This window comes from Physella acuta, unplaced genomic scaffold (genome assembly GCF_028476545.2).
Source record: "Physella acuta isolate Inbredline_101_S28 unplaced genomic scaffold, ASM2847654v3 ptg000955l, whole genome shotgun sequence".
Classification (NCBI taxonomy): domain Eukaryota; kingdom Metazoa; phylum Mollusca; class Gastropoda; family Physidae; genus Physella; species Physella acuta.
The window spans coordinates 4,948-149,126 of record NW_026732472.1 but is presented as its reverse complement, the minus strand read 5'-3'; the positions used below and the strand labels follow the sequence as shown (position 1 = coordinate 149,126).

General features: G+C 38.0%; 2 protein-coding genes across 3 annotated transcripts in view; one reads left to right on the top strand and one right to left on the bottom strand.

The window, feature by feature from the left end:
• LOC131953813 (uncharacterized) overlaps window positions 1–13,767 on the top strand; it is a 16,881-nt gene extending 3,114 nt beyond the window's left edge. The window contains exons 2-17 of the mRNA XM_059317186.1: window positions 532–749; window positions 854–956; window positions 2,279–2,383; window positions 3,350–3,434; window positions 3,573–3,676; window positions 3,847–3,921; window positions 4,532–4,609; window positions 4,791–4,960; window positions 6,628–6,902; window positions 7,305–7,549; window positions 7,910–8,014; window positions 12,022–12,115; window positions 12,650–12,747; window positions 12,906–12,974; window positions 13,218–13,295; window positions 13,517–13,767. Coding sequence (XP_059173169.1) covers window positions 538–749; window positions 854–956; window positions 2,279–2,383; window positions 3,350–3,434; window positions 3,573–3,676; window positions 3,847–3,921; window positions 4,532–4,609; window positions 4,791–4,960; window positions 6,628–6,902; window positions 7,305–7,549; window positions 7,910–8,014; window positions 12,022–12,115; window positions 12,650–12,747; window positions 12,906–12,974; window positions 13,218–13,295; window positions 13,517–13,765 — 2,145 coding nt within the window. The 5' untranslated portion in view covers window positions 532–537 and the 3' untranslated portion in view covers window positions 13,766–13,767. The remainder of the gene's footprint in view (window positions 1–531; window positions 750–853; window positions 957–2,278; window positions 2,384–3,349; window positions 3,435–3,572; window positions 3,677–3,846; window positions 3,922–4,531; window positions 4,610–4,790; window positions 4,961–6,627; window positions 6,903–7,304; window positions 7,550–7,909; window positions 8,015–12,021; window positions 12,116–12,649; window positions 12,748–12,905; window positions 12,975–13,217; window positions 13,296–13,516) is intronic.
• An 18,625-nt stretch (window positions 13,768–32,392) lies between these two features.
• Window positions 32,393–130,767, bottom strand: LOC131953814 (lachesin-like). 2 transcript variants are annotated; one of them, XM_059317187.1, is made up of 10 exons: window positions 130,692–130,767; window positions 85,085–85,262; window positions 66,582–66,721; window positions 41,446–41,659; window positions 38,423–38,437; window positions 37,052–37,081; window positions 36,405–36,534; window positions 34,005–34,159; window positions 33,145–33,168; window positions 32,393–32,704 (listed from the first exon to the last, which is right to left on the bottom strand). In XM_059317187.1, the coding sequence occupies exons 2-10, from the start codon at window positions 85,170–85,172 to the stop codon at window positions 32,571–32,573; spliced, it is 930 nt and encodes a 309-aa protein (XP_059173170.1). In that variant the 5' UTR covers window positions 85,173–85,262; window positions 130,692–130,767; the 3' UTR covers window positions 32,393–32,570. The 2 variants fall into 2 exon arrangements, with proteins under 2 accessions (XP_059173170.1, XP_059173171.1); XM_059317188.1 differs by lacking the exon at window positions 38,423–38,437.
• Window positions 130,768–144,179: the final 13,412 nt, after the last annotated feature.

Sequence of the window (144,179 nt, the reverse complement as noted above, 5' to 3'; positions counted from 1 at the left end):
AGATGATTTTGTTATTTATGATCATTGTATAAAAATAATTTTGTATTAAGAGAAAGTAATAAACTTTATAAAGTGTTATGAGTACTGTACTGGTAGCAATTAGTTCTAGATAATAAAGCATTCCCTTTTAGTCTTTATTAGTTAATTGACTAAAGAGGTTCAAAGGGGAGGGACATACAAGAGTTTTAACTTAAGGTAAAAAAAATGCTGTAATTAAGCATTGTACAGTTTCAAACTAAAGGCAGTTTTGATCACTTCCATCTTTTATGACTTGAATAGGCCTATACTTTATACTTTTAGCAGGAGTTTTAATTTAGATTATTTGCTTTAAAATTTAAAAATTAGGCCACAAATATTAAGAGACATTACTAGTCAGGGCATCTAATTTAAATGTTGTACACTCACACATAGATTCAATTTGTGATGTTCAGTAATTAATCAAAAGATACATCATAATTACAAACAAAAGATTACTGTTGCTCCATTTTAGTCTAACATCCTTATAATGGGAATCATACATTTTTTTTTCAGGTATAAATGGCTGATTTTGAGGCTAATGGAGTTATTGTCAGTGATGATGAGTTAAAACCAGATGTACATAGTGATAGTGTGAAACCTGTTAAAGAATTGGATTCTTCAAATAATTCAACGACTGTGCAAAAGCTTATAATACCAGACAGATATACATCGTCAGGGGCACTGAGAACTCAAGCAGAACGACGCACAGAACTTATTGAGCAGTTCAAAAGGTATGCTATAAGTTTTTGATTTAAAGTTTGTAATGAATAATATTTTAATTATTTATTTTTTAAATTTTAAGTTTTCTTTAAGTGATACCTTTTCTTACCCTCAGCAAACCCTATGTTTATGATGAACATACAGAAGCACTGTTGAGCTTCTTGGCTCAACCCAACATAGATTCCAGGGACTTCCGGGCTAAAGTTTTCAGGAACCAGGTGATTAGAAATACATTTAACAGTTCCATTAGATACAGACATTTTATTTCCTACTAGTAATGTGACCTTTTTTTTTTTTCAAATTTTTAGCAGATTTTCACTATCTATAATCTATAAGATTAAAAAATTTTGTTAGTTTTTAATTATATATTTATTAAAAATTAGGAAATGGTAGTTTGAAATTGTTGCTGTTTTATGAAGGAAGTTAGCAGGTCCCTTCCCATTTCTTTGTAGCATTTCATGTGTTGTCTGTCTACTTGTATTTTAGTTAAGATTCCATATTTTTTAATGTTACCTCACAGTTACACTGTGATCATGCTTTATTTGGGGACAATTTTTAAATTTCTGCTCTTTTTAATAGCAAAGCAAAGACTATACTAAAAAGATGAATAATGGCACGGCTACTATTACAATATTTTTGGCTAAAATGTTTTTGCATTTTTAAATGTTATTTCCAAAGAAGTAAAATGTGAAAACTCTGTCCATGTTTTTCATTTAGTGGGGTAGAAAGTTCAAATTTATAATTAGTTGTAGAAGGAGCGGTAAGCCATGTGACTCAGGAATATTTTTATATTGAACAAGTCTACTTGTTTGAGTGTAGGCCCATTTAATTTACTAATTGTTTCATTTAAAATTAATTAACAGCCTTGTTAGATCTCAGGAATTTTGTAACCATTTCTTATCAACATTATTGTAGTAAATTTAAGGAGTGAAAATACACCATTAACAATTGAACTTAGTTTTATGTGAGCTTTATCAATGGTTAGCTATATAAAGCATTTAGTCCATACAATAATGGTGTGAAAGTGCTTTATTGTGATACATTAGAACTGCCGTAAGCTTATTGACTTATTGAGGCTGGTTGAAAATAATTCCTAGAATTTTTTCATATCTGGTCACTTCTGTTCTTAAAACTACTATTTATTAATGAAAGGTTTGAATCACACACTTTAATGTATAAATGTGCAAATGGTTGAATTGTAGACCACATAATTTTTAACTAGAAGGTAATATCTAATATCAGTATAAAAAAGAAAAGTATTGTCATTGCTATGCCCATTTGACTTAACTTTTCCTAACTGCTGAAGTTAGGTACCCATTAGAGCTGGATTGACATCCTGCTGACTTACATGCACTATCTGACCAAGAGACTTGTGGCTTAGCATACATGTACTCTTCCACTTTGCCCATAGGTCAACTGTAGCTAAAGCTAAATGATTTTATTAGAGAAAATATTGGAAGTTAAATAGAGTAAGTGTACTTCCTTCCAGTGATTGCTTATTAAATAAGCTTATTAAATTGAGCTTTGTTTTTGTCTACAGCTAATGTTGTCAGAAAATATGGATGAGGTCCCATCCAGCTTTGCCAAGAACTGGATTACTGTAGTCTGTCCTGTTGGTTCCAGGTGTTTGGTTGTCTCCAGTCGGGTAAGTTTTTGAATAGTTTTGTTTGATTCAGGATGGTAAAACCAGCTCTTTGTCTTCTGTGTTCTTTTATTCTGAGTAAAATTATATCTGACGAGAAAAATGGCCCGTTGAGGAAGGATACAACGGGCGCTAGGTTGATAGTGCCGTCTATTTTCTCTAAACTAAAACCAAAACAAAATCACCACCCCATTTTATTTTAACCCCAAAACGAAAAATGACATTGAAAACGGATTTTTATCCAGAATCGGTACTTTAATTTATACAAAATATAGTCATAGGCATATCCCTAAACCATGCACCTTATCTCATTCATGACAAAAGTTGCATTTAGAGTTTCTTTCAGGCAACTCTACTACAGAATCAATGACGTCATATTATTTTGTGCACTCTCCCGGCTGTCGACTTTTTTCTACCATATGCTGAATATGACGTCATATTTCGCTTCCGCTTTACTGTGAAAGTTTTTATTTTGCTTGTGTTTTCTCTACAGCGTTCTTGTCAGACAGATAGATAGATACATAGATACACAGACAGCGAAACTATTAGTATTAATGGGAGCTTTGCATAGTGCTGACCATGTTATCATATGTTCCTTTTATATACTGAGGTCACAGAAATTGATTAACTCAATGTTATCTGTTTTTAAACAGTACTTTATGAATGTACAAAAAAAATCTCTATGGTTCCCAGATAAATGTGGATACGGAAATCTGTAACGGAAAAATGAGCAAATAAAAACTAGTTATACTAATACACTTTAATTTCATAATATTACAAGGAGAAATATTTTATTATGTTAAAATGTGCATGAAATCCATCTTTGCGAATGTCGAAAAAAGATTGGATTACAAAAAAAATCTTGTGACAAGTTTTCCATGGCGTATGTTTCTGGTACCTAAATATATGTGTGTATATATATATATATAGTTAATTTTTGTTTAACCTATGATTGGTTGTTGTTTCCAGGGCTACACCGGAGCTTACACAAAGTCAGGCTATCACATTATCAGTCACCCATCAAACCTTCCGTTTGGGAATAAAATGATGCAAGGTATATCAATCGTATTTAACACTGTAAAATGTATGTGCAACTTGTACTTTAAAATAACAGCTGTTTGTTTTTTTCTAATGGTAGGTCTAAAATGGGGGATGTTCAAGGGACATAAACTTTTATTAACTCCTTTTTTAGGTGGTGGTGTCTGCTTACTAGACTGTATCTACTGCAATGACTCTGAGACATACTTTGTTTTGGATGTGATGTGCTGGGATGGTCAGCCCACTTATAGTTGTGATGTATGTAATATTTTATCTGCATTTGGAGATTACAGTGCTGTTGAGCATAGGCTCTATGATGTTGTTATTTTAAGAAAGTAGAATTATGTACAGCTAAGCTTTCTTAAGGTGATAAAATTTTTCATGGGCTTGTTAATCCTTTTCAATGACCAAACCATTGTACATTACAGACTCAGACAAGGTTCAAACTCTTGCAAGAGAAACTTCGAGAGTTTGATTTAAGCAGAGCATCTCATATGAATCCAGTAAGTTTTTAAATGTCTTTTTTGATTTATTGCTGAATTTATAAAAAAACCACAGACTTTTCAATGTACTGAATTTAATTTTAATTTATGTATTTATTTGAAACAGATATCCTGGGAAATTACATTATAATGCAATGTTATTACTGGCTAGTTAAAATCGTATCTGTTTAATGAAGTCAACTGAGGTCAAAATAATAATAAATGTATTGACGTTTTCTAGTTTGTTTCATGGTATTCCTCTATCATTGCCTAAACTCATCTTTGTTAGTGGGTCTCTGAGAGTTTGAAATTAAAATTTCTTTTTTTTTTTACTTTTTTGGTTGTAGATAGCCTCTTAAGAATGGGTTCTTAGAATTTAAAGTTGCTTTTTCTTCATTTCTATTGGTTGAAGACAATCTTTTAGTTTTAACTAGCCCTTCTGATGAATGTACCAATTTAATAATAAATTATACTCAACAGAATTGTGTAAAATTGACTTCATATGCTCCATTTAAAACCTGTTTCCATTTTGTTCAAAGTAGGAATTTCACTCTTTTGATGTGTTTTAAGTATTTTGTAATTTGACAAGTTTCATATTGCACTAATTAAGTACTAAAATCTGTTATTACAGTACCCCTTTGTAGCAGTGAAAGCATTCACACCTACTAAAAGCAATATTTGTGGAACAGTAATAGCCACCCCATACCTAGTAAGTTGTTGTATTTCATAACATTTTGTTTACAGTTTATATTGTCTTTATTTTTAAAAGATAATTTTAAAGCATTGATATTATTATTGTTGTTTTATGTACAAACTTCAGGATTAACCTTAGTGTAAAACATGTTTATTTCAACCTTCAATTTGTAAATAATTTTTACATCTCTGAACAGATAGATGGGTTGTTGTTCTTCTATAAACATGCAACATATCGTGCTGGCACTACTCCATGTGCTTTATGGCTGACCCTAGACAGGTTGCCTTCAAAGTTAAAAATTGAAATTCCCGAACTGGGCATCGTAACTGCAGTCAGCTACAAGGATCCTGTTAGCTTAGCTTTAGCGTAAGTTATTTTGTTTTAATAACATACTGTAAGCAATTAAATTGTCATACTTATTAAAAAGATAGGATCTAATTAATATAATAAGCATTATTAAAATGGTGTTAAGAACCTAATTATTTTATTACAGTAAAATTACATTATTTTATGTTTAAATTTTAAGTCATCTTTAAAAAAAATAGAAAGAGAAAAAATTGAAGAAGATAAACTTTGATCTATTTTCAAATGCACTGATAAAGCATTTCAAACACCCATTGGCCAATATTACAGTGTTGCTGATGCTTTGTTATATTTCTAAACGCATATAATGATTTGCTTGCTTAACTTTGGTGTGTTACTGCATTTTAATTTGCTGGTTGTTTTTTTTTATGCTCATGCAGAAGTTGCAAATAATGCAATGCTCTCAAAAATTATAACTTATATTTTTTCAATAGATGTTACTTAACTTAAAATTTCAAGCAATTAGTTCTTGTCATCTTATAGTTATTAGCCACTGAATGACTGATCTTATAATAAGATTAGAAGTAGTATTTTTCATTATTTTTACAGACATGACAACATAATATATTTTCAATCCTCTCCTAGTCTTTTTTCCAGACATGAAGACCTAATGTTTTTCAACTGTCCCAATATCTTTTTCCAGGCATGAAGACCTAATGTTTTTCAACTGTCCCAATCTCTTTTTCCAGACATGAAGACCTAATGTTTTTCAACTGTCCCAATCTCTTTTTCCAGACATGAAGACCTAATGTTTTTCAACTGTCCCAATCTCTTTTGGCAACATTTTTTTCAATCCTGTCCCAATTGTTCTTTTACATACATGGAGAAATACATTTTTTCAACCATCCTTGTCCCATTCTTTTTTCATTGACATCGCAAAATAGTATTTTTTTAGTCCTGCCAGTCTTTTTCCAGACATTGAGACGTAATGTTTTCCAACTGCCCCTAACTTTTTTCACAGTCATGGCAACATCCTGTCTTTTCAACTGTCCCTAACTTTTTTCACAGTCATGGCAACATCCTGTCTTTTCAACTGTCCCTAACTTTTTTCACAGTCATGGCAACATCCTGTCTTTTCAACTGTCCCTAACTTTTTTCACAGTCATGGCAACATCCTGTCTTTTCAACTGTCCCTAACTTTTTTCACAGTCATGGCAACATCCTGTCTTTTCAACTGTCCCTAACTTTTTTCACAGTCATGGCAACATCCTGTCTTTTCAACTGTCCCTAACTTTTTTCACAGTCATGGCAACATCCTGTCTTTTCAACTGTCCCTAACTTTTTTCACAGTCATGGCAACATCCTGTCTTTTCAACTGTCCCTAACTTTTTTCACAGTCATGGCAACATCCTGTCTTTTCAACTGTCCCTAACTTTTTTCACAGTCATGGCAACATCCTGTCTTTTCAACTGTCCCTAACTTTTTCCACAGTCATGGCAACATCCTGTCTTTTCAACTGTCCCTAACTTTTTCCACAGTCATGGCAACATCATGTCTTTTCAACTGTCCCAATATTTTTGTTTCAGCCATGGCAACATCATGTCTTTTCAACTGCCCCAATATTTTTGTTTCAGCCATGGCAACATCATGTCTTTTCAACTGCCCCAATATTTTTGTTTCAGCCATGGCAACATCATGTCTTTTCAACTGTCCCAATATTTTTGTTTCAGCCATGGTGTTAGTCCAGCCATCATCTCCCAGGTGTACCCAGGTAGCCGACACACCAGAATCATGCCAAGATCTGCTGGAGTTCCCGCCAGAAATTTCCAGAACTCTGGCCAGAATAGGCGCCTACCTGAGAGAGTCCCCCCACCCTTCCCTCATAGGTTTGACCAGGGGATAAGAGGTTTTAACCAGCCTGGGCAGGTGTACAACTCAGTGCAAAGGTCAGACAGAGGGAAGAGAGATAAAGGCCCTAATCAGGCACATCCATTAGAGTTAACTGGTCAGTAGTTTGTAGCTTGGTCTTTCAATTATGTGCTATATATAGTGAAAATTTATTGTGAAATTTCTGTTTAAAAATTATATTAAAAATATACTGTGCTGAGTATTCTGCTGATAAATTAGCATCAAAATTAAAGAAATGTTTACAAAATGTGGCAAAATTTTAAAGAGTTTGCTCTTGCAGCTGCTTGTTTACAAAAATGCTCTGTTATGATTGCAACTAAAGTTGATATTGTTTTATTTACTCAATCTTTTATATTTTCAATTTTTTATAAATGTATCCCATGATTTATTATTTAAATCATTAACTCAAAATTGTAAACTTAAAAAGGCATAATACCTAACACCATAAATATATGTACATAATATTAATTAAAGCTCAATTAAGCATAATTTTTTTCAGAGATGATGAGCCAACTGTACCTTCACCATAATCGTCAGCCACCTTACCCTAGACGTGATCAGTATGTACCTGCCTCTGGAAGTCCCTACTTTAGCTGTAACAATAACAACAGCAACTCATATAACGGCAGTGAGTACTCAGGCAGGAGAGGACAGCTGACACTCATCAGGAAGTCAAAACAGTTGAAAAAGAAAAATAAACATCCCCAGGATAAAGTAGAGCCAAACTGGGAGGATATTCACTGCGTGAGTGTCTAATATCTTCATGATTAAAGCTTTTATTGTCTTACTTTACATGGTTCACATTGATACTTGTGTTACAGTGTGAGAATAGGATACCTCCAGCAGCTATTCTTTTTGTAATCAATTGGAACAGATCTCATCACTGCTGATTTTACTATGTGAAATCCAGAATCAACATTGTTTTATTAATTCAGATTTTAAAAAATGTCTCTAGTTACTCAATTCTTTAAAAAATAGTCCTATTGAAAAAATGTGTTGAATTTTAATTTAATCATTAGTTTTATACTAAGTATATTTTTGTTTGTAACATCTTTTAATAATTTTAACATTTTTGGTTTAACTAATGCCTTCTTTTCTTTTCAGACCATGAAATCCCAGTGGATGGAACAGAAACCAGAAAATTTTGACACAGATTATCTCACTTGTATCTGCCCTTTAGCCAAGAGAAGAATTATTGTAGCAGCAAAGGTGTGTACATAACATACCACATTGACTTAGGCTTGGAGGTGTTATAGTAGGTATTCTAAATGAGCCGAAAAATTTAAGCCGGTTTTAAAAAATTTTGGTCGCGTTGCGGCATCGCGCGGCGGTCCGACCCCATAACACATACGCAATTATAAACCACTGATTTAGAAAGAAGAATGGTAGCTCTGTAAGATGGTATAACTTTACCAGCTGTATAATATAATTAAATGCTAAAAATGTTCAATTTAAAATTTTAAAATGTTTTTTTTCCATGAAAAAATAATTTTACAGCCGCCAAAGTTGTATATTCCGAAAGGGCATCCAATTTGCCATAAAACTGTTACGATTTAATGAACACTCCATGTATGGGGTCGGACCGCAGTAAATGAAACCAATGTATACAAATCGCGACGACCCGCATCTAAATTTCGCCGGCTTGAGTCAAGATTTTGTTGAATTCCGGAACACCCGACCTCGGTTCAGAGCAAGATTTTGTGTTTATTCGTTGATTACAGTGGATTTAAAAGCACGTGCAGGTAAGTTGAATGCACATTATATTACTAGCTATATTCTATTTATTTATAATTAACTGCTGCTTTAATACATTTGAATATTAGTGTCCGCTTATCGGTAATTGCTCCACGCTTAAAAAAAAAATTTCCAAAAAATTATCTAGCCTTTTTTAAAAGTCCGTTGTATTTAATTTATGGTCACTGAAATAAATAAACCGGGAGTGTTCTCCCCTAAACTTTCTCGAATATTCTTATATAAAATAACGGGATGGGAAATCGGGCTATAGACATGATTTTTAATCCATTTTAAATACTTAAAGTTTTAAAAATAGAATAAAATCTCGTAGACAAATTAATTGCACACCAAGTGAACGCGAATAAAAAAGCGCATAATAGTGCGCAATATTATTAGTACTTTTAAAATTTACATTAGTTTTTTGAGAAATCGGAAGTAGCGTAAATAAGTACTTCCGGTCAACGAAAAATTCTCAAAATTTGACAGAAGGTAGAGAATTAGATCTTTTACTTACATATCAAATTTCATTTATCTATCTGAAATAGTACTTAAGTTATAGGCTTTTGAAAAATTCAAAGTGGAAAAAGTACCACTTCCGGTTATCCGAAATCGCTCAAAAGTTGATACGGATCTACGATTTTGATAAAATACTTGTATATGAAATTTCATCAACCTAGCTGTAACGGTACTCAAGTTATCGTGTTTACACACGGACACACACACACACACACACACACACACACACAGACACACAGACATACGGACAAGATTGCAAAATTATGTTTTTCCGTATCAGTGAGATGTAAAACGTCGAGATTTTTGCAAAAATCTCGATTTTTTTTTTTGCACGATTACAAGACTTTCTCTATACTTCGTATATACGAGAAAGTAAAAAGGAATGCACAATTAAATCAAAAAGATGTTTAAAAGGATGATAGAATTTAATTTGGTTTAGTAAATTATGTTAGTTAATAACATCGGCCGATTAAACTATCCACATTTTGTCGATATTTCAAGCCGACTGTCCGCCATGTTTTTTTTTTACTTTCTCGTAGTGTTGGGTTCAACTATTATATTACCGCAGCGGTTAACAGCATACTTTCAATTTATTGTAGCATTGTTTTTTGTTGTCTTTCCTAGTTTATTAGTTAACTATTCTATATATGTGCAGTAGTTACATTAAATTTTAGAATATTACGATCTTTTACATTTTTAATCTCTAGATTTATTGTACAGACGACTTAAAATAAAATGTAGCCCCCCTTCCATAATAGTTTAGGCCAAAGTGGTTTCTAGATTTAGTCTAGATTCTAGATCTACTTAGATTAGTTAGATTCACCATTGCTTTCATGTTAATATTTAGTAGTAGAACTATCTATAGTGCTTACATTTAATATCTAAAAAGCATTGAGCAGCCTTACTTTTAATATTATTATTCTATTTACAGAGCAAGATATTAGCATAAAAGAAAGTGGAAACTGAAAGGCCTGCCAAAAAAATATGTATTGTTTGTGTAAGCACCAACAGGACTACTGAATACTTTTGAAGGAAACCATATGTCAAATGTTAGTATTGTATGCACTTTGCTTATTATTTATAATGATGTAATGTTACATGATTGATATCTAAGTTGGTATAAAGATATACAGGCCTGCTATATAAGTCAGTATATTTGAAATGCTAATTAATTGTTTTTATTCACAGACATTTTCTCTACTCTGGACCAATGGAAGGATCCCTTACTAGATTCCATAATTTGATGTGTGCTGCCAGTTCACAATCATTTATTACAATGCTACTCCAAACCTTGAAGAAGACAAACTCAACCAGGATATTGACTATTAATTACAATGCTACCCAACCTAATAGAGAACTTTCCCAATCAGGATATTGACCTGTCTTTTTGAACCTGCTCTAAGATTTCTGATAATTGTATAAGTTAGGACCTAGACATTTCCAGAAGTTGACTTTGATCAATAACTAACTAGAAGAAATAAATATACTAGTAACAAGTAAATTTATGCTAAACAAGTCATGATTAGGAACCAGAGTAACAAAACTAGATGAACATCACAACTCTATTAGTTATCTTACTTCGTCAGTTTTTAAAATGCATGGAATTTCTTATTATTATAGTATATAAGTAAAGTAATAGTATAGTTATTTAGTTTGTTTATAACAAATTAATGCTACCATGTATCCTACACAATTTATATTACTTTCTTAAAAGTAAGAACACTTTTTGCAAGATGTTAGGTAATGAAAATTCTTGATTTTGGGCGTTAAGGAAGGATGCCTTGTATTGTTTTGCAGAAGGATTATTTCATGTTTCTGTGTTTATTATATATTAAGAACATCATATGCTTTAAGTTGGTGTAAGATTTATTAAGATACCTTACTTAAATATTTTTAAATCATTTTTTGAAAAAGGATGAAATTTCAAATTTTTATAAACTGACCTTGCTGAATCTGGTCTCGCTAATTACTTTCTTTACTAATTCTTTACCTGCTTGTTTCATATTAACATGCTTTGAATTTCCTTTCTTAGAACATTTATATTATTAATGTGGCTTAATTAGTTGATTTTCTATGATTTTTTAAAAATGACTGTAAATTAACTTTTTGTCTCCCTTTTCGTACTTCGTTAAAATTGTGCTTTGGCTCATTTTTATGTGAATAAATTTTCTATTTATATCGGTCTGACTACCTTGAAAAAAATTGGGTTTGCTATTTGTATTACTGGCTGTGTGTGCAAGAAATTTGAGAGTTCTAACTTAGTTATTGTAGAAGTTAGTAGGGGTCTCAAATAGACCCTTTACTGCTCAAAAAGCGAACGCATTTTTTGAGTTTTAAAAAATTCATAACTTTTTTAAAAATGGACATACACCAATAAATTTGGTGTTTCTGTTCTGATGAAAACAGTCTCTATCAGGTGGAAGTGTTAAATTTTATTTAATTTCATTATAAAAATTTCATTTTGAATACCTAGTTATAGGGGAACTTCTAAAATGAAAGTTGTCTCACAATAAGTTGCAGTTATGGGGTACAGTATATGGGGCGGCATGGCCTAGCAGTAGAGCTGGTCTGCTAACCCAGGAGTCTTGAGTTCAAATTCAGATTTAGTCAGTGGAATGTGTCAGAGTCCACTCAGCTCTGATGGGTTCTTAATTCCATTCAGAGAAAGTAGAGATGGCTGGGTATAGTGCTGACCACAGTATCCCTTTGTATGCCGAGGTCAAGAAACATGAACTCTACTTCATCTGCCCAATGGATCGCTAGGGATTCAGTACGCTCATGTTGCTATGTGGTTACAATTTTCATAATGTCATCGGACCAACTATTTAACCTCTCAGCTTATTTCGGCTTGTAAATATTGTTTGTTAGTTGTTTTTTTTAAATATATGACATAACTAATAAGATGTGATGTCTATATGGGGTATACGATGTTATAAATTTGTTTGTTTGTCTTCTCTCTCTCATAGGGTGCAACTTGTGTATACAACAAACATGGGAAAATGCTGGAGACTTATACATCTTCATTACCTAATGGATCTCCTAATGCCTCCAATGAAAAGGGTAAACTATCTAGTTGACAGCAGTAGTCTTTACATTTCTAATGATTTTATTCTAACTTGATTATCCTTATTTCTATTTTTTCTGTGGATAACAAAATTTAGATTTACCCTTTTTTACAAAGCATAGTTGGAGGTTGCTAGGGATTTAAAGGATTGTTGCAATGTGATAAAAATATCTAGTTTTAATTATTTGGTTCTGTTTTTATGTTTGTTGGGTTTCATACATTTAAATTCTGATAAATTTCCTGATAATTAAAGTCATCTTTTAAATATTATGTTTATTAAATCTTCTCATATTAATTTTTTTTGCATTAAATTATATAGTATAATTTATTTGGAAAATTTTCAACAAACGTAATGTAAACAGAAAGGCATTTTTATGGAAAATTGATACTTTTACTACAGAAAAAAGGTTTCTTTAGTGAACTTCCCTGTTTTTAAAAACAAAATGTAGAATCGCCTACTTCAAAATGCTTATGTTTATATTACCAATATTGAATTTGTTATTTTATATTTTATCCCATGTTACCAACAGGTTTAGTAGTGCTGGATAGCTTATGGTGTGGTATAGCCAAAAAGTTTTACATTATTGATGTCATGCACTGGCGCAAGCAGCCATTTTATGATGCTGAGGTAACTAGTAATAAATCTATCCAACTCTTGTCATGAGTAGTAAACTAACCCTAACCCTGAGTAAATAAAGCAACACCAATTTTAGATAGTCAGAAATATATTATTATAATCACACTTTTTGGTAAATGTTTTTACATCATGTGTATTTTGTTTTTCAGGCAGCTTTTCGCTTTTTTTGGTTACAAGATAAGATAACCAATGTGACATTAAAGTCAGGAAAAAGAGAGGTAAGTCATTTAATTTTTCTCATTAGAGATGTACTTAAAAGCTTTATTTTACTGATAAATAAATTCAGTTAAAAACTCAGCAATGGTGGTGACATTTGAGGATTTCATGAGTCCAGTAGAGAGGATTGTATTCTTTAATATTGTGTAGCATAATTTGGCCATTTATTTCCATTATTTGAGTTGTCTACCTTTGTCAGGCTTTGACTATAATGCTTCTCCATTGTATGATACCATTTTTTTCAGTGGCCTTTGGAGCTTTTACCCAAGTATCCCAGTGACAAAGCAACCCTTTTGGAAGCCTTGAATAAAGTTGACTTTAAGGTTAGCATCATATGGGGAGCACTTACTAAATTATTTTGTCTCTATTTGTTAAAGTATTTGATTCCAGTTAAAACATGGCTGTGTTTAAGAAGTTATTATTGTAAGATCACAAGGACTAGACACCACTTATATTTTTGTTACAATTCTAAACATTAAAAACATTTTAACTCTCATATATATTACAGTTTTAGTTCAACAAATCCATTTTAACTTTGAAATAGGTAGATGGCCTGCTGTGTTTTGAAAAATGTAGCATCTATTCAAAGCATGTTGGTACCAATGTCTTGTGGTTGAAGCTGGACATGATGGGGGAGATCCTGGGCTATCCACCCCCAGGTCACATCAGTTTCAAGCCCATCACTGACAAGGAGAGGAAACAGAGGGATTATTTTATCAATTTGAAGAGTGGGAAGGTGAAGGTTGAACTAACAGATGGTGAGAGGGGTGATGGGATAGGAGATGGAAGTTAAGGGGTGAGGGGTGATGGGATAGGAGATGAGGGGTGATGGGATAGGAGATGAGGGGTGATGGGATAGGAGATCTAAGGTGAGGGGTGATGGGATAGGAGATCTAAGGTGAGGGGTGATGGGATAGGAGATCTAAGGTGAGGGGTGATGGGATAGGAGATCTAAGGTGAGGGGTGATGGGATAGGAGATGTAAGTTAAAGGGTGAGGGGTGATAGGATAGGAGATGTTAGTTGAGGGGTGATGGGATAGGAGATGTAAGTTAAAGGGTGAGGGGTGATAGGATAGGAGATGTTAGTTGAGGGGTGATAGGATAGGAGATGAGGGGTGATGGGATAGGAGATGAAAGGTGAGAGGACTTGAGACTAAAGTTAAAGGAACAAATTATTACTTTCTATGACATGTACACCACTGATATTCATTGAGTACTTCATGACATACAAGACCATTGGTGTCTTTATATGGTTGTATATTTTTTTTTATTGTTATATGTGGAAGTATGCCGAGTTTGTACATAATTATCTATATCCATTGAACAATTGAAAAGTTTGCTCATTTAAATTTTACATTATTTTTTCTCAGTATTTTTACTTTCAATTAAAAGGCATTCGCATTGATTTCAATTATATTTATGTTTTAATGAGAACTCTTATGAAAGAGCTTTATTTGATTAAATGCACTTATAAAAAATAAATGAATTCACTGAATAGACTATTGTAGTTTAAATTGAATGCTTTAAGTATTGAATGGAATGGTTATATCCAAACAAAATAACTTACATTTATCATTTGCAATGATTTGGCTTTAGTAGTCCATCAGTTTCAGTTCATGTTTTGAAACTACTTGATCTACTTGCAACTATGCTTGCTTGAATCTGCTTTCCCTCAACACATGCTTTATCTAGTCCACTCTAGTCAACTAGCTGAATGTGTCTCACACCTCATCAGATACATCAGGAGTCCACTTGCCAGTATTGCTACATTACTTTAGATAGATTTTCTCTGGAGTTATCTGTTTACAAACCATGTTTATTAATCTTTCAATCTTTTTTTTTCTGTTAAAAGTTTATTTTGAAATATATTTTTTAAATTTAAAAAAAAAAAATAAATTCTGCAGATTTACACTTTATTCTATAAAGTCTCTAAATTTTTTTTTCCAAAAGGAGTTATAAAGCATTTGCAAGTGGATTTCTTAAATAACTGCCTATTATTGTACATCTGTAGTTCATTATAGAGGTTACCTTAAATCGACCCAAAGTCATTAACTGTTTTTATGAATTTGTATTATTTTTGTTTTTTACTCATGAGTCAATAAAAGTATTAATTATTACCCCCATAATATTATTTTTTATATTGATTTTTCCAGTGTTATTTCACTGCTCATAGACGTATCACATTGCATTTTGATGTGTATATGTTGTCTCTACCAATCAGTATTTGATATAGTGTGATGATTAGATCTGGGCATTATTTTAAAACAATTATATGTTTTATTTGTGGGTCTGCCCTTTTTCATAATTGTGAAATAAAATATTTGAACAATTTCATGGCCATTATATTGCCTTGTAAAATGTTGTAAATTATAACTTTTGCATAATAATTGTTGTTAAACTGATTTGTTTAGAACAATATAATGTTTAAGTACTAGCTATATAATTGAATATTTTTGCTTAACCTAGCTGTACATTTGTAAAATTTAACAATTATAAATGTTATTTTTTCCAGACTAAGAATCATTCCATTTTTTACAAAATTGACTGCTATCATTTATGCCAATATCCTGTTAACTAGAAGCCATTCAGAGGCATTTTCATTCAAATTCATCTAGTTCATTATGATATGAATGGTTGTTTATTTAGAACATTACAGTTTTGCTGGTCATTTGCACTCATTGTTAGTGGTGTTTTAGTTATACATTTATTTTCTTACAATTTTTTTTTTCAAAATCAAATTTAATGAATATTTTTAAAGCATTTATTTTCCCCTTTATAAGTGGCTGAAATGTTACGTAGTATTTTTTTTTTATATTGTGGGGTTAAAATGGTACAAAAAATATTTTATTTTAAATATTCTATTTCTAGTTATTTTTTTTTTTTAACTTTGTGGAATTCAGTGCTAATGTTGGTCGTATGTCTATATGGGATTCAGTGCTATTTCTGGTACAAAAGAATTTATAGACTTGTACTGGGTTTTTTCTTTGTTTGTTTTGTATACTTAAGTCTCTTTGTGTTGTAATACTTCATCATCTGTTGCTGTTGCCATGTGCACTCCCACCCACAATGTGTAAATGTGTACAAACAGATGGTGCAGGTAATATTACATATTATGGACAAATATTACATTTTCTTATTTCTAAATCCAGTTCATGGATGTGTTGAATATCACTTTTCTAACATTTATCTTTCATACGTTATAAATAATGTTCATTATTTACACTCACATAAAAAAAAATGACTTACATGAGTTTTTCTGTTTAACAGGGTTTGGTTTTGTTTCATAAATCTATACCGAATTCATATTTTTAAAATGCATTTATTTTTAATTTCTTTTGCAATAAATAAAATTGTTTTATTGACAAAGCTTTTTAGTGTTTCTTTGAGAAAATGTGAAGTTTTAGACTGATTCAGGAGTTCAAGGGTGTTGACTAACAGGAGGGGGGGGGGGGTGGACATGGAGAGGAGCTTTTGTAAAGCATTAGCTTCCATTTGACCAAAGTACATTTTTTTTGTTTAAAGGTTAACGCAGAAGTGATTTATAATAGTCAAATAAAATATGTTTCCTGATGTTACTACATAGCATGGCCAAGAAGAACATAGGTTTTTGAAAAAAAAAAGATTAATTAAAAAATGAAAAGAATTTCATTAGTAATTAGAACCTAAGATATATTTAACTTTATAAAAATGCGTGTACGGGGACATATTGAGTATAATTATAAATTTAATATATATTATTATATACTGATTGTTGCATTTAGTCTTTTGGTAGTGATTGGTTACCTCCCTTGTGCCCTTTATTTCCCCTCTTGCAAGTGATGACGAAAAAAGTGAGAAAAAAATAAAACTAAGTAACAATTTTCTTACATGTGTCACGAACTAAAATAATATCTAAGAAATACAAGCAGAAAAGTTAAATTGTATAAAATAAAGCTTTTCTTGAGTGTGAATAATTGATTTAGGCCTTCCCGCTTACTCACTCCCAGTGAACCACCTTCCCGTTATCATGCAGCCTACTTAAATAGTGAGTTACAGAGAAGACAGTTGGGTAAAACCACGTGTCCCAATTCTGACAGATTGTCAAGGGATGGTTGCGCGATAATTAACACTTTATAATCGAGGCTTTTCGATTATTCAATCAAAAATGTCCGTCTGTAATGGGTTCTATGGGTTGATAACTCTGGATAACTTTTGGTCTTTTTCCGCAACTATGGTGGTCTCCCCTGAATCCCCAGAACACCTGCAGAGTTACTGCGCGTTTGATTTTTAGAGCCGCTTTCGTTAGCTACTAATGAGGCAGGATGACGGGAGAGGAGCGACACACTAGCTCGCTGGTGCTCGGCTCAGTAGTGTTTTTGAAGAGAGGGATTGTCTTTATATGACGTCAGGAATATATCAAATGTGTGTGTGTGTGTGTGTGTGTGGGGGGGGGGGGGGGTTGTATGTGAAAAACGTGCGGCGTCAATTCGGCCAATGACGAAACGGCCCCGTCAAAACGGCCCCGACAAAACGACCTCGTCAAAACGACCCCGTCAAATCGGCCCCGTCAAAAGGGTCAGCGACATATGGACCCCGTCATATAGGCTCCCGACAAATAGGCTCCCGTCATTTAGGCTACCGACAAATAGGCTCCCGTTATATAGGCTCCCGACAAAAGGGCTCCAGTCAATAAGGCTCCTGACAAATAGGCTCCCGTCATTTTGGCTCCCGACATATAGTCTCCCGTCATTTAGTTTTTTCCACAAAACGGCCCCCGTCATTACGACTCCCGACAAATAGGCTCCCGCCATTTAGTTTCTCCACAAAACGGCCCCCGTCATTACGACTCCCGACAAATAGGCTAGCGTCATTACGACTCCCGACAAATAGGCTCCCGCCATTTAGTTTCTCCACAAAACGGCCCCCGTCATTACGACTCCCGACAAATAGGCTAGCGTCATTTTGGCTCCCGACAAAAAGGCTCCTGTCAATTTGGCTCCAGACAAAAGGACCACTGACACAGTGGCGTAGCTACCGTAAAGCTAGCGTAAGCAAGGCATGGGGGCCCAAGGCACATAGGGGCCCTTTTCCCTCATAAAAAATTAAAACTTTTACAATGGAATTTTAATATTTGTTACATATAAATAATTTTAAAAAAGAAAAAGATTAAAAGTTCCAAATAGCCCCCCCCCCCCCCCCCCCCACCGTTTCGGCAGTGGGATTCAGTGTTTGTGGGTCAAACAGAGCCCAATCGTTATAATAACACTACAGGCTATATCACTTTGTCGTGCAAGACATTGAGAGAATCAGCCTATAAATAAACTTTTTAGCAGTAGTAGGCAAGCATAATAATATAGTATAAATACAAAATCAGGACATATAAAATACAAAATGTTGCCTTCAGAATATTTATATATTAAAAAATATCCATCGTAAGTAGAAGTTGATCTCTTCGTTTAACTCCTCTGTAGCCTAACGCAGAGGCGTAGCGAAGGCGAGGCGGGGGGTGCGGACCGCAATGGGTGACACCATTTAGGGGGGGTGACACCAAAGGCAAAAAATTGTAAAATTTATAGAATGAAATGCCATTTTCCAGATCCATTAGTTAAAGTTAAATAGTCTTCTAAGTACAAATCGAAAATTATATCAAGAGGGGGGGGGGGGGGGGTGTGTGACACCACGACGTAAACGTAAACTATAAAGAAAACAATGCTACATCCAACTGTATTAGAAACAGACTGTAGATAAACATCGTTACTATTAAGTCAGCAGTGATTAAAGCTTAAGCACGTACGTGTACCAGTATGTGGCATATATATAAATTTTAGGCCTATGTAGGCCGACACACACACACACACACACACATATATATATATATATATATATATATATATATATATATATATATATGTATATGTATATATATACACACACACACACACATATATATATATATATATATATATATATATATATATATATATATATATATATATATATATATATATATATATATGCTTTGTTTCCTGGGAGGGGGTGACAATACGAAGTGCCGCACCGGGTGAGACCCGACCTAGCGACGCCACTGGCCTAACGGCTGACGATGGGGCCCACTGATAATTTTTGCATAGGGGCCCAAAAATCCTAGCTACGCCACTGCACTGACAATACCGTTTCTGTAGAGACTAAGTCTCCCGGCAAAGCGGTCTCATTGAATATGACATCTGCCAGTGGGATCCCTTCATCAATATTCTTTAGAGTTAGCTTATCCAACACTCTTATGTAATACAACGTATGCATCTCTTGTTCGGCAGGCCTTATTTTTATATTAGTTTATCTATTATAAAATATAGTATGTTTTAATTTAAGGGTCATCTATCTATGACATCCATAATTGAGTCGGTTATAGGCTGTTCCAACTCATTGTGTGGGGAGAAGGGTCCACGCTGTACCTTCCTAACTGCAATATGCTTGTACAGGGGCGTAGCGAGGGGGGGGCGGGGGGTGCGGACCGCACCGGGTGACACCATTTAGGGGGGTGACACAAAGGCAAAAAATAGCAAAATATATAGAGAAAAAGTTGAGGGGGTGGGGGTGCAAATCAAAAGTTTGGGGGGGGGGGGGGTGCAAATCGAAAACTTGAAAGTTTGTCCCCGGGAAGGGTCGCAACGCCTCTGGGGGGGGGGGTGACACCATTAAGTGCCGCACCGGGTGACAGCCGACCTCGCTACGCCACTGTGCTTGTAGGTTATCAAAACAAAATGCTGTTATCATGTTAACATCTATAATATAAGCGGGCTGTGCTTGTCCTTCCTTCCTTCCGTCCGTCCGTCCGTCCGTCATCGCTATAGATTTTGGGACTATAAAAGTAAACTACGCACCATGCTGTGCTTTTCAGTGCACCGCAGTGTCTTATTATAAGTAATAGAGTAGGGTTTGTTTATATAGCGGCATAGAGCTATTTTATAATTTCCACTGTTTGTACAATGTTGCATAACGTAAAGAGAATATTAAATACACGCACACTGCTAAAACATATTAAAAGGATCAATGTCAAATATAGTTTTCGTTAATATTCCTAGAAAAAGTGGATACATTTTAATAACATAATAACTGTAGGTTAGAAAAATCAAATGAATTTAACTCTTTTCTAATTTTGACAAAGGAGGTAATTTAAAAATACATTAAACTCACGCTAATAAAAAATGTGAATGCAAATATACGTTCGTCATAGAAGGAATTGGTGTTGCAATAATATAATTAGCAAAATGTGAATGCAAATTATGTGGATGTGTGAGAGGAAATTATTGTTAGAAAATTATAATTAGCATGGATTGATAAAAGGCAATCTTTTATTTATTTTATTCACTGAATGTAGGCCCTACTGTTTATCTAATATATAAAGCTCAGTTCTGTAACGTGTGGCAAAAAAAAAGTTTGTCGTTGACACTTCTACGGATTTAAGTGTTAGATTTTTTATCGTGCTCAAAGTCTAAATTTACGAGTCGAAAAATTACCATTGAAAGTCTTTAAAAACAATTTTCATTCTATTTACTTAGAAGAATAATTTTCAATTATGAACACGACATAAAATTTTTAAAAAGTGCATCGACGTTTATAAAATTTCTAAAATTGTGTCGGAAATGTATTGACTGCACAGTTACTTCCCTTTAATGAAAAATAAATCCTTAATTAAGAAGAGAGAATTAACATTTTATTACTTTGTTTTTGGTGTTAAGAAAAAAAAAATAATTACACAATTAGCGGGGATTGATTAAGTGCAATGTCGTTAGGTATTTTTAACACTGCCTTTTATTTATTCTATACACTGAACATACTGTTCAATAATTATTATTTTTTTTTTAAAATCAATAACATTTAATAAGCCAGGTCCTACAAATCATATACGTTTATTTCTTTCCATTTACGGATAAGCTTGGAGTATTATCATTTTTGTTCACTAAATTGAAACAGGCGCGTCCGCCGGCGCCCCTGCACGGTTTGATTTGGCACCCTGGGCTATCATGTGAGCGCTATGCTGCATAATTTTGTTTTAAACAGTGCTATAGACTATGGATAAGAAAGGTTACTATAGTCTTTAAGTGAATCAAATCCGGGCGTCCTCCGGCACCCCGACAGGGTGCTATTTGGCGCCCCGGGCCTTCCGGTGTACGCTATGGTATCTACGTTCGCGTGAGTTCAAAAGACTATAAATAAGTTATGCACTATAGGCGTTTACTAAGTTCAATCAGGCGGTGACGTCATGGTGCGTCCTCTGGCGCCCAGACAGGGTGCTTTTTGGGGTCCCGGGCCTCCCGTGTTCGGTTTCGCGCCTACGTTCATTAAAGTGAGTGCAAAAGACTATGAATAAGTTGGGGTACTATAGTCGTTTATTAAGTTGAAGTAGGCGATTCAGCCCCGTGAGCACTTTGCGTTTATATTCGCGTTAGTGTTTTCTTTGTGTTTAGGTTGGGTTTGCGTTAGTGGTTGCGTTTTGATTTGGTTCGTTTTTGTTCTTTCTTTTTTCGTTTTCGTTTGTGTTTTATTTTCATTGGGTTTGTGTTTGTATTTGTGTTTGAGGTTGGTTTTGCGTTTGGATTTGGTTTGTTTTCGTTTGTTTTTTCTTTTGTGTTTTTTTTCTTTGGGTTTGTGGTTGGTTTTGCGTTTGTATTTGGTTTGTTTTCGTTTGCTTTTTCGTTTGTTTTTTTCTTTGGGTTTGTGTTTGTGGTTGGTTTTGTGTTTGGATTTGGTTTGTTTTCGTTTGCTTTTTTCTTTGTGTTCGTAATGGTGTTTGTGGTTGTGGTTGGTTTGTTGTAAGTTTTTGTTTTCGTTTGTATTTGTAATTGTGTTAGCGTTATGTTTGCGTTTTGTTGTTTTGGTTTTGGTTGGTTGTGGTTTGGGTGGGCAATGCCGGGTTTATGATGATTACTAAACACACAGGTGATGGTCTTTAACAGAAGGGTTTTTCACAGGAGCCAGAGCAGGGCCTGGCCGGGACGGCTAGTTACTTATAATTTTTAATCAACTATTCAGCACTATTATAGACGCGTCATCACGTTCATTAGGTGCGCAATGGTTTTAGTTATGAAACTCTTTTGTAAATTTTTAAAATTAAAAGTACTGGAAAAAAATGCGTGAATGGATAAAGTGAAATATTGTAGGTAAAACACGGATATTTTAAATACTGCCTATTATTTATACTGTTTTCTAATTATTATTCTATCTTTCGGGTTTTATAGGAGAGGCGTAGCGAGGGGATGGGGGGGGGGGGGAGGGCATATGTCCCCGGGTGCCGACCTTAGGGGGCGCCAAAGTGGGTTGGAAAAAATGTGCGAGGGGGGGTGGTGGAAATCGAAAGTTTTAGGGAGGGGGGGAAGGGGTGCAAATCGAAAGTTTGAGGGGGGTGCAAATCACCGGAAAGGGCGCGATTTGGCGCTACGGGCTAGACTGTGAGCAATATGCCTGTATGATTGCATTTAAATTGTGTCTATGTTATGAGTGTTGTGTTTGTTTTTTTCGTTTTTTTTTTTTTTTTGTTTTTTTTTGTTCGTTTGTGTTGTTTAGTTTTGTTCTGTTCCCAAGTTGGTACATTTAAAAAAGATTTACCGTGGCGGAGCACGGGATGCAGCTAGTCATGTATATCATACATTTACACTTCTGTGCTCGCTTTTAAGCAACAGATCTTTTCTGTTGTAAATTAAACATCAAAACTTTAGAATTGGTGGAATTTAGCTGTTAAGGGCTCGATTTGTTTGTGAATTAATGTTGGTTCATGAAAAAATAATTTCATTCGGGCATTAAAAAGAGGTTATGGTGGTATTGGAGGTAGGACACAATGGTTACTTTTATGCCAATAGTGGTCATATCATTCATTTTTCTGGAGCCAATATGTCGCGAGTCATTTTGTCAAAAGCCAATATGTCGGGAGCCCAATTGCCGGGAGCCAATATGTCGGGAGCCCATTTGTCGGTAGCCAAAATGTCGTGAGCCCATTTGCCGGGAGCCCATTTGTCTTGAGCCCTTATGTCGGGAGCCAATATGTCGGGAGCCGCTTTGTCGGGAGCCAATATGTCCTGAGCCTATTTGTCAGGGGTTAATATGTCGGGAGTCCATTTGTCGGGAGCCTAAATATCGGGAGCCTATATGTCGCAAGTCAATATGACGGGAGCCCATTTGACGGGAGCCAATAAGTCGGGGCCCTTTTGACGGGGCTATTTTGACGGGGTCGGTTTGTCGGGAGTCGATTTGACGGGGTCGTATTAACGGGGCCGTTTTGACGGGGCCGATTTGTCCCGGGCCGTTTTGACAGGGCACCGTGAAAAAATAGAAGTCACCCAAAGAGTGGGTACCGTACGTTTTGATTAAGTGGGTATGGGTGCAAACCTTCACCAGCCCTCAGTTTTTACAAATATTTTTTACTTAGCTCCTAGAGCCTCGTTATAAAATATTTGTTCCAACAAATAAAAAATATCACTAGCTATAGAATAGATCAATAGTTTAGAACTTTAGATTCACAGTCTTTATATTCCCTGATTATCACGAATTATTTATTGTGGGATAGTCACAGTGAATTTATTTCATGATCGTCACAATTTGCATTTAATTTAGGAAGTGTTGTGTGTTGGGGAGAGAGGTGGGGGGGGGTCAGGTATATCCGAACATCGGTACTAATATATTGTTTATATTATATTTGTGATGATGAACATGTGTTAGTCCACAGATCACTGCTTTATAATAGCACATTAAAATAATGCTCTCATAATAAAGACATTACCAACATTCAACGTTGAAATAATACTACACAATATAGACACTACGAATCACAACAATAAAAAATAATGCTATACAGTAAAGACAAGACTAAACATATAACACTGGAGTTTGTGCATGAACTCAAATGTTCAATGAGGTAAATCTGGTAAGTAACCAAGCAGGAAGACACAAAACAACAAAATAAAACAAAAACTCGACAGTAAAATGTGTGTACAAGAAAAATCGCGAGAGGTATCGAAATAAATTTTATGACTTAAACAATTACAAGCCTCGCTGGTTATAAAATAGATCTTAAAATAGATTCAAAATATCCATGCCAACGCTATATTTTTCCCGTTTTATTTCTCCGGGTTAGACTTTTCATTTAGTTTCAAGTTTTTCTTTTTTATTTCCCATTCCGTAGCCCCAGGTGAATGCGAATGTTTTATTATTCAACATGGGTTCCTAGCGTGCTACGTAGGCAGACATACCAGCGGTCTCTCATAAGCCTAGGCAAATAAAATATGCTTTTTTAAATGGAGAAAGTAATGCGGGGGTGCATTCTCCCCCTGGGTCCATGAACTGATTTGATCGCATTCTTTGTGACGGTATAATATTTTCATTAGGAGCGTATCAACAAGCAGTTATAGGCTATTATTTTTTTTCTTGGTGCTTATGAAAATATGTTTGCACTTTTCGTTTGGGATGTAGAGGTAGCGGGATGGTATGTGGGTGATACGGTGCTTTTGACGTTAGTGGGGGTTTAACTGTCTGGTTAGTGGCGTTTGTCTTACGCGGATATTTGTGTTTGACGTATGTGGATCGTGGAGTTGGACGTATGTGGATCGTTGAGATTGACGTATGTGGATAGTGGAGTTTGATATATGTAGATAGTGTTGTCTGATATCTGTAAAGAGTTGTGTCCGACATTTGTGGCGAGTGTCCGACATTTGTGGCCAGTGTCCGACATTTGTGGCCAGTGTCCGACATTTGTGGCCAGTGTCTGACATTTTTGGCCAGTGTCCGACATTTGTGGCCAGTGTCCGACATTTGTGGCCAGTGTCCGACATTTGTGGCCAGTGTCCGACATTTGTGGCCAGTGTCTGACATTTGTGGCCAGTGTCCGACATTTGTGGCCAGTCAGTGTCCGACATTTGTGGCCAGTGTCCGACATTTGTGGCCAGTCAGTGTCCGACATTTGTGACCAGTGTCTGACATTTGTGGCCAGTGTCCGACATTTGTGGCCAGTGTCCGACATTTGTGGCCAGTGTCCGACATTTGTGGCTAGTGTCCGAAATTTGTGGCCAGTGTCCGACATTTGTGGCCAGTCAGTGTCCGACATTTGTGACCAGTGTCTGACATTTGTGGCCAGTGTCCGACATTTGTGGCCAGTGTCCGACATTTGTGGCCAGTGTCCGACATTTGTGGCCAGTGTCCGACATTTGTGGCCAGTGTCCGACATTTGTGGCCAGTGTCCGACATTTGTGGCCAGTGTCCGACATTTGTGGCCAGTGTCCGACATTTGTGGCCAGTGTCCGACATTTGTGGCCAGTGTCCGACATTTGTGGCCAGTGTCCGACATTTGTGGCCAGTGTCCGACATTTGTGGCCAGTGTCCGACATTTGTGGCCAGTGTCCGACATTTGTGGCCAGTCAGTGTCCGACATTTGTGGCCAGTGTCTGACATTTGTGGCCAGTGTCCGACATTTGTGGCCAGTGTCCGACATTTGCGACCAGTGTCCGACATTTGTGGCCAGTGTCCGACATTTGTGGCCAGTGTCTGACATTTGTGGCCAGTGTCCGACATTTGTGGCCAGTGTCTGACATTTGTGGCCAGTGTCCGACATTTGTGGCCAGTCAGTGTCCGACATTTGTGGCCAGTGTCCGACATTTGTGGCCAGTGTCCGACATTTGTGGCCAGGAATGGACTGAGACGAGGGACACAGGGAAAACATCTCGTGGGCTGGCAGGAAAAATCATGGTGGTCTGCTATAAAAATCATGGTGGGCTGCCAGGAAAAATCATGGTGGGCTGGCAGGAAAAATCATGGTGGTCTGCTAGGGGAAAATCATGGTGGGCTGGCAGGAAAAATCATGGTGGTCTGGCAGGAAAAATCATGGTGGGCTGGCAGGAAAAATCATGGTGGACTGGCAGGAAAAATCATGGTGGGCTGGCAGGAAAAATCATGGTGGGCTGGCAGGAAAAATCATGGTGGACTGGCAGGAAAAATCATGGTGGTCTCCTAGGAAAAATCATGGTGGTCTCCAAAAATCATGGTGGTCTCCTAGGAAAAATCAGGGTGGTCTGCTAGGGGAAAAAAACTAGTGGGCTGGCAGTACCAGTGCTGTAATGGATCTTGATTTGATATTTAAAAAAAAATCTCTATTTAATTCACGCCTATTAATTGTCGTTCTGTTATTATAGTAGATTCTATATTGGATTTGGATGCACTATAAGAATGTAAGAAGGTAAATAGGCCGCTTTGATTTATTTCTCAGACACACTGATCACACAGTTGGCCCGACTCTGTATGTGGCTAGTGGGATGATTCATCTTTAGGTTTGTGAGGGGGGGGGGTGTATTTGTTTACTGGGAGACTTGTTTTGAATCCATTCATTCCACCTACCGTCACAAGATCACCGTTGTTCCTTCTACTTAATTCTTCACGTTAGCGATGATGTGCTTATCTCAGCGACCACCCATCTTAGTGAAGAGAATATCTTTTTCTTTTCTAATTGCAATCGTATTTTGAACGTCAAACGACTTGATTTCTATTAGTGCTATAACAACAGATGTCAACTTGTCATTTGACTTTACACCACGGATGTCAGATATAAAACATCAGCTCTGATTTGTTAATCCATTAAAAACCCTACTCGCGATACTTGCACGTGATTTGAATGTGAGTGCTTTAGCTAAAGCAACTTCTCACATCTATAAACTAAGCAAAAACAAAAACAACTTTTGTAGCATCAATATTATCTTGAAGACAAAGAATAATAATGATTCACAGAATTTACTGCGTAAATAAATAATAATCATCATTACCCAGTAAAACTGATAGTTAATTAGTTAGTAAAAATATATTTAAGTGTTGTAAAAGGACAGACGGAGTGTAGCTGACTTGTTTCTGTGACACTGGGAGTCAGGTACCCACCAGAGCTATGTGAGACACGTCTTAAAGACTCGACCTCAGGACCCAAGATAGAGATTACGGGTTAGCTGTACCACCAGACAACGCCTTTTAATGAATCAAATTAATTATTATATAAACTAGAGTTTTGTTGCATTCCATGTCGGTAAGATAGTTTTGTGTTGAGCAGTAGTTTAATTCATATAAAGAAAAAACATTAAAACAGATAAACTCTACTTCAGCTACGCCATGAAGGATCAAGAAATAGAAGGCTTTTTTAGCCTCACTATTTTATAGTCTCGATTATTTCCACCCGGTAAGATTATCTTAACCCTTCTCGTGGTTTTCCGAAGCTAGGCCTTGTTAAAAACCTACTCAATGCTCTCTCTCTCTCTCTCTATCTTCGAGGCGTAGACAACTATTTATAGAACAAATCCCATTTGTGTTGGTACGCTTTCTACACTAGAAACCCAAACCCGAATCAAATTTGAATTTATTTTCATTAAATTATAGCTCGCTGTTCTCAAAACAAGAAAGTGCTTGCAACACAAAGTTAGAAAACAAAAGTGTCGAAAAAAAATCAAACATTCTTCGGTTAAATTTGACGATGTTAACCGGTAAAAACGTATCGAGGTTCTATGAATAGCTTTGTTACTCTCGTCAGCTAAGTGTGGATTGTGTAGGTAGGTGTACATGTGCCAGGTATCTTTAGCTGGTGACGCGTGGAGAGTCAGCACTGCGTCTTTACATGCGTGGTAGATTTTAATGATCGCGACGGCGTAAGCGTTAATTTGGATAATGGATTTGTAATTGGGGTGATGGGGCAATTGTGACGTGTTAATTTTTTTAAAATCTGTCCTTGTCTTTGAGCTTTGTGAAGCGAAAGCATTTACGATAGAGCAAAAAAAAGCAATCGAGATTCAAAGTTTGACGTTTTAAATCCTTCCGGAACGGACAAACTTGGTTTTGCAATTTTTCGGTGTGTGTGTTTGTGTGTGTGTGTGTTTGTGTGTGTGTGTGTGTGTGTGTGTGTGTGTGTGTGTACGTGAACACGATAACTTGAGTACCTTCCAGTTAAGTTGAAGACATTTCATATAAAAGTATTATATTAAATTTGTTCTTTTCTATAAGCTTTTGAGCAATTTCCAATAACCGGAAGTGGTACGCACTATACTTCCGGTTTCTTAAAAGCTAATAACTTGAGTACAGTCCAAAATAGATGAATGTAAAACACTGTGTGCGTGTGTATCTGTCAACATTTGATCACTTTCCGATTACCGGAAGTGGTACTTTCCTCTTTTTCCGCGTGAGCACCATAACTTGAGTACTGTTTTAGTTAGGTTAACGTAATTGCATATAGATCTAGTAGTATTAAATCTTACACTTGGATTATTTTCAATTTATTCTGTGACCGTCAAAAAACGAGAAGTGGTACACAACTAGATTTCTGTTTTCTAAAATACCAAAAAAATATGAGTACTGTTTCAGTTAGGTGGACGGAATATTATACACCGATATACGATCTTTTCTTTCTTGATTCTGTCAAATATTTAGTGATTTCCGGTGAACGGAAAAACTACTTTACGCTATTTCCGATTTATCCAAAATACCACTTCTACCGAACTGATTTCTTAAAATATTTTCGCTCACCAGCATTATTTTCATAAAAGTAGCATAGACTTTGGAATATATATCTACAAAAAAAAAAAAAAAAAAAAAAAAAAAAAAAAAAAAAAAAAAAAAAAAAAAAAAAACTACACCAAAGCTGCTGATTTTAATATTTTTATGAAGAATCTTGACTTGCACCTTCATGAGCTTGTGTGATGGGTTTCAATTTAAACTTTGCTTCAAACGAGTTACAACACTGTAAAGCTGAATAATAACATTTTAAAGTGGCTGACTGCATTCTAAATATCACTGTTGGCTTATGTGTAATAAAATTACCTTTTTTATTTTATGAATTTTATTTAAAAAAATACAATGCGAGGTTTTCTTTTTATACACAAATTTTGGAGGGATAATGAAACATATAGAGCAATTCAATGTAAAATAAAATAAAAACAACACCACATATGATGTAATACATTCAATGTGTTTTTTGTTTTGTTTTTTAATACAGCAGAATTCCGTCAACTTTAATTAAGCAGTATACTAATTTTTGTTCAAAAAGGTATACATTAAATCAGTTACCATTTTTATCACGAAGGTACATGTTCCGGCTTCAGGTAAAATTGTATTCCCACAACAATGATCAAACTAACATCTTTCTGCACATTAAGAATGCCTTTAATTGAAAAAATGTATACATTCCCAAACACTAGACAGCGCAGGGTAGGCCTATATGATGCTTAACTGAGCATGTAAGTCATGGCCGTTTAAAAATAACTTTTGCCCCAAATGCTAGTGCAGGGCCTTGCCGGTACGGCTAGTGTATACAATACTTTTGCTAAATGTCATCTTTTCCAGACTCGTTTTGTTTTCTTTAATTGAAATTATTATTGAAAATATTTCGTGGTTAAAATTTAATTAAAATTAAATAACCAACCATAAACAATTATTTTCATGTATACCTCATAGTGGCGTATTTTATTGGGGTTGCCAGATACATTACATGTAGTTAGAAGTCAAACAAGCAGATATAGGATAGGAATGTGATGTTTGGACAAGTAGGAATGTGATTGCTGGAATAAGTAGGATTGTGCTGTTTGGAAGACGTTGAGTTCTGATGACATGAACATAACCTACGCATTAAATTATAATCGATTTTAACAGTATATTTTAAATAGTTATTAAATATTTTTTATATTTATAATAAATATTGTTTTATTTGTAATAAATATTAAATATTTATAATAAAGATTAAATATTTATAATAAAGATTAAATATTTTTAAAGCAAATCTTAATGGAACATAATAGTACACTTGAAAAAAAAACAATATAAAACAACAAAAGAAGATGGATGGATTGTAAGAATCAGAATCGTTTAATTACCTTGCCTTTTAGAACACAAAATTGAATACACACATATGATGTTGATGATGATGTTTTTGATGATGATGCTGATGTGTACCGCGGTGAACAGGATGGGATGATATTAAATAGATGGTATCAATATGTACATCAATCGACCAATACATCATGTTGTACACACGTACACCTTCAGCCATACCGTCTTACACACAAACTCTTAGTCTTGTACACACTCATTTAAAAACCTTATCAACACACATATTCAAAACAATAAAATAACAACACAAGTATTATACCAAATATATAACAATTAATGATTAATTAAAACTAATTCAATACTTTTTTTTTTCGTCTGTATTTGTTATCATTTCTAGTAGAAATCGTTTTTTTTTTTAAAAATCGGATGAGCATTTAATTATAAAAACCACACAAAGCTAGTGCAGGATTTTTGGTGTGTAGAAAACTCCTGCTGTTGTTTGAAGAACACTGAGAATTGTATGACTAGTATCAATATCTAAGACATGCAAGTATACAATCATAGTAACAAAATCTACGAGGAGGGGGAGTAATGGTCACTGCCTATTTTTTTGTAATTGGGTAATAGGGCTGGTAAGTAGGTCACCAACCAGTTCTATGGCTCATGCAGGTTTTATTGAGCCGGTGGTGACCTACTTACCAGCCCTATTGTGAACAGAGTTTTGATGATGTTGTAGGGACTGTCGAGGTGATGTTGGTGAAAAGGGTGAGGTAGTCTATTCGTTTGTCGGGTGACGACAAATAAAAAAAGGGGGAGGGGGTGCCTGAGGTATCTTACGGTCGTGGTCGTGGTTCAGTGACTACAGTTTTAAACAAAATTATGCGGTGAGTCATCATGGATGGGATATTATCCTGTGAGTGGGTAGGTGATATCTTATGTGTGGGTAGGTGATATCTTGTATGTGGGTAGGTGTTATCTTGTATGTGGGTAGGTGATATCTTGTATGTGGGCAAATATCAGCTTATGTGTGGGTAGGTGATATCTTCTGTATGGACAGATAGTATCAACTTATGTGTGGGAAGGTGATATCAACTTATGTGTGGGCAGGTGATGTGATATCTTCTGTGTGGGCAGATAATATCAACTTGTGTGTAAGCAGGTGATGATACCCATGATATGAGGGATGATGATGATAGCCGTGATGACGAAAGTGTGTGGATGGGTAGGATGCCACACAAATGTGCGGGGGAGAAGATGATGATACCCTGATGTGTGTGTGAGTGGATGTTCACACTCTGATGACGTCGCGCTTGATGCAAGGCACGTGCGCTAACGGCGATGTAATCAATTGGACACACCCGATGTAATCAATCGGACACACCCGATGTAATCAATCGGACACATCCGATGTAATCAGTCGGACACATCTGATGTAATCAATCGGACACATCTGATGTAATCACTCGGACACAACAGATGTAATCAATCGGACACATCTGATGTAATCAATCGGACACATCCGATGTAATCAGTCGGATACATCTGATGTAATCAATCGGACACATCCGATGTAATCAGTCGGACACATCTGATGTAATCAATCGGACACATCCGATGTAATCAGTCGGACACATCTGATGTAATCAATCGGACACATCTGATGTAACCAATCGGACACATCTGATGTAATCAATCGGACACATCCGATGTAATCAGTCGGACACATCTGATGTAATCAATCGGACACATCTGATGTAACCAATCGGACACATCCGATGTAATCAGTCGGACACATCTGATGTAATCAATCGGACACATCTGATGTAACCAATCGGACACATCCGATGTAACCAATCGGACACATCTGATGTAACCAATCGGACACATCCGATGTAACCAATCGGACACATCTGATGTAATCAATCGGACACCCAAACTCTCCCGCTGATGTTGACTAGACGATGGCAACAAAGATGGAATTATTTAAACACACGTGAGTAAAAGTGGTCTCATCAAATGCTAGATGATGTTAAGACAATGTTAAGAAGATGTTTGACATCATTTAATCATGTGACTAGCCGTAAGATATCTTAAGAAAGATTCTTTTTCAGAAAATATTCAGAAAGATTTCATAAAGATACTCACTTGAAGTTCAACGATGTCGAGAAACGTATTTGAATGATGTTCTGATGTTGTATACCATGTACATATGATGTACAGATGATGTTTAGCATGATGTAAGTGTAGGTACAACATCGAGTGATGTTGATGACAAGATCATTTACAAACATTCTCAAGTTGAACAAAATAAATGTAAAGCTAAACATTTTTGTCATTGTCTTCAAGTTCATGATTTATATGTTCAAAAGCGTCGGGGTGGCGTCCAATTCCACAAGCCTCATGACTTTGACTCCTCTGTGTCATCGTGATATTTAATCCAATTATTATTGAATAACAAAATCTTTCCCTGCCTATCACCAAATCGTGGACATGTAAAATAAGAAAAATAAAAACTTTCATACATTGTAAATCACAGTTTCACAAAATGATAAAAAAAAGTTTTTCTTTTTTCGAAAAAAAAAACAAAAAACAACAAATTTCATCCAGGTTCCACACAACGACAAAGTTCCGTCACCAACGACGTTAAGCGAAACAGCATATATTTTTCTCCACTGGTTTTTCTAGCAGTCTAGAAATTATAATCCGTATCATATCGTAGCTGTCGCTCTCGGTGACCTTTGTCCTTTGAACCACTCACATCACATGACCTATCCAAACAGCAACAATCACGTCGTGAAAAGACAGCCGCGACTCAAAGAGAAAAGCGTCAATAGTAACGTGGTGAGAACCACTGGACGTATCCGCGGGGAGGCGTTGTTTCCGCTCCGGTAGTGGGAGCTGCCAGTCACATCGTCCGACTCTGGAATAAATGGAACTAATATTCAGAAGTAATATGGAATCACTTGCGGTCGTACACACTAAAACTACACATCAAATAGAACATCGGAATATATATATATATATATATATATATATATATATATATATATATATATATATATATATATATATATATATATATATATACACGTATATATATATATATATATATATATATATATATATATATATATATATATATATATATATATATATACACATTTTTATTTATATAAATATTTATTTATTTATAAAAAAATTAGATACAAATATATATCTTACATAAACTAATAAGTATATATATATATATATATATATATATATATATATATATATATATATATATATATATATATATATATATATATATATATATATATATATAAAGGCTGTACATTTTTAGTTTAAGTATACACTTACCTCTCTTTTCGTTGTTAGTGCCAGCTAAAATAGACATAAAACATATGGTTTAGTAACAACAACACATACATTTTCTTGTTTTGGTATTTTCTTTTCACACAAGACGAAAACAGATTAAGTCTGTACATTAAAAATTAGGGTAGGATTATGATTAAGCTTATGGAATCATGATGATCTGCGATGTCTCTTGCGTGCATCAAATTAATAAAATCTTTTTCGGTCTTGTTTTATACAGAGAAAAGCCCACAGCATTTTATATATCACATGAATAACACTTAAAAATCAATCCCATTACCACTACTTTATGTTTTCACTTAATCTAATTATTTTTTTTTGCGTTTTAAATACGTTTAATTATTTACATATCTATTTTAAATATTTTATATAAATTCAATAAAATGCGTTTTTAAAAAATTATTAAACAAAATTAAAATCATACTGTAAATTATTTTAGTCAATATCCATCATTCATAAATGAGTAAATTAAATAAAAAAAAATATTTACAGATCATGTATTTATTATTTTTGGCATGACAATATAAGATCTGATGTTAAACATTAGCATATAACGTCTGATGTTGAATATAACCATATCAGGTCTGTTGTTCAATATTACCATATATGATATGATGTTGATTATAACAATATAGGGTCTGATGTTGAATATGACCATACAAGGTCTGATGTTAAATATTACCATATAAGGTATGATGATGAGTTCAACCATATAAGGTCTGACTCTAAGTATGCCCATATGAGGTATGATGTTGAATATGACCATATAAGGTATGATGATGAGTATGCCCATATAAGGTATGATGATGAATATGCCCCAATAAGGTATGATGTTGAGTACTCACTGTTTAAAATGTTGACTTTGGCGCTGGTGACCAGGTTATCAGACGTCCGACAGACGTAAGTGCCAGCGTCCCCCATGTGGCACCGTTTGATCAGTAGCAGACTGCTGATGGTGCGGTCAGTGTACGACACGTCATTGGTCAGCGTGACTCGTTCACTGGTGGGTGGACAAAAGTCAGTGATGGATTATGGGGTGGACAAAAGGCAGGGATGGATTATGGGGTGGACAAAAGAGCTTTGAGATGAATCTATGGCTTATGTGATGGACTGACGGGTTTTATGGTGGAAATATGAACTATGGTATGGATATATAGGTTATTGGATAAATATGATTTATGGGTTAGATAAAAGCTTTTTTAAGCTAAAGCAATGTGGTTTATGAGCTAGACTGCTGACCCGTAAGTTACGAGTTCGAATCCGGGTTCAAGTCAGTAGACCCTTCATATGTCCATCCAGCTCTGATTGGTACCTAACTCACGTTATGGAAAATAAAGGCGGTTGTCATAGTACACACCACACGATCCCTTCATATGCCGAAGCTACAGAAACAGGTGAACTCTACTTCAATTATACATAGACCATCAGGTTTGGAATTTTACTTTTTAATTTAATGTGGTTTATGAGATTTTACGCTGGATTATAGGATGGATGTAGGGTTGTGGGATGGAAATATGGTTTATGGAACGTAGAAATTGAAAGTATGTACGATGGATAATTTTAAAACATAGTTTATGGATACTTGTAAATCCTACGTCTATGGTTTGTAACAATAATGCATTAGATCATGTAGAACTTTATAACAATTGTTTATATGATATGACACAGTAAAACATGAATTAAGTACGATCTCTTGTTGATAATTCGTTAAACCATAAAAGATCATGAACGTACGTTCGAATGTTCATACAATGAGTCAACTAATAGCTTATAAAGAAGCCGGATGTTATTTCTAAGACAGTCTATATAAGTAGTTAAATCAACGTTTTAATTTACACATTATTTTCTACACATGTGGCAGGATTTAATTTAATTAACCATCTACGAGGGCTGCAAAAGCGAATTTATACATTTGCCATTCCGTTAAGGGCAAAACGTTTTACTTAAAAATAAAGTTTTCCTCCAATTTTGTGTCAACTTGCCATGACCCTTATAGATAGAACTTTCCCAGCGGGCATACTCTGAGGTCAAATCGCTACTTCCGCATGCAAGTTTTTACATTGCAGTTAATAGAGATTATTCAAGGATAACATTTGAGTTTTCATCGATTATTTAGTACCGAAAAGCCTCTTATTGAATAATTTAACTACTGTTCAAAGGCTATTTTTGTGAAAATACGCACCGTCTGACTTCACAAAACGGAATCAACAAAAAAAAGTAGTGTTAGTAGACAGCGTAGACTGCTCAAAATATGAAAGCATTAAAAAAAACAGCTTACAATAAAAGTATATTTGAAAATATAAAAAAAAAATATAGTTATTTTAAATAAAACTTAAAGGAATTTAAAATAATAATATTTCTAGTTTTTTTTTTTTTTTACATTTGTAGAAATAATATAACGTTCTAAATTATTAAAAGCTTGATTTAAAATCAAGAGTAAACAAAACGATTTTTGTTAGATATTCCATTTTTTTTAAAAAAGTGGTGTTGTGGGGTGCACATTTTAGCGCTTCCGCTCTGGGGACAAATATGAAAATGGGTGGCTTGACATCTTGGTGGTTTATTACCTGGGTGGTATATCTTGTTGGGGATTTATTATCTTGGTGGTTTATTACATGGGTGGTTTATTTTCTTGGTGGTTTATTATCTGGGTGGTTTCTTATCTTGGTGGTTAATTGTCTTGGTAGATTATTTTCTTGGTTGTTTATTATCTTAGTAGATTATCTTCTTGGTGGTTTACTATATGGACAGCTTATTATCTGGGTGGTTTATTATCTTGGTTAATTACCTGGGTGGTTTATTACCTAGGTGGTAATTAACAAACTACATTCCTATAATCAGTGTAGTTTCAACACGCACTTAACAAACTACATTCCTATAATCAGTGTAGTTTGAACACGCACTTAACAAACTACATTTCTATAATTAGTGTAATTTGAACACGTACTTAACAAACTACATTCCTATAATTAGTGTAGTTTGAACACGTACTTAACAAACTACATTCCTATAATCAGAGTAGTTTGAACACGCACTTAACAAACTACATTCCTATAATCAGTGTAGTTTGAACACATATTTAACAAACTACATTCCTATAATCAGTGTAGTTTGAACGCGTACTTAACAAACATCCAATAATCAGTGTAGTTTGAACACGTACTTAACAAACTACAGTCATATAGTCAGTGTGAACATGAATTATAAGCATGTATACAGACAAGACACCTGTGCTATGTACTCACTCGATTTTGATCTTGTCCCCATCTTTGAACCAGTCGATGGCGTCTGGGGGGTACTCACTACCAGTGGCGTTACAGACCAGCTTCAGCGTGTCCCCGCGTTCAACGAACAACGTTCCGTGAATGGTGATTTCTGTTCACAAAAAGGGGACACAATTTTAGTGAAACAAATGGGACACAATTCTTTTGACAATTAAAAAAATTCTGTTTTTTTAATTATAAAAAATATATATTGACATAGACAAAAAATTAATTATTTTAACAGAAAGAGGGAAAAAAAATTGTTTTATTTCCTTTAGTTAAACAAAATTATTTTTATCTAACAATAATTACCTTCATTGACATAAAAAAAGTATTATATATGCAAAATATTTGATTTTTATTCAAACATAAAGAAAACATTTAAATAATTTAAAAAAAAAATACATGTGAACTGATTATAAAATGTAAACAATAAAAAATTATAAAAAAGTGAGTTTTATTCGTTCTATGTTATTTTTAAGGAGATTGCTTTTAAACTATTTCAGAGTAAAATTTTAGCACTAAATTAATTAGTTTAGTAAAATAAATTGACGCTAAATACAAATAATATCTCCACCACAACATTTTTAACAAAATTAACTTTTTATGATTTCAACTACGTAGCATACCTGGCTTAACAGACTTTAAGTCAGTCTTATCTGAAAGACAAAATCAAACATGGGTTAACGTTTCAAACTTTAAAACATTTTTTTTAAAACCGATCTAATTTTGAAAGAATAAACGTATTATTTTCAACAAATATTGTACTTTGTATGTGAGATGAATGTTTTAAATTTTCGTTTATTAATCTGTAACTGGTTTTACTTAATTACCACGATATCGTATGTTTAATTATAATTAATTCGCGTATAAATAAATTAATAAAAAATAAAGAAAGAACAAATTTTTATTTTCTAGCGGGAATCGAAAACTTGAACACAAGCCCAGGATTGAGAGCAGTACTCACTAGGGCTGAGTCACAATAACCAAACATGCATTGTGTCCTTCAGACTTGTAGTAAAGGCTCTTCGTGGTCAGCCTTGTAGTTTCATGCATGATCGATTATTGATTGTGTACAGATCGTGGCAAACTTTCAATTCCGATACACGTACGTATACACCCACTTGTTACAAGTACAGACACACACACACACACACACATATATATATATATATATATATATATATATATATATATATATATATATATATATATATATATATATATATATATATATATATATATATATATATATGTGTGTGTTTGTTTGTGTGTGTGTGCGTGTTTAAAAATTAAACTACGTTTCAAAAATCGAATTTCAATTACGTTTCTTCTCTTCATAACTCATGTAAAAATTAACTATCACATATTAAAAAAAAATCTTTTTGCTGTTTGATTACTTGTACGTTTGTACGTTGAGTTTTTAAATTATAATTTTTAATTATATCTTTTGTTTAATTATTGCTTTAATTAAATTTTGTATTTATATACTTATTAAATTCTTCGCGTTTCTCCAACTTAGTTAAAAATATGCACATATAAAGATAATCTTTATACTAAACTACGCTTGTCTCATACGTAAGTGAACATGTTGTAGTTCAAATGATATGTCCACATACTTTTCTTATATATTGTATTGTAGCTCATATTGTATGCGCACATACAATGTCACTTATCAGTGTTATCGTAGCATATATGGTATGTGCACATACACAGGCAACTTAAATATTGCATTATAGCTGAAAGAACATATATGCACATACATTATCAATTCGTATAGGTTATTATAGCTAATATAATATGCGCACATACATAAGAAACGTTTATGTTATGGTATGCACACATACAAATCAGCCCCAACATAAAATTTGTGTGTTATTGCAGCACAGACTGACTGTACAGTTAACTACTGTGTTACTCTAGCTACTTCTAGCTATGTCATATCATTGTTACACATAGAGTGCCAATGCAAGCAATGAAACACAACAGCCCATAGCTACCTGTCCGTTGTGATGCTGAAATGAACAATGAGAAGAAAAAAATAACACCGCTGGATGAGGAACTAAAATTTACATTCAGATGTAAAACACAGTGGTTTTGTTTACACTAGTTTACAGAGTGTAGGCAACGGATCAGGTAATATATATATATATATATATATATATATATATATATATATATATATATATACATATATAAACTGATGCAGTTATGTGATCAGGGAATAGATATATAGGTGATTGATATACAGGTGATTGATATACAGATAAACAGACATAGGTATCTGATGAGATAATAGATATATAGATAAACATGTGAAGGTAGTTGATCATGAAAAAGATATATAGATAAACAGACGTAGGTACCTGATCTGGCAATAGATATATAGATAAAGGCTGTAGAAGTCAAGTGTGTATGTTGAAAACACGATTGCAAAAAAGTTTTTGACTTGGACATTTTGACAAGGGTATAGTTATGATATTTATATAAGGCGTAAAGCCGGACATAGTAAATGCTAACATCTGGACAATTTTCTAAGGTTAATCTTCGGACATTTATCTAAGGTTATTATTCGGACATTAATCTAAGTTTATTTTTCGGACATATATCTAACAGACTTCTCTCTCCGTGGGGATGGGGGGGGGCACATGATATTTTCGGAGGGGGGGGGCGGTCTACATTTTTTCCGGGGGGGGGGGGCACTGGTAAAAGTATATCTTTTAATAGAAATTCCATCTCGTTCGGGGCAGCGGTAGAGATACCTGGAAGAATCTCTGGTATCTAAGGTTATTATTCGGACATTTCTCTAAGGGTGCTATTCGGACATTTACCTAAGGCTAATCCCTTAAGTAGGTAACATTATTACTGGAATGGTTTTACATAGAAAACAAATAAATATAACACAGTAAATGTTATCCAAGGAGATGCAATCGACAGTTATAAATTAAAGAGCAGATAACTTTAAATAATTTTTCTTTAATCAAAGAATCTTTAAAAGAAGCAACTAGTATGATTAAACTAATGTAATGTGGATCAAAACTTATTTTTATAAAAACAACAAAAATGCTCAGGTTTATTTTTATAAGCTAACAGCTGACATATTTAATAAAATAAACCTCATAGGTTAAATATGTAATAAATGAAGCAACTTATTGAAATCAACCAAATTAGACTTTGATAAAGGATATTTTTATTTTATTTTATTCCGTTTAGTTGATCCTATACGTAGTTTTTAAGATACATCTCAAGCTTTTAACCCAACCTTGCTGACATATTCGCCACAGGTGTCTATAATCAAGGACTTTTTTTTTCCACCGTTAATAACAGGTGAAAGGTTACTACGCCATGGTAGAAGAAAAAAAAATCCTCATCCAGAGCCTAACTACCTTGTGTTCATCCGCGCTTTATTACATAGTTATTCGCGAAGGAAAAAAAAATAAATCGCGTAAATAATTTCATCAGGGGATAGAGGCTTGATTTATGTTTAAGCAAAGAATTCGATTGTGTCGTTATTAAAGAACCAAGTCGACTGGCTACGCTTGTCATCATCAGGAATACACAATCAATCAGCTTGCATTCACGCCTATGTCTCACTTTATTATCGTCTTCTATAACCAGCTTTGACGTAAGGATAAATCATCTTCTTCAGTGTCTAGAACCCCCTTCTTAACTTCCCCCCCCCCCTCACACCCTTCGTCTTACAGGGGTCTTACAGTCTTACATATTGCGTAGACGGAACACTAGACTGGGTTATAAAAGTAAAAGACGACAGGGGGCGCGCATGTCCGGATGGGCTGATTATCTTATCTCGGCGTGTCATGCGCAGTCACCGTGGAGGATAAAATATCCTACCACGTGACAGTATAAAATTCCGCCCACGTTACAGCGCTTTGTAGCCACGACCGATAAACTACAGACGGCTAGGCCAAGCTAGGGTTCTAAACTAGAATGCTCAAACTTAGTCACTATTGTTTTGAATTTTACTATGCTGAGGGGTTGAAATACCTTCTAAAGCGGTTCACACACCTTCTAAAGCGGTTCACATACCTTCTAAAGGGGTTTACATACCTTCTAAAAGGGTTCACATATCTTCTAAAAAGGGTTCACATACCTTCTAAAAAGGGGTTCGCATACCTTCTAAAGGGTTCATATACCTTCTAATGTTTTTCGACTTCGATATATGAATGTATTGTGCGGTCAGCACTATGCCAATTGACCTTCACTCCCCCCCCTTCACCACCCCCACGTGAGTCAGGTACCCATGAGAGCTGGGATGACTAATCGAGATCCCGTAGTCTCGAGTCCGATCCAAGATCCTAACTCGAAACCTTCAGGCTAGCAATCAAGCGCTCTACCACCCAAACCCCAACATCCGAAGGAAATATTTTCCATGATGACATATAACAACATATTCAAGTTAGATGGGAGGGAAGGGAGGTAACATAAGTAATTCGTTCGTACATTATCGAGATTATCGTTACTAAAACATCATTTCAAAGCAAAACATCTTGATATACTTTCTTCATATTTTCGTTACAAACTCCCCATGAACACCCCCCCCCCATTCCACCACAAGACATGTCGAGCTACCCTCCACCACAAGGCATGTCGACCTACCCTCCACCATTCCACCACAAGACATGCCGACCTATCCTCCCCCGCAAGGCAAGGCATGTCGACCTACCCTCCTCCGTTCCACCACAAGACATGTCGACCTACCCTCCCCTATTCCACCACAAGACATGCCGATCTATCCTCCCCCGCAAGGCAAGGCATGTCGACCTACCCTCCTCCGTTCCACCACAAGACATGTCGACCTACCCTCCCCTATTCCACCACAAGACATGTCGACCTACCCTCCCCCATTCCACCACAAGACATGTCGACCTACCCTCCCCTATTCCACCACAAGGCATGTCGACCTACCCTCCCCCATTCCACCACAAGACATGTCGACCTACCCTCCCCCATTCCACAACAAGACATGTCTACCCACCCTCCACCACAAGACTCATCCACCTACCTTCCACCATGAGCATAACATTCTGGCGAATGTTCCGCTTGACTGCCGACACCTGGCACTCGTAGACCCCGCTGTCCTCTGGCTTGACGTCCCGGATGTGCAGGTTCCATTCCAGCGAGTGGAGCTGGTTGACCACACGGAACCGGTCGTCAGAGATGTACGTTATGGCACCGATGGTGATGGGGTTCGGATCGGAGGCCCGACGCCAAATGACCTGGAACAATCGATATGTTTTTAGTGGTCAAATGATCTGGTACAATCGATATGTTTTACAGTGGTCAAATGACCTGGAACAATCGATATGTTTATAGTGGTCAAATTATCTGGTACAATCGATATGCTTATATTGGTCAAATGATCTGGTACAGTCGATATATTTATAGTGGTCAAATGATCTGAAAGAATCGACATGTTTTATACTACTCAAATGATATGAAACAATCGATCTATATTATTGTGCACAAATTACCTGAAACAAAATCTATTTCTGTTATTGTGGTCAACATTACCCAAAACAATCCAGTTATTTAATAATAGCTCTTATTATGAAGTTGTCTTTGTTTCATTTTGTTTCCAAAGTTCGATAGTGTTACATTTTTTAATTTGTTTAAAGTAGGCCTATCTATTAAATAATAGATCAAATGCTATTCAAGGTTTAGGACACGAATGAAACCTTTGTTTTAATTTCTCTGGGTCTGATAATTGTTATTGTAATTGTATCGGGATTAGTTGTAATAGTTTTATTTAACAAAATGTCAAAATTTACAAAAAATATGCCGTGTTTTGAATGTTTGCTTTATTCACATTTTTAATTTTTCTAGGTAGACTGAATCTAGCGATATGTAATTCATTTTGATAGGGCAATATGGTTAAAATTATTAACTCTAGTGTATTGAGTGTACACTTTGAATATATGAGTATATATATATATATATATATATATATATATATATATATATATATATATATATATATATATATGCATATATACACACACCTGAAATCTTTATCAGTATGTGCATGTTTGAGTACTTGTTTACACGTATGTGTGTGTCAATATTTTTGTACATACATCTTGCGTGTGTGCATGTTTAAATATTTTGTAATAAATTAAAAAGTTTTTCAAGCCAACGTTTTTAGAAAGTCTTTCAAAAACGTAATGTTGAGTCTAGTGGCAAATGTGCGGCAATGTGGTCTAATAAAGTAGTGTGTTTATAGATCCTTGTCTTCTACGTAGCTTGTAAACAAACGTTCTAGTGCACCCACTACCCCTAGCACACCCAAGACACCACAGCCAAACAGACACGCTAGCGTACGATCGTGCACTTTTCCGATGTATAAAATTATGCCGCATCAACATCATCATGAAATAAAAAAAAATTCCATGTTTGTATGATGAATTCAGATGCCATTAAGTTTGCACACTTCTCAGTAGTATAAAAATCATGCCGCATCAACATCATCATGTAATACAAAAAAACGAGCCGACCCGCTATTTAGTTGTTTTATTTTCTACTTTTCAGTAATTCATAATTTGTGAATTCGACAGTACCAATGCTGCCACTGAAAATATTTGCTTAAAACACTATCAGTAGGTCGTTAAGGACGATACTACCCCCACCCTCTTTTCCCCCAACCCCTACCCTACACCCCCCCCCCCCGTGAAAGCAGCCTCCTCTTAGTTACCTCCCATAAGTTTAAAATCGTTTCAAACTAAATTATCTGCCCCTAATAGCCATCACTAAACCCGGCTCGACGAATGTAAACATTTAGCGTGAACCACAGCTCACCAGACCATGTAGGGGTGGGGTGGTAGGGAGCGCGCTTACAGCTTGTTTTCTAACGTCTCCAAGAAGAGAATTATATATATAGATACCATGTTTCTATGACGAATTTAGCCGCCTTTAGTTTCTGCACTTCTCAGTTGTATAAAATCATGCCGCATCAACATCACCATGAAAGAAAAAAAAAATCCATGTTTGTATGACGAATTTATTTAGCCGCCCTTAAATGGACATGCAGGGTAGTCATAACGCGTGGATGCTATAGACCAACCCCAGGGGAGTCGGCACACCAAAATAACCCATGTAGCTCTTAATGCTTGCAATGTCACTTTCCTAATGACTGCTTTGGTTCTATACTAGATGTGGTAATGGAACATTTTTGATTGGATAAAAACTACAGGGTGACTTGTTTACGTGTGCGTGATAAGGTTTTCTAACTTCCTTTTTTTTTCCATTAAAGATTCGTATCTTATAGTAATAAGCTCATCCTAAACTTGCTTCATTCAGTTAAAGAAGATATTGATCATTGTAATTTTAAGTTAACAATGGGTTCTATTTAAGAGCCTGTGACCAAAAAATAACCATGTCTTTCTAATTTTAGGCACGGTATTTTTGTTTAATTAAGTGAACAATACTTGCAGAAGCCATTTATTGCTATGTTGTATAGCAGGGGGGGGGGGTCCATGTTCCCTATACTATTTTAAAACTTTGATTGAAGGGGGTGGTCGGGAGGGGCAATGTTCCATAAGCTATTTCTTAACTATGAATGCAGGGGTTAATGTTTCCTATGCTATTTTTAAACTTTTATTGCAAAATGGGGGGATCCATGTTGTGTATGCTATTTTAAAACTTAGATCGCGGGGTTCAATGTACCAAATCCCACAGCTGAGCATTGGTCGACATCTTAGCTCAAATAGCTGTCATGACGTCTATACTGACATGGTTATCGTTGGATGTCAGATATTAGCAGCCAATTTTATCGATCTCTATATATAGCAATTCACGCTCCTTCTGAGAACTACCGGGGTGGTCTAGCGGTAGAGAGCTGGACTGCTAACCCGTAAGTCTCGAGTTCGAATCCGGGTTCAAGTCAGTAGACTCAGTCCACCCAACTCTGATGGGTACCTAGCTCACGTTAGGGAAAGCAAAGGCGGCTGGGCATAGTGCTGACCACACTATCTCTTCATAAGCCGAGGTCACAGAAACAAGTGAACTCTACTTCACTTTCCCTATAGACCGCCAGGTTTGAAAGGGAACCTTACTGAGAACTACTTAAAAAGTTTAAATAAAATTAAAGCACAAACAAATAAATGAACTAAGCATAGTTTCAGTTCTTGAGTTTTTGGCTAGATAAACCATAAATGTATATGTTTCAAAATTTTAAGCGTATTAAGAAAAGTCTTTTTTTTTTTTTATTAAAAAAAAAGATAGTTTTGTAATTTAACAATAACCGTTATCAAATAACGCTTTGGGGAAAGTCCGGGGAAAAATCCTTAACAATGTTAACATCTGAACCACGTGAACATAATGGCTGAAATATTCTCGAAGATTCTTTTCAAAACCAGCCGTACGCGAATACCTGCCTCTCATTACCACCAGGAAACAGAACTCGTGATGTTTTAAGAGCAAGTTTTCTAAACTAAACTCCAGTTCTCTCCCCTGGTATTCCACCTTCTCGTGTGTAGGTAATCAACTTTCAAACAAACGAAAAAAAAAAAAACCTCGTTAAAAATGTTCCACGTCTTAATCAGACCAACACTCTCTTCTCATTTAACTTTCTCAAACCACAAAATTAAAAAAAAAAAATTTTTAAATTTTTGTTTTTAACGAATTTTTTTATTACTGCTTCTTACCCACCTTGTCACACTTAAAAAAAAAAAAATAAAAAAAAATAAAAATAAAAAAATTGATGTCTTCACACATTCTTAGCACCAAGATCCACAGCGCCACCTTGCAATTAAAACCGAGGGAAGGAGGGCCAAAACTTGTGCGCGAGTGTGAGTTCAGCAGGTCGGCGGTAACATCAAAGGTGATGCCGGGCTCGTTAAGAGCGATGAAAACATCCCGCGGTACCCGGCACTCTGACGGTTTTATTTTTGGGTTGCAGCGCGGTTCTGTGGTTTACCCATCATCCTCGTCTGCTGCGGACTGGGGGCTTGTCTAGATCTGGAATCGATATGCTTAACTGGTTGTAGAGGAGCGCAGAGGAGGTGTAAAACACTCAAAGTGGTGGGGAGGGGGTGGGGGGGGGGGGGATGAAATCGACTTGCTAATACTTAAGGAAAGTCATTGTGTCTGTCCGTATGCGTTTATATAATGCATTTATATATTTAAATAAATATTGTTTAATTTTGGAGTTTTCTCCCCTAGAGAAGTTGCTTTCCCCATTTATTGAGCCTCATCTGCCCGGTGATTCGAACTCAGGACTTTTCGGTTTAAAATCCATGACCTTTTAGTGCATTTAAATGCTTACCATTATAATATTTTTGCTTGTTATATTTAATATTTTTTTGTATTTAATATACGTTGATATTTAAGTTTTAAAAACTGTTATGGTAAAAAAAAAATTCTTTCCAAGTACTTCATTGCTAAAACAATTGCTTTATGTCCTGTAGACTTAAGGTGGTTAATATGCTTAATTAAACGACTCCTCACCAGCACTTCAGTTGTCTCCCCTTAGTAGCTAGTTTCGTCTACTAATAGATTTGTAAACATTCTGAGTGAACACCGACTTAATTGATTGATCTCCCCTTTAGTTGTTTAATATATAGATCTAAAATTAATTTTAGATAATTAATTATATTTTATAAGCATTGAAATATAGTTACATATGCGTTGTCATGTTTCGTGGAAATCTAGAAAGAAAGATTTGTAGTGGGTCTAAAATTGAGTTGCACATTTCACAACAAAACCCACCAGAGATAGAAATTGCAACCTTAGTTTACACCGAGTGGATCATCGCTTTTAAACTGACTTATAAAAGTAAAACCAAACAATCTAAAGAAAACCAATTTGTTTAATTATTTATTATTCTATTGTCAAACTTTTCTGCGGAGTATAAATCAGGTGAAGATTAAAGCAGAAAAAACTCTGTCCCGGTCTCCGATGAACTAAGACAACCGGCAAACAGGTTCACGGTTCAATGGTTCTATCACTTTTTTTTTATCGGGAGGTGAGTGGTAAGGTGAGTGACTGACTCACCCAAATATTGAGTGATTCCCTCACCCACACGGTGAACGATTGCCACTTAAGGTGAGAGATTTCTTCACTCCCAAAGTGAGTGATTGCTTTACCCATAAGGTGAGTGATTGCCTCACATGGTGAGTGATTACCTCACCCACACGGTGAGTAATTACCTCACCCACACAGTGAATGATTACCCCACTCACAAGGTTAGTGATTACCTCACCCGCACAATGAATGATTATCACATAAGGTGAGTGATTACCACACAAGGTCAGTAATTACCTCACATGGTGGGTGATTACCTCACCCACACGGTGAGTGATTACGACACAACTTTTGTGATTACCTCCCCTACAAACCTAGGCTGGAGTCTGCTACAGATCCCCCACAAGGAGCGGGTGTAACCAGGTTTTTGAGCCACGGTTCTGGCGCCTAACGTGGCATATGTCAATTAAAATAATTTTTTTTATCAACTTTCGTCTAAGTATTCCATGACGTATTGCATGCATAACAAAAATACGTGCCAAAGCTGATAAAAAATTATTTAAACATAAATCCGGATTTCTTAGTTTCATTAATTAAAACACCATTTTGTATTTATTAAAAATATATTGAAGTGATGATTGTGTAGTTAATGGTGTATAAAGGATTCTGGTTTATAAATAGTTTAACGTTTTAAAGACCATGAACTCTGAAGGTGAAAAAATATCCAGCCGACCTTGTTATTTGGTGGCCAAATGATGATCTACCATGTTTATCTGTCGTAGTAGGCCTATTTTATTTTATACAACCACATGTTATTGAAAAAATTTTGAAATAATTACTTGTCAGATTTAAAAACTTTTTGTTCTAATTAGCTACCAGCTAGTTATAATTTTAATGTGTAAGGAGATATTCATCCGCAGCAAGCAATCGTCCCGAGGTAAACCCGCTTCTTTAAATGCATAAATATGGCTTTCAAAATCAACATATGATCTTTTTACTTGGAAAAATCTACATCCATTGGGATAAAAATCAGATATGAAGTATTCATTTCAGACTAATTTAAAAGTAACCCTAACCTTAACCCTAACCCTAACCCTAACCCTAACCCTACCCCTACCCCTACCCCTAACCCTAACCCTAACCCTAACCCTAACCATAACCCTAACCCTAAATCTAATTTTTGATGAAGCTTTTGATAAATATACAACTTTAAATTGCTTGTTTTGCTGTGGGTAATGTGCACCACAATTTTGGTTGTGTAGAACAATAAATGAATAGACCACAATCTGGGTTGTGTAGAACAATAAATGAATAGACCACAATCTGGGTTGTGTAGAACAATAAATGAATAAACCACAATTTGGGTTGTAGAGAACAATAAATGAATAGACCACAATTTGGGTTGTGTAGAACAATAAATGGATAGACCACAATTTGGGTTGTAGAGAACAATAAATGAATAGACCACAATTTGGGTTGTGTAGAACAATAAATGGATAGACCACACTTTGGGTTGTATAGAAAAATAAATGAATAGACCATAATTTGGGTTGTATAGAAAAATAAATGGATAGACCACAATTTGGGTTGTGTAGAACAATAAATGAATAGACCACAATTTGGGTTGTGTAGAACAATAAATGAATAGACCACAATTTGGGTTGTATAGAAAAATAAATGAATAGACCACAATTTGGGTTGTGTAGAACAATAAATGAATAGACCACAATTTGGGTTGTATAGAAAAATAAATGAATAGACCACAATTTGGGTTGTGTAGAACAATAAATGAATAGACCACAATTTGGGTTGTGTAGAACAATAAATGAATAGACCACAATCTGGGTTGTGTAGAACAATAAATGAATAGACCACAATTTGGGTTGTGTAGAACAATAAATGAATAGACTACAATTTGGGTTGTGTAGAACAATAAATGAATAGACAACAATTTGGGTTGTGTAGAACAATAAATGAATAGACCACAATTTGGGTTGTGTAGAACAATAAATGAATAGACCACAATTTGGGTTGTGTAGAACAATAAATGAATAGACCACAATTTGGGTTGTGTAGAACAATAAATGAATAGACAACAATTTGGGTTGTGTAGAACAATAAATGAATAGACCACAATTTGGGTTGTGTAGAACAATAAATGAATAGACCACAATTAGGGTTGTGTAGAACAATAAATGAATAGACCATAATTAGGGTTGTAGAGAACAATAAATGAATAGACCACAATTTGGGTTGTGTAGAACAATAAATGAATAGACCACAATTTGGGTTGTGTAGAACAGTAAATGAATAGACCATAATTAGGGTTGTAGAGAACAATAAATGAATAGACCACAATTTGGGTTGTGTAGAACAATAAATGAATAGACCACAATTTGGGTTGTGTAGAACAATAAATGGATAGACCACAATTTGGGTTGTATAAAACAATAAATGAATAGACCACAATTTGGGTTGTGTAGAACAATAAATGAATAGACCATAATTAGGGTTGTGTAGAACAATAAATGAATAGACCATAATTAGGGTTGTAGAGAACAATAAATGAATAGACCACAATTTGGGTTGTGTAGAACAATAAATGAATAGACCACAATTTGGGTTGTGTAGAACAATAAATGAATAGACCATAATTAGGGTTGTAGAGAACAATAAATGAATAGACCACTATTTGGGTTGTGTAGAACAATAAATGAATAGACCACAATTTGGGTTGTGTAGAACAATAAATGGATAGACCACAATTTGGGTTGTATAAAACAATAAATGAATAGACCACAATTTGGGTTGTGTAGAACAATAAATGAATAGACCACAATTTGGGTTGTGTAGAACAATAAATGAATAGACCACAATTTGGGTTGTGTAGAACAATAAATGAATAGACCACAATTTGGGTTGTGTAGAACAATAAATGAATAGACCACAATTTGGGTTGTGTAGAACAATAAATGAATAGACAACAATTTGGGTTGTGTAGAACAATAAATGAATAGACCACAATTTGGGTTGTGTAGAACAATAAATGAATAGACCACAATTAGGGTTGTGTAGAACAATAAATGAATAGACCATAATTAGGGTTGTAGAGAACAATAAATGAATAGACCACAATTTGGGTTGTGTAGAACAATAAATGAATAGACCACAATTTGGGTTGTGTAGAACAGTAAATGAATAGACCATAATTAGGGTTGTAGAGAACAATAAATGAATAGACCACAATTTGGGTTGTGTAGAACAATAAATGAATAGACCACAATTTGGGTTGTGTAGAACAATAAATGGATAGACCACAATTTGGGTTGTATAAAACAATAAATGAATAGACCACAATTTGGGTTGTGTAGAACAATAAATGAATAGACCATAATTAGGGTTGTGTAGAACAATAAATGAATAGACCATAATTAGGGTTGTAGAGAACAATAAATGAATAGACCACAATTTGGGTTGTGTAGAACAATAAATGAATAGACCACAATTTGGGTTGTGTAGAACAATAAATGAATAGACCATAATTAGGGTTGTAGAGAACAATAAATGAATAGACCACAATTTGGGTTGTGTAGAACAATAAATGAATAGACCACAATTTGGGTTGTGTAGAACAATAAATGGATAGACCACAATTTGGGTTGTATAAAACAATAAATGAATAGACCACAATTTGGGTTGTGTAGAACAATAAATGAATAGACCACAATTTGGGTTGTGTAGAACAATAAATGAATAGACCACAATTTGGGTTGTGTAGAACAATAAATGGATAGACCACAATTTGGGTTGTGTAGAACAATAAATGGATAGAACACAATTTGAGTTGTAGAGAACAATAAATGAATAGATTCTCTAAAAATACCAAATCTGTTTTCTCGTTAAGAGGAGGCGGAAATGACGTAACCCTATCGTCTTCATATACAGTAATTACTTGCGTTATTTAATAAACCAGCTCAATCACTGTCTCCACATAATCATCAGCTGTCGGTGGGTCGGTATACGAATACACATCCCACCGGAACCTGCAGAGACGGCACGTAAGCCCGACCCCCCTGCGGCGCCGCCCTCGTCATCCCTGGGATTAATGCGTCTGACCCCTGGTGACCGGCCCAACATTTGGGGGCGCGGGCGTGAACAGGGGGGCGCAATCATTAATTGTAGACCGGTTCCCGTTGCGGTAACTCTACCCCCTACCGTGTATAATTTGACACCCCGGCGAATCCCTCCAACGCCAATATTAAAATCAATGTAATATTCTATTGACAGAAAAGTTGTGAGGCAAATCTTGCTTTATTTTAAATAACCAGAGTTAGCGACATTTTATAGGGCATATATCTAGCTGTATAGACACACTGGCGACAGTCATGACATTATTTCAATGTGTAAATTGAATTTTCACTGCAAGGTAAACTGATAGGGTATACAGGTTATAAATAGTACAATATATCTCACTTGTCTGTCATAGTTTATTTTCGTTTTCACTAAACTTTTCATTAACTAAAGATGTTTCGTTAAAAAAGTACTTTAGTCTAGAATCTAGATATTTAAGTGATGTATTGAGATTTTCAACATTTTGAAAATTCCTGTTAACAGGATTTCCCCCCCCCCCTAAAACTGTTGCAAGACATTCGTCAGTTTCGTGCACATACACTAACCACATAACCACATAATCACATAATCACATAAAAACATAACCACATAACCACATAACCACATAACCACATAACCAAATAACCAAATAGCCACATAACCACATAACCACATAACCACAGAACCACATAACCACATAACCACAGAACCACAGAACCACATAACCACATAACCACATAACCACATAACCACATAACCAATCTACAAAAACAATGTATCACAAGGCTGTCCTGGTTACTTGCCTACTTGGAGATGCATCAGGACGAAAACATTTTTTTATCTCTAGTTTTGTTTAACACAAACGGTGTAGGCGGGCGATCCCCGAGCTTAAAATATGTGTCCCTTCCTGTAAACAGCTGTACAAGTCTAAGCTACCCCCCTCCCCCACCCCGGGGGATCGAACTACGAAGTCAGACCACGTGACAGCAGCTGATTCTCCCTCATGTTCTAGTAACTCATGTATCTGTATCAGTGGCGGAACTAGAAAAAAAGGGCCACCCCGCAAATAAATTTTCTGGACCCCTATATATATATATATATATATATATATATATATATATATATATATATATATATATATATATATATATATATATATATATACACACATAATACAAACATTGGATACTCATTTCTGGCCTGATCTGGTTTTGAAAACAAATTTCTTATTTTTTTCAATTTAAATAAATTCCACATGTCATGTGTGAGTGCATTATTTTGTTTTGAATTTAAAAAATTCAGTTTTAGAACTAGTTTATTCAACATGTTTGCCTACACCCTGCTGTTTAGCCGGTCAAAAGAATATAAAACGTGAAAGCTTTGTATGTGTAATGGTTTATCGTGTTATATTTATTTTAATGTTTTTTTTATTTATATTATTTGTTTTAAACATATTTCCTTTTTATGCTATGTCATTCTTTGGTATATTTTTAAAAAATAATAATTAAGAGAAGTAATTGCTTTTTAATTTGTTTAGTACAAATATATCAAAAGGAGCTTATGAGCACCCCTATTTAACTATTTTAAAAAGGGAAATAAGTCTTGGAAGTGTTTTGAACGTTTATTTATATTATTTGTTTTAACCTTTTTCCTTTTTATGCTATGTCATTCTTTAGTATATTTTTTTAAAATAATAATTAAGAGAAGTAATTGCTTTTTAATTTGTTTAGTACAAATATATCAAAAGGAGCTTATGAGCACCCCTATTTAACTATTTATAAAAGGGAAATAAGTCTTGGAAGTGTTTTGAACATTTGCCTATCTTTCACACTACAGCTAAGGCATATTTTTTTTTTTACGCAACAGCATGCGTTAGCTGCTGTATAACATCACTACTGTAGTAGATCAGAGTTTCTTCCAGGCATCTCTTCGGGGGGGGGGGGCGAAGCCCGAAAAAATTCTACAGCCCCCCCCCCCCCCCCGAACGAAATGAAATTTATATTATTTATATAGAAAATATATACTTTTAACAGTGTCCGCTCCCCCGAAGAAAGTCTACCGCCCCCCCCCCCCGAAAATTTTAAGTGCCCCCCCCCCCCCCCCGGAGAAAAAAGTCTGGAAGAAACACTGTAGTAGATCTGTTTATTATTTACAAAAGCTTATAGTTATATCATCAACTCAAGAATGCAAGAAAATTATTTTTTTCTAACCATAAAAATGTATTATGGTTGGCTATGGGCCCCTAAATGGCGTGGGCACCCCCCCGCATTGCGGGGTCTGGCGGCACTGTAGTTCCGCCCCTGATCTGTATCCTCGTATCTGACCATCACTATTACCTTCCCCCCCCCCCCTCCCCCCCCCGTGTTACGTTTGGGGAAAAATTTCTAGGTGTTGTGAGTTCACACCGTCTCCATTCCCCTCCCCCCCACCCTCCCACATCAAGGCTACAGAGGTCACAGACAATTCGACACACAAACAAATACGTGCTACTCGCTGGCGACTTCAGGCATGTCATACATGACCGAGACATACAAAGTCATACTTGACTGAGACGGACAAAGTCATAGATGACTGAGATGTACAAAGTCATAGATGATTAAGATGTACAGTCATATCTGTCTGGCACGCATAGATGACTAAGATGTACAAAGTCATACATGACTGAGACGAACAAAGTAAAAAATGACTTACACGATCAATGCACATACATGACTGAGAGAAAGTCAAACCTGACTGAGATTTACAAAGCTACACAGATCTAGGACGAACAGAACTAGATCTATGTCTTTACAAACATAACGATAGAAGTGAGTGACAAGAGCACGTACTCAACACGTTTCTGTTGCAGAATGTTGATCTGATGCTCGTTAGTTGCATTACTGATGGGAGATAACTGAGAATAAACGCATTTCTTTGAGCGATTCAACCACAAAATTATGGTGTTGAGGTTCGCTAATAAACAGACTCAAGAAACTCAAGGATTGTCAAAACCCAGTCTAAAGGTTAAATGCGGCGCAACTGTATACTATATGTTAGTTTTAATGTACATGTAAACTTAGCTAAATTCCCAATGTTCTATTGTTAGGAAATAAAGATATTTCACCAACTAGTCCCGCAGAACTGTAACAGTGTAAAACGAAATAATGTAAACATTACTTTTTGTGCTCTTCAGTAATTCAGCATTCCAAGTTTACTAATATTATACATCTGTACTAAACTTGTGGTATCCTCTATCGTAGGCTTCACACTAAAATTATTTAATATTGATCATGTACATAAGGTTAAATATATTATAACACGAATGAACACATACAATAATACAACAACTCATACACTCACAAACATATTATACATACATATATATATATATATATATATATATATATATATATATATATATATATATATATATATATATATATATATAGGTCTATTTAGCCTATACTTGCGGTCTGGAATGGCAAGTAACATAATTACTACCAAATTGGATGGACTATCATGACCAAAGAAAGCCATAAAATCAGCCAATGTTGATACCTCGATAGTGGCCCGTCGTTATTATATCACTGGAATAATGGCATTACACCGCTAGACAGCGGAAGTCCAGTAGCACATCTATAGACTGGTCAGGGGCGGTAATAGAGTTGCCAAGGGCGGTAATAAAAGTCTGATCGCCAAATAAAAATATTGACTAAAAGAACGTAGAATGAGTCTCGGGGAACTGATGGACATCGATATTGAAGTGGGTGGGTGTCTAGAACTGTAGGCGTATGTGGTAATATAATAGTGGAGGCGTATGCGTATGGTGGAAAGGATTACATACATATACGTTTTCATGACGCTTTGGTATACAGGCCAGGACAATGACCCTTCATTACTGACAACTTGATTCCATAATATTGACCATCTGGGTGTAAGTTCTACAGCATTGACCATTTGTATGTAAGTCTACAACATTGACTATCTTAATGGAGTTAATGAGCACGAGGTGTGATCAATGTATACAATGTATACAATGTATACAATATATACAATGTATACAATGTATACAATGTATACAATGTATACAATGTATACAATGTATACAATGTATACAATGTATACAATGTATACAATGTATACAATATATACAATACATACAATGTTTACAATGTATACAATGTATAACAGAGAATAAGGGACTTGAGGAAACAACAACTTAAGTTATTCTACAGGGAATTGTATCAAAACTAAAGAGGTTCCAGCAAGTTCAGACAAATAGATCTTCACAATTCCAGACGTGGCTGTGTTTGGTGCCTAGTTCCTCCTGCAGTTATCCGAGGCTAGAGCGAGGGGCTCAGCCCGTGCTGGACGTTTAGGATGATCTGGCATCGATTGGGGTCGGCTGACAGGTCGTGATCGATGAGTTTATAGCGGCCAATATTGGACGGTCAAGTGGCCAATACTAGACGGTCAAGTGACCAATACTGGAGGGTCAAGTGGCCAATACTGGACGGTCAAGTGGCCAATACTGGAGGGTCAATGGCCAATACTGGACGGTCAAGTGGCCAATACTAGACGGTCAGGTGGCCAATACTGGAGGGTCAATGGCCAATACTGGACGGTCAAGTGGCCAATACTAGACGGTCAGGTGGCCAATACTGGAGGGTCAATGGCCAATATTGGACGGTCAAGTGGCCAATACTAGACAGTCAAGTGGCCAATAGTGGACGGTCAGGCGGCCAATACTAGACGGTCAAGTGGCCAATACTAGAATGTCAAGTGGCCAATACTAGACTGTCAAGTGGCCAATACTAGACTGTCAAGTGGCCAATACTGGACGGTCAAGTGGCCAATACTGGACGGTCAAGTGGCCAATAGTGGACGGTCAGGTGGCCAATACTAGACGGTCAAGTGGCCAATACTAGACTGTATAGTGGCCAATACTAGACGGTCAAGTGGCCAATACTGGACGGTCAAGTGGCCAAAACTAGATGGTCAAGTGGCCAATACTAAACTGTCAAGTGACAATATTGGATGGTCTGGTGGCCAATACTAGACTATCAAGTGGCTAATACTAGACTGTCAATGGCCAATACTAGATGGTCAAGTGGCCAATACTAAGCTGTCAAGTGACAATATTGGATGGTCTGGTGGCCAATACTAGACGGTCAAGTGGCCAATATTGAACGAAGGTAGCCAAATATGAACGGTCTAGTGGCCAATAATGGACGTTCAGGCGGCCAAAATTTCGCCTCGCCATGAATTACAATATTGGAGACTCAATATTGTAATTAGAATTACAGATTTCAAATTCGATAATTTCTTAGCGTATCCTATCTTATAAATTGTAATCATTCGTTTACTTTTTTAATAATCACTAGACCGAAGTATGAGTTCTGATCTCGGTTCAGTCTAGAGACTGCAGGACGTCTTTGTGTAGACACTGGGATACGAGGAAAAAAAATCGTATCTGATGGTGAAGAAAGCAATTCTCCTTTTGTTTAACTTATAGGCCTACAAACTGGAATAATTTTCTACACACTTTTTAAAGAATGTACATTTAGAATAATTTTAAGCTCAATAAAAACTAACACATTTTGTAAGCTTCTGCTTCTTCATTTTTAATTGTAATGTTGGATACGATTTCCTTCACCACAATTAAGTATTACGTGTCAACTTGTTATACGCAATGTAAGCTCTTTACCCCTTCCGTCTGCTTTACTTTATGGATTTGCTTCCGTGGCCTTTGTCCAAAAAAAGGAGTTGTCTCTCATAGATGGGTTGCTGTCTCCATCCGCCGGGAGTTCGAGCTCGGGACTCGAACCATGAGCTTTATCGACCCGACCACGGCGACCCCTATTATATTAGCAATTAGTAAAAGTAAGTGAGTAAAGTTCCTTTTCGAACCTGGCGGTTCACGGGGCAAGTGAAGTAGAGTTCATCTGTTTCTGTGACCGCGGCATAAGAAAGGATAGTGTTATAAGCAATTAGTGCAATAAACAAATTAATCATAACATTATCTCACATGTTCACTTTTACAAATGTAGACAATCGCCTTCCCTGCTCCCGGGGTAAGCTTAATCGCTCTGAAAATGTCTGCCCTCATCACCCCCAAGGCTTTACCCTGTGCAGGCTGTATATTCCTGATTCCCCCACACCCCCATGATCCCTGGCCGAGACAGACGCCTCTGCCACCATCACGTAAACATGAGCAGATCACCGTAATGGCGACGTTAAGCCCCTAGGTTCCAAGGATCAAAACCCAACTTAGGATCTTAATTGCGGATTTAGATGACCCCGAACCATGGGTTGTTTTAAATCGCCATTTTGTTTGGCCATTTCAAGCTCCATGCACATGTGTGTTTAAGCTATTCTCAGCCGTTCAAACGTGTAAAACTGCAACCCGTATGTTGATTTGATGTGTCCATCCATGCATTAAAAAAACCCGGAGTTACGTCGGAATAAATTAGAACATGAATGAACATAATTAAATATGCAGATGAACTGGAAGACGGGCTGATTAGATACATTTGTAAAATTAACATACAATTTTCAGTGCGTGACGAGTCAACGTTGAGTTATCATTGATGAAAATATAAGGCTTTTGCGGAATGTGTGTTGGTGGGGACAAATGATTACGTTAATTATCGAGGACTTCAAAATTGTTAATTACTCTCCGTTAGGTGTGTGAGTGATTAGGCCTGAAATATGATGATGACCCGTGGGTTATAATTGTAGCGATAAAAGAATTTTCGTCTTTAATGTCTTAACAGACTTACATGATCAGATGAGGTAGTTGTCTGGTGTTTCAATATTAACGTAAGAACTATTTAGTTTTAGGTGATCGAATGAGGTAGGTGTCTGGTGTTTTAATATTAATGTAAGAACTATATAGTTTAGGTGATCGGATGATAGAGGTGTATGGTGTTTCAATAATAAAGTAGATACTATATGGAAGGAACTGTACTAGCTATAGCAAATACATGCTATATTTTAAAATTGTTGTAATATACACGAAATATTTATAGTTTTGATTATATACATGGGTCATTAAAAGCACGTGTATACATCTACGACAAATATACCTGTGACCTCACTACTTTTATATTTATTATACCTGAGACTTCAATACCTGCAATGCTTTACCTGTGACATTACTTGATGTATTACATAGGACAGAACCAACTTATATACGTTCAATATCAGTAACTATAAAGTTATGTGTGCGACCATGCACATCAGTAACGATATATAGAAGACGCATTTCTATTGCCTGGTTCAGAAATGTAATCATTGCAAACATATTAATTGGGTAGACATACATTTTAAAGAAATTCATTACGCAGCCACATATTGTAAATATCTGCACATTTCTGATTGAGACAGAACTACAATTCAAACACTAAAAAGTTAATTTCAGGCCAATCAAGTTGACAAAAATAAATTACATCTATCCACCGTGGCAGACGACAGCAGCTGTAAGATTCTAATGTATGACGTATTCTCGCTCTACATCTATCTAAAAGGAGAACAGGACATTACCCCCCCCCCCCCCTCCATAGTCAATTACCCCCAGACATTACCCCCCACTCCAGAAATTACCCCTAGTCAATTACCTCCTCCCCCCGTCTATTATCCCCCACTCGCCGCTCAGGTGGGGATTGGGTTAGGATTAGGATTAGTGTTAGATTCAGGATTAGGGTTAGATGTAGGTTTAGAGTTGGCGTTAATATTGTCTTGCGGTTAGGGTTCTTCTGAATGGGGTGGGGTAATTGACAGGGGAAGGGGGATAATTAACTGTAATGACTCGGGGAGAGGGGTAATGTCGGGGTGGGGTAATATCTGGGGGGTTACGGTAATATCCTAGACCCACCTAAAACTCTGTCCCTCTTATTTTGCCGCCTCGTTTAGGCTGTTTTATAAATAATGCAACCATTTCCAAAGTGAGCAATATTCTTTTTTTTTACATCAACTACATTCTCATTCAAGATGTTCACAAAATAAAAACACCATATTTATTTCAATTGCACCGTACGCAACAGAGTACCAGAACACCCTCGAGACTTCCCCGAGAAACCGACCGGCGAACAACCTCCTCCCTAGACGAATCAATGTTCAAAGTTCCATCGTCTTGAAGCTATAGTTACAGTCTAGACTGTAGCGTATGGCGGATACAAAAACTAAAAAAAAATAGCATTGTGAAATATAGCAATAGGACGAGATAAGAGAAACGTAACCATACGGATAGTCTCAAGGGAGGCAATGGTAAGAGATTATCATAGGGGATCCAAGGGAGAGAAACAATGCTGGCAGAGTCTTTAATTCCGAGAAACAAAGACGAATGTAATTGTCGGAGGTTATAGGATTAAGTTTGTACTTTAAGTTTGTGGTTAGAGAGGATGGAATAGTTTGATGGAATCGGAATCTGATTAACCGATTTTGTGAGGTATTTATTAATATCTATCTACTACATTTTGCATTGTAAACACTATATTTTTGTGTAATTTTTGAATTATTTAATTTTCGACTGTTCGTTAATTAAACAATACGTTCTAGGTTGATAAACTTGATTTAAAAAACACAATTTTACGAAAAAGTGGTTATCAAGGCAACATCTGCGTTCAACGACTGTCACAATTCTAAACTAAAGGAAAGAGCAGGACAATCGAACGAAAAAAACGAGCTCACAACGTGGCAATGTTTCTCGCACACGAGAACAGAAATATCAGAATAACAGAGCCTTCAAAAATGATATGCATGTTAAATCTGACAAAACAAAACTCATTAACAACTTGAATTTTGAAGGCATTTGTCTTCGCTGTAAGGATATAATTCAATGGAAAATAAAGTACAAAAAATACAAACCATTATCCCAGCCTGCTACATGTGTCAGATGTCACAAGAAAACTGTGAAGAGAGCTTATTACACAGTGTGTCAGCCTTGTGCAACCCAAGTTAAAGTTTGTGCTAAATGTAATACCAAACAAGATAGTATAATACAGGTGGGGCAGGGTGAGGAAGAAAAGAAAGCCCAAGAAGAGCAATTAAAATTTGAAGTTCAGCACTTAAAGGAAAGGCAGAGAAGAACTTTATATCGACATATTGAGAAGGGAGAGAATCCTGAAGATGTTCTTGGGGCAACTGCTTTCAAAGATGATTTGGATGATGACGAAGAAGAAGATGATGAAGATTGTAGTGATGAAGATTTTTAGCTATTATTTACAATAAAACTACATGGTCATTAAAAATGCTTGACGGTAAAAAAAAAAAAAAAAAAAAAAAAAAAAATTAAAAAAAACCCACATTTTACGAAAAAGTGGTTACCAAGGCAACATCTGAGTTCAACGACTGCATGAAAAGAAGTCTTTATAATAGTTATTGTTATGTACACGGCTATCGGTGTCGCCAAGATAAGAAAGAATCTTGATAAGTTCTAAACCATTTTTTAATGATCTTCAGTGCAATCTAATTTTACAAGTGTAAATAAAGATTTTAATACAACGATATTCTTCCTATTTTTATCATAACTTTTAATATAAATATTTAAAAAAAAAAACTAGTGTAACAGCCATTAACAGGCAACTATATAGTTTTTTTCTATTTAAGTAAGAAAGAATGGTGTTGTTACAAGGTTGTTACAAATATTTCTATAGGTCGGGGGTCGGCAACCTGCGGCTCGCGAGCCGCATGCTGCTCTTTTGATATCAAGATGCGGCTCTCCAGCTCCTTGCACAAATACTAATAATCTTAATAAAAAAGTAAAATATTTGAAATAAAAAAATGTTAGTGGCTCTTTAAAACCAGGGAAATTTTGAAAATTGTAACTTTAGGCTCTTCCGCTTCAAAAGGTTGCCGACCCCTGCTATAGGTAGCTATGTCGTATATAAGTTATGTACCCTTGTTATATGACATGACAGGTCGTTTGAAAAAGTCGATGAGAGGGGGGGGGGTAATTTTTTCTTTTTTTTTTAAATTCTGTAACGAAGGGGTCGCGTGGGCATCACTATCCTATCGATGTATATTTTGTCTGATTCTATCCACGTACCAATAGCGAACTCAGTAACGCAACGAAAGTGCCAAACTCGAGGCTTTCATTGTGGTAAAGAAGTGCTCTACCTTTTGACCACTAGAGCCCTAAACTATATTTCAAAATAATGGGGGAAATCAAAATAATGGAAAAAAAAGTCTTTATTTCTAATCCTAGCCATTTACATTGGTCTGCTTAAGAAAAATATAAACCGCATTCTTAAAAAAAAAAAAAAAAATAAAATATGTATCCATTGACAAATGAGGAAACGTATTTTGAGAGGTTAAACACAAATGCCTAAAATTCATCACTTTGAGCGCTACATTAATGTCGAATTTCTTGCGACGCATTTGGAACCGTTATTTTTTTCTTCGCGCCGTCGCCTGATTTTATGCGAAAACCGAGTTGTTTAGTGGCTGCACGAAATTTGAAAAACATTACGGGGAGAGAATCCGTTATGGCCGAGTAAATGGCGTCCCTTATATTTATCTGCCGATTCCCAGCCCCGCTTGTTTGTACGTGGCAATTTATCTCCAATGTGCGCGCAGAGATCAATGTATACATTCTCAATTTTGAATGGCAAAAAATAGAGAAGGGGGGGGGGGTCGGGGCAAAAAGAAGCAATCTTGGAAAAAACTGAAGCGGAGAGAAAAAAATTATAGGGAACCCTCTATTTATATATAGGTTTAAAAAACGCATTGGATAACATTTATTTTCGTTAAAAAACGTTTTTTTCCCCACTTCGATGTGTGTCTATAAATAGTTTCATTTAAAAAAATCTCATTGTATTAGAAAAAGTATATTATACATATGCATACAATATATAAAGTGCAGATATTTGTATTGCATTGATATATATATATATATATATATATATATATATATATATATATATATATATATATATATATATATATATATATATCTATATATATATAAAGCAATGTATGTGTGTGTGTGTGTGTGTGTTTGTCCTTTATGCATTACTACACCTCTCATCACATCGCCGTGAAACTTTGGGAAGTTGTTGTGAATATTCCTGGGGAGGTTTCTGCGAAAAAAAAAAATTCAAATTCGCAAGGGCGGCGCCACGGGAGGGTGCGACATTTCTCTATATACGGTATATAAAAATAATAAAAAGGAACTGCAGTGACACCATTCTCACGATCGCCATGAAACTTTGGTAAGATGTTGAGAATACTCCTGTGGAGGTTTTTGCGCAAAAAACATTTTCAAATTCGTAGGGGTGGCGCCCCGGTAGGGCGCGATTTTTTTTCTCTATATACAGTATATAAAAATAAAAGTCGATTTTGTTTTGGCATCGTTCATCCGATAGCCATGAGACTTTGGGGAGTTCATTATACCACTCTAGGAAAGGGTTCTGTAAAAAAAAAAATTAATTTCGCAAGGGCGGCGCCACGGGAGGGTCCGATTTTTCTCTATTTACGGTATATAAAAATAATAAAAGTTAAGTGCAGTGACACCGTTTATCCGATAGGCATGAAACTTTGGGGAGTTCATTATAAAACTCTAGGGAAGGGTTCTGTAAAAAAATCATATTTGATTTCGCAAGGGCGGCGCCACGGGAAGGTGCGATTTTTCTTTATATACGGTTTATAAAAATAAGTCGATTTTGGTATGACACCGTTATCCGATAGCCATGAAACTTTGGGGGAGTTGATTAGAACAATTCAGGGAAGGGTTACGTAAAAAAACAACTTTTTTTTAAATTTCGCAAGGGCGGCGCCACGGGCGGCTGCGATTTTTCTTTATATACGGTTTATAAAATTTCGGTTTCACACCGTTCATCCGTGTGCCATGAAACTTTGGGGAGATGATTAGATCACTCAATGGTAGGGTTCTGCAAAAAATATTGTTTAATATTGCAAGGGCGGCGCCCCCCGGGGGGAGCGATTTTTTTTCTCTATACACGGTATATAAAAAATAAAACTCGGATGCGGTTCATCCGAGTGCCATGAAACTTTAGGGAGTAGATGAGAATACCCCCGAGAATATTTCTGCGAAAAAGAAAACTAAGTTTCTTACGGGCGGCACCATATAGGGTACAACTTTCGTCAATACATGGTTTGGCGCCCAGAGTTTTAGAGCAACTAAGTTGGCACTTGGCATCCGTTAATAGAGCGTCCTGCATAGCGAGTAAGGGGTACTACTATATTCAGCGGTAAAACTACAACAGTCTTCTAAAAATAACTTTGTAACGCGAGGAAATCCTTCTGTACAGTTTCATCACCTTGCCAAAGATGAAAAAATAACTTTTTGAATATTAGGAGCCTACTGTAGAGTTTCGTCCCTTTGCGAATGATGCAATAAGCATCTACTATTAGACAAGCCAGTCAGAAATTGAGTTCGAGCATCTAATAATAGACCATTAGTAACGCTATATATAGCTTATTGCATCAGTCACACTGGTGTTTAAAACACGTCAAATACTTTTTTTACGTGTTAAAGAAAAAAATCCTGTTCATTTGTGTCACTTTAGCGAATGACGAAATCTGCATCATTATTACTTTTAAGGAGCCAGGGGTCGTACGCCGCGCCTATGCGGTAGTGTAATGGGGGGGGGGGGGTGGGCTGAGAACGCCCCTTTGCGTCTCTGACACATGGGCGGTCACCAAAGTGTGTTCTAACATTATTTCGGTGAGTGGTTAATGTACACTCAATGTTTACATGCGGTAGTGTAGGTAAACCCGTGTCCCGATATTTATGATCTAAGCGCAGGCATTGTTTACATTTAAATAACTCACTTTTAGAAAAGACGGTCACGCGTCTAAGAACACATGATTGGTAACGCGTTGGTGAAATCCTTCTAATACATTTCGTTAAACTTACTTCTATCCCCGCGGCAACGCGCGGGGGACGGGTACGCTAGTATATATATATATATATATATATATATATATATATATATATATATATATATATATATATATATATATATATATATATATATATATATATATATATATATATATATATATATATATAAGTGCTATTTAAAAATAAAGCTTTCATTTAAATTTTTTCACATAAAGTTAGTGTTAACAGTTTCTGATATCAGATGATCAATACATATTATGAATATATATATATATATATATATATATATATATATATATATATATATATATATATATATATATATATATATATATATATATATATATATATATATGCTTAAAATGCTGTAGAACCACCAGGACTCCTGAACTTGCCAATCAATACCATGACAACAACTTGGTTCAGAGCCTCATCTTCCATTGTACGGCTCTGTACGCTGACAAAATCCTGTACAAAATCGAACAGCATGCATGACATGACCTCTGTAACAATTATCTCAACAGCTGCTCTTAGCTCGCCGTAACAACATATAGTTACCAGAGGACACCCTGCTGGTTATTACAGGAATTGTTACAACCAATTCAATACACCGGCAACTAGACCGTTGAGAAACAGGTTTGGAAGGTTGTATTGAGCTGTTAGGTTGACGCGAAAAGACAGTTTGATTGGGAACTTGATAGGTTTATTGAACTTTGAAAAAGAAACAGCTGATATTATATAAGTACTACCGCAGACATTGTTTTAATATTGTAGAATGAAAAAAGCTTCAGTTTAACTCGCTAAATTTACGTTCAAATTGTGGAGTATATTGACGCAACTACACGTGTCTTAGTCCCTTTTAGTTGATTACTCCAAGGTGGGTCAAACTATGGCTACTGGTCTGGATACCTGACATCAAAGTGTGACAGTAATGACAGGTGTGACACTAATGTCTGTCACCTGACAGGTGTAACAGTAATGTTTGACACCTGACAGGTATAACAGTAATGTCTGACATCAAGGTGTGACAGTAATGTCTGACATCAAGGTGTGACAGTAATGTCTGACATCTGACATCAAAATGTGACAGTAATGTCTGACATCAAGGTGTGACAGTAATGTCTGACATCTGACATCAAAATGTGACAGTAATGTCTGACATCAAGGTGTGACAGTAATGTCTGACATCTGACAGGTGTGACAGTAATGTCTGACATCAAGGTGTGACAGTAATGTCTGACATCTGACATCAAAATGTGACAGTAATGTCTGACATCAAGGTGTGACAGTAATGTCTGACATCTGACATCAAAATGTGACAGTAATGTCTGACATCAAGGTGTGACAGTAATGTCTGACATCTGACCAGAGTTTCTTCCAGGCATCTCTTCGGGGGGGGGGGGGGGCGAAGCCCCTCCGAAAAATTTTTACCGCCCCCCCGAACGAAATGAAATTTATATAATTTATATAGAAAATATATACTTTTAACAGTGTCCGCCCCCCCGAAGAAAGTTTACCGCCCCCCCGAAGATTTCAAGTGCCCCCCCCCCGGAGAAAAAGGTCTGGAAGAAACACTGCATCTGACATCAAGGTGTGACAGTAATGTCTGTCACCTGACAGGTGTAACAGTAATGTCTGACAACTGACAGGTATGGCAGTAACATCTCAGACCTGATAGGAATGAAACTAGCCCTAATGTCAAGGACGTGTAATTTCTTCTTTAAACCTTGCACATTTTTCAAATAATAACCATTAACCTTTGAAATTTTACACTCAAATTTTATGATTTCTCCCTAATTCTTACATTTTCTACAGGAATTTTAAAATTCTAAATATCTAGAGCAGTTAAACATTCCACCAATAATCTATACGATCTCTTTCACAATTTCTTATAAATGTACAACAGCTATTTCAAATGTGTACCGCAAAATATTGCCCCCACCCCCTAAAACACGATTTTTTCTTTTTCAAATGTCTATCCCCTAAATCATCCAGATTTTTTGGTTTCAAATCTCCAAGAGATGAAACCAGGAGGAAGCGATCAAGTTCCGGCATCACGGCTCGTCACCTGCCCGCTACGGTTCGGTGCACCACGGGTCACGAGCATCAAAACAAACAGGCACTCCGCGTCATAGAGTGACGTCACGCTCGGACTGTACTCATTAAGGAGCGAGTCGTATTGTCTTTAAAAACAATCTTTATTTTTACAGTCAGGTCTAAAAAAAATCTAGCTCGTTAATTTTTTTTTAATGAAATGTAATTGAATCAAAGCGGAAATAGAACAAGGCGTTAAAATACGTTCTACTGGTATTTTACGAATAGGTGGATTCAGTAGATTCGTAGTCCAGCTAGATCTTGGTAAAACAGAACTTCCATTGCGAAATGTATTGGCATTTGGCAATATAATTTTGTTTCAGCGTTTCATTACAGTTTTTTATTATTATCTTTTATTTTTTCGTAAGTGCGTTGGCGCGTTGTTTCATTTAATTATCGAGATCAAAATAATTTACTTTAAGTTGTGTAATTTACTACAGGACGTAAATAAGTGTGCTGCTGTGTGCGTGTACGCTAGTTCGTGAGATCTATAGCGCGTGTCTGCGTGTTTTAATGTTCTCGTACCTGAATACGGTCGTGTATGTTCGTATGTGTGTTATGCGTGTAGGTGTCCGCGTGTTTTAGGTATAGCGTATGTACTCACAGTGCATGTTCTCCAATGCGTACTTAGTGTGTGCGTTTGTTCCTCTGTGTGTATTCACAATATTTGTCCCGATGTGTATTCACAATATTTGTCCCCCCTGTGTATTCACAATATTTGTCCCCCCTGTGTATTCACAATATTTGTCCCCCCTGTGTATTCACAATATTTGTCCCCCTGTGTACTCACAATATTTGTCCCCCTGTGTACTCACAATATTTGTCCCCCTGTGTGTACTCACAATATTTGTCCCCCTGTGTACTCACAATATTTGTCCCCCTGTGTGTACTCACAATATTTGTCCCCCTGTGTGTACTCACAATATTTGTCTCCCTGTGTACTCACAATATTTGTCCCCCAGTGTACTCACATTATTTGTCCCCCTGTGTGTACTCACAATATTTGTCCCCCTGTGTGTACTCACAATATTTCTCCACATATAAGTACTTACAATGTTTGTCCCCCTGTGTCTCCTCACAATGTTTGTCCCTTGAGTGTACTCACTATTCCCCCCCCCTCGTGTACTCACCGTTCGTGTCCCCTTGTGCTCAATGGCACACTTGAGCACAGCCTCCTCCCCTTTGTAAAACGTCACGTTGTTGGGCGTGTTGAGAAAAGTGGGTTGCAGTGGGTGTCTGATGTAGTGATCGTGATCCTGGGTTAGGTCACCTGCAACACACAAACACATCATGACCTCATGTGTCAAATAAATAGAATGGGTGTCTGATGTGCTGATAGGGTCACAGTTAGGTCACCTGCAACACACAAACACATCATGACCTCATGTGTCAAATAAACAGAATGGGTGTCTGATGTGCTGATAGGGTCACAGTTAGGTCACCTGCAACACACAAACACATCATGACCTCGTGTGTCAAATAAATAGAATGGGTGTCTGATGTGCTGATAGGGTCACAGTTAGGTCACCTGCAACACACAAACACATCATGACCTCATGAGTCAAATAAATAGAATGGGTGTCTGATGTGCTGATAGGGTCACAGTTAGGTCACCTGCAACACACAAACACATCATGACCTCATGAGTCAAATAAATAGAATGGGTGTCTGATGTGCTGATAGGGTCACAGTTAGGTCACCTGTAACACACAAACACATCATGACCTCATGTGTCAAATAAATAGAATGGGTGTCTGATGTGCTGATAGGGTCACAGTTAGGTCACCTGTAACACACAAACACATCATGACCTCATGAGTCAAATAAATAGAATGGGTGTCTGATGTGCTGATAGGGTCACAGTTAGGTCACCTGCAACACACAAACACATCATGACCTCATGTGTCAAATAAATAGAATGGTTGTCTGATGTGCTGATAGGGTCACAGTTAGGTCACCTGCAACACACAAACACATCATGACCTCATGTGTCAAATAAATAGAATGGGTGTCTGATGTGCTGATAGGGTCACAGTTAGGTCACCTGCAACACACAAACACATCATGACCTCATGTGTCAAATAAATAGAATGGGTGTCTGATGTGCTGATAGGGTCACAGTTAGGTCACCTGCAACACACAAACACATCATGACCTCATGTGGCAAATAAACAGAATGGGTGTCTGATGTGCTGATAGGGTCACAGTTAGGTCACCTGCAACACACAAACACATCATGACCTCATGTGGCAAATAAACAGAATGGGTGTCTGATGTGCTGATAGGGTCACAGTTAGATCAAATGCAACACACAAACACATCATTACCTCATGTCACAAATAAAATATGGGTTTCCGATGTGCTGATAGTGAACACAGTTAGGTCACATGCAAATGACTTCATGTCCCAGCTATATTTAGATTCCTAAAGTAAGAAGCCCCAAAGAATTCATCACCTTACGGTATTCGTTATGAGATGTTAATGAAACAAATTGTATCCGACATTTTACATTCTCATTTATTATGCCTGTGAATGCTCGTTGTTAAGCATAAAAATTAAAATGTAATATTGAATGAATGATGGCGAAGCTATGCTTGGTGAAATGTAAATATACTGTGACTTTAACACTGGGGGTGTATTAGTTAAACCGGTGTCTGATAACTTCACAATAATGGAATCTTCTTAAAAGGGGGTGTTAGGTTACTGATAGTTAAATAACTACACATATGTCTTGCTAATGTCAATGATAACCCTATCCCTAACCCAAACTCCAACCCTAGCCCTACCATACACCTAACTCTAATTTCTAACCATAATATTAGACATGAGTATACAATACTACTAACAACTTAACAAAACTTATTTTCGGAGGTCTATTATACAAAATCGGTTCAACAAATTATTCAAAGAATTTAAATAACGTATGCCCTTGTATGTTCTTGACCTGTAGAAACTCAATTGCATTGTAGCAACGAGGTGGTGAGCGAACCCCCTAGAGACTAGAGATATGGATGGATCACAAGAGAACAAGCATGCAAGGAGAGGCGGTCAGCCCGACTTGACAAGACACAAGAAAACAGAGATCGGTTAGGAAAAGTTCCAGTGAAGATTTGTAAACAAGGTCTGCAAATGGACGTTAGTGAGGCGGGGAATTATTGGAACTGTTGACAAAAGGTGGCTAGACTTTAGAAGCCTGTAAAGATCTTTTCAGCTGTCTGTAATGATCTTGTCAGTACACATCTCAGCTGCGGGAGAAAAGATCTTATCAAATATAACAGCTGTCTGCAAAGATCTTCTCAGCTGTATGAAAAGATCTTATCTGATGGTTGTAAAGATCCTATGAACTGTCTGCAAATATCTGTTAAGTTGTCTATAAAGATCATATCAGCTGTTGCAGTGGTCTTACTAACTTCTTCGTTCTTAAGAGTAAAGTTAGAAGAGATCCCCTCTAACACAATTAAGTTACATGTCAACTTGTTATGCACCATAAAAGCCGTTGACTCCGTTTTCAGCCTGCTTTTCTTTTTGTATATGCTTGCTTCCATAGCCTTTGTCCCACCAAGAACAAACTACAATGCAGAGTTTCTATCCCAGCTGTCGATCCACATCTGCACGGGATTTTTTTTTCAACTGTCTACAAATATCTTATCAGCCGTGTATAAAGATCTTATTAAGTGCCTCAAATATCTTATTATCTGTTTCCTAAGATGGTAAATATCCCATGTGTCGTAGCAAGAGCCATATAAACAAATGCAATACTTGCATGCGCATCCTTGGAAGATATGTTTACAAATTATACATTCGAATTTGTAGGAGCCCTTAATATTTACATTCGAATACATATCCACATCTGTTTTAAATACATCTCCTTTTCAGACTCAAACAAAACGCAAAAACCAAACTCCATGTTTCAGCATATCATGCCGATTATCATACAAAAACAACAGCCTTCGTGCATTGTTTTTATTGCTCGACAGAAAAGGTAACGTGTTTTTTTTTCTTCACGCGCAGTGTGATGAAAAATTTGCATAGAGCGCCGTCACCTGTCAGATGGACGAGAGACGAGGCTATTGGAGAACAGAAATCGTTAGAGCACACGACGCGGACGTGCAAGGGGAGTCCATCACATTGCTGGCTTTTGTTTTCTCGAGAAAAGAGACATGACAGATTGGAGTTAAGAAGGCAAGAAAACCGGAAAAGAAAACCGGTAAAAAATAACCGGCTTAGTGTAGTAATCGAATGGGATTTTCATGAACTATTTTTTTTTGCTTTGGTTTTTTTGTATTTGTATATATTTAAAAAAAAAATTAAAAAATCATATATATGAGTAGTCGATATCTATTGAGTGAGTTTATTCATAGATTCGATCTCTAGATATGACATTTAGTGAGTTTATTCATACAATATATAAAAGTAGTGATCTTTTAAGAAATTATTGCATACAAGTTTTGTTGAAATATTTAAACATCATTGAATCCCCATGTAGATATAGGCCTACATGATGAAATTGTGGAAAAAAAATCTTGAGTAAGTTTTTCGGCAATCTTATTAAAGCTTTATTAATTTGTTTCCGACCATCACCAAAATATTATTGGCTAGCAACTAATGGTAAAATCAAGCGCCTACAAGCCTGTATCAACAAAATGCAGAATATAAATACAGTTCTTTTTGTAAAGGGTAAAACAAAATTTCAGTTCAAAGTTTAAAAACAACTCTTTTTATATTGGCTTTCTTTTCATTTTTAAAACATTGGTTTATGTTTCTTTTTCCCGTCTGTGTGTCTCAGAATCCTACAATTTGGTTCAACCAGGGTGATGTATGATAGTGTAAAACTAAACCAATTTAAAAGAATAATATTTTACCATTTGCTCTAGAGGAAAAACCAGATTTATTTTAAAATAAGATAAAAAGCAACACCGAGTTCGGTAAATGGAAAATCCAATTCTCTTGCGTGAAACTCACCAAAGTACTTTAGTGCGGTCTCAATACAATAAAAAAAAAACAATACAAAAAAACAACTAATATGGCTACCGGTCAACTGAGGAAGCTTTTAGATTGTGCAAATGAAAGGCAATATTTATTTGTTTTTTAGAATTGCTGACAAAATATAAATCGTGCAGACGACATCACTGAAATACAGCCCCCTTTACAAGACACCAACTTGTCAAACTCTCTCACAAATACAGCCTCACCCCCCCCCCCCACTCCGCATTTAGACGTAACGCAATTACACTCACAACAACCATTAACATGTTCTTAAGGGAGATGGACGAGTTTTTTTCTCACGTTTTTTTCCTCAGTCGCTACATTCATTACCCAGAGACCTACCCAAAGCACTGGGCCACCGTAACCTAGACCGTACACCCCTCCCCCCCACCCACACACACACAACTTTTCACATTAGTACTAACAAACCCTCCACTTTATTTTATTTTTTTAAATTTGGGATTTACGATTTCATTTTTTACAGGTAAAACAATATATTTTTTAACATGCTATTACATGAAAACATAGAAATCTTACATTGCCAGTAGGCCTACATATATGTACGATCGCCTTAATATTAAACCCACTTAAATTTGATGACAAGTTTTCAACAAGAATTATACACACTGACACATAACACTTGCCATTTTATAAATATTTCTGATCATAACTGAGCTGCGAAACTTATGAAAAAATAAAGTATAGAATCGTTCTTAGACCTAGAGATTCATTGGGCAGATGAAGTAGATTTTATATGTTTCTTGACAAAGGCATATGAGGTGATAGTATGGTCTTTACTTTCCCTAACGTGAGTTAGATACCCATCAGAGCTGCTTAACCCGAATCCGATTCGAACTCGAGACTTTCATGTTAGCAGTCTAGCGCTCTACCGCTAGGCCACGCCTTCCCACAAAACGTATGTGATACTCTAAAATAAAAAAAAAAGTAATAAAAATAAACTTATTATCTCCCATGATGAGCAGACTGTAACACACAACTCAGCCACGCCCACAATCCGCTGGCTACCAACACAATAAATCTTGGGCTAAAAAAAAGTCCGTCCCCCCCCCCCCCCCCGCCCCCCCCCCCCCCCCCCCCCCCACCAAATGTGGTCAGTGTGATCGTATCTCTGAGACAAAAAGTCGAAGACGAAATTGGAATCGGGTTCCAGACTCAGGGAGTCGTCTGGAGTTTTTTGCCAATCCCCAGGACGACGATTTCGGGGGGTAACATCGTCTGCGTCACGCCACCAAAATGAACAGGATTGTCGCGCTTTACAAAAAAAAAAATTGAAAAAAAAATAATAATAAAAGATCTTGTTTATGTACAAAATCATAAAAAGTTAACCCATACGAAATTATATTCGTTTTTTTTCAATTATTTCAATCTTCTAACCGAATGCTTCTTTCTAAATAAGTAATAACAAATCGTTTAATAAACTTTTACTTAGTAGCGTAAAAAATGGTAGGACCGGGAGTAATAGAGAAATAATTTGTAGAGAACTACCAACTTAACAAAATAGTCCTAAACGGAATGTTACAATGCAAATTACTTCTACTGTATGTAAATTAAAGCTCAAAGCGCAGAACAATTGAGAGCAGTGTTGAATTTAAAAAGGTGACATGTAAGAGATTGTTTATTTATTTAGACATTTCTAATGGAGGTACAAAAGGAAAAGGCTTTATAAGTTTCGTAAAAAGAAAGATGGATTTATTCGTGTGAAGCTGTGTGTAGGTATGTGGTGTATGTGTGTATGAGTGTGTATGAGTGAGTGTAGATATATTTGTGTAGGCCTACGTTTGTGTGAATGTGTGCGGTGTATGTGTGAGTCCTTTTGTGAGGCTGTTGTCATGTGTAGGTCTAAGAGTGTGTAGATGTGTGTGTTGTGTGAGTAGATGTGTGTTGATGTCTGCGGTGTATGTTTGTCTATGTGTGGGTTGGTGTGTGTATGTGATAGCGCGTTTGTATGTAGATATATGTGATGTGTGTGGTGTATGTATCAGTCTTTATGTGTGTTGATGTATTTATATCGAACAACGAAGAGAAACAACACGTCTCCCACATACATGTTAAAGTTTGACAAGATAAACGTAAGGAAGAGAATGAACTCTTCTCTAAGAATAGCGTCAAGTAGAACAACTAGTCTTTGAGGACAATGTATGTGCGTTTATGCGTGTGTGTGTGTGTTTGTCTGTGGTGTGGATGTGTGTTAGAGCGGGTGTGTGTCATATGAAAATACATGAAGCTGATTGGTTATCGATTTCCGGATCTGTTGTTATCCAAGACCGGAATACTGAAGGAATCTTTCACATAGCAGATCCAGGTTTTTTTTTGTTGAATGAAGGAATCTTTCACGTAGCAGATCCAGGTTTTTTTGTTGAATGAATGAGTTTTTACAGGGCAGATCCAGGTTTTTTTGTTGAATGAATGAGTTTTTTACAGGGCAGATACAGTTTTTTTGCTGAATGAATGAGTTTTTTACAGGGCAGATACAGTTTTTTTCTTGAATGAAGGAGTTTTTTACAGGGCAGATCCAGGTTTTTTTGTTGAATGAATGAGTTTTTTACTGGGCAGATACAGTTTTTTGTTGAATGAAGGCGTCTTATACTTGACAGATTACATTTTTTTGTTGAATGAAGGATTCTTATACTTGGCAGCTACAATATTTTTGTTGTATGAATGAGTCTTATACTTACAGGTACAATATTTTAGTTAAATGAAGGTTTTTCATACTTGGTAGATACAATATTTTTCTTGGATGAAGGAGTCTTATACATGGCAGATACATTTTTTTGTTGAATGAAATGAGTCTTATATAAGCCTAAATCTTTTTTTTTTGTTCAATGAAGTAGTCTTATACATAGCAGACCCAGGTTTTATTTTGTTGAACAAAAAAGTCTCCTACATGCATGATGCTGTGTTTTAGTTGTTGAATGAAAGAGTCTTACACAGGGCAGATAAAGTTTTTATGTTGAACGAAGGAGTATGTTTCAGGGTAGATAAAGTTTTTATGTTGAATGAAGGATTTTTTATAGGGCAGATAAAGTTTAATGTAATCGAAAGTAGAAGTCATTGGGCAGTATCGATTACATTAGCTGCTACATTTCACTGTTAGAAATCAAATGTCAATACACTATGATTAATGTCTATTGAGCCACTGAGCTGGACATATTCGATCCCTATATATCTATACCAGATAAACAGTTACGATACCCATCATTTGTTAAAAGTGCACTAACTGCTCGCCCTTGCTTGACATTTCTTGTTCCATTTTTACAGACATTGGCTGTAAAAAGACGCGCTTGTTTTTTGTCTGGATTGACCTCTCCTGGATTGACCTCTCCTGGACTGACCTCGCCAGGGGGCGTTTGAGCAGCAGACGATCAAAGATTTGACGTCATGTCTCTTTGACATTTCCCTCTCACGCTGGCCTTAAACTGGGTGTTGGGGTTAGACATTACATAGGGAGCTTCCAAACATGGTGTCTGGGTTCAATGCTAAGATATTGATTGATAACTGTCAGCATATCTTTCTTAATGAAAATATAAATATTAATAATAAATATTGTAAGATACAAGTACTATTCATACAATAATAACGATTGGTATTATTATAAGTTTATATATACTTTGGCTCATTTGGTTATGAATATGATATAACGAACAATTTAGAACTATAAAAACTGTATCTATGATTACAATCACGTAACGATTAAATTCACATGTATTGATTTTTACAAAGACAAAGGTAACGCTATTTGGAGGCACAGTTACAAGAACTAGGGGCACAGGGGGTAGGTACAGTAGAGTGATGTTTTCTTTTTTTATATAAAACTTGGGTACCATCATGGGGGGGGGGGCATCCTTAAAATGCTGGGTGAAACATATAACAATAGAATACTGGAATACTAGGTGTAACATATAATTATAGAATACTGGGTTTAACATACACTTATGCAATACTGGGTTTGACATACAGATCTGGATCATTGAGTTAAACATACTACCACATTTGGTTAAACATAAAACTCTATTATGTTAAGTTCAACATGCAACAATGAAACGCTAATACCTAGGTTGAAATGGAGCGTTTAACATCGAACTTACAAGCAAAGCTCCATCTGTCATTCAACCAAACAACACCGCTACGCTCCACTGATTGTTTCCCTCTTCTTAATTTTAGAACCGCTGATTCAGTGAATCTATCAGTGTTGCTCTTAGCTCTCTGTCCCCTATACTAGACATGTTATCACATGTATCCCAGCCCACTCCACTATTTCAAAACGACGACGTAGAACTCAATTTAACGACCCGTCTTGATGTACGTAATGAAGGTGAATTAAATCGTATGCGTATTCTTATTTTTTAGGTAAACCCTTTCAACTATTTTTAGACCATTGTATTGTTATTGATTTTAGGCTTCCAACCCGCTTTCTTGTGAGACAAGTCGATTTTTTTTAAAAGACCGGAAATAATTAAAAGCAAAGAAGATCTCGTCCCGGTTCTTTGAAAATTTCCTGTTCAAACAAACCAAGATTGGAAATAAAAATCACGTACTTATATGACATAGAAATACGTGGAGTGGTCTAGCTAAAGAGGTGCATGCTAAGGCTATAGTGGAGATATTACATTACTTAATTTACGTGTGGTATTTTATCTTATGAAATATAGTTATACATGAATGATATGTAGTTACTGGCGATAGAAGTATATGCAGAGAACCACATGGTTGATAGGAAGAGCGTATGATAGTTACTACAAAAGACCCAAGTTCGTATCCTGGGCTGATGAGGCTCGTTATTTTTGTATATGTGTATGTGTGTTTGTTCGATGAAAAAACATACACTGAAGGTAACGGCAAGCGGCCCAATTCTACCATATGTTGTCACTTTAGCTCAAGGGCAAGCAATGTAATTTAAAACTGTCCAACACTGTTGGAATAATTATCTCCCTGAAGCATGATTGTTATGTTGATTTTTTTTTCTCAAGAGTTTTTTAAAGTGTGTTTTTCAAGGCTTTTATTTACCTTGCTCAGTATGGTCTGTATGTGTGTGTGTGTGTGTGTGTATGTGTGTGTCCCCGATTCAGGTGATATTCGGCACAGTGGTATATCTTGGATAACAATACAAGAATATCAAATTTTAATCTAATTAGACAGACCATTATCATTAGCATTATATTTAAAAATCAATATAGTTAATATCGAAAGGGGAGATAACAAAGTCATTAAAAAATGGCGTTCGCTTGATCAGAGGGACGTCCAGCGTGAACTCTTTTCAGTTCACGGTTGGCTGATTTCGTCAACCACGAACTAATTAATTAACTAATTAACATGCTACGGATTTTAAATTATTCACTTTTAGTCTTAGAATAGGTAAAATCAACTTCTTTTTGAAAGAATGACTAAAAAGTGGAAAATAAGTTTCACAAACACAATTAAATTTTTAAGGAAAAACGCTTTTATTATATTCACAAATCACAAAAAAAAGGCCGATTCTAGTCGGAATAAGATACGCATGCGATACGCATGCGCAATGGAGAGAAACTACGACTTGCCTTAGCGGCGATGTTTTCGATGGTACTGCGCATGCGTGTGTTTACAACCGCAGAACCCTAACACCAACCATAATCCTATCCTTAACCCTATCCCTAATCCTATCCCTAACCCTAACCCTATCCCTAATCCTAACCCTCATTCTAGCCCTAACCCTGGCCATAGGTCACTGCGCATGCGCAGAACTATCTTTTGCCGACTAAATGGAGACGTTGGGGAGAAAAATCTTCTTCCGAGTAGACACTTCGAAAAAAAAATTACAAATGAAAAAAATGGCACTAAAAAGTAAAGAAAAAATTTAGTTTAATGTAACTTTTCTAAAGTTTTCTGCTGGTATGACTAAAAACAAAATCTTGGCGCTCACTTATTGGGAAATATACGCCCTTTCATAGGGAGTTCATTTTCATCTTTTAAGCGCCCAGGTTTTTATTTTTAGTGACATCAGCCCTACCGGTTACAGCTTTACACCCCTCCACCATCAAGAATGCACTTTACACGCTAATTCGATGACTGTATCTTACACCCAGCGCCCCCCCCCCCTCCCCCACCTATCGCATCGGATTATCCTTGAACTGCTCGCGATTAACGATTACGCCCTCACGTGCATACCTCCACTCACACACCCAACACCCACCTGCAACGACTCCGCTCACCCCCACACACGCCCCGGCAGTGATAGAACCCTCTAATCACCAACACGCCCCACCCACAGATTTTATTTTTTATCATCCCGAACGGCCTACAAAAATATAAACCTTTAATACACCGTCATAATTTCCACGCAGGGTATGAGCATTTTTTTTTATCATGTACTCAGGATTTTTTTTTTACATTTTTTTTTTTACAACCGTGCTATTCCTCCCTGATCACAAGCGTGCAAATCATATGGGAATTCCGTGCTACATCAAAGGCTACCTGGTAGCCCCTTGGTCCCATTACATCCTCATTGCTTACACGACTAGGCGTGGACGTGGATGTAATTACTAAATGCATGCGTCGATTCATACCCGGCCTCCCCCCAACGTGTAGGGTGTTAGGGGTGTAATCACTTCCAACTCCCCCAAAACCTCACCATATGTCTAGGGGCGCGCGCTCTCTATCAATGTAATGACGTGATGATGTTGTGGTAAGGGCAGGGGGGGGGAGGTGACCCCCGGGTGACCGGATGTCATGAGTCACAGATAAACACGGGAAACGCAGACAGCGAGACGGTGATTATACAATAACAGTAATCAGTGCGTGACTAGACAAATACCCCGGATGTAACGTCACTGCGCTTTTAGCCAATTGCGTGCAGGCTTATAAAAAGTAATCATGCTATTATAAAAAAACAAAACAAAACAAAAAAACCAATCAAAAGTCATTTATAATTAATATAAACTCATACTCGCGAAAATAAACGCATTCGTGTCGTAGTTACAGGTTGGATAATTTCTATTAGCTGCGCGTCACTACACAAATTATTGGGAAAAAAAAGGAAACGTAATCCATCATACGTTTTTTTTCAGCTAAACGCCACCAAGACATACACACGTAGAGACAATCCATCCATGACCGAGGAACGTTTTCTCCATCATTGAGGCACTGGTTCGCACCTTCCCGCACTGGTGCGGTTTACGTTTCATCCGGGAAAACCCGTTAAAAGGGGGAGATTTGACGCGTAACGCGTTTTCATTCATTATATTCATTCCTCCACGAACTAAACGTGGACACGACACTTTGATGCTTGACTCTCACTCCCACGATCGCCTTGTGTAGTCAAACATGACTTTTATAAAAGTGTGGTTTTAATGCGACTATTTGTCGACACCCGCGAAACATTTTACCGACGCGAGCGCGACAGTTTACCGACATTGTTTCCGGTTGGCTGGGTCTCAGGGACGTAAAAACGAAACAAAGGAAACGGTTTTTATGTCTCAGCTGTTAGGGTGGGACATTCGAGAGCCAAACACACGGGGAGGGATTATTCAACAGTGGGTGTGTGAGTGTGTGTCTGTGTGTGTGTGTGCGTGCGTGTCTGTGTGTGAGAGAGAAAGGGAGAGTGTGTGTGGGTGAGTCCCTGTGTGTGTGCGTGCGTGCGTGTGTGTCTGTGTGTGTGAGAGAAAGAGAGAGTGTGTGTGAGTGTGTGCGTGTGTGTGTGAGAGTGTGTGTGTGCTTCTATGTATGTGTGTCTGTGTGTGTGTCTATGTGCGTGTGTTAGGAAGGGGTGTGCTTCTTTTAACTGATCTAAAGAATCGAAAGTTAAAAGCTTGTTTAATGTGTTTTTATATTTGATTGACATCGTGTGATTTGATATTTATGTAGTTACAGCATTTTTGTTTTGCATTAAAGTGCATGCATACTTTAGTTACAAGCTTGAGGCATAAGCACGTCAACAGCAATATATTTTTTGTCGTGAGTGCTTCACACTAGCTTTAAACAAGAAGTCTGGTATTAGAATACGATAAAACTTAAGTTAATACCCGTTGGCATTAGAATAGTCAATATGATTAGTATTGTAGTGAAGTACCATTTTACTTCTTATCGTCGCGGTACTTAAGTACGTGTATACTTCTGCCTGCGCTAATTGAGAGACTGTCTTGAGAAAAGTTGAGTAGAATGCACCATAAGGAATCTAGGATGGGAGTCTCTGCATCATTTACTGGCATCTGGAAACGTTTAACACGATTTGCAACACGAGAGTATCAAGTACACAACTGTAAACTGTACAGTTATTGTGTTTACGGGTCTAGGGTTGGGTCTAGGGTTTCAACCTTTGTCAATACACCCCGTACCTGTCCCTGTTCATTAATACGCGCGGAAGAATTTCCTCAACGCCCCTCGCATGCCTTCTTCTCAACTAGACTTTCTTACAAAAGGACAATTAAAGTTGGATACAAAAATTTATTGAACACTATTTAAAAAAATTGACTATGATTTGATTTTCCAGCCAGATGAACATTTTAAGAAGTGTATTGAAAATATTGTAGATTATAAATCAAAGTAAATTGGACCCCTCTGTTAGCTGGGGTAGGGGGGGGGGGAGAGTGGAGGGGTGGAGTCATGAGACACACTTAACTTTGTTTACAAGTTTGTACGAAGATCTATTTTCCGTTAAAAAAAGTTCTTGCAAACGTTATCAAAACATTCTGTTCAAAAAACAGTTATCAGTTATGAATGTCTTAGAGCTTTTATTTGTTTTTTTTTACATTCTCTAATACATTGCCAAATAATATCATATATTTTTTTAATGGATGAAGTTTTTAAAATGAGTAGACACAATCACACCTATTATACGAAAATCTAAACATGCTGTACCTCTGACTCTCAACATCATGATGTCATTTGCCATACCGTTGACAGCTAACATCAGGATGTCATTTGCCGTACCGCTGACACTGAACATCATGATGTCATATGTTGTACTTAACATCTCTATGTTGTAATTAATCTACACCAACATAACGGGAGATATTTGGAGACGGCGCATCAACATTCCACCCCTCCACCCCCCCCCCCCCCCCCACAATCCTGCCACAATTCACACCCTAGGGTTATCTGAATGGAATGGTCTTGTTGGTTTTACCCCGTCCCACACCTGATGTCAACAACGCTGGAACAGATCCAGCTTAAGTACGTCAGAGAGAGGAAGAGAGAGAGGGAGGGAGAGGGTGGGGGTAGGTGGATAATGCGAGATAATATCAAAATCATATTCGTCGTTACGGTTGGATGGCAGCCGAGAGCGTTGATAATAACTGTCACGGCCGAGTGGCTTCTTGCTGGGGGATTTAAAGCGCGAGTTTAGTGAGTTCGTTCTGTTGTGTGCGTGTTGGTGAGTTCGTTGTGTGCGTGTTGGTGAGTTGGTTCTGTGCGTGTTGGTGAGTTGGTTCTGTTGTGTGCGTGTTGGTGAGTTGGTTCTGTTGTGTGCGTGTTGGTGAGTTCGTTGTGTGCGTGTTGGTGAGTTGGTTCTGTTGTGTGCGTGTTGGTGAGTTGGTTCTGTTGTGTGCGTGTTGGTGAGTTAGTTCAGTTGTGTGCGTGTTGGTGAGTTCGTTGTGTGCGTGTTGGTGAGTTGGTTCTGTTGTGTGCGTGTTGGTGAGTTCGTTCTGTTGTGTGCGTGTTGGTGAGTTCGTTCTGTTGTGTGCGTGTTGGTGAGTTCGTTCTGTTGTGTGCGTGTTGGTGAGTTCGTTCTGTTGTGTGCGTGTTGGTGAGTTAGTTCAGTTGTGTGCGTGTTAGTGACTTCGTTCTGTTGTGTGCGTGTTGGTGAGTTAGTTCTGTTGTGTGCGTGTTGGTGAGTTCGTTCTGTTGTGTGCGTGTTGGTGAGTTAGTTCAGTTGTGTGCGTGTTAGTGAGTTCATTCTGTTGTGTGCGTGTTGGTGAGTTCGTTCTGTTGTGTGCGTGTCGGTGAGTTCGTTCTGTTGTGTGCGTGTTGGTGAGTTAGTTCTGTTGTGTGCGTGTTGGTGAGTTCGTTCTGTTGTGTGCGTGTTGGTGAGTTAGTTCAGTTGTGTGCGTGTTGGTGAGTTCTTTCTGTTGTGTGCGTGTTGGTGAGTTCTTTCTGTTGTGTGCGTGTTGGTGAGTTCCTTATGTTGTGTGCGTGTTGGTGAGTTTGTTCAGTTGTGTGCGTGTTGGCGATGATTCATGATCAATATCAGCACTGCACATGCAGTATTATATATATATATATATATATATATATATATATATATATATATATATATATATATATATATATATATATATATATATATAGTCCATGCTGAAGGATTGGTTTTAAAATAAGGCTTTACAGTATAGCTGGTATTCAGAGGTGGCTTGGCTTATGGTTTTAAAAAAGTTTAAGTAAAGAAGTGTATGCTATCAGCCGTGTTTTCAACAGGGTTAGTGTAAGGTTAACGTGTGTAGCGACTAGCGTTAAAATGTCCAGTCTGATGCATTCATCATGGTACATCCAAGACAAGTTTAACATGAATATTACGAAATGAACACAACACGAAATTCTGAAATACATTTTACATATATTCTAAGTATATATGAAAGAACAATCTCAGACAGATGCATGTTTTCCTGTTAATTACCCCCACCCCGTCATCTCTCCCACCGGAAATCATCTCCCACCCCCTTATCACTGTGATATTTGTCTGGCTCATGCTTTAGGCGGTATCACCTGAACCACACCACTGAAGTAGATACACAGTAAGCTACAGCACCCTAGGGAGGCTTTGTGATGTAATGATGAGATATGCATGATATATCTCAGATACGCTTGATATATCTCAGATATGCATAATGTATCTCGGATACGCATTGAAATATCAAGGTCTTTGCCAGATAATTTAGAGCTTGCAAAGTTCTAAGAAAAGATAAAATACATCGGGGTATATTATTCATGAAATAATTATGTTTCTGTTGAATAAATTAGGTATCGGGTCAATAATATTTGAAATAGTTGAATTACATTTGTTTTGGGTCAGTTATATTGTGACGGATCAGTTGCATTTTTTCACGGATTAGTTTTATTTGCTAAGAGTCACTAAACATGTTTATTTTAAAAAAGAAATTAAAAAAAGGTTTTCACATTTGCAAAAAAAAAAATTATTTATACGAGAAATTATATTCAAGAGCAATGTTTTGTAAAAGGATAACTAATAATGGTTAAACATTTCTTTTCATTATAGTTTTTTTTTAACCATTAATTTTTTATTTAATTACAAAAATAAATCAGTACAGTCGACTGAATTCTTCCCTCTAAAAGTATGATTAGTTGTACATGTTTATACTGTCTTTTTTTTAAAATTCAAATTTAAGTGAGCATCATGAGCTTTCTTGTTAGAAAATTTTTTTTATTAAAAGAAAGAAAAAATTTGAACAGAAATAATAGTCCACAATGTAATAAGCTATGTTATAGTTAATTTACGCTGGTTTAACACAGTAGTACACTTTTATTATATTGTACAATAATCAATCTTGCAATGCTGAAAATTTGTTTTCCAATGTCAGGTTTACACTTTTTCTCTGATGAGGGTTCTCAATGAGGTCTGAAGAGGCTGTATTACTGTACTGAAGGCTTTTTCCAGTAGTAGATGCACCACCCAAGGTAGGAAAATCTTCTTCACTATTGACATTTGGTGCCTCTTTTTTCTTACCAGATGAAGGGAAATTAGGTGTATTTACTGAAGAATGAGCTGTGTGTCTTTGTGCAGGAGGAACATATTTTGCAGGAGCGTTAGGCGTTGTTTCTTCCCTATCTGGCTCATGATGGTGGATTTGTAATTGGACTGGAGCTGTTGTTGAAAGTGTGTTTGATTTATTCCATGGCCCAGATGCCCCATCTCGTCTGTCCTTGTTATCTCTATCATCATCATCACCATTGTCGATAGAATCTGCTGCTTCCCTATCATCCTGTTCTTTAGTTATCTGCAAATTTTGAATGCGGAGACCTGAGTAGTCTTTTTCTTTTTCTTCCTCAAAATCTTTCCATTCCTCATCCTCCTGTTGATTTGTCACACGATCAATTTATTTTTAAAGATGTTTCAACCGTTTTTAAAAAATGTATTAATAGTCATTCAGTTAAATATTAGTATTTTGTTATTAAATCGTTGCTTCTGAATATTTTGTTTCCGCTTTTAGCGCTGTACAACAATTTTTCATGCTTCTATTTTTTTTAATTATTTAAAAATAATGTACTTGTCCCAGTTCTAGGACAGTCCATTTATTTTCCATGTTACCGCGTTAATCTTGCTCGTATAGCGGCTAAAAAATCCCAGTTTCCTGTCTTTTATTTCTGTGTATTATATCGGTAGCCGCCCCTTCGGACTGTTATTGCTCATGTGACACCTTAGTGTTGCCATTTATCCGCGTCCCAGCGTCCCACTGATGGCTCTCAGATAACAGTTGCATTTAGTCATCAAGCAAGATCCGCATGTCAGATAACTCCTCTTAACCCATCTTAGATAACTCCTCCTTACCCACCCCTCCATGTTAGTTTGCGCCTCAAAACCCACCTCTTCATGTTAGATAACGCATCTTAACCCACGTAAGATAACTCGTCTTAACCCAAGGTAGATAACTCTCTTAACCCAAGTTAGATAACTCCTCTTAACCCAAGTTAGATAACTCCTCCTTACCCACCCTCCATGTTAGTTTGCGCCTCAAAACCCACCTCTTCATGTTAGATAACGCATCTTAACCCATGTAAGATAACTCGTCTTAACCCAAGGTAGATAACTCTCTTAACCCAAGTTAGATAACTCCTCTTAACCCAAGTTAGATAACTCCTCCTTACCCACCCCTCCATGTTAGTTTGCGCCTCAAAACCCACCTCTTCATGTTAGATAACGCATCTTAACCCATGTAAGATAACTCGTCTTAACCCAAGGTAGATAACTCTCTTAACCCAAGTTAGATAACTCCTCTTAACCCAAGTTAGATAACTCCTCTTAACCCAAGTTAGATAACTCCCTCTTAACCCAAGTTAGATAACTGCTTCTACCCAAGTTAGGTAACTCCTCTTAACAAAAGTTAGATAACTTCTCTTAACACCTATTAGATAACCCCTCCTCACCCGTGCTAGATAACTCCTCCTAACACATCCCTTCCAGTAGGATAAATCCTCATACCCCACCATCCAAGTTAGATAACTCCTCCTAACCCATCCATTCAAGCTAGATAACTCCTACTAACCCAACTCTACATGTTAGATAACTCTTCACGAGCCCATCCCTCCAACGTATTTAAACTTGTCATAAAACTGGGGTTCTGAGTGTGAAATGGTTCGATGAACGCGAAAATTTTGATTGCGAGTGATTTAGATAAGAGGAAAATATATTTATGCGTGCTTCGTCTGTTTGAAAAATTTAATTTCTTAACGAAATCACAGTGTATTTTTTTTTATTGTTACTCAAAACGGGGCTATTAAACTAACCTTTCTTTGAAATTATCATTAACGCTGTTCTTATTTTATATTGTTCTTATTTTAACTTAAAAAAAAAAAGAACTACACAAGCCGAGTATTCCTAGCTCACTTTATTCTTCTGTCAAATATTTTAATGGTCCAAATAAAAATCTATCTTCTACCTCTCTAAACACACCACAAGTATGTACAGTTCAAGAAGAATACTCTTAACGTCTATACTGTTTATAATATCGCTAACGGCTCTCAGACAGGTAAGTGGGTATATACAGATGGGTAATACGTCTTTAGTGGTACCCTCTAGTACTATAACCACTTAACCCAGGGCTGATTCGTATACATATATATTTCTAGGGGGTGTGGGAGGGGTGGCTAGAGTTACAGTCAAGAGGAAGGGAGATGGGTATCTGCACCGTTATACCTAATATAGTTCCAATATGCATGCGCAGTTATAAAAAGACTACAATTCTTCTTATAACAGTTTTACAATATACCTATACATATAGTCCATTTAGATAAACTTTAATGTTGTCCCACTACTTCTACACACTTCCCCTTTAAGACCATCCTAAATCTTATCTCAATATGTATACACAAAAATTTCCTTTTATTACTACATTAAATACTAATTTTTTATCTCCAATTACAGCCTTTGAAGATTAACTTAACTGTTCTCCGAATATACTTTCTGTAGACCGCCTTATAAGTAATTTAAATACAATCCCAGCTTCTCTACGTAACCCCTTATGGACTAACTTCACTTCTAATATCAATAGATTCATCACTTTAGGATTAAATCAAATCAAATAATATTCAAATAGGCCATTCCGACATGAAACACGTTTCAAGACTAATTCGATTTTATCCAAGTATTCGAGTCCAATTGTATCCAAATAACCCTATACATATCAAATTAGAAATAAATCAAGATGTTATCTGAATATACTTTCATGGACTCCTTTAAGATTCTCTTAAATTATATTCTAATGTATATATATATATATATATATATATATATATATATATATATATATATATATATATATATATATCCCTTTAAGGCTGAATGAAATGTTATAGGCCTACTAATGCACTAAACATACCCCTATAAGAATGACTCATAGTATTTCAATACGTCTAACATACAATGCACGAAGACAGCCCCTGAGTAAAAGACTGCCAGACACACAATAGAGCTGAGCTGACTCACCCAAAATGACTCGAGGCAAGAGCACTCCGACCAGCGTTGTTACAGTTAGGACCACTGTGATATGTAGATTCTGGAGGTCGAATGTCATTTCCGTCAATTCAGCGGATAACGAACATGGTATTGTTTCCGTGTCATTTGCTTCACATTGTGCTGATAGTTCAAGGTCGTTTACGGCATCCTATGGAGGGAGAGAAACATCAAGATGTTAGATACACTACGAGAGAGGGGTTAGTTAAAATAACACATGATGCACAGAGATGGGTTAGATAAAATAACACATATTGCACTCACAGAGATGGGTTAGTTAAAATAACACATGATGCATTCACAGAGATTGGTTAGTTAAAATAACACATGATGCATTCACAGAGATGGGCTAGTTAAAATAAAACATGATGCATTCACAGAGATGGGTTAGTTAAAATAATACATAATGCACACATAGAGATGGGTTAGTTAAAATAACACATGATGCACACATAGAGATGGGTTAGTTAAAATAACACATGATGCACACATAGAGATGGGTTAGTTAAAATAACACATGATGCACACATAGAGATGGGTTAGTTAAAATAACACATGATGCACACATAGAGATGGGTTAGTTAAAATAACACATGATGCACACATAGAGATGGGTTAGTTAAAATAACAATGACTATTGCCGTAATGGAAATGATTTGAGTTTGGTAATTAACTAACTATGATTGATGGTAACTACTCAAATCTGATGATGGTAATTAACCAAATCTGGTTATGGTAATTAACCAAATCATCATAAACCAAACAATAAACTCACCGTTAATGTATTTTCTAATTCGTCTATAATATCCAAGCTTACCTCAAACCGGATATAAGAACGTTAATAAGGCAGGGTGTATCATAAGGAAATAGCTATTTCATCGTACTGCAGTTTTGAATCAACGAATTGATTCACTGAAATTGTTATTGGCCTATCGTGTTATGCTAAGACTACATTTTGATGTGAGTTTGACAAATAAGAATAAGTTACCTTTAGCAAAGCCTTGAAATATGTGTCTTTGATAGTTTTGTCCTTAAGATATTTTCCGTAAGATATATGTCATTGAGTTATAATGCCTTCAAATATTTGTCATTACAATATTTGTATTTAAGATATTTATGCCTGAAATATATATTTTGACATCTTTGTCCCTGTGATGTTTCCCGGTCATTCCTTAATAGTCAGACATACACTTAAATATAAAAAAAAAAAATTCATCCCATAGTCTGAGTGAGAAAATTCCCCAGACAAACTTGAACAATATTCTTCCATTATAACGTGTTACAAATTTCCCCCCCCCCCCCCTCCTATTTCTTCAGCTTGACACCATTACAAAACCCCACTTTGTCCTATCGACGATGAGCGACCCCCATGTTTTGTGGAGACAATCCATTACCCTCGAGAAGATGACGGTGGAACCTAGTCAAGCCTGGGTTTAACTTTATTTTCTTGCTCTAGCGCTTTATGCCCCAAGTTTTTTGGTGTGGGGATGGGGTGTGTGGGGAGGGGGGGGGGGGTAACGTGCATACAACGGACAAAATGAAGTGCTGTTTAAAAAACTAAGGATTTTATATTTTTAAATGCAGTTTTTGGCACGTTTTTAAAAAAAATTGTTTTACCAATCTTAGTATGGGAAAAAACATTAATAAATACACGTCTTTAAGCAGTGGTGTCGCTAAGTCAGGTATCACCCGGTGCGGTAGCCGATGATGTCCTGCCCCCCCCCCCCCCCCCTCCAACAATTTTTGCATTTTCAGTTTGATGGCACCCCTCTTCCATTACTATTTTTTATATTATCTTAACTGTATAACAGATAGTTTTGACAGTATATTTTACGATTTTGTCGTGGCTGTTTAACCCTGTGAGTATAAAAAAAAGGGATAAGTAGTATAACCAGTGGATTAATATAACGGTATGGAGTGACTAGATTGAAATGTGAACTACGTACACCTAATTTAAAGCATCCGCCAAATAAAGACAATGTTGTAGTTCCAACATGAAATTGTGAAAGTCGACAAAAACAGACGTAGAACAGACGTAAAACAGAACCTATACATCATTGTTTAATAAACTTCTACATGCCATTATTAAATAGACTCCCACAAAACATTTCGAGAGAAACTCCTACACGCCATTGTTAAACAAACTCCTACACAACTTTGTTAAATAAACTCCTACACAACATTTCAATAAACTCCTACACACCATTGTTAAATAAACTCTTATTTGCCATTGTTAAATAAACTCCTACGCCACTGTGTCCACCTATTTTCATCCCAGCCCCCACAGATCCCAGCCCCCACAGATCCCAGCCCCCACAGATCCCAGCCCCCACAGACCCCGGCCTGCGACGTTGCAACATTTCAATTCCTCCAGGTCTCCGCTGGTCTGTCTGCGTCTGTTTAAGGTCACGTGAGCTCCGAAGACCTTAACCCGAGGCTTTTGACGCTAAACGTGTTCTGCTGACTCGGGAGCTGGTCGAAAATTGGATATTTATCCCCAGTATTAGCATCCAGACCCGTAAATGTGAACTATGTTACGGGCAAGCGGAAAGTTAAAAAAAAATTCTTGATCGCCAATACAAGATGAAAAAAAATGTATTTCTGCACAGACGTGGAATTTTATACGTATATCAACATGCGTTGATTTATTGTGTCTGTTTCAAACGTTTTTTTATACATATTTTCCTTTGATAATTATTTATGTTTGTTAGGGTTTGCTAACACTTGTTAACACTTGTTTAGTTTATTTAGTCTTATCACTTACTGTTTAAAACTTTAAGGAAACTCACATATGTTGTTGATTATTAACGCAAAGTAGCCTATAAATCAATCGCATGACGATTTAGAGTTCAATATTGTAAAACAAATAAGAGGTAAAAGTTGAATCGCTAAAGTATTGTTGTAACTTGATTGTTAAAAATGTAAGCATGTATCGTTTTTATAATGCAACCTCGTATGTTCTAACCCTCAAAGAAGCAGCTCATGGTCTAGACTCTAGACTAATCCTCATAAAACAAGTTTCAATTCGTAGACTAAGCCTCTTGGAAATAGTTGGTCGATCGGCCTAAGCCCACCAGAGGAAGTTTGAGGTCATAGACCGCTGCCACATACAAGCACTGTGACACCTTTACCTCACACTTCCTGGAAAATAATTAATTTGAAGGTGGGCGCGGAAAGCATGCTGTCCAAGAAATCAAGATATTTTCTTTCTAAAATATCATAAGACATTTAGGGCTAAGTTTTAATGTCCAGACGAGAATTCTGACAAAATATTGTATCAAAACTCCAGAGTTACGTGGTCACAAGTGTCAGTCTGATGGGTTACCGTTCTTTAGCTGGTTCCATCCTTTATCCCTAATCTTTACGTCATCTCTATCTAAATTCTTCCCAGATCATGCTAACCTCCCCTTCGCTGACATGTATATTACGTCCCTTTATCTACATCAGATACTTAAATTTATTTTTGTGCTGAATGAATCATAGAAAAAAAAATTAGAGAAAATAAAAAAATCCCAATGCCTGCGTCTTCCTAAAAATTCCAAGATTCTACGTAAACCCACCAGATCTTTAAAAAAAATATGTCCCTAACCCAGCCCGACTGGACAATTTTCACCCGTTTTAAAAATTCATGTACGGTCGACTAGATTTCAATGGCGTACTGGTTATTTACGCCTGCGCGAATCGCATCATATATCCCGTAGCTTAGCGCGACATTTAACGGTTACAGTTGAGTTCGTCGGTCGCTCGATTCTTCAAGTCATGAGTCAAGGGGGGGGGGGGGGGTGTGACGAAGATAAAAATTATTTGAAGGAGGAAAAATTTGCAACCAAATATAGTTAAAGAATACAATGAGGAATTATGGATTTAGGTTGATCAAATTTTAGACAAGATCTAAAAACTGGAAACTAACATTCCCATTATTATGGAATCTAATTAAGAAAAAATAATATTTTGAACCTGGTGGTCTAACTGGAACATGTTGTGGTTTACCTGATTTTGTGACCTCAGCATATGAAAGGATAGACTGACCGCTCTATGTCCAGTCGCATAAACTTTCTCCTAACATCAGACAACCATATGAAAACTAACCTTTGTATGACAACAGGTATTCTGACTACAGACCCCTGTCAGACAATACAGACCCCTGTAAGACAACAGACCCCTGTAAGACAACAGACCCCTGTAAGACAACAGACCCCTGTAAGACAACAGACCCCTGTAAGACAACAGACCCATGTAAGATAACAGACCCCTGTTAGACAACAGACCCCTGTAAGACAACAGACCCCTGTTAGACAACAGACCCCTGTAAGACAATAGACTCATGTAAGACAACAGACCCCTGGAAGATTACAGACCCATGTAAGACAACAGACCCCTGTAAGACAACAGATCCCTGTAAGACAACAGACCCCTGTAAGATAACAGACCCCTGTTAGACAACAGACCCCTGTAAGACAACAGACCCCTGTTAGACAACAGACCCCTGTAAGACAATAGACTCATGTAAGACAACAGACCCCTGGAAGATTACAGACCCCTGTAAGACAACAGACCCCTGTAAGACAACAGACCCCTGTAAGACAACAGACCCATGTCAGACACCAGCCATCTTTTGTCAAACTTTAATGAGAAATGTAGGCCTGTTAAGTTTTTCAGTTGTTCTTTTGTTAGACAAGGTTCAGATTTCAGACTGCCTGTCATGTTTTGTTGTCCACCCCACCCCTCATGTACTTGTTCACTCCCCCACCCCTCATGTCCTCCTTGATTCCCCCACCCCTCATCTTCTTGTTGACTCCCCCTCCCTCTAAGCCAACACGTCTCTCAAAGCCAAACCATTTCCAAGCAACTGCGAATTATATAATTCAATTATCAAGAAAAAAAAGTTTCAAAGGCTTTAAAACGGACGCACCCATTAAGTTTTATAGATAAATCCCCCCCCGAAGGCTGGAAATTAAAAAAAAATTAATTAAAATAATTTTTTTGGTGGTTCGAAATGTGATCAACGCCATATCCGTTGATTCATGTGGTCTTGCTATGCACAAACACTTTTAGAATGAAAAGAATGCGAGTTCAATGTCCAAGTCTAGAATAATTAATTAATAATTATATCCGGAATTATTTTATTGTACATTTTATAGGTATATATTCTAGGGTTAAAAATGTCAATACAGCACATCCGGAAGCATAATCATGAGAATATTTAGTGTAACCACTGTCATAAATGCATTTAGAATATTAAAAATCACCATTATCTTCTTTCCCGTTGAGTAGAGTTCATCTGTTTCAATGACCTCGGTATACAAGGGGATAATGTGGTCAGCTAAATACCCAGCCGCCTTTGTTTCCCTAACGTGAGTTGGGTACCAATCAGAGCTGTGTGTACTCAGGCGTTCCTTAATAATAATATTGAAAACAATAAACAATTTAAATAAAGACAACTAAGAATTGAACACTTATAATCAGAATAAGAGCTAAGGTTAATATTACGTTTGGGTTTAGATTTAGTGTTTTGGGTAAGTTGCGGGATTAGCTTAGAGACCAGTTATACACCTGGGTAGTTATGCTTAATGTTCCCAACAGGTAACATGGAAGTGGGCCACAGTTCGTTTTGGAAATAACGAGAAGCCGAAGACTATTTTTAAACCAACCCGGAAGCCATTGCCATTTCGATTAATATGGCATGTCACAATGACTCAAGATATTAATAGAAGAATCACGTTTAAAGAAAAAAAAATGAAACATAATATTATGATTTACAGACTGTCTGAGTATCTTAAGAATAATCAATCAAAGACATCCAATCCAGCTTTATTTCACTCAGACCTTGCATCTCTGTAATCTGCTTCATCTGGTTTAGAATACTAAACTAATAGGATTACCTACCATACCAGTTCATGATGTTAACATGATGAAATACGATCCTATCTAGCGGAGATCGTGTATTTAAGAGAAATATTTTTGTTTTAAACTTATTTTAATGTAATACATTTATATTTCAGAAGGCTGAAATGCCTCTCTCTCTCTCTCTCTCTCTCTCTTTCTCTCTCTCTCTCTCTCTCTCTGTATATATATATATATATATATATATATATATATATATATATATATATATATATATATATATATATGTATATATACATATATGTATATATATATATATATATATATATATATATATATATATATATATATATATATATATATATATATATATATATATATATATATATATATATATATATATATAATGATTGATGCATTGAGCTGTGGACAAGTCACTTAATTTATTTTTTATTCTGACTCAATTTTTTGCAACATTCTGTTAAGTACAAAGAAGCCGCGTTTATACTGCCTTCATGTCTGATGGATGAAGTAGTGTTAAACTACTAAAAAATGTGTTACATATTTTTTTTACTAAGGTGAAGATTGATTAGCACCGGTTTTTTTTCTCTCGTGTGTTTTTATAACTTATCTAACTTGAGCTATACATTCGTTTCCCCAATCGCGTCCAATCACCTATTTTTAGCACCGAGAACCAATTAAGGTCTAATTAAAGAAACTCATTTTACCTAATTACGCGACCCGTCTGTTTTGTGCTTCACTTGTCGTTTGCTCAGAATGCAAACGACGTTTTTTAAAATGAAATTAGAAAGACAGGCCTTCGTCCCCCCTGCCCTATTTTCTTTACGGGGTCATAACTTATCGTATAGGACGAGGCTTACCATTATTAACAGAACATTCATACTCGATTGACAATTATGCATTGAGTGACTCATTCAATCACTATTCTCATTTTTTTAAAATTCTAGATACTGGAGTTGTTTAAATATGTATTTTACTTAAAATACGAAGTTAACAAGATGAATTTAGTATTAAATGGGCTCTAATTCTCCTTTAGTGATAAATTTGTCCATTGGTTTATATATGCATTTATGTATGTATATTGTGCCCTTTAATTGGAATTTCCCTGACTACGTTGTAGATCATACATTGATATGCCAGATTCAATTGAGATACGTCACCCAACTGATTATTAAAATTTCTCTTTCTGCAAAAGTATTTTTATTTTTTAAATCAAAGCACATTCTCGACAGTGCTTTTAAACGTGCACTCCAAATAGACATAAAATAGGAATTAATAGTAATAACGTATATTATTCTCATTGTTGTTTCAAGTAGTATTCATTAGTAATTTAAATCCTTCTTTTAAGTATGCTTGTACTAAAAATTTCGCTATGCTTTAGCATTGAGAAATGTTAGAAATACGTCAAGATAATAGTGTACTCTAAATGTATCGAAAGAAAAAAAAATCAAAAGGCTACACGGCGTACATGCATAATGTTTGTTTTGCCATGCTTGTGATTGTGGTGTTATGAAAGTGTTTATTGATTTAAGTGGCGTGTTGCATTTATCACCATAACATATGGACGACGCGTGTTATTCCAATACACCTCCAGTGAACCACAGCTAAACGGAGCCCAACATGTTACTAAATTATTTCCAGGTCGGTTTTTACTTTACCATTGATCATAAGTCTCAATAGTTTGTTGACGTGTATAGTTAAAAAAAATAGAATAAAAATTCCGTTGTACTTTACCGTAAACCAAATAAATGTGAAATAACTGCCAGTATAAAAAAAATGTATTCACATTAATTGTTATGTACGTGAACGAATCAGATTAGTAATTAGGAATGAATATTCATGATAGCTAATAATTAGTTTGAAAGTAAAATGAACTTTCAAAGTCATTAATTACTATTATATTAGATAGTTTAGATTGTATATTATAGAAGTACTGCATGGGTGAGTACTAATGTGAAATTGAAACAAAAACGCAACCATTGATCACCTTACAGTCAAACCCTATCTTAATGTATTATCTTGATACATAGATTAATGTAAAAGTGTATTGAACACCCACGTTTCACCTGTACTTTTAAGGCGTGGTATTTCCCCATCTTCTGCAAACTCAGTAAACAATGTTTAAGCTTCTCTACCCACGATTTAATGACCCTTCAACCATCCTCTTTCTATCAGCCGCCATCAACCATCCCCATCCCCTCAGCCGCCATCAACCATCCCCATCCCCTCAGCCAACAGTGAACCCGTCCCTGCAGACAATGAAATAAAACTTGATCACCCGTTACGTTACGGCCAGTAAACATATTTTGGATGTTCTGATGTGGCAGGGGGGGGGGGGGGGGGGGGAGGGGGGGGGGGGGAACACAACAACAAAAACAAGAACAACAAAAACAACAAAAACAACAAAAACAATAAAACGAAAAAGAAAAACCCTGGCCTGATCTTGTCATGATAGAGTGCACGTAAATCTGAATAAAGATCTTTCTGAGATTATTTTATTACATCGGTGATTTACTTACAATTGCAGGAATATTTTTTTCTGAGCTTCTTCTTCTTCTTCGTTCTTAATTATTAGTGTTGAAGGGGATCGAGATTTATCTGCCAGTGGGTCTGAACTCGAGACCATGAGCTTTTTGCCGACTCGACCACGCCTCCAACACAATTAAGCGTTACGTGTCAACTGGTTATGCACCATTGAGGCCATTGACTCCGATTTCAACCTGCTTTTCTTTTTGGATTTGCTTCCATAGCCTTTGTCCAACCAAGAACAAGCTACAAGGCAGCAGTTGTTTGATTTTGGAGTTGTCTCTCCTAGAAGAGTATATGTCCCAGTTACGGCCAGTAAACAGATTTTGGATGTCGACCACGCCGACCCACTTTTTCTGAGCGTATTGCAGCTTGTGATTCAAATATATTGGAATAAAGATTATTTTATTACAGCTGTGATTTACTTACATATGCACACATATCTTGCTTTCTGAGCGTATTTTATTGCAGCTTGTGATTCAAGTATATTTGATCAAAGGGGTCGGCGTGGTCGAGTCGGTAAAGCTCATGGTTTCTAAGCCGAAAAGTCTCGAGTTCGAACCCTCGGGCAGATGAGGCTCTTTAGCTGGAGACAGCCACTCTTCTAGGAAAGACAACTCCAAAATCAAACAACTGCTAGTTTGTTCTTGGTTGGACAAAGGTTATTAAATCAAATCCAAAAAGAAAATCAGGCTGAAATCGGAATCAACTACCTATTAGGCACATAACCAGTTGACACGAATACCTAATTGTGTGGTAGTGAATCCCTTCCAACACTAGATTTAAGAACGCTGAAGAAGAAGAAGAAGTAGCCACACGCTCTAGTGCGAGACTACGCCATCTGTAGAGCTGAGAACAATCGTTTTATTGATATTAATAGCAGCCAATTAAAGGAGGGTGAGTATATTATCTTATATCAGCCAAAACACTGGTCCTAGTTCAAAAGATTCTCGGCTATTTCGAAATCGGCCAACTTTAAGTGCAGTTAAAATAAATGTTAAGTGTGATCCCTGCCCGTTACGATCTTATAAACTTTATAGATGTATTTTAAGAATGTTTAAGTGCTGGGTTTAAGGGTGTGGCACTTCTTAAGTACGCCCTCTTCGATTTTTTTTTTTTTTGCAGGTTGGAGAGGATGCCGTAAAAATAGTAGAGCACAAAGGGGGTTAACTCTCAGTTTTCACAGGCCCCTTGCCATGCAGCGATGTGGGGTAAATATTTGGTGAATCTCGAGAGCTTCTCAGTTACATTGTCTCCCTTTAGGCGTGGTCCCTGGCTCGTTGAGTCAAGCCAAGAGGAGGGTTGGGGGGGGGGGGTGCTTCTTGGAGGTATACAATACTTAGGATGGTATGCTCCTTCCCAAGGGTTATACATCCTCAAGGTATAAAATACAACTTTACACTGATATACTACTTGGGATTAAGCTATGCCACGAGATTTGCTTAAAACGTGGTCTCATGACATATATATATATATATATATATATATATATATATATATATATATATATATATATATATATATATATATATATATATATATATATGTATGTATGTATATGAAATTTTTATATTTACAATACGATAATTTTTTAACTTGCTAAAAATGCATAGAGGATTAATTAGGGTAATCTCCTCATGGAATCGATTTCAGGGCGTCTCGTCTGCTACATAGTAGTAAAATCTCCCAATATCGGTTTGGAGATAGGATACATGTAAATTAACTTTTATGAGTGTTTGTTTCTAAGTTGGTGTGCAATTAGTATGTTGCTGAGTTGGATGTGAATGTAGGTACAATACGTTAGTGCTAGTAATATAATGCTGAATGGGGGTAAAATAACGTTAGGTGTGGTTAGAAAAATGATACATAACAATAACTATAGTCAAATAACTATGGATGGTGGTAAAACAACGCTGAGATAAATGAACAAAGAATGTATTAAAATTAACGCTGAGATAAATAAACGCAGAATGTATTAAAATTACGCTGACTTTGCAAAAAATAACTGCTGAGTTGGTAAAATAATGCTGATGGGATATTGGATATTTTAAACCGTGTTAAAAGTGCTCAAATATTTGTGTCTATATGGCTTCTATCAGGCTTATAGTTTTTTTAGCCATCTGTGTTTGCTTTGTTTGTTTCCATCCTACCCCCTCCCCTTTTCAAATCAGCTATAAACCCCGTCCCCCCTAAAATCAGCCATTACCCCCCACCCTCATCAACCATGACACCCTGGGTCCCAAGAGTCTCTGACGTTACGAGACCCAGGGACTGTCTGGCTCAATGTTTAGCACTAATGTGTTTATAAGACACTCAAAGCTGAATCAACCCGGGGATCAATAGGCCAGCTTTCAAAGCTAAACCAATCCACGGCCACGTTTCAAAGCTAAACCAATCCACGGCCGCGTTACATAGAGCTAAACCAATCCATAGGGGTGATCCTATCACAAACCGAACCACCAAGGGAGACAAATCCAAGGGAGTTAAATCCGATTGCAAGTTGCATCTGTTTTTCGTGGAGACGCAAACAAAACAGCTTTAGAAAAGCCAAAGACAAGATACTTAAAGTTTTTTTGGGGAGAGATGAAATTTGGAGAAAAAAATCTGATAATATAAAGTATTTGTGTTCTGTCGTTCATAAATATAAAACTCCTGTTCCAGATAAAGGACAAGGCTATTTATTTTTTGTAAATCTAAAATTATAGCCCATGTTGTCATATTTTATTTAACATTTACAATTTTTTATTTACATTTACAAAGTATTTCAGTCTTTATGTGTTTTTTTTTAACGTTGATGGTTTTCATGTAGTTTTTTCCAACGCTTTATACAAAGAAACAAAATTCTGAGTTCCCTAAACACATTTGTGAATTTCTATAACAAGTTTGTGTCTTTAACTGGATTGTGTCTTTCATCAACAACCAGCAAATTTTAGGCTTTCTCCAGCAAATTTTAGACTTTCTCCAGAAAATTTTAGACTTTCTCCGACAAATTTTAGGCTTTCTCCAGCAAATTCTAGGCTTTCTCCAGCAAATTTTAGGTTTTCTCCAGAAAATTTGAGACTTTCTCCAAAAATGTTAGGCTTTTCCAGCAAATTTTAGATTTTTTCTACAAAGTTTAGCATTTCTGCAGCAAAAGTATTACTTTATCCAAAAAAATGAAATTACTATCTCCAACAAATGTATAACTATCTGCAACAGATGTGTGACTTTCTGCAACTATAATGTGAAGAGGTCTGCACAAACATCTCATTTCTGCTGCCAGTGTCCACCTCTGCAGGTCTGCACTGAGTCTCCATGCCTGGCATCCATATAAGAAGACGGTCATTACAGGCTATAGTACAAGTTTACTTTAACGCCAAGAAAAATGTCAAACCTGTATGTTAAGTGAGATATTTTTGCCAAAATCGAACGTCTGAGAATAAAGAATTAACCACAAAAAAAAGCATGACTTAATTTATTTTAGTAAGTGTGGCGAATTGTTAAACCTATTGTCATAGTTTTTATTTTTTTAGATTTTAAAAAGTAAAGAAACAAAACCAATGCTCACCCAACTTGGTCATGGAAATATCGAGTTATTTTTTTTTTCCCTTTTTTTTTTGGTTATGGGCATGGGGATGAGAAACGCATTGTTCAGCGCGTGAAATTAGCGATGGGCTCAATCAATTTTGTGTGGTAGCAGGTATGCTAATGGTGCTGGAAATACACGGCAACACGTGGGGGCTAATCAATAGTAATGATCGCTTACTAATGAGGGGACAGGTGTGAGGCGTGGAGGAGCGTGGCGTGTAGGATCGGGGTGGGGAGTGATGGGGGGGGTATTAATCTATGCGTGTGGATAGGGGACGGGGGATTTTGTGTGTTAAGTTACTCTCACAATAGACGTGCAGATAGTGAAGGGATACTAGTTGGTCTATTTCGTGATTAGATAATTGTGGTATTGGTTGTATGGCTAGTCTATAACTCCCGCATTGAAGGACAGTATACAAAAGAATCTCTAAGTAAATAGCTGAAACTAAAAAGACGAAACTACAAAGTTTTAACTCTAAAATTCGTTTTATTGTACGGCGTTCATAGTTGGTTATCAACAAAAGGGGACTGGAACACACTATATTTGTTAATAATAAATAGCTGTCATCGGTGAATTTAAAATATGAAAATATGTAGTGTTTTGATAAAGTACTTAACAAAGTAATGTAGGAAAACACAGGACTAATCCACTTGGAGCCAAAATTTCGGAAATGAAGATAGAGATAGATAGGTAATATGTTAAGACACCCAGCAATAGGTATTACAAGACGAGGCATATCACGGAATACACAAGGAACAAGACAAAACAGGAGACACGAAAACTCAAAGCGAAGAGACATTGAAAATGACTTGAAAACTATGAGAAATGTTTAGAGAAAATGAAGGAAATGACATAATCAGAGAAACATGCAACTAGGAGTTGAAAAAAAGGGCAAAGGCGAAGTAGGCAATAAGTCATGATTTATTGTACGGATATTCACATGAACGCTGTCGTTAACTATAGGAAGAGTAACGTCGTATCATCGGCATAATCATCTGCATTATCGAACTTTTCTTCCGCAAAAATATGACCTTAACCCAACTAGGTCCTCAACCCAACTAGGTCCTCCACATCTACGTCCTTCACCCAACAAAGACCTTGCCCCATCACGTCACAGCTAAAATAACAAAGACCTCAAAGAGATAAGGGCGTGAAAGAAAACGACAACGACCCTGATCGATGGAGGAAAAAGGAAAGATGAAAGAGATTTACGGCCTCTCCTGTCTGGAACCCAAGAATAAACGGCCAGTTTGTCCGGCCGGACCGTGGCATTAACGCCAATCCTGGAATTGCTCTTTGACAGGTAAAATACAAATCTGTTGACTGACCCTCAGCGTCACTGACCCCGGTAGACGGTCATTTCCTGTTGAGTTCACACGGCGGTGATTGTATCGGTGGGACGGTCACGTATGAGGGAAGTTCTGGCACCAGGGGAAGATAACCCCAGCATAAAATACAACCTTAATAATTGGAAGCTTTGTTATGGTGAAAGGGATATAATCCCTTACATTGGCGTATTGGAGTTGACTTTTTTTTTAAAAAGCAGAACAAAAAAAAATATCACTTTCAGCAAATGTTTCATTTTGGATTAATTTCCTTGCCCTTATCAATCAACCAATCAGACGCTTCCTTTAACGCCGTGGTAAAACCCTAGTTCAGAAATCGGACCAATCACCGCGCTCGTTTCATCGAGTGGGTCTGAACTAGAAGGAAATGAGAATCTCGTATTCGGGGAGGTAATAATTAACTTCTACAGGAGAATAATAATTAACGTCTTGAGGAGGATAATAATTAACGTAAAACTAGCATTAGTGTGGGGAGGGGGGGGGGGGGGTGGGCTTTTTATCTTATATCCTGTGGGGTAATTTTCATGTGCACGTGTTTGAGAAATATTCGTTAAGGTTTTAACCGTGAGGATTTTAATAATTTTATTGTTCTTGCGTTTACAATCTTCCGAGCCTTGTTTCAAGTAGTTATAGCCAGAAGGTAGAATAGGTTTTGTTAGTTACGAACGAGTATACAGTTAGACTAGACGAGGCGGTTTAGCAGAAATTCTATGATGAAAGGAAAATGTGGTAATTAAAAGCAAAAATATTCCATTTTGAGAACGCGAGTTGCATAGGTGTGCTGAATTAGAGTTTTTTTAGATGATATTTTTTTAATGGCAGGTGAAACTACTGTGTAATCAGCATAATTAGAGCCATCTTTTAGAACTTTTTTAAAGAACGTTAAGTATACATTAGTGCTGGGTGGACACAGTGACAATTCTCAGTTTTTGAACTACTTGCCAATTGTTGCCGGGTACATATTAAGGCTGGGTGGACACAGAGACAATGCTCAGTTTTTACAATACTTGCCAATTGTTGCCGGGTACACATTAGAGCTGAGTGGACGCAGCGACAATGCTCGGTTTTCACACTATTTGCCAATTGTTGCTCGGTACAGATTTTGGACACGCTTCCTAAATTTGAAAAGCGAGGTAAACAAAGATGGAGCAAATAGATTGGCAGATAAATACATACGCAACATCAAAAAGGCCAGATTCACCTTTAACTCACTACGGCGGATATGAAATCCCAGTCTTGTCCTTACTATATGGCTCAGAGACCTGGAGGGTTACAAAATCAAACATTAACAGGCTACTACTTTGCTTAAGGGGTCATGCATAAATTACGTTACGCTTTTTTTTTTTGACGATTTTTACCTACCCATAACCCCACCGTCACAAATTTACGAACCCATCCTCCTAGGAGAGAGGCGTCACTTAAGGACGACACCCCCCCCCCTAAGACGCAGGCTCAAAAATATTTTCCAGACAGTCATCAGCACATACTTGTGGCACCAGACTCACACAGACCCATCCGAAGAGCGCTTTTCAGAACGGAGCCCAAGGGAAAATGCCAATCGCATGAATTTTATTGAATGAAGTATGTATGTCAAAACACGCAATGTGCTGTGTGGATGAAGAGGCTTTAAACTTTAAACTTAATATCCAGTCACCTTAACATCCCAATATGCTGGGTGGATAAAGAAACTTTAAACTTAATATCCAGTCACCTTTAAAATGAAATGGGTTGGGTCGATGAAGGTGCTATAAGCGTAATATCCAGTCACCTTAATTGAGACGGAGTAGAGAGCTGGACTGCTAACCCGTAAGTCTCGAGTTCGAATCCGGGTTCAAGTCAGTACACCGTCCCTGAGTCCACCCAACTCTGATGGTTACTCACGTTAGGGAAAAGGCGGCTGGGCATAGTGCTGACCACACTATCTCTTCATATGCCGAGGTCAAAGAAACAAGTGAACAATACTTCACCTGCCCCATAGACCGTCAGGTTTGAAAGGGAACTTTACTTTATTTTATCTTAACATCGCAATGTGCTGGGTGGATGAAGAAGCTTTAAACTTAACATCCAGTCACCTTTACAACACTAATATTAATGGCAAGTTTGACCTGAAAACGTTGCATTCCTCATCGAATCTCGAACAACGTACACTTAAAAAATCCGGACTACACAAAACGATCCGGAAGTTGAGTTTTAAGCCTCCCATTATTTATTGTACTCTAACGCTGGCGACCTAACATTTGTATCACCCATCGTTTGAAATAAAGAAAAAAAAAAACACAAAGAAAAATCGTGATCAATGATTTTCACGAGCGGACGATAAAATCGCGATTGATTCGATACTTGGAACATCGTAACCCGAACATGCATCATGCAAGTAAAGTACTGCGACATGGATCTCTTGTGTGATTCACTGATCGCGTCAACCCGTTGAAACAAAAACGGTATCAATAGTTGGGATGTGTCATAAAGAAACACTACGGGTATCACGTGATATGAACATATTAGTTACGGACCACGGAAGTAATATTTTTTTAATTTATCTCATGTAGTCGAGATATCTCATATTTAATCTCCGCGCCGTCGTCTGTTAAAAGCTCTAAGCTTGTTCATTGTAGTGGACGGTAAATTTTTAAAGATTGTTTTTTGGTGTACAAAGCCATGCATTAAATGTTAATTGAATTTTATCCTCTCTGCGACTAACAAATTGAAGATATTTTTTTACAGGTATGTCTGATGTCAAATGATTGGCGGAAATATCGATCCTGACTCACCTGTGGTCAAAGCGGATGATTAAGGGGTGAGTGCCCACCGTGCTCACCCGGTGAGTCATGGGGATTAAGTCATCGCTTCCGGTCGTAAAATTTAACCGGCGACCACGTGATGCGTGAAGTGATGGGTGAGTGATACGGGTTACTCACAGCTGTCTTTGTGTGGGGGTTGTGTGGGGGTGGTGGGGAGGGGTGACGGGGAGAGAAAAAGTTGTGTCATACCTGGATAAAAAGATATCTTGATGATTCACACACAAAAGTAATAGCAATTTCACCTGTTAAAACAAATGGACTCTACTTCACCTACCATTAGACATATATAATATGCGTACGTTTATCTTTCGCTGTCTTATTTTCAATTAATCTTGCAGTTAGAGCATCTTAATCTTTTAAAAAGATAGTAGCACAACGCATCCAGATTTCTATAATAATGCGTGTTGGTTGCAGCTAAATCTTTGTTTTGAACATAGAGCTGTACAAGTCGACTACCCTTGTTTTAATAGTGCTGAAACACTAGACGCCGTTGCTTAACTAGGAGGGTGGGTGGGGGCTTGGGGGTGGGGGCTAGGAGGGTGGGTGGGGCTTGGGGTGGGGGCTAGGAGGGATGTTTCAAATGCGGTTTTTAAGGTAGGTTTTTTGGTCGTGGCGGTTAATTTAGGATAGTAGGTTGATGGGATATGGAACTTGTTGGGGTGTAGCCGGTTGTTGGGGTGGGGAAATTGTTGGGGTGTGACAGAATGTCGGGGTGGGGCAGGTTGCTGGAGTGGGGATAGGCTGCTAAGGTAGGGCAGGTTGCTGTGGTAGGATAGGTTCAGAGGCGTAGCAAAGGGGAGCGGGGTGGGGGGTACATACGTCCCTGGGCGTCGACCTTAGGGGGCGCCAAAATGGGTTGTAAAAACAAATCAAAATCTCATTTTAGCTGCAGTTTTGCATTATAAATATAAAAAATATATGGCGAGGGGGGGGTGCAAATGGAAAGTTTGAGGGGGATGCAAATTGAAAGTTTGAGGGGGGTGCAAATTGAAAACTGAAAGGTCGTTCCCGAGGGGGTCGCCAAATTGAAAGTTTGTCCCCGGGCGCCATGAAGGGTCGCTACGCCTCTGGATAGGTTCCTGTGTGTGGTAGATTGCTTTGGCGGGGTAGTTCGCTGTGGTTGGGGCACGACCTTCCACCGGTGCAGATTGCTGCAGTTTATCGCACTCACCATTTTCAAACCTAAAACCAACCCATCGCGACCGTCCCGACTCGCGTTAAAAACCCACCCAAAACCTTTCTAATTTATAACGGGTTCGTTTCTCTCCCCCCCCCCCCTGCCAAGTGGATGTCAAACCCTAAGAGGTTTACACCCTACCCACGTGACAAGGGAGCCACTGTTAATTGCCCGGCTCACGTTGGACACCAGGCCCGTCTTCTGAAACCGTTTTACAAACCGCACGGAGAAGAACGACGCACCGGTCATTTATTTTCCCTGCCTGGGAGTCTGACTAGTGCAGTGGGGGGGGGGGGGGGGAAGGGGGAGGAGGTTATTGGAGTTGTGTGATGTGGTGGGGGTCTCAAGTGTTTGTTTAAAGGACAGGCGTTGAGCAAGGTGGTGGTAAATGAGGTTTTGCGTTATATCACCGTCTGCGACATGGTAAATAAAGTCAGTGTGACCTTGACGATAAGGTTCTCCGGTTTCAATGACCTTGTCGGAAATCTAGTCAATGTATGTCAATATCATGCTATAATTAAACTTAGTGACCTTGTCAGTTAACTTGTCATGACCTTGACAAAGACATAGTCATGTACTTCCCCGTGATTTCGCCAAACAACGTGTCTATGACATTGTCAGTAACCTTGTCAATGAAACCCTCCCACGATCCTGTCATTAACTTTTTATGAACTTGACGAAAGGACACGAGTTCGCTTTGCGGCGAGACGTAATGCTCTAGATCAGGGGTCTCCAAACTTTTCAGTCCGAGGGCCGCATTAACTATCAAATTTCAGTTCGGGGGCCAGTTTCTTCCAGGCTTGTCGTGATTTTTCTGGGCAAACTTCCTCAGCCATCACCAACAAACGTTTTTTTCCGTGGACAAAAAGATCTCCGCGGGCCGGATGAAAGGACCTCGCGGGCCGCATCCGGCCCGCGGGCCGTAGTTTGGAGACCCCTGCTCTAGATCAGTGGTTCTTAACCTGGGTTCGATCCAACCCCAAGGGTTCGGTGAGTCAGTCTCAAGGGTTCGATGAGTCAGTCTCAAGGGTTCGGTGAGTCAGTCTCAAGGGTTCGGTGAGTCAGTCTCAAGGGTTCGGTGAGTCAGTCTCAAGGGTTCGGTGAGTCAGTCTCAAAGGTTCGGTGAGTCAGTCTCAAGGGTTCGGTGAGTCAGTCTCAAGGGTTCGGTGAGTCAGTCTCAAGGGTTCGGTGAGTCAGTCTCAAGGGTTCGGTGAGTCAGTCTCAAGGGTTCGATGAGTCAGTCTCAAGGGTTCGGTGAGTCAGTCTCAAGGGTTCGGTGAGTCAGTCTCAAGGGTTCGATGAGTCAGTCTCAAGGGTTCGATGAGTCAGTCTCAAGGGTTCGGTGAGTCAGTCTCAAGGGTTCGATGAGTCAGTCTCGGGGGTTCGGCGGAGGTCAAGATACACGCCCTACTCATATGATTCATGGACGATAAAAACATCACGAAGGATTTAGTGCATGCGCAGTTGAAAGTGGTGGGGTTCGGTACCTCCAAAAGTGTTAAGAACCACCGATCTAGATGATTGTGGTCATGGCTGCAGTCATTTTGTCATAAACTTAATTTTAGGTACTCGTAGCTTTAAGAAATAAAAAAATGAATACAACAAAATGTATAAACTAAATTACTCATGCATGGAGCTATGGTAGCAGTAAGAAATCTAAAAAATTATACTACCAAATGTAAAAGCTAAATTACTCATGCGTAAAGCTATAGGAGCAGGTAAATAACTGACTATAGCATTACGACTAACAAAATTTGTATGGTTAGTTCTGGGGACACATTAGTGATGTGTGTGCTCAAAAAGTTTATAAACATAAAATTCGTGTCGTCACGCGTATTTACCCTTAAAACATACGAGACAATAAACTCAGAATACAATTTTATTGAACACAATCAACAATTCAAATGGCAATAGAATAAGACTTTATTTAACGCTTCTACGCATTCGAATGACTAATTGAATACAATTAACATAATTTTAATCATCGGAGTATTGAATAGAATACAATTTAATTAACGCTTAACGCTTTTAAGCATTCGAATGGCTAAAAAAATCAACTAGTTTAATTTTGAGCATTAGAATATTGAATAGAATACTATTTATTTAACACATTTAAGCATTTGAATAGCTAAAAACCAATTAATTTAATTTTAAGCATTAGAATGTTGAATAGAATACAATTTAATTAACGCTTCTAAGCATTCTAATAGAATAGAATAAATTAAATTTTAAAACGATTTTCTCAAACATATTTCGCATTCGAATGTTGGTCAGAATACAATTGTATTTAACACTTTTAATCATTCTAATGTCGAATACAATTTAATTTAACATATTTCGCATTCGAATTTCGAAGGCCAAGCAAAAGTAGGACGCAGAATTCAGTTCCAACTTCTGGACTTCCAATATTCTCTCAGTATCTACACAGATCTTCAGCAATGAACTGGCTGGGCGGATGTGAACACGTTTTCTTTGTTAACTTATAACATATTCACATCAAATTTTCAACAGTTATTGCTTGTATTATTTCAACATCCCCGCATCCCGCTGTTGAAAGTGGGCATCAAGCAATGGCTGACTGAACAGTATGTAATGAGTGGAATAATTATTCAAGTCTTTCATCTGATATGCAAATCAGTATGAGTCACGGAAAGTCACGTGTCTTGCAGCCGGCGGAGAGCATTGCATTAAAGGCGCGCGTCTTTGTGAGATGTGTGAGGGTTATGATACAGTGTGGTTACTGTGCATGTTGGTGAGGGTGGGGGGGGGGGGGGAGCCCATATATGTGAGTGTATGTGTTGCGATGTAATGTATGATTATGTAGTTGTGACCGATAATGCAAGAGTTCGTGGTATTAGTTTATTAGTGTGATTGTTTGTTGCAATTTGGATCTCTGACAAAATAAAAACAAAGTAGCTCACTGTAAAATAGGGTTAAATTTAACCACAGTTTTAACCATAATTTAACTGATGCCCGAACTGGTATGGTTCAGGCAAGGCTAGAGACTCGATTGCAGTATTTTTTTGAGAAATTTTTCTTCGACACGGGGGGCGGGGTGTTTCTTGAAACTTTTGTGAGTGGGTGGAAATACATTTATGATGGGGTGGGTACTTGTTAAATTATATTTTGATATAAATTAGTTTGGTTTGGGGGGGGGTGGCGTGCATGGAAGGGATGGTTACTTGCTCCTCCCCTCCTCCCCCCTGCGGACGCCTGAAAGAAACTCTGCTCGGTTGGAATGAAACAACGATATGAAGAGGACTACAATTTTAATTAAAATATACATAAAACTGTATCTTTAACATTCCTTTTTATGGTAAACTTGCTACATGAATATGAATAAAAAAGTAACAGCAGTGAATTATTTTTAGTCCCGTTTGAAAGCGGCAGTGATAAATTTGTTGTGTTTACAAATTCCTTCAAAAAATATTTTTGTAACGTAGGGGGTCAATACCGGTGAAGGTCTATGCTCATTACAAATGGAAAAAATCGATCATGAAAGGCATGTTATATCACATAGAGAGAAGGCTACTTAATCAAGTTGTATTAAAAACTGAAAACCTACCCCCCACTAGCGTCGATCTTACCCCCTACCTCTGTCAATATCCTACCCCCCTTTTTTTCCCGTTCAGTGGTGGAACATGCTAGAAGGGTCTTATGAAAAAACCTCGAGAACATCATTCATACATGGGATCAATGGGGATACGACACGAGGGGTTGGGGCACCAATTAGAGAGGGGGGGTGAATTAAATAGAGCTTGAGATGATTTAGACGTGACGTCTTGAGATGATGCATGTTAAAAGGCCAGAGGGAGGGGAGGGGGTGGAGATTCCTGGAATGGGGGGGGGGGGAGGGGGTAAGATGTCTTGACATCATGCATAGGCTATCGAGATGGCAGTATGTAGTAACGTCATGTAAAGGCTATGAGATGGTAGTATGAAGAGTTGAAATAATTCATGTCCATATGCAAAACATGGATGTCAGATGGAGGGGGTGAGGATAGGAGTGGGGGTGGGGGTGGGTAAGACCAGTTTTTTTATGTGGAGGGTAGGTTTACGTTAAAATGTAGAAATATTATGTACAGACTGTCAAATGGTAATGTGATTTAGATGTGCAGACTTCCAATAATTCATGTCAATAGACCAGAGGAAGAGGGTTGGAATTCGTTGGGGGGGGGGGGGTAGGAACAGTCTGGAAGCTGAGTGTAAATTTACGATAGTATGTTGTAACATCATGTATAGGCTTTGCGATGGTAGTATGTAGTAATATCATGTATAGGCTATGTGATGGTAGTATGTAGTAATATCATGTATAGGCTATAGAGGTGGTAGTATGTAGTAATATCATGTATAGGCTATGTGATGGTAGTATGTAGTAATATCATGTATATGCTATAGAGGTGGTAGTATGTAGTAATATCATGTATAGGCTATAGAGGTGGTAGTATGTAGTAATTATAGGCTATAGAGATGGTAGTATGTAGTAATATCATGTATAGGCTATAGAGATGGTAGTATGTAGTAATATCATGTATAGGCTATAGAGATGGTAGTATAATATAGATGTGAAGTTGAAATAAAATAATTCATGTCAATAGGCAAGAGATAGGTGTCAGAAGGAGGGAATGGGGATGTTAGGGGGGGGGTGTAAGAACAGTGTGGATGTGGATATGGATACATGATCATGAAGTAACACAATGCTATGAGATTGTAATAGCTAGCGTTCAAGGCTTAAAATGTATGACCCCCAAATAGTGACACGTTATAGTTTTTGTTGTTATACATACGGCTGAGTACGCACGTTGGCATTCAGGAAACTAAATAGCTACTACTGACTTCTATCAAGTCTATGCGTAAGTAACAAAAACAACAAATAAGTTTTTAACTGAATTTAATATGTGTATATACTTTCAATACAATGAAGGCTACACTGTGATAAGATAATGTAATGATTGAGGGTTATGGAGCGGGGAAATGCCTGACGATGCACGGGAGATATATATATATATATATATATATATATATATATATATATATATTTATTTATTGTTGTATACAAGAAAATCGTTTATGCCATGTGGGGGTTTATCTATGCCAATGTCGCTGCAACTTTTAGCGAGGGTAGGTTTATGCTAGCAGCATGCTTTAGCCCCGGGGGAGGGGGGTAGAAAAATCTCGCTGGACCCTCAGGAAAACATCTAGTTGTGGCCCCAGGAACTGTGCTGTAAAAGTCCATATTCGAGTTTTGATTTTTTTTTTAATTGTTGATATTTTACCATTCCTTCATGCCAAATCGTAAAATTTAGACTTTGATGGAGAAGAAATACACAATGAAGATTTCAACCTGGAATTGGGGGCCCTTTATGACACAGCCAGTCCACCCCTTAACTAAAACCAGAGCTAGTTCTAAGATAACTTCTAACCTGCCTGGATTATTATAAGAGATCGATAGAAAAAACAGCTTCGATAGCCTCTACCCTTATTGTTACATGTAGAATTTGTCGTCTAAATTTAGATACATCTAATGTACTTTATTTAACGATGCAATGTAACACTGATTCTCTCGTATCAAATAGAAGATTTGTAACACAAGATTTGATAAAGGAAGCAGACGTTGAGGAAAGTATTGATGATGTCGTCTGTTGTGTGAGTTGTTGAGCCAGTAGGGTTTAAGGTTAGCACCAAGGGTCAGAGGTTAACTGGGATGTAGGCGAGGGTATGAGTTCGGCCGTGACCTTTATTGTGAGCGTATTTTGATACAATTACCGCGGGGTGGGGTGGAGAGGACACGACGAAGGGGGTGAGTAGGTGGAGGGGTGGGCGGTGAATAAATAGAGGGGGGATGAGTAAGTGAAGAGGAAGAGAGAAGGGGAGTAGGCTTACGAGGTGTGGGAAGGGGGAGTAAGGAGGGGGAGTGATGATATATGGGGGGTGGACGAAAGAGGTACGTGAAAGAGTAGAGATTAAGTACGAGCAGACGGAGGGAAGTGAAGGAGGAGAGAGTGAGTACGAAGAGAGGATGAATAAGGAGAAGGGGAGTGAATGAGTAGAGGCAGGGTGTAGAAGAACGTAATGAACGTGTTGTGATGTGTGTGAGCTGATGGGTTGGGGGGGGGTGAAACACAATACGTGTGCACACACTAGAGGTGCTCACGACAGGTGAAGCCGAGGGTGACTGCAGGCAGACGATGATACAGGTGAACGAGTTAATCCAGGGTAACCCTAATCTTAATTCCTTAATTTATTGCCGACGCGTCAATTAGCTGGGAAAGATATACAGTTCATGATTTTTTTTTTTATGAGGATCTTCGCTTTGTGTTTAAATAGTAGAACAAAAAACACAAAAAAACACGTAAACTGGTACTAAATATAGCACGGTGCCTGTTGATTAGCCGTACCTGTATACAGTATTTGAATAGCTTGTAGCAACTGGCTTGTAACGATACTTGGATCTAGAGCCGTACTTGAACAATAAGCCCAGTTAACAAGACCAAGAGTATCGTTCAAGACGATACCAGCTGTACTTAAAATCATCCTATACAATTTGGTGTTAAACGTTTACACAGAAAATGATGACGCAAATCAGTGTAGCGTTAAGTTTGGTACTTTAGAAGAGGAAAATTTTAAGTCGTTTCACAGTTTCAGAGGTAAATTTCATTTGTATCTGAGCTACAATAAATTTATTCTTTCGAGCTTTGAGATCTATGTGGCAGAATATCGGATTTGTAGCTCTAGTGCTGTTGTTAGGTTTGTAGCCTTTGCAATTATTCTAACGCTCATCTCCTTATTTGAGGCTGGAGTGGTCGTATGGGTAAACCGAAAAGTCCAGAGTTCGAGTCCCGGGCAGATGCGGCTCAAAAACTGGGGACAGCAACCCATCTAGGAGAGACAACTCCAAAATCAAACAACTGTTGCCTTGTAGTTTGTTCTTGGTTCGACAAATGTTTAGAAAGCAAATCCAAAAAGAAAAGCAGGCTGAATCCGAATCAACGGTCTATACAGGACATAACAGACGTAATACTTAATTGTGTTGGAGGGAATCCCGTCCAGCATTTAATTCAGTACGAAGATCTCCTCACTAGTGGTGGCAGACGTGAATAGAAAACCAAATCATCAATCGAATAGACTAGGTTAAAAACAACCAAAAAATTGCGTTCAGTTGTTATAAAGCTGAGTATTGCCTGTCGTATAATAAGTAAGAGTGATGGCCTATTGTTTTCCTTCTCAGTTTCCTAAGCGAAGTGACATTGTGTTGACATAAATGACAAGATAGAGTCACTCAAGGAGAGATAAGCAATACGTTGTCTTCTAGCGGCAATCTCGACAGCTTGGGTGGTCTGACGGCAGTGAGTTATTGGATGCATGGAATATTCCAGATCGTGCATTTTTATTATCGAAACTGCGTGTGGGGGAATGTTGACTTAAACGTTCTCATTGAGATGCTAATGTAGACTGAAGTTCAAAGGTCATTCACAATGTTAGCTTTGACGTACTAGAAAATAAGTGAGTTATTAGCAGTTTGTTTTGATTTGTAAATTATACAAAGACCAATTCGTGAGTTTCACAATTTCGGCTAAAGATTTAGTTATTGTATAAAAAAGTATTTCTCATTTCTCATAATGCGTAAACGCTTTTACCATACACTTAGTAATATTTTTGTTTATGTTTTTGTTTATGGAATAAAATATTACGCACAGAAACGACATGTTAAACGTTACTATCAAAGCAATTAGATAGGCTACTCACTGAGACTATAAGGTGTTCAGCAAAAGCCGTCCAAATTCTTCTTCTTTGTTCTAAATTGTAGTCAGAGTTTCTTCCAGGAATCTCTTCGGGGGGGGGGGGGGCTTGCGAAATTTTTTTACCGCCCCCTTTCCCGAACGAAATGAAATTTATATAATTTATATAGAAAATATAAACTTTTAACTGTGTCCGCCCCCCCCCCCCCCCCCGAAGAAAGTCTTACACCCCCCCCCCCCCCGAAAATTTCAAATTTCAAAGTCTGGAAGAAACACTGATTGTAGTGTTGAAGTAGGTAACCTCCAACATAATTAAGTATTCAGTCATATGGTACCTTGACTCTGATTTCATCCTGCTCTTTTCTATTTACTTTCGCTTCTATACCTTTGTCCACCCAAAAACAATCTGCAAGGCAGCAGTTGTTTCATTTTTGAGTTGTTATTTTTTTCCCTTTACAAACCTAACCCTACTACAAATTTCAGACAACGTTTTAGATACCCATCTCCTCGTTATGTATTTATCTTATACAACTTAAACGAAAAACGCGCCCAGCAATCGATAAAAGAGTGCGGATCGAATCCCCAGAACACAGAAGTTATAGCCCATAAGCTCATTAAAACCTGACAGACTTCTCCAGCATACCCGTGGTGGTCATGCCAGGGACTAACCATGTTAAACGTCTTCTCATTTCCCCCGGGTGCCTAAACTCTAAAGTCTCATCTATTAGAGTGAGGGTTCTCAAACTGCACTCAGAAAAGTCTCATCGCTCTATGAAGTTGGTCGTAAAAGTTGTATTTCTTATCTGTTAAGGCAGTGCTTCTCAAACTATACTCTGAAACGTCTTATTTCTTAACTATACTATTTTCAGTGGATTATACCTGAAACAGCATGTCTTTAAAGATTTAGTCACAAAACCTAACTTCTTGTCAATGATTCTCAACCTATACTCTGAAACGTCGCATCTCTTTAGCACGTCTCTCATAAAACTTCATTTCTTGCCTGTTAAGACAGTGGTTCTCAAACTATACAAGTATAAGTGGATTGTACCTGAAACGTCATATTTCTTTAAAAATTTGGTCACAAAACCTAACTTCTTGTCAGTGATTCTCAAACTATACATCGCTTGAGTAGATATTTTTTAAAAACATCTAATATTTTAGGAAGTAGGACATAGAACCTAAATTAATGTTTCGTTCTATCATGAGATGGGATGCATTACAAGAATGTTTGCCAAAATGCAAATCACATTCAATAAAGCAGTAGTTCTCGAACTTTCCGAGGAAGCTTAAAAATTACAGTTTTTTTGACATTTTAGAACCAGTTGACCTCCAATAAAATAATGATTCCCAAAATTCTTAACTCTACCATTAGACAGTGACTCTTCAAGAAAGTGATTATAAAATTCTAATTTATTTTTCCAAAAAAAAACAAAACAACAATGATTTCTAAAGAAAAGATGTTCAGAACCATCTTATTTGCCAATAGACAGCATTTCGTTGAAATCTAACATATTTTCAAAAAATGAAGCGGTGCTAAAAAAATTAACTTAATTTTCGAAAAAACAAAATGATGTCGAAGAATCTAAACTACTTTCCGAAAGACAGTTAAAACATCCAAGCACATTAAAGGAAAATTTAAATAACTACTATATTCCCCTCCTAAAGTCTCATCCATAACCGTAATTAATCACCATCACAACCAACAACGCAATAGTTTCTAAATTTGCAATAATACCACGAACGTAATTTTAAAAATGTAGCTGACTACATTCACTGACACAAGGCGCCCCACTGCCCTTCATGACATACATTCATTGACAAAAGGCGCCCCACTGCCCTATACTACATACATTCACTGACACAAGGCGCCCCACTGCCCTTCATGACATACATTCATTGACAAAAGGCGCCCCACTGCCCTATACTACATACATTCACTGACACAAGGCGCCCCACTGCCCTTAATGACAAACATTCAATGACCCAAGGCGCCCCACTGCCCTTAATGACATACATTCAATGACCCAAGGCGCCCCACTGCCCTTAATGACATACATTCAATGACCCAAGGCGCCCCACTGCCCTTAATGACATACATTCATTGACAAAAGGCGCCCCACTGCCCTTAATGACATACGTTCAATAACCCAAGGCGCCCCACTGCCCTTCATGACATACGTTCAATAACCCAAGGCACCCCACTGCCCTTAATGACAAACATTCAATGACCTAAGGCGCCCCACTGCCTTTTGTTACATACATTCAGTAACGTAAGACGCCCTAGTTCCCTCTATGTAAGTAACCACAATAAGCTTTTCCAGCTGAAAAGAATCACAAGACGAAGCTTGTTATTAATATTGCAGAAAATATTTTATCACAAATCTTGATTATTTTTAATACATAACAAGACATATTCCGCATACAAGTTGTTTTTTACTGACTTAAATGCTTCTATCTAATTTCTTTGAATAATTTACCATATCGTTTTACATTACAAATCGGCATAACAAATAAAAATAGATAATTGCTATTTGAGACGGGTGAATTATAAATATTCAATATTTCTTTGCAGAAAGCAATCAATCTAAGTTGTTGTTTTTTATAAATTATATGACTGCTCTTAAAATTTGTCAATTATGCATTAAATTGGCGAACTGCTATTACGATATTTAAACATGTGCTAAATAAATACATTACATATAGTTAATAAAATGTATACACATATGTATATATATATATGTATATATATGTATGTATTTCATGTGTGTGGTTGTGTTTTATGTGTGTGTGGATTTTACAGCTATGAAATGAGCTAAGAATCCTCTAAAAAAAAACAACTTTCGAATGTCTAAAATAAAATATATTTTTTCTCTTTCTACATCCACAGTGAATATTTTCTCTTTCAATAAAAATTAGAAAATAAAAGTTGAGAATAAAATAAAGCCACCATATTCCTGCTGGGGGTTTAGGGGAGATAAATAAATAAGCAACATTAATCCCCGGATGTGGGGATGCCATATCCGGTCAATGAGATCTAGCCTTGGGGTAAAGGGCGATAATATGTTCGACGCTTAAGTCTGTGACAAGGGCAGGAAGCAGGCATGAATGCTGGGATTACGTATATAATAGTACTTAGAATGTCTGGTTTTTAGGCACAAAACAACACAGATAAAAAACGCCAATGTATCGTTAAGAATATTTTGTAGAGAAGACTTGTATACAAGCAAAACACGTATAATTTATTTAACCAGTCTACCCAAGACATTATAGATTCAGGAATGCAATAACATGTTAGATCATTAGCCCATTCATTAGTGGCTGACCTTTTCTCGACGTGCATTGAAGTCAGACATGCCCGTGTATTTAGCCTAATTAGAAATGCCATTAACACGGGGTTTAAGCCACTATTCAGCCATGCGGATTAATTAGTCGGTTCAATCAAGGGAATGAAGTCTGCGAGACGGCTAAGCCGTGTGGTGTCCCTTGTGTATGTCTGTTAACACATGCTAAAAAAAAACGACCATTACCCTTACCTAAAGGGTTAATAATAATCGACACGCAGGAATGCGAACATACATACACCGACACAGACAGATACATGCCGACTTTTAATACATGTAGAACAGGATTTGTGGCATCAATAACATTTAATTCTTCGGTTTTATGCGTCGCTAGCGGTAATTACGGTAATTTGTTTTTTTATATACCGATTAGTGCAATGTGTGAAACGAAATGTAAACAACTTACACGTGTTTGAAAACGGTGTTAGAATGTAGTGTTTAAAGATGTGATGATCTGAACAATATATTGGCATCTGAACAAGGGATTATCTTATTGTCTGAATAATTTGTAGATTTTTTCCAAAGATTGTCCGATCTATAAATTTGATTCCATGAATGACTAAGCAGTCTATAGGTTTGGTAAGTAAAGTTCCTCTTCAGACATAGCGATCCATTGGCAATCATTTGTCCTAGGATCATATGTCCTGATATCATTTGTCCTGAGATCATTTGTCCTAAGATCATTTGTCCTCAGATCATTTGTCCTGAGATCATTTGTCCTAAGATCATTTGTCCTGAGATATTTTGTCTGAGATCATTTGTCCTGAGATAATTTGTCCTGAGACATTTTGTCTGAGATCATTTGTCCATGGTATCATATGTTCTGATATATTTTGTCCTGATATCTTTTGTCCTTGAGACAATGTGTCCGTGAGACCACTTGTCCGTGAGATATTTTGTCTGAGACATTTTGTCTGAGACATTTTGTCATAAGATCTGGACCTCCCATAGAAGGAAACGTCGAGACTATCAAGGACCAAGAGATGTATAAAGAATAGCACATTCTACTTCTCTGTTGTTTATCGTTCTTAGTGCAAATCGGTCTAATATGTATACATATTTCCCATTGAGCATTACCCCAATACCGACTAAAAATAAAACACGAGTATATCAGGCTACATCCAAGTCGAGCCACTAAAATAGAAAAAAATACCGAGGTGATATATTGGTCTAGATTCATTGCGTCTCACGTTTATCTGCCAGCAGATTAGCTTTAAACTAGATTAAACGGGCTGGACCCAGGACTAGTAGGCGTTAATCATCATCATACCAGAGGGCGCCCCCCCCCCTCCCTTCCCTCCTTCACGGGGCAATGAAAATCGTTACTCTCGCGTGTTGAGGGTACCTCTGTACGAGGCTGGTCTAGTTTCTCTCGCGTGTTGAGGGTACCTCTGTACGATGATGGTCTAGTTACTCTCGTGTGTTGAGGATACCTCTGTACGATGATGGTCTAGTTACTCTCGTGTGTTGAGGGTACCTCTGTACGATGATGGTCTAGTTACTCTCGGGTGTTGAGGATACCTCTGTACGATGATGGTCTAGTTACCTTCTGGTGTTGAGGATACCTTGAATACGAGGCTGGTCTAGTTAAGGATACCTCTGTACGAGGCTGGTCTAGTTTCTCTCGCGTGTTGAGGGTACCTCTGTACGAGGCTGGTCTAGTTACTATGGGGTTTTGAGGGTACCTAGAGTACGAGTGGCTGGTCCAGTTACTCTTGGGTGTTGATGATGACTAGAGTACGAGTGGCTGGTCCAGTTACTCTTGGGTGTTGATGATGACTAGAGTACGAGTGGCTGGTCTAGTTACTCTTGGGTGTTGATGATGACTAGAGTACGAGTGGCTGGTCTAGTTACTCTTGGGTGTTGAGGGTACCTCTGTACGAGGCTGGTCTAGTTACTCTTGGGTGTTGAGGGTACCTTGAGTACGAGTGAGTAGTTTCGTGGCGGAATTTATTACGTCGAGTGTGGGTAAGTATGTAGTCAGGTGGATTAAATAATAGGTAGGTTATGTTGTGGTTAACGTTTTAGTGATGAAAGAGGGGGCGGGGAGAGAGCGGTAGAGGGGTGGATGAGGTGGATTTATAGATGAGAGAAATATGAAACATTTAAAGAGCAAAGAGAGAGTGAGAGAGAGAAGGTAGGGGAGTGGTGGGAAGGAGAGATCAAAGTGTGAGGTGAGAGCAAGATAAAGCTTGTGTGTACGAGAGAGAGGGGGTGGGTGGAGAAAGAGAGAGAGAAAGAAAGAGATAGAGAGGAGGAGAGGGTAAAGATAGAGCTAATGCTTTTAAACTACTAGAGGTTATGGATTGAGCCTTATTTTTAACCACAATCGTTGCTGTTGTATTTTTTTCTCTGCGTGTCTGTCATGTTCAATCTACTCTTTAAAGTTGATTGATGGATTCACTTTGAAAGTGCTGAGTTCCTTCTCAGCTTCAGTAAGTAGACGGCTTGTTCGGCTGTGGGGTTTTCAGCAAGAAATAAATGCACCTACTTTTATTAATGGGGAAAACTGCTATATTTTCCCACCTTTTTTTTTAATAATAAGGCACTTTGTTATGCTAATTAAATAATTATAAAGCGCATTAGTTAGAAAATTGATTGGTTATTTAATTAATAGCTTGTAAAGCTTTCTGCAAGACGCCTAACAATTAGGATTAATGTTCCTCTTATATCTCGCCAACTTAATGTATCAAATCTCGTGAGATTTGAGATAAGCGTTACGAGAATACTCGGGACCATCCGACCCCCTATCCCCTTCCCCGACCCCTACTCTGTTGCAGTTACCTGGGCAATCAACCCCAATAATCACGTGGGTACACCACCAGTAGCGCAGGTCGGATGACGTAATGACTCCATTTTGCCGCAGCGAGACTCGGCGTTTCCGTTAGAAGCAGACGATTAGATAAAACGGTCTAGGGGAGACGCGGAATTTGGGGGAGATTTGGGGGGAGGGGGAGGCGTAGAGGTGGGGGAGGTTTAATTTGGTTTTGTTATTTAATTAACAGAAAGAAAATAGCTGCAGCAGCGTTTCTTGAATTGGATGGAAATATCTTTATTTTTACCTCAGCTAAGATGTTTTGAGTTTTATACTTTGGTATAGCCGAGGATAAATTTTAGAGCGAGGATATTAAAAATCGACTGTTTAGCAAATAATTAGTTTTTAAAATCAATTTTTGTTTTGAAAATAGTATTAGATATTGAGACATTATTATGTCTCATGATTCAGTACGATGTTTTTTACAAAAGCCTACTGACTCGTGAGCTTCTATTAGAGCTAGTATGATCTTTATGATTTTCTGGTTAGGTATGATCTTTATGTGTCAGGTATGATCTTAGTGAGTTTCTGGTCAGGTATGATCTTTATGAGTTTCTCACCAGGTATGATCTTTATGTGTCAGGTATGATCTTTATAAGTTTCTGGTCAGGTATGATCTTTATGAGTTTCTGGCCAGGTATGATCTTTATGTGTCAGGTATGATCTTTATGAGTTTCTGGTCAGGTATGATCTTTATGAGTTTCTGGCCAGGTATGATCTTTATGTGTCAGGTATGATCTTTATGAGTTTTTGTCAAGGTATTACTTTTATCAGTTTTTTCCAGGTATGATCTTTACGAGTTTATGGCCAGGTATGATCTTAAGTAGTTTCTGATCACCAGTCGTCACTGACGATCTAGAACCCGCACTAATCTGCAGAGTTTTTAAAGCCGTTCAGTGTCAGACGTATGTCGGCAGTTTACGATATATGTCCTAGTGAATCACTTTAAAACTAGGGAGCATATTTATATTTGACAATGCTAGGTACCTATGGTTCTTACACAACCTGTATCCTTTTACTTTTTGTATCCACTGGTTCAGCCGAATTAGTTGCTATAAAACTGTTATTCTCTAGGCATCAATAGTTTAACCCTGCAATAGTTCTATAAGTACAGTTCTTCTATTTTCAGCACTCTTCTTAAGTGAACGGGTTCCAGTCACGCATCAAGCTACCTTGCCATAACTCCGACACAGTTCCAGTTTAGTGTATATTGTTCTATAAAACTTTGCACCGTGTGTTTACTTACTGTAGAACAACATACACACATTATGGCGGCGGGGTTGTTTCAGAATAACGACCACATCATGCAAGAACCATCAGCAGGGTTTGTTTCTGTGTTGAATCGCACGGTTGATTAAATGAATATCTCTTTGATCTGTGTGTAGACAGTTGTCTCCGCTCACAGATGTCGTATATATAGAGGGGCGAGAACTGGCTCACAGTGATTGCAAGACTCGTTGGTAGAGTTATGGAGCAGAAGGAGACAATAATGCCTATTGTGTAAAACAATTTCTGTATGGTGATATAGAATGTGTGTACAGTGCAAGATAAAACAGTTCAGTGTTTTTCTTATTAGAACGCGAACTTCTTACTATAAAAGTGTGAATTTTATGAAGCTGGTCAAAACCCGAGACGTACCAGGAGAGGGCGGGTGATGCAAGGTAAAAAAAAAAGACTCATTTAGGTAGATTATTGCTTGGCATTACAGACTAATGTAAGTGATTTCTACATCGATTGTCAGACAAAATAGAAAAACTGTTAAATGAAAGGGGGTGGTAAAACTCCCCCTTCCCACCAACCGTTTTCAAATTCAGCGTGAATAACCATGTATACATGGGGGGGGGAGGGGCGATACATTGATAGGACACCCAGAGCGCCGGAAGAAGTTGCTGCGACTCTGGTCTAAACTTGAGGAGGATGAGACGTGGGTATAAAAATAGACTTTGTGTGTTATGAATGGCAAAGGAGGGAATAGAGGAGTGAAGAGTGTGTGAGTTGGTGGGGGGGGGGGGGGGAGAGATATCGGTCGTGGCGTGCAAATTTAAGTGTGTCGAATTTAACGCTTGATAGCTATGGAATGGTAAGGATGTAGATATCAACCCCCCCCCCCCCCCCCCCCCCACCCGCAGCCACAGTCTCTCTGCGCCAATCTAAATGATTGTGTGTATGAGTGTGTAGCCTTAGGTTGCGTGCATGTATTTCCCACGCTGAAAGGTTAGATACTGTGTGTTGTTTGTTTCAGTGTGAGTACTTCAACGTCGGTCTGGTGGTTTTAACAGTGTGGGGTTCAGTTTTGTCGATGCTAGGGTCAAGGTTTTCAAACATTTGAGGAAATATCAAAACTTCAGTGGAAACAAACAAAAGGCGTATAACATTCTTGAAAATGTCATACTCTTTGTCAAGCTTCTAACTAAACTCTATCAGACCTATCATAATATAATCTCACTACATATTTTCTTATTGGCCATTATAATATACAACTTGAGTAGACCACAAAATATTTTTTTTAAAAACTGGTTAACCAAGGTATATTTCTCACTACGTATCTTCGCAAGATAAAGGCACTGAGCGTCTTAGTGTTTTAAATCATGCGCGTAGGTAAGTCTGGATCAGGTGTTGAGATCTTTGTATTTAAAACCTCAGATGTAAACAACACCTGCTGTTATGGCGAGTTCATCAACTTAACCGCCTCGAAATCCTTGATTTTATGCTCGTGGTTTCTCTTAATTAGAAGATGTAATCAGCCAATAGCATTTACACATACTCATTACCTTAAATACATGTTTGAAAGTTATTTTTGACCTTGTCGAAAATCTAAATTTTAAACTCCTCAAAAGTTGTGTTTTCTGGCGTATAATAAAAAATCTTCAAGCTATTCAAGAAAAAAGTAGGTATTTGAAGCATGTCTAAAGTTAAGAATCCAATAAGAAAAGACATCTTTCATATCCAGCTTTTGAAATGAGATAAAGCTTTGGTGGATTAAAGAAAGAAAAAAATATTTTTTTTCAGACATGAGAAACCCTTTAGATGTAGCGATAGACGGTTGCCGTTTTCTGCTGAAAGAGGGGAAAATCTTAATACAATCTACCCATAAACTACGGGGAAGTGTTCGCGGTGCAGAGGTGTAGCTTCTTCCTGCTTTTATCTTGTCGCTCCGAGCCAGATGCACAGACCCTTCGTGGAAAACGCCCCTGCAAAACGTAAAGAAACAACTCCAGGAATAATTGCTCAACGCGTTTTGACGCGGGGGTAGAGATTTTGATGGATGTATTCGTCTTAATGAGAATGACGTAATATGCAGGCTCGTTGCCAGGCGCATTTGGTGAAGTATGTTTTCTAGGGCTATCATAGTTGACGTCAGTTCACTGGGCTAACAATACAGTTAATATAACCAGTGGTACAGTGACCTGTTATGATTGTTGATAGGGTTAGTGGCGCGGGTTTGGGTAATCTAGAGATTAAGTGAAAAGTTTTAACAGGGATTAGTGGAAGAATATTGTCCATGTTTAGATGAATTTCACTTGGTAAAAGAGTTAGATAAGACAGATGTAAACAAATATATGAAACAGCTGGGTAAACACAGGCTAGTTTATAAATAGAAACGGTCATGGCCATCGTTTCCAAATGCCGGCAGTTGCTGAGTTTTTATGCCGGAAGCGGAGGATATTTTACATACATTGTTTAAAACTCCGGCAGCAGGGGATATTTTAAGTGCCGGTGTTTAAGAATGCCAGCAGCCGGGGATATATTAAATGCAAGAGTTTTAAAATGCCGGCGGCCGGTGGTATATGAAATGCAAGAGTTTTAAAATGCCGGCGGCCGGTGGTATATTAAATGCAAGAGTTTTAAAATGCCGGCAGCCGGGGATATATTAAATGCAAGAGTTTTAAAATGCCGGCAGCCGGTGATATTTTAAATGCAAGAGTTTTAAAATGCCGGCGGCCGGTGGTATATTAAATGCAAGAGTTTGAAAATGCCGGCGGCCGGTGGTATATTAAATGCAAGAGTTTTAAAATGCCGGCAGCCGGTGATATTTTAAATGCAAGAGTTTTTAAATGCCGGCAGCCGGTGATATATTAAATGCAAGAGTTTTAAAATGCCGGCAGCCGGTGATATATTAAATGCAAGAGTTTTAAAATGCCGGCAGCCGGTGATATATTAAATGCAAGAGTTTTAAAATGCCGGCAGCCGGTGATATATTAAATGCAAGAGTTTTAAAATGCCGGCAGCCGGTGATATATTAAATGCAAGAGTTTTAAAATGCCGGCAGCCGGTGATATATTAAATGCAAGAGTTTTAAAATGCCGGCAGCCGGTGATATATTAAATGCAAGAGTTTTAAAATGCCGGCAGCCGGTGATATATTAAATGCAAGAGTTTTAAAATGCCGGCAGCCGGTGATATATTAAATGCAAGAGTTTTAAAATGCCGGCAGCCGGTGATATATTAAATGCAAGAGTTTTAAAATGCCGGCAGCCGGTGATATATTAAATGCAAGAGTTTTAAAATGCCGGCAGCCGGTGATATATTAAATGCAAGAGTTTTAAAATGCCGGAAGTCCATGAGTTTTACTAGCTCGTGTCTCTTAACTCCGGCAGCCGTTGAGATTTTGTTCTCCGGTGTTTAAAGTCGGCGTTGTGTTTGGACTGGTCATCGGAATTCGATACCAGGCTGTCAACGAACCGGCTTTCCCGGGGACTTAGTACATCCTCTACCTAATTGTCCCTATCGATGTACTAGCTAAAAATGCCCGGAATAGCCGACGGGTCTTGAACTGGGCATAAGCTTTTTACGTCAGAAATAAACGCGAACGAACTCACCATTAAGATTTGTATAAGATAATAAATAGAAGAATAAACAAACAGGTATTGAGCATGCATTTTAAAATCTGTGTATTTATATTTTGTTATCTAATGTTTAAATCGCTTTCTGTTAGATAACAGTTTTTTCATTTCCTTTTTTTTCTAGATATGGACATTGAAAAGTTATACACGTTTCTTTTCGAGTTTGACATAAACCATAAAAACTGACAAGTAAAATATCAAATGTTTAAACCTCTTTTAAAGCCATAATCTAGGATTTCAAAAAGCTGTTTGAATCAAGTGACCACGCTCCGAGATTATCATTCATACAATTTAACTTAGCTAAAATTTCGAAAATGGGTTCCAATCATGATAAAACACATCCACCTTATAGCCCCCCTTGAACCCAAATGACCAACAATGGACATAAAAATAGTCTGCATAATAAACTTAATTGTAAACTAATTTTCATCGCTCGCCGCAAGTGGTCCTAAACTCTAATTAATTAGAAGCCGTACCCTGCAGTTAAAATACTTATTGGTAGATAGTTTTATGGACGATAGTAAAATATGGCCTTGTGGAAAACGTGCCCGAGTTAATTTACCTCATTCTTACTACACAACAGGAATCTGGGTTTTTGGTTGGTGGGATTAGGCTCTCTTCAATACAGCACGAGTGGTCTAATAGTATTGCTTTATCTACTGCGGATATATTACTTGTGTTTTAATCTAATTATAGCCAGGGACGTAAAACGGAAATCAATGCAGGAATAAAATGTATTGTAATGAAAGAAATTGGGCAGACGGCTGGAAATTGTTAGAGGGTAATAAATGTTGCGTTTTAATATACACGACGGGTTAAGTTAGGAAGTGGGGTGGGGGGGGGGGGGTATAGATTGGGTGGGGGTGGGTTGGGGATAGAATGTGAAGTCTTGGGTTTAATTTGGGTAGATGGTGGGTTAATTGTGTTTGGGCTAGGGTAAGATTGTTGATTTGTTAGGTCGTGTTTTTTTTTTGGGAAGCTTGTTAGTTATACTTTTTTTTCAGGGAAGGGGGTGGGGGATTAGGTGACTGGAGTCTGGGGTTTGATGAAAAGGTTGGATGTTGCTGTTGTGGAGGGGGTATGGTCATGTGATTGGTGGAACAGTTTGCGTTGGAAGCTGGGTGGGTGTGGTTGTGGCTGTGACGGTGTGAAGCGAAACTGTCATAGGTAGTTTACTGTCAATACCGTTAAGAAAAGCTATGTTGTTGTTTTTTTTTTTACAAAAATGTGGAATCTTATGTTTACCAATTGGACAAAAATTGTTATCTAAGAGTGGTTATATGGTGATCAAATGGTGATCATATGGTGATCAAATGGTGATCATATGGTGATCAAACGGTGATACAAGAGACCATTGTCGAAGTTTTTAAACCTCCTATGGGTTTGCTGTGGTGTACAGTGAAATGAAATTGGACGTAATCCCTGAGTGAAGAATTGAACGATTTTTTTAATTGGAGGTTAAGGTGGGGAAAATGTGGGTTGATAATTTGGACAGTGGATTAATTGTTGAAGAAACGTTTAAGTAAGTATAAGAACAAAATAAGGAAGAAATGAGGGTCAAAAGACTAGCTGGAGTATTAAATACGAGCCGACCCGCGGCTATTTAGTTGTTGTTTTTTCTACTTTTCAGTAATTCATAATTTGTGAATTCGACAGTACCAATGCTACCACTGAAAATATTTGCTTTAAAACACTAACACCCCCCTTTACCCCAACCCCTACCCTACATCCCCCCCACGTGAAAGCAGCCTCCTCTTAGTTACCTCCTCTAAGTTTAAAATAGTTTCAAACTAAATTATCTGCCCCTAATAGCCGTCACTAAACCCGGCTTTACAAATGTAAACATTTAGCGTGAACCACAGCTCACCATACCATGTGGGGGGGGGGGGTTAGTGATAGAGAGAAAGAGAGTGGACTGCAAGGCGCGCTTGCAGCTTGTTTTCTAACGTCTCCAAGAAGAGAATTATATATATACGAGCCGACCCGCTGCGTATCATACGCCGCTATTTAGTTGCTTTTTTTCTAATTTTCAGTAATTTATAATTTGTGAATTCGACAGTACCAATGCTGCCACTGAAAATATTTGCTTAAAAACACTAAACCCCCCTCCCCCCCCCCACGTGAAAGCAGCCTCCTCTTAGTTACCTCCTCTAAGTTTAAAATCGTTTCAAACTAAATTATCTGCCCCTAATAGCCGTCACCAAACCCGTCTCTATGATTGTAAAATGTAAACAGCGTGACCACAGCTCACCAGACAATGTGGGGGTGGGGTGGGGGTGGTAGTGATAGTGATAGAGAGAAAGAGAGGGGACTGCAAGGAGGCGCTTGCAGCTTGTTTTCTAACGTCTCCAAGAAGAGAATTATATATGTAGATAGATGTTCAACAGTTGCCTGGTGCGATGTATGTACAAGTAGAAGTCTGATCTGAAACACTGGGTAATGCGATGTAGGTGTTTATAATGTGTGTCTGTGTGTGAGTGTGTGTGTTTTGTGTGTTAGTTTAAGTATGTATGTGTTTGTGTAAGTGTGAGTATATGAAATGTGTGTGCGCTCTTGCGTGTTTGCCAATGTGTGAGTTATAGATGTGCTAGAGGTGACGTAATTTTAAATCTTTTGACATCTGCTTATGTTTTTTATGTCTAGTCAGCACTGAAACTGTACCGGCATTAGACACAAATTAAATATCCGCCACTATAGAAACATCCGCATTCTTTTTTAAATTTTTTAAAAATTTCGACCTTTTTTAACCTTTTACAATCACACACAATTTTTCAGTATGCAGAAAATATGTATTTCAGTATTGGATCCTCATTTACAACTGTTGAACTATACACTTATTACATTACATATAAACCACAATGATAACTAAAAAGATTATTCATTATAAGCCAGCTTTTTTACTAAATCGAAGTTAAAATATATCAAAAATTCTCCATTAAACTTATTGAATAAACGTTTTTTTCCTCCCATATTTTTTCCAATCGTTTCCAAAACTTTGAAGACGTCGTGGGCGAGGGACGTAAATATGTGAAGCTCTGTGTGAATATTTAACGTCTGTTTTGTAGGGCATCGTTCCATTTAGGGACCGCTTGTGGCATGGGTCCAGTTTCTAGTGGGGGGGGGGGGGAGGGAGGGGGTGTCGCGCCACTGTTGAACTGAGCGATTATTTCAAATATTCATTACAGGGTGAGTCAAAATGGGTCAAACCACAGTTAGGATTACCCCAGGGGTTTGAGATAAGGAGCGAGAGAAAGTTCGTGGGGGTGGGTTAGTGGGGGAAGTATTAGGGTAAGGCAGGTTGAATAGGGGGGTAGGGGGGGGGGGGTAGAAATACTCCAGAGGTTTAGTACAAGAAGGGCGATAGAAAATTGGTATGATATGTTTGAGTTTACGCAGGAATGGCGAGGAGGGGGGGATCTTTATGGTAGATGATGATTGCATGAGGGATTATACATAAGTCAAGCCAGCAGCTAATGGGATCTGACAAAATGTCACTTGATAAAAAGAACAAGACGTTAATGAACCACTAAGCTAGATAAAATATAACACATGAGGGAAGGGTCGACGCTTAGGTTACTGTAGTATAGAGTTCCCTTTGAGCTTAGGGGTAGTATTAAGTCAAAGAGTAGGTGTTTATGAAAAGGATTTAGATTAACATTATCCCAGGTTAGATTAAATTTAATCTTATATAAAGTGATAAGTTTAGGGTTCTTAAAGAAATGAAGATAATAAACAGGACACATTACTAATATAAATGCAGTACGGTTATGCTGAGTGTACTGATAGAAGTAGTAAAGCTAAACTAAAAAAATCTCATGTTTTAAAAGTCGAACTATTTGTCATGTTTGCTCTGATGAAACACAAATACCAAGCTAGGTTATAAAGTCGCGTTAAATCACAGTAAAAAAAAAACTTGAAAAAAAAACTAAATCACCAGGAATCAAACTTTTTTTTTCTCCTTTTCTAAAACTAATTTAACCACAGTTAACGTCTGCTGTGCAAACATGGCTCCCCCGCGTCTGTTGGTCAGACGTCGGTTGGAGGGGGGGGGGAGATCAATCGAAAAACAAGGTTTCTCCACCTCCGCCGGAAGTCACAAAAATCGAAGCCATGTTTACACCAAAGAGAGGCTAGCGGACAGTTCTTAATTCGGCTTAATTTCATTGCTTCTTTAAATAGGTCATCTCCATTTCTATTTCTTTTTCATAAATAAGGGTTAGTTTATTGAGCCTGTATATATCTTCAAGCATATCAATATATATATATATATATATATATATATATATATATATATATATATATATATATATATATATATATATATATGTATATATATATATATGTATATATATATATATATTCATATATATATATATATATATATATATATATATATATATATATATATATATATATATATATATTCGTCAAATTCACACCCATTGTCGAAAACCCGTTGTTTAAAAATACAAGACAGAATGTGATGGGGGGAGGAGGGTAGAAATTTGTAGCTCAAGGTCACGTTGACGTCACTTTGAATAGAATGGAATGTTTCTTTTACACACCCGGGCATTCGTGCTTTCAATTTCCTAATTAGGGGCCCATCACTCGGCCCGTCCCTCCCGAGTTTTCCGTCCTACTCCTGGCCCTAGCACCTAAGGCGTGGCCAGACCTCTCCAATTCCCGTCGCGGTCTTCCCCTCTGTGGGAGTGTAATGTGGGGGGACGGGATGGTGTGGCACTGATCAGAGTTGATTAAAATTTGAAGTCTGAAGTGCAACAGGTTGTTAGCGTAAGTGCATACAGTGTACTTTAGTTTTTTTTATAAACGTTAACTTTTATCTTTATTGTGTACTTTACACTTCACTTAGGATGACATTCACGTTCATTGTGTACTTAACGTTACACACAGTTACTTTTTTATTAAAGTTCTACATTTAATATAAGGTAACTTTTATATTTCTGGGGTGCTTTACGTTTCATTTGTTAAATTTTACCTTACGATTTACATACAGCATACAGACTTCACAACTAATTAGGTCTGGTTTGGCGGATAGGATACTTCGCCTGTCAGATTTGAACATTGAGTTATCAAAACAGAGAGAAAGAAATCCAGACCTTTTTGTATGCTTGTTAAATAGTGTGAGTTTGATAATAAAGTCTAAATGTGATATGACATTTCCTAATTTTAATCCATGCCACTACACCGTGTTAATCATTTTTGTCATCACCCATGTCATAATCCGATGTCAGCGTATATAGTCATCACAGTATGTCACCCACATGTCATGTTACAATGTCATCCTACCATACAATTCTAGCATGCCATTTTACAATGCCGTATATATTCCACATGTCAGCATTACCTCGTAATCACTAAGGATGGGAGCGGGGGTGGGGGCTGACTTTAGCCAGAAAAACACTTGCCCCAATGCCATGTGTTTAAAAAAAAAACGGTAACTTTTGTCCGAATGAGGCCATTGCCCGAACGAACGAATGCCTGAATGGGACAGTACCCCGAACAGACATTTCTCGAATACAAATATTTCCAACAATCTACTTGACAGGAAGTCCATAATGGACAACTGTCAGAAAATAGAAAATTGTACACATTATTTAAAAATTAATACTAAAAAAACAACGTATTTGTCTATTTGATAACTAAATGTCATTTTATAATTTGAAATATGTGCTTATTTAGCTTTAATTTCAATATTTCTCAAAAAATATATTTAAATAGTTCTGAATAATTTAGAAACATACAGCTTAAGATCTTCAAGGCAATTTAGCTTAGCATTTCAGACGCTGTTTTATTTTATGGGCGCTGTAGATAAAAAAACAATCCTATTCTAGAGATCTAATTGGATTATGGGAAATAAATATGTTTGAACGGGCGGCTAGATGGAGGAAGATTTATTGGAAGGGGTTGGCTATTGGTTGGAAGGGCTTCAATGTGTTGTGTGAAATATGTGGTGTGGGTTTTCTGTCGTATGTGAAACGTGTGGGGCTTATGTTGTGTGCGATATGTGTAGGGGTTTTCTGTGGTATGTGAAAATGTAATTTTTGTTGTGCGAAATACGTGGTGTTTTTTCTTTGTTATGTAGAAAATGTGTGTGGTATTTGATGTGTGAAATATGTGGTCGGATTTTCTGTGGTATGTAAAATCGTGTAGGGTTTATGTTGTAAGCGATATGTGAAAGAGTTCTCTGTGATACGTCAAAACGAATAGGATTTTTTATGTTTTATGCTTATATGTGTAGTTTGGAACGTTAAATACATTGCTGATATCAAAGAAACAATTTTGAGAAAATCTTGATGTTGCAGTCAAACGCTTAAGACGATTAATATTTTTGTTTCGAATGATAATCTACGTCTTATGTAAATATTAAGTAGTTAACAATATCATTATGTTGATGTGCGAAACATCTTGATGTTGTAACAAGTGTTAAAAATCATCAGGATGGTGTTTTTACTGTTGTTTTTACCTCGTCCTTGTAACTAAGCTTAACTTACGTCTCTCATCGATAGCTCAATGTAACATTAATGTTTAGTTCAAATTAAAGAAATATCCTAGGGCAGGTGTTGTTACTGTATACTTTCGAATATGCTGCAACATTTAGGTTAGATGAATGAACATTTAATTAAATATACGGATATGTAATTATGAGGTTTATTTACAATGATAAACACCCGTATAACCTTGACCGCACGTCTCCGGTCAGTTCCGTTGCTCACGCGCATCATAAAGTACAACCTCATTACGTCCCGTGCGTTCCTGTTTTAGATCCGGATGACAGGATTCTGAGGCCGCGTACGACAATTAGACGGCACCATGCCGCGCCAAGATTCTGCGCAAACACTTAGCCGGCATTCCCTTAATTCAAAGGTTACAAAAATTCCCCGGGAAGAATTGCGGATGGGAGAGGAGGGGGTATACTGTTAACCCTTCTGGAAATGTATTGGCCCGTCGTCAAATTCTGCAAGGAATTTTTTCTTTACTACGCTTCGCGATTCCAATCAAATGCCATTTCTATAAATTGGAACCGCAAATGCCGTCAATTAATTACAGAGGTAACTTTCGTTTAGTGAAACCCCGCGTCGAAAGTTTACGGGAATACCACCCCCTTTGAACCACTTGTGGTTAATTTTAGGACGTATTCCACATTCCGTGAGAAGGGAGAGAATTTTCGAGGAATAGAAGCCAAGATGTTTTGCGTCATTTAGCACGGGGGTGACCTCCCCTTTGTTTAAAATCCCCTCCAGCTTTCGACACACGACACCCATCACCCCCTGCCTGCTGGGGCGCCGGGGTACCGTTTGTGTGGTCTCCGTGATCACACGGCGTGTGGGGAACGTGATCTTTCGCGTGATCTTTAACGTGGTCTTACACGTGAGCTACATCCGATTGAGTCACACAACAACTGAACCGAGTGAGGTACATCTGGTCTTGAAAGGTTGGATTCGACTCTACGCTACGCTTGATTGGTCTGATTACCTCAAACGACTTGGTGACTTCTATCGACCTTGTCCATACACAAAGTTCTTACCACAAGACGTGACCTGCTTGTGCTACCAAATTCCTGTATCTATTTAAGACAGAGTATTGTTGATGATCCCGAGAACTGAAATAACTAAGGTAATCTTCTTTTTCTCCTTGTATTTGGGTCTCTGGGCACCCTTATAACCAGTGCTTTCTCCGGGGTGGGGAGAGCGCTGCACATACCCTCCAGAACAAAAGTCCATTTCCATTCGAAGACAAAGGGTATTAAATGCAACATATATATATATATATATATATATATATATATATATATATATATATATATATATATATATATATATATATACTTTAACTATTCATTTAACTGACCCTCTCCCAAGTTGACGTCGTGGCATCGCTGTAGAGCGCTAGACAGCTAACTCGAAAACCACGAGTTCGAATCCGGGTTTAAGTGAGTACAACGTCCCTGAGTCCAACCAGCTCTGATGGGTAACTTACTCGCGTTAGGGAAAGGATAGACGGTTGGGCATAGTGCTGACCACAGTACCCATTCATATGCCGTGGTCACAGAAACAGGTGAACTCTGCTTCACCTACCACATTGAAAATCAGGTTCTAGAAGGAACTTTACCCCGAAGTTTCAAATGCCCCCACCCCGGAGTAAACAGCCTGAAACAAACCCTGATCTAGATAGGTGGATCATGTATTCGCCCCCCCCCCCCCCCGTCCCCGGTCCCTGTCATCATCTCAGACGGTCGCCTCACCTGCTTAAGACATCTCAAAAGATATCCACCGCGATAAAAACAATTAGATATTTTATTTCTCCAAGGGAAATTAAATCTATCTCTTGCCAAGGTTCAACTTTTGGCACCAATCCTTACCCTGAACTTCAACCTTAATACAATCTTTAACCCGTCACTGTTTTTCTTATATTATTAATTAATTCTGTTCAATATCCACAGCTCGTATCAAACTTCAAAGACTTAACAGATCAACTCCTTCTAATATAAACTTATCACAGATACCATTGAGCGTTATAAACGAGCTGATAAAACGATGTACATGTATCATTCTATCCTGGGCTCCCACGTCACACAGATGAGCCCGACACAGCCGTAATGGCGGCTTTTATTTATAGACCAAACACACGTGACGTTACGCTAGCCAATCTTTTAGCCACAATGTTCCAAAACGATTTATTTATTCAACACATCTTCATCAGAAACACCAGATTTGTGATGCAATCTTTTCTCTCGCCATTACCGCCGCAGCCAATCAGATAAGTTTTAACGAGTTTGGGGGTAGTGGTTGAGAGGGGGGTGACGTGGGGGTGGGGGGGGGGGTGTCGTGTAAAATGGGGAAAATCCGATGAAGCATACATTTTTTTTCCTCTCTCAAGTTTACTAGTCGGTCTGGATTTTTCGTATTGATCCATGTTTTGTGGGACATGCGTGCATGTTGGATCACTTAGGCGCTCGTGTTAAAATACAACATGCTAGGCAAACTTGAAGCGCGTGCCCTGTTGTTTATTTTCTCGGCAAACTCGGCAATTTACAACTCATCTCTGTGCCAGTCAGCTGTTTAAAAGTCAGCTATTTACAACCCAGCTATTTACAATCCATCTATTTACAACACAGGTATTTTAAAAGCCGCCACAACCCCCTATTTACAACATATCTACTTACAGTATAGGTATTTTAAAAGCCGCTACAACCAAACTGTTTACAGCCCCCTATTTACAACCACTTATTTTATTATCTTTTTTTTTTATTTTTTTAAATTTAAAATTTTTTTTACAACCACCTATGTATAAACTTCTATTAAGAACCATTTTTTTCATAACCAACCTATTTTCAACCCAGCTGCTATTTACAACCCACCTATTTACAACTCATCTCTGTGCCATTCAGCTGTTTAAAAGTCAGCTATTTATAACTCAGCTTTTTACAACCGAGTTATTTATAACCAACATTTTTAAAATCCACCTATTAACAACCTACATATTTACAACCTTGCTATTTACAACCCACCTATTTATAACCCAGCTATTTACAACTCACCTGGTATATTTGGTCATGACAGCGAGTTAATTCCCTTCTATTTCAAACTGTGTATCAACTCTGGCCGTTATATCCTGAAGCAGAAAGAAAAAAAAAGTGTCCGATATCGATATCCATATTTCTCCATTACTTTCTCTTTAACCCATTTTAGGCATCAATTTGTTTTACATTTACTTAAACTCTCGCATGCAGTTGTGAAGGAATTTCTTTGCTAGCATCACTACCACATTAAACGTAACCTTGGCCGTAAGGCTAGCTTTGACCTTGACCCTAATCCTAAATCTTGATGTAATCGAGTATCAAAATGATATGCATTAAGGTATCACCAGGGCATATTCGAAGCCGTAGTTTTAAAGTATTTCTACCTTAATCCCAGTTTTAACTTGGACCATGCATCTAATCCTTAATCTATTTTTAACTCTAGTCTAGACGAATCCGTATCCAAACGACCCTAGTCTAGACTGGCCCCCATCAAAACCCTGACCCTAATAACTATTCCGTGAGAAAAAAAAGTAATTCGATACGATACTGCATCGTAATTTTACAGAGCCCTGGCTTGCCTGTTACTACAGTCCCACCCCTTCCACCCTCCCCACCCCAAATGCCATCCTCCCCACCCAAATGCCACCCTCTCCACCCCTTCCACCCTCCCCACCCCAAATGCCATCCTCCCCACCCAAATGCCATCCTCCCCACCCCAAATGCCATCCTCCCCACCCCAAATGCCATCCTCCCCACCCAAATGCCATCCTCCCCACCCCAAATGCCATCCTCCCCACCCCAAATGCCATCCCCCCAACCCAAATGCCATCCTCCCCACCTCAAATGCCACCCTCCCCATCCCAAATGCCTCAATCCAACTAGGCATATCCGTTTCATTGAGAAAAAAATTCAAAACAAACCCTATTACGTTAGAACACAATAAGTAAAATATTAAATAAAATTAAACTGCTAAATCAAATTTCGATTTAAAATAACATAGACAACACAGTGAAATATGTAATTCTGCTAGTAGACTATTCAATTCTCACAACCAAATATTCCTTCTAATATAACTTTATAACTTCGACTCAACTTTGACAAACTAAAGATACGTTCATTAACTTAGATAGCCAATACCCGATGACAGGCCAAAGATGGTGCTAATTAAAAATGATTTTAATTAAGTTTCTTTCTTAAAGTAGCGTAACTGATAACATAATGAAAAAAATATAGATGGAGATAATAGTAAAAAATTGGCCCATAGAAAACAAATAAAGGTGAGGGGAGGAGAGAGGGAGAGTGAAGAGAGAGGGTAGAGAGAGGGTGGAGAGAGGTTGGAGAGAGGGTGGAGAGAGGGGTGGATTGTAATGAGGGCAAAAAAAAACGAACATGGATGATGCGCAGAAGATGGGAAAAATGGGATCTGGAGAAGTTGACCTGTCAATCAACAATGTTGTGTGTTGGTGGAGTGTTGCTGGAGTGTTGCTGGAGTGTTGAACGTGTGTTGGTGGAGTGTTGGTGGAGTGTTGCTGGAGTGTTGAACGTGTGTTGGTGGAGTGTTGGTGGAGTGTTGGTGGAGTGTTGGTGGAGTGTTGGTGGAGTGTTGGTGGAGTGTTGAACGTGTGTTAAACGTGTGTTGGTGGAGTGTTGGTGGAGTGTTGGTGGAGTGTTGGTGGAGTGTTGGTGGAGTGTTGGTGGAGTGTTGGTGGAGTGTTGGTGGAGTGTTGGTGGAGTGTTGGTGGAGTGTTTCTTGGAGTGTTGGTGGAGTGTTGAACGTGTGTTGGTGGAGTGTTGGTGGAGTGTTGCTGGAGTGTTGAACGTGTGTTGGTGGAGTGTTGGTGGAGTGTTGGTGGAGTGTTGGTGGAGTGTTGGTGGAGTGTTGGTGGAGTGTTGGTGGAGTGTTGGTGGAGTGTTGGTGGAGTGTTGGTGGAGTGTTGGTGGAGTGTTGGTGGAGTGTTGGTGGAGTGTTGGTGGAGTGTTGGTGGAGTGTTGGTGGAGTGTTGGTGGAGTGTTGGTGGAGTGTTGTTGGAGTGTTGGTGGAGTGTTGAACGTGTGTTGGTGGAGTGTTGGTGGAGTGTTGGTGGAGTGTTGAACGTGTGTTGGTGGAGTGTTGGCGGAGTGTTGGTGGAGTGTTGGTGGAGTGTTGGTGGAGTGTTGGTGGAGTGTTGAACGTGTGTTGGTGGAGTGTTGGTGGAGTGTTGGTGGAGTGTTGGTGGAGTGTTGGTGGAGTGTTGGTGGAGTGTTGGTGGAGTGTTGGTGGAGTGTTGGTGGAGTGTTGGTGGAGTGTTGGTGGAGTGTTGGTGGAGTGTTGGTGGAGTGTTGGTGGAGTGTTGGTGGAGTGTTGGTGGAGTGTTGGTGGAGTGTTGGTGGAGTGTTGGTGGAGTGTTGGTGGAGTGTTGGTGGAGTGTTGGTGGAGTGTTGAACGTGTGTTGGTGGAGTGTTAGTGGAGTGTTGGTGGAGTGTTGGTGGAGTGTTGGTGGAGTGTTGGTGGAGTGTTGGTGGAGTATTGGTGGAGTGTTGGTGGAGTGTTGGTGGAGTGTTGGTGGAGTGTTGAACGTGTGTTGGTGGAGTGTTGGTGGAGTGTTGGTGGAGTGTTGGTGGAGTGTTGGTGGAGTGTTGGTGGAGTGTTGAACGTGTGTTGGTGGAGTGTTGGTGGAGCGTTGCTGGAGTGTTGAACGTGTGTTGGTGGAGTGTTGGTGGAGTGTTGGTGGAGTGTTGGTGGAGTGTTGGTGGAGTGTTGGTGGAGTGTTGGTGGAGTGTTGAACGTGTGTTAAACGTGTGTTGGTGGAGTGTTGGTGGAGTGTTGCTGGAGTGTTGAACGTGTGTTGGTGGAGTGTTGGTGGAGTGTTGGTGGAGTGTTGGTGGAGTGTTGGTGGAGTGTTGGTGGAGTGTTGAACGTGTGTTGGTGGAGTGTTGAACGTGTGTTGGTGGAGTGTTGGTGGAGTGTTGGTGGAGTGTTGGTGGAGTGTTGGTGGAGTGTTGGTGGAGTGTTGGTGGAGTGTTGGTGGAGTGTTGGTGGAGTGTTGGTGGAGTGTTGGTGGAGTGTTGAACGTGTGTTGGTGGAGTGTTGGTGGAGTGTTGGTGGAGTGTTGGTGGAGTGTTGGTGGAGTGTTGGTGGAGTGTTGGTGGAGTGTTGGTGGAGTGTTGGTGGAGTGTTGGTGGAGTGTTGGTGGAGTGTTGAACGTGTGTTGGTGGAGTGTTGGTGGAGTGTTGGTGGAGTGTTGGTGGAGTGTTGGTGGAGTGTTGGTGGAGTGTTGGTGGAGTGTTGGTGGAGTGTTGGTGGAGTGTTGGTGGAGTGTTGATGGAGTGTTGGTGGAGTGTTGGTGGAGTGTTGGTGGAGTGTTGCTGGAGTGTTGCTGGAGTGTTGTTGGAGTGTTGGTGGAGTGTTGAACGTGTGTTGGTGGAGTGTTGGTGGAGTGTTGGTGGAGTGTTGAACGTGTGTTGGTGGAGTGTTGGTGGAGTGTTGGTGGAGTGTTGGCGGAGTGTTGGTGGAGTGTTGGTGGAGTGTTGGTGGAGTGTTGGTGGAGTGTTGTTGGAGTGTTGGTGGAGTGTTGAACGTGTGTTGGTGGAGTGTTGGTGGAGTGTTGGTGGAGTGTTGGTGGAGTGTTGGTGGAGTGTTGGTGGAGTGTTGTTGGAGTGTTGGTGGAGTGTTGAACGTGTGTTGGTGGAGTGTTGGTGGAGTGTTGGTGGAGTGTTGGTGGAGTGTTGGTGGAGTGTTGGTGGAGTGTTGGTGGAGTGTTGTTGGAGTGTTGGTGGAGTGTTGGTGGAGTGTTGAACGTGTGTTGGTGGAGTGTTGGTGGAGTGTTGGTGGAGTGTTGGTGGAGTGTTGGTGGAGTGTTGGTGGAGTGTTGGTGGAGTGTTGGTGGAGTGTTGGTGGAGTGTTGGTGGAGTGTTGGTGGAGTGTTGGTGGAGTGTTGGTGGAGTGTTGGTGGAGTGTTGGTGGAGTGTTGGTGGAGTGTTGGTGGAGTGTTGGTGGAGTGTTGGTGGAGTGTTGAACGTGTGTTGGTGGAGTGTTGGTGGAGTGTTGGTGGAGTGTTGAACGTGTGTTGATGGAGTGTTGGTGGAGTGTTGGTGGAGTGTTGGTGGAGTGTTGGTGGAGTGTTGGTGGAGTGTTGGTGGAGTGTTGGTGGAGTGTTGGTGGAGTGTTGGTGGAGTGTTGAACGTGTGTTGGTGGAGTGTTGGTGGAGTGTTGGTGGAGTGTTGGTGGAGTGTTGGTGGAGTGTTGGTGGAGTGTTGGTGGAGTGTTGGTGGAGTGTTGGTGGAGTGTTGGTGGAGTGTTGGTGGAGTGTTGGTGGAGTGTTGGTGGAGTGTTGGTGGAGTGTTGGTGGAGTGTTGGTGGAGTGTTGGTGGAGTGTTGGTGGAGTGTTGGTGGAGTGTTGGTGGAGTGTTGGTGGAGTGTTGGTGGAGTGTTGGTGGAGTGTTGGTGGAGTGTTGTTGGAGTGTTGAACGTGTGTTGGTGGAGTGTTGGTGGAGTGTTGGTGGAGTGTTGGTGGAGTGTTGGTGGAGTGTTGGTGGAGTGTTGGTGGAGTGTTGGTGGAGTGTTGGTGGAGTGTTGGTGGAGTGTTGGTGGAGTGTTGGTGGAGTATTGGTGGAGTGTTGGTGGAGTGTTGGTGGAGTGTTGGTGGAGTGTTGAACGTGTGTTGGTGGAGTGTTGGTGGAGTGTTGGTGGAGTGTTGGTGGAGTGTTGGTGGAGTGTTGGTGGAGTGTTGGTGGAGTGTTGGTGCAGTGTTGAACGTGTGTTGGTGGAGTGTTGGTGGAGTGTTGGTGGAGTGTTGGTGGAGTGTTGGTGGAGTGTTGGTGGAGTGTTGGTGGAGTGTTGGTGGAGTGTTGGTGGAGTGTTGGTGGAGTGTTGGTGGAGTGTTGGTGGAGTTTCGGTAGAGTGTTGGTGGAGTGTTGGTGCAGTGTTGCTGGAGTGTTGCTGGAGTGTTGGTGGAGTGTTGGTGGAGTGTTGGTGGAGTGTTGAACGTGTGTTGGTGGAGTGTTGGTGGAGTGTTGGTGGAGTGTTGAACGTGTGTTGCTGGAGTGTTGCACGAGCGTTGGTGGAGTGTTGCACGGGCGTTGGTGGAGTGTTGGTTGAGTGTTGGTGGAGTGTTGGTGGAGTGTTGGTGGAGTGTTGGTGGAGTGTTGGTGTAGTGTTGGTGGAGTGTTGGTGGAGTGTTGGTGGAGTGTTGGTGGAGTGTTGGTGGAGTGTTGAACGTGTGTTGGTGGAGTGTTGGTGGAGTGTTGGTGGAGTGTTGATGGAGTGTTGGTGGAGTGTTGGTGGAGTGTTGAACGTGTGTTGGTGGAGTGTTGAACGTGTGTTGCTAGATTGTTGAACGTGTGTTGGTGGAGTGTTGGTGGAGTGTTGGTGGAGTGTTGGTGGAATGTTTGTGGAGTGTTGGTGGAGTGTTGGTGGAGTGTTAAACGTGTGTTGGTGGAGTGTTGGTGGAGTGTTGAACGTGTGTTGCTGGAGTGTTGCACGGGCGTTGGTGGAGTGTTGGTTGAGTGTTGCACGGGCGTTGGTGGAGTGTTGGTGGAGTGTTGGTGGAGTGTTGGTGGAGTGTTGGTGGAGTGTTGGTGGAGTGTTGGTGGAGTGTTGGTGGAGTGTTGTTGGAGTGTTGGTGGAGTGTTGGTGGAGTGTTGAACGTGTGTTGGTGGAATGTTGAACGTGTGTTGCTGGAGTGTTGAACGTGTGTTGCTGGAGTGTTGAACGTGTGTTGGTGGAGTGTTGCACGGGCGTTGGTGGAGTGTTGAACGTGTGTTGGTAGAGTGTTGAACGTGTGTTGCTGGAGTGTTGAACGGGCGTTGGTGGAGTGTTGCACGTGTGTTGCTGGAGTGTTGAACGGGCGTTGGTGGAGTGTTGGTGGAGTGTTGGTGGAGTGTTGGTGGAGTGTTGGTGGAGTGTTGGTGGAGTGTTGGTGGAGTGTTGGTGGAGTGTTGGTGGAGTGTTGGTGGAGTGTTGGTGTAGTGTTGGTGGAGTGTTGGTGGAGTGTTGGTGGAGTGTTGGTGGAGTGTTGGTGGAGTGTTGAACGTGTGTTGGTGGAGTGTTGGTGGAGTGTTGGTGGAGTGTTGATGGAGTGTTGGTGGAGTGTTGGTGGAGTGTTGAACGTGTGTTGGTGGAGTGTTGAACGTGTGTTGCTAGATTGTTGAACGTGTGTTGGTGGAGTGTTGGTGGAGTGTTGGTGGAGTGTTGGTGGAATGTTTGTGGAGTGTTGGTGGAGTGTTGGTGGAGTGTTAAACGTGTGTTGGTGGAGTGTTGGTGGAGTGTTGAACGTGTGTTGCTGGAGTGTTGCACGGGCGTTGGTGGAGTGTTGCACGGGCGTTGGTGGAGTGTTGGTTGAGTGTTGCACGGGCGTTGGTGGAGTGTTGGTGGAGTGTTGGTGGAGTGTTGGTGGAGTGTTGGTGGAGTGTTGGTGGAGTGTTGGTGGAGTGTTGGTGGAGTGTTGTTGGAGTGTTGGTGGAGTGTTGGTGGAGTGTTGAACGTGTGTTGGTGGAATGTTGAACGTGTGTTGCTGGAGTGTTGAACGTGTGTTGCTGGAGTGTTGAACGTGTGTTGGTGGAGTGTTGCACGGGCGTTGGTGGAGTGTTGAACGTGTGTTGGTAGAGTGTTGAACGTGTGTTGCTGGAGTGTTGAACGGGCGTTGGTGGAGTGTTGCACGTGTGTTGCTGGAGTGTTGAACGGGCGTTGGTGGAGTGTTGGTGGAGTGTTGGTGGAGTGTTGGTGGAGTGTTGGTGGAGTGTTGGTGGAGTGTTGGTGGAGTGTTGGTGGAGTGTTGAACGTGTGTTGGTGGAGTGTTGAACGTGTGTTGCTGGAGTGTTGAACGTGTGTTGCTGGAGTGTTGAACGTGTGTTGGTGGAGTGTTGCACGGGCGTTGGTGGAGTGTTGCACGTGTGTTGGTGGTAGGACATGAGGGTGGTAGGACATGAGGGTGGTAGGACATGAGTGTGATAAGACATAAGCGTGGTAGGGTCATAAGTCGTAGGACATAAGAATTGTAAGGGGTGAAGGTGGTAGAGTAAAACAAGTATAACTTCTTACAAGATTAAAATTCTACACTTATATATTCTACACTTATGGACCTACACTTATACGCAAAGTTTGAAAGAGATCACGTTAAAATATCACGTTACGATCCTTCTGGGTAAATTTCAAGTGTACAAGCATTCAAGAGACGGTGTGGCCGAATAGTAGAGCGTTTGGATGCTGGCCCGAAGGTCTCGAGTTCGAATCTCAGTTTGGACTCATGACTGTAGAATGTCCTTGAGTACACCCGGCTCTGTTTCTGACACGATGGGGAAAATAAAGGCGACAGGGCAGAGTGCTAAACACACTATATGCCAAGGTCAAGGAACAAACTCTTCTTCACCTGCGCAACGGATCGCTAGGTCTAAAGAGGATAGAATACCATGTGTACAACCCGTGAAGGATAAAACAACATGACATAGAGAAAGAGAAGACAATCGGTGGTTCTCTCTAAACCCTTAGTTGTACGGACTGTAAGCAAGGGATGTCAGCACATAGAGCAGCGTCTGGGGTCAAAGTCCAAGTGACTAAAACAGTTTTTGGCGATTGGGTAGAGAAGAAACAATGGCAAGTGTTTTCTGGGTTCAAACATGCATTCTGGTTCAAAGACAGACTCACAAACTCCAAACGTTCAAAGACAGACAAATAAACCCCAAGCGTTGCAGTAAAACTTGGAGACCATATTGTGGGGGGTCTTGAAAAAAGGCGGTTATTGTTGTTTACGTGTTTTTGTATCGTTGTCTTACTTGTCTTACATCGTATGGTGATGACGTACTGGTGGGCGTGGCGTTAGGTCTTCTGGAAATGTCCGTGTGCCCTTGAACAGATTTGTGACACAAAGAAAAATTTCATCCTGGAGAAACGTTGAAATATACAGAAAGCCGACTGGACAAAAATACCGACTGGAAAAATGCCGACTGAACAAAATGCCGACTGGAGAAAATGCCGACTGAACAAAATGCCGACTGGACAAAATACCGACTGGACTAAAGACTTACAAATTTTAATTGTGTTATTAGGACATAGTATTCGGGCATCAAGGCTCCTGAATTCTGACTCACAAGTCAAAACTGATATACAAAGTCTGAGAAAGTTAAGGGCTCCTCAAGAAGATACACTCTACTTCATCTATCTGATCGCAAAGTAATTCTTTAATTTCTGGTTACAAGTTTGTTTTGGTTGTGTAGTCTTCGTATTTCCCGTTCTAATATTTTGTATTAATTATTAATTCAATGTTCGATGTTTCCATCTAATTCATTATAAACTAATTAAGGCCACCCTTAATCATTTCAAATCAATTATGGTTAACCGAATGAAAAAAATGCGATTTAATAATTTAAAACGATTGATTTACAATTTTAAGATAACATTTGAACGGCTAGAGTGAGTAACTAGCTGCCTAGTGCTAAATGGTGAGCGGTTTTTAAAAGGGCAAATTCAGGCTACAAATGACATGAATTATAAATGAAGAGTTATTCCTCGTGTTGTAATTGTAGGGGGCGCTATTACCCCGGATGTCGTCACAGCCCCCTCCCCTGGGAGCCACAGTGTGACTTGCTGAAATTAGGAAAAAGAACTTTCCCCCAACATTTTACTGTAAGTACTTTGTTAGTTTTACATCTGCAATGTGTGTATTGGTAATAAAGAAACAGGGAATTTCATTTTTGAAATGGTAACAATGTCATTACTGTACGATCATATGCACTTGACAACATCATAAAAAGGTGTGATGGTCATTATGGTATTACCAATTTATCTTTAAACTAGAAAGTACATTTTAGATGTAATAGCCTTTAAGACCGACTGATCAGTAAAGCAGATGAAGTAGAGTTCGTCAGTTTCTATCACTACGGTATGTGAAAAGACAGAATGGTCAACTCTATACTCCTCTGTATTTACTTTCTGCTTGCCCTTTACTTACCATTGTGGCCACACAAAAAAGACTTATTTAAATAATGCCGAAGGGATTAATGACGTCACTTTAAGTTATTTTATTTTAATTTTATCCATCCAATACAGATTATTTAACCAAATACAAACATGCACACACACACACACACACACACACACATATATATATATATATATATATATATATATATATATATATATATATATATATATATATGTATATGTATATATATATATATATATATATATATATATATATATATATATATATATATATATATATATATATATATATATATATATATATATATATAATTTATGTATTTATTTGTTGATGTGTGTAAATATATGCGTGCGTGAATGTATGTATACTGCCCATTTCTTGTGATGACGTCCTCACCTCAACCAAACTACTTTAAAACTTGGTTCCAGTCTGCCGCCCCCCCCCCCCCCATTGACTATCGTGTGACCAGATTTAGCAATATTTTATTATATAGGCGTGACCTAAAGCAGGGGCACTCACTCCAAAAAAATATTTGGTCGATTCCCCCCAGCCCCCCTCCCACCCCCGTCAACTTCTAGCAAGACGACCTAAGTGAATTAATCTGATTGGAAATAGCCCCATTCCCTTTTCTACAGCGCCATACTGTCAGTGTTATTTAAAATACATTAATGTTATCCCGTTGGTAATGCATTGTCCTTGCAGCCATATACATTAGGGATTTTCTGCAATCTGTTTTTTTTTTATTAGCCATGTCTGCATTTTTTCTTAGAAATGAGTTCTTTTCTCCAGTGGTATGTGGATTGTCCTTCTTGAAACTTCTTCACCAGTATGTGATTTTTGAAAATATATTATTGTATATAGTGGATCTCATTTACTTATAAGCTCAAAGAAAAATTCGAATAAAGGGAAGAAAATATCGGGGAAATTTTTTTGAATTATAAGGTAGACAGTACTAATAACAAAGAAGAGCACTCATATAGCGGTTCTCAAACTTTACATTCTAGTGTCCTTACAGTAAGATGCTAGTTCATTCTTATACACATACGAGGTATGTGTTTTCTTGTATAGTGACTGATTATATTAAAGTTTTGGCTCCGAAATACAAATTTCCTCTATGTATAGTTAATTTAATTCGGGGTACGTTGTACTAAAAGAGTGAGGATCCCTGATCTACCAGTTCAGTATAAAATGTAATGGATGAATCACAGAGGCTTTCATCGTTATTGTGGCTCCGGGCTTTAAGATCAGGTTACGCCTCTCTCCTCTTCGACCGACGATACAATGAGGTTTGGGGGTGGGGGTCGGGGGTCGGGGTACAATATTGTGTTACCTCACCAGCTGATCAATATAAAGTTAGTTTCGGTGAAGGGATGGATTGGGGGGGGGGGGGGGGGGGGGGAGATTGGGGGAGGGGTTGGCTACATTGAGTGAAACTAAGTTTAAAATTTGTGACATGTTAGCTATAGGAGCAAAAAGGAAGTTGTTACTTTTACGTAAGTTGGTTGAACTAATTCGTGAGTTGGTGCTGTTGGTTGAACTAATTCGTAAGTTGGTGCTTGGTTTGGTTGAACTAATTCGTGAGTCGTTGTTTGGTTGGTTTTGAAACCAGCTTATTATTTCGTTGAGTGATTATGTGTTGGAAACTAAAGTCATTATTCTTCCAGAAAATTACACACTGAACCTCTCTACTCTATTGTTATTTAGCTGGATGGTTATTTATTAAATTTTATTTGAAAGTGTTTGAGGGTTAAACAAAGCATCTGTTAAATTCAGATATTTTACTGAAAAGTCGAAAAGTTGTTCATGTACAATACTGTACAGTGAAGGGGTAGGTTAATCAACGTTTCACATGATGTTTTAAATCTGATTTGATTAAAGAAAATTTCCATTTCTATAGATCAAAGAAAGCTGTCAAAAATGTTAATGGCTCAATCGATAATTTAATTTCTTGTCATCTTAATCTAATACGCATAAGCGTGACCAAATACTATCCATCCAGTATGTTGTTCACTATAGGACGGCATGGTCGTGTGTTAGATCATTCGACCAATAACCCGACATTCTTGAGTTCAGATCTCAGACTCGATTCTCGAGGACACACCCAGTCCACCGAGTGACGGAAGTCACGTGATTAAGATTTTAGAAAGACGATAATGCAGTTTAACTCTACTTCATCTGACCTATCGACGGCCATGTCTGAATGGGAATTATTGTATTAGTCATTAGATCATTAACTATAACTAAACAACGTCATGCGTGACAGTTACTTTGAAGTTTACACTCAATAAACTATGTACTTTAGCTGTTTTGTTATTATAACTTCAGTATAAAACTATTACAATGAGTTGCTGTAATTTTGCTGGGATAGTCTAGTTATAATCTAGCAACCAATAAGACTTTTACAACAATGTATAGCGGATACAGTTAAATAAGGGCGTAATATCGCTAATGGGTTTTAACATCTAGGATTTAATACTTTTAGCCCAAGTATCGAAAGGTTCCTCTCCCTCCCTCACTCTGCCTCTCTCTCCATCCCTCTCTCTCTCTCTCTCTCCATATCTTTCCTCTCCATCTCTTTTCCCTCTCTTTCTTTCTTTCTCTCTCTCCCTCCGTCCCTCTCTCTCCCTCCCCTCTCCTCTCCCTTTCTTTCTTTATTTCTCCATCTGTCCCTCTCTGTCCCTCCCTCTCTTTCTCTTCCTCCACTTTCTGTCTCTCTCTCCCTCTGACCCCTATCCCTCGCTCTGTCCCCTTTCTCTCTCCCTTTCCCCCCCCCCCTCCCCCTCAATGTCTCCCTCCCTCTTCTTCTCTCCGCTCTCACTCTCTCTCTCCCTCTGTCCCCTCACCCTGTCTCTGTCCCCTCTCCTCTCTCCCCCCCCCCTGCCCCCCTCTCTCTCCCCTCTCTCTCCAGCCCATACCACTATTCTTCAGTCCCTAGGAAACAAAACTAGATTTCCCGCGAGTGCCTCTGTGGCGAGATCTAAGGTTAAGTCTGGAACATTTTCTCCTATCTTAAGGCAAAACTCATTAAATATCTGAGTCATAAATCTCATCACTCCCGATGTAGGTCATGGGACTACCACGTGATGTAAACATCCCAAAAGACTTGAGACTCATCCTTGGCGACCAAAGAACATTAAAAAATAAATAGGATTAGTCGTACTAAGGATAGGGATTTGAGGAAGGGATAAGGAGAGGAAGGTGGGAGGGAGAGACAGAGGGAGAGGGGGAGAGAAACAGGTTAGAGGGTGAGGGAGCTGAAGAGAAAGAAGAAGAAAGGAAATGAGAGATGGGGAAAGGGAGGGAAAAAGATAGAAAGAGGGGAGAGTGAAGATAGAGAGAGAGAGAGAGTTTTTCAAACACATCTCTCTTGAATCAAAGGGATTATCTAAGCACATCAAAGAGATTATCTAAGCACACTCTCTACAATAAGAGTATCTAATAACTCTCTACAAAAGGATTATCGAATCACTCTCTTAATATATCTAACAATGAGATTTCTGATCTCGATTACAATACTTCTCTTAACAACTGGATCTATTGATACCACTCGAATTACATCTAACCATGTGCTTTTGTTTTCAACCTACCCTCCAAATACGTCAAGCACTTTAATTTTTTTAACGCATTTCTGATAGTCAACCACATACACCCAAAAAAAAAAATACTTCGATGCAATACGTTATACAGCATAAAATTCATGTCTGAATGAAACTCCTCATAGCCAACTCAATACATCTAGTAATAAAACTCTTCCGTTCATACTTCCCACAACCCCATCTTTCCTTAAGATACGTGTCCACACCATCATCAAAAACCAGCAGACCATCCTCCTATGGCCTTTACTTGACCTTAATTCTGACCAGACTTATGGAGTATTGTATTGACTCATCAATAGACGGAGGCCAGTGGTCCACTTCTGGTCCACTGTGGTCCACTTCTGGCGAGATGTTAAGTTGGTTAGAGGGTGGGCCCAGGTAAGGATGGAGGGTGGTGGGGAATTAGAGATAGGGTAGAGGGGGTCTGGGCTGGGGTTTAAAGGGGGTCTGGTATGGGAGTTTAGTGCGGGTATGATAAGGGGGTTTAGAGTGGGTATGGTCGCTTGTCGCTTGGTCGGGAGCGGGGTGTTAGAAGGGTCCGATAGGGGGTTTATGGGGATATCTTGTGGAAGGGGGGGGGGGTTAGAAGACAATCTGGTCGGAAGGTGGAGTTACATGGGGGTCTGGTTGAGGAGGGGGTTTGAGGGTTTCGATAGGGAGTTTTGGAGAGAATTGTTGAGGTTAAAGGGAGATTTGGGAAAGGGAGTGCGTGGGGGTCCGACAAGGCGTATAGAGAAAGGTAACGGGGGGGGGGGGTTAGGGGAGATCTGGTGGGTGTCTGACTAGGGGTTTAGAGTGGAGTTCGATCCGGGGTTAAGATGGAGGTCTGGTCGGGTTTACATAGACTGGTAGGAGGGTTTAGTTTGGGGTTTTGTCGGAGGTTCAGAGGGAGACCTTGCAAGAGGGTTGGAGATCTACTCGGGGGTTAGTGAGAAATCTGGTCGGTGGTTTAGAAAGGGGAGAGGGGGGAGGGTCCGGTTCTATGTTTATAT

What these genes read in the sequence shown, in the direction of transcription:
- LOC131953814 (XM_059317187.1), bottom strand. Translation starts at nt 85,172, where the DNA reads ATGACATTCGACCTCCAGAATCTACATATCACAGTGGTCCTAACTGTA. An exon ending in CTTGCCTCGAGTCATTTTGG is followed by an intron (nt 66,722 to 85,084) that starts GTGAGTCAGCTC and finishes TGTGTGTTGCAG; the next exon opens with GTGACCTAACCCAGGATCAC. An exon ending in AGCACAAGGGGACACGAACG is followed by an intron (nt 41,660 to 66,581) that starts GTGAGTACACGA and finishes CGATTGTTCCAG; the next exon opens with GTCATTTGGCGTCGGGCCTC.